The following is a 144,179-nucleotide window of genomic DNA, read 5'->3' on the forward strand; positions in this document are numbered from 1 at the left end:
ATTGCTGTGCGATTGACGTGGAATGACTCTAATGCAAGGATACTCTTAAAATACGATGACAATGGCAATGAAAATGGAATTACAATAAAGGATATTAAAATAGCCTAGCAATCTGAAATATGAGGGGTATAAATAATAAATTAGCATAATTAATCCTTGGATTGAAAACAAAGATAGGCCTACTGATATAGCAATCATATTTTTTAGAAACTAAGAAGAGGTAGGCCTACAGGGTCCTGTAGTTGGAATGACGAATTTCAGCACGCTGTTCTAAAGTGCGTATAACATTTAGAAATACTAAATAACAAGAGGATAGGCCTATGGTTTGAAAGCAATTTATTAGCTTGTCATTATTATTTTTTTAATGACGCATTTGAGGTGATTCCCTGGGTCTCATACTTTGTTGCAGTCTTACCAGGAGAGGAAATATCAATAGAGGAATTAGAATTAGCTTTAACAAATCTGTAAAAATAGGAAATAACTCGGGCATAGATAACTGTTGCGTAGAAACTTATTTTTAAGATTAAATATGCGCTTTCATAATGTATATTTATTCCTTGCCACGATCATACTAAAACTTTTAGACCTAAGTATCATCAAAGTTCGATCATTTGAGAGAATTATTAAAAAATAGAAGTTTATTTTTGCTTTTCTATTATTTTATGACTTTTGTTTAATATCTTGAAGATGAAGTATGTAAGTAAAACATTAAGGCCACTGATGATTTTATTTGAATTAATTTTTTATACAATAGCGGTAGGTAGTCTATAGCCTAATAGTAGGAAAAATTTCTTGAAGCTATATCAGCAGAATGACTTGCTATAACATTAAGTTTGAAAAATCTGTTTTTAGCTATAATTTTTATTACAAAGAAAGTAGGACTACGAAGGTTTATAAAGAACTAACTCAATAATCACTAATAAAGCATTAATTTGTAACAATAAACATTAAAATGCCCATGTAAATTACAATGTCTCTTTATAAGTCTACGGATTGAATAATGTCAAAATTTTCTCTTACTTACTTAGCCTACTGCTTTTAAGGAACCCGGAGGTTCATTGTTGCCCTCACATAAGCCCATCATCGGTCCCTATCTTGTGCAAGGTTGATCCATTCTTTAACATCATATCCCAGCTCCCTCAAATCCATTTTGATATTATCCTACCTCTACGTCTCGGCCTCCCCAAAGGTCTTTTTCCCTCCGACCTTCCAACTAATAATCTATATGCATTTCTGGATTCATCCATACAACATTTTCTCTTAAGATATGTTAACAGTGTGAATAATTCACCGGTTTCTTCTAATTTCAATCAAATTTCGTCCCATATTTTGTCATTTTTCCGTACGTTCTTGTAATCATATAACACTGGATCTTTCTTTACAATTTCAATTCATTTCTAACAGAATACCTTCACAAAATTCGCGGCGTCACCGAAAAAAACCGTACATGATGCGAATCTAAACTTAAACGCTGCAGTTTCTCAGACACCCAGCGATACTTCTGCTCCGTGTGGTGCCGGTGTGGACACACTCATACTATCGCCATATATGCGCTGAGTCGGTGACAACTTAGCGAAGTGAAATATTCGCCATCGCTGCGAATATTTCGCTTTGGTGTGTGGAGACCATATAACGTCTTTGATGGAGACCTGAGGAAGTAAAAATATTTTCCTGTTCCCGTAAATAGCTAGCAGTTCCATTGAGCTCTATACTAAAATGTCGATAACGTTTATAATGTTGAGATCACTGAGCAGTTCTGCCAGAGGTAGACATCTGTGGGGAAAAGAGACGACTAGACCACCCATCGGAGGACATTTCCAACAGTGTTCACAGATAACGGATTCCTGACGAAAGAGTTTGAATTTTTCGGTCTCTCCAGGGAGCAGCTTACTACTAAGTAGTCTATAATAAGGTGTTCTTTGTAATCCTTTACAGTTCATATCTCTGCTCCTTCGTAAAACGACAAGTCAAATAAATCAAGCTACTATTTACAGCAAATATTTAACATCACAGACTAGCGGCAGTGTAGACTCTTTTAAATACAACTTACTCGACTATTATTGTCATCTGGTGATTTCTCAACGTTGCTCTGGCTTGAACGCATTTTTCGTTTTTCTCATTTAATATTCTACGGACGAGAGAAAAGAACAAAACTCTTTATAATCTTATTAAAGTCATTGTGAATTCCTTTTCTTCATTTCGTAATAATTTTGTTACTTACAATTAAAAACAAAGAATTATTAACATTTCTTACCACTGTATTGACGATTGGCACACTATTACTGGAAGGCCGCGTCTGTGACTACAGTGCTAGCGCGCTGACCTTCCATCCATACAGCTCGGCTTCGATCCCCGTCCAGGTCGTGATGGAATTTGTGGTGGACAAACCAGACGTTGCAAAAGGTTTTTCTCGGAGTACTCCCGTTTCTCTCTATCATTCCACCAACATTCTCAACTTTCCCTCCTCATTTCATCACAATAGTAAAAATGGGCTGGGATGAAATCTTGAGGGTAGTACGGGTTTCCAATGCTGATATGGGAAGGGCTTGGGGCTCATTAGGCTACTCATATGCGGGCGGGGCCTGGCTCTATCAGGCACTGAGGCAGGATGAACCTCCTGTCAGCATCAGATTCACGAATGCCACCCAGGTCATCTGTCGGACTTGAATAAACATCGCATATAAGGGCGCACATGGGCCAGATCGTGCCTAAATGTACGGACCCGTCCCGTGTCCAACCCACGTAAAAGCCAAGCCAAACCACTAACTTATACCTGAAGGTCCATAGTTCTTTGTCCTGATAAGTTATTAGAACAAAAAGCATCAGCATGACATCAAACATGTAGCCCTACCTAAGACAACATAGAATGTAGTATTGAGAACAGGTAAACATTCATAGGCTACCCTAGGCAGGATACGAACGTAGTTTATAAATGTAGCCTACTTCTTCAATCATGCCTTCACCATTTCATGTTCTACTCATAGGCTTGTATATAGGCGTATGTATAATGTATGTAGGCTATGTATGTATGTATGTATGTATGTATGTATGTATGTATGTATGTATGTATGTATGTATGTATGTATGTATGTATGCATGCATGCATGTATGTTAGATATATTATTTTCATTTCATATAATTTATTATGTTCCATAGATCTTATGTGAGCAATGACGCTTTAAGATGTGGAACAAGTCAAAATTTTACAATATTAGACTACAATTACAATTTTTACAAATTTTTTAAATTTTTACAATATTTCACAATTTTTACAGTTTTACGAAAATTATCGATGTTAGAGTACTATTTTATTACAGCAACACACTAAGTATTACAATACGAACCAAGGATGAAAGTTACGCATTAGGATTTTTTGTCTTATTTATCATGCGGATCTTCACCCCACACGGCAGGCTAAAGGTGAGTCCTGTGCTGTCATTTAGGAAAAAAATTGTGAAGGTACGAATCTGCGCATTATGTTCGTCATAGACAATGAAATAAAGCACAAACAGAGAAATGTAGTTGCTATTAGCCTAATATTTTAAAGTGTAGTCTATTAGTACTAATAGCCTATACAAGTCCAACAGATATTAATTATATCAGAATAGTGAAAAATGGGAAATAACTCATTTCGTACAGTAACCTACATTAGACGGAGAAACACAAAACTTTTCATAAACACAGCTTCTAACATGTCTGACGTTACTTCAACAATTCAATCATCTGGGGATTCAGGGAAACAAAATATTTAGCTTATAGGATAGGATCTTTACCCTATGCAGATCTTTATCCCCGGATATTCTAATTATAGTCTGAAAATTCCGTAAGGCGAGGACGTTCACCAAGGTAACCCTAAAATGTAAGCTACAAAGCAAATAATAGGCCTATAATGAAACGTGTTATTTGGCTAAATTGTTATATAGATTAATCATATTCACTGAAAATAAACTTATCGACGATTTTAACAATGATTAGGCCTGGTAAGATAGGCCTAACAGTAAATGGCCTAGACTAATAATGGTAACATAATAATAATAATAATAATAATAATAATAATAATAATAATAATAATAACAATAATAATAATAACAATAATAATAATAACAATAATAATAATAACAATAATAATAATAACAACAATAACAACTAGAGCCCGGATGTTTAGGCATTTATAACAGTTAAAATAGGCAGGTAAAAAAACTCAATAAAACGTAAAAATGGCACAATAAATTAAAAAAAAAAAAGCATTATACATTTAAAAAGGCATTTAGCAATAAATTTAAATTACAGTATATCAACATATCTCTCATTTTTACTTCGTAGTTGACACATGTTGACTTATAAAATACTCTTTTTTCGTGATTAACTGTCTTTTCACAAACCTCACATAACAGAACTGTTCCATCGGTTGAAACACATGGGTATCAAATTCACTAACGTAAGGATGAAGTTTACTTTTCAATGGTTTACTGAATTTAGGCATTCTACTGTATCTAACCGATCTTATACCTTCTCTCACCCGACAGTAACTAACTGTTCCTCACTCAAATTTCTTTCTGCTATAATAACAAACACGTGCAGCACAAAAATATAATAGTAAGATTTTAAAATATGAAAGCAAACACTTGAAAATACTACTTTACAACTTCTATGAGAATGGGTTTAATATTTAAAATTATAAAGCTGATTGTTGGTATCGTGAAGATAGGCTACATATTTTTGTAATATTGTGGATTGTCGATCATTAGCTTATTCACATTACACCAATAGTATTAAAGCACGATTATTAGCAGATTAAGCACCGAAATAAATTACTTTTATTTACTATTGTTAGTAAAGTGAGTCATTGTTTCTTATAAAATGCATACACATTACATTACAATTAATTAGAAAATTGTAAATAAACAACACATATTACTTTAAAATGACAAAAAAAAGCACTTATTGTTGAATTAGTAAGAAATACCTTAAAAAGGCAAAACAGGCAAAATAAAAATTGGCCCTATCATTTTGATTTACCCCAAATCACATTTATATATATGAAAATAATGATTTACTTTCACCCAATAAAAAGGCATTTTGTCAAACATCCTGGCTCTAGAATAACTCTTCTCGGGTTCTCAGCCAGGTGAGTTGGAGATTTGCTTCCAAGCTTTCGACGGCTAGCGCTGCCATCTTCTTCAGGGAATGAAGTAATGTGGCAGAGCTAGCCGTCGAAAGCTTGGAAGCAAATCTCCAACTCATCTGGCTGAGAACCCGAGAAGAGTTATTCTACATCAAACGCAGGGAAAGCCTCAAAGTCATAGCCTACATCCGGGCTCTAATAATAATAATAATAACAATAGGCATAATAATAACCAGGGAACGGATTTATATGGACTAAAAATATATGAAATATGTAAATATATATGTAGTTATTTTTACCAAAATATGGAATTAAATATGGATTTTTACCAAAATATGGAATTAAATATGGACTTAAAATTATAAAAAAATGACTATGTACGTTAAATATTGGTACATTTTAATCAAACTAAACAAAAAATATAATGGACGTACCTTATCTTCCAATGTAGTTTCAACAAAACACAATTTTTATTGTCTGTTACCATAACAATAGGTTACAAACATTTCTTTCAAGTGCTGAAAAGTGAATCTTCTTCTATTGTCTCTGAGGATAGATTTATACTGACTAAAAGAGCGTTCGACGTCACAAGAAGTAACTGGTACATAATTCAATTTCACAATGTCTGCTGGGGATAAGTCCAAGTTAATCTTCACTGTTGATTCACCACTCATCACAGCAACAACCTTTTGTAGTTCTTCATATCCAGGGTTTTTTGAAAGTACAGTGTCCACCTTAGCTCTTACTGCATCTGCAACTTTACCTCTACCACGATTCAGTTGTTCCACAGTACTATTTATAATTTCAAAACTTTCAGATAGTGAAAGGTGCCTATTTTGGAGACTTTTGAGCGTTTTTATGATGCATGAAAATGTATGCTGAATGTGAGCTAAGTCATTCTTCACACTTATGTCACAGGTAACTGTTTTCGCAGTATCAATTGAGACTGCATCTTCAGAGTCCAATGCAAGGAGAACATTGTTAATAGAGTCTATATGTTCGGCATAATATTCAACTGCTTCTAGCCATGTACCCCATCTAGTTAAAATTGGCTTTGGTGGCAATGGAATTTCAGGGTACATTTCTTTCAACACGTTAACTCTACTGGGAGCTTTGAGAAATACTTTTTTCACTGATGAAATCAACAAATCTACTTTAGGGAAATTGTCTCTGACCACTTCTGCCACACGATGAAATGCATGCGCCACACAAGTAAAATGAGTCAATTTAGGATATACAACAGATAATGCTTGTCCAGCTTTGACCATATAAGGGGCAGCATCGCTAATAAAGAATAACACATTATCGTACATAATACCCTTTGGCCACAGGATACCCATAGCTTCGTTGAACAGTTTAACTATAGTTTTGTTATTGCACTTTTCTAGAACATCACAATGTAAAAGAATTCGTTCAGAATATTGTTCACTTAACAAACCGATAACTACATTACCAACAAGTCTACCTTCTTTGTCGGGAGTCTCATCAATGGAAACCCAAATTGAACTATCTTTAATTTCATCTCTTATCTTCTGTATTGTCTCATCGTAGATGGATGGAGCATACGTCTTCCTAAGTGTTGACTCATCCGGGATTGTATGTTGAGTATATTTTTCAAGGAATTCCCTGAAGACCTTATTCTTTAGTTTGTAGAGAGGAATATCAGCAGAGATGAGAGAACGGCACAGGTCGATGTTAAACTCAGATCTTACATTCGATGTTGTTGGTTGTGTTAAAAACAATTGTCTCTGCTTGGAATTTAGTTGTTTGTTGGCCTGATGTTTACTAGTTGTAATGTGTTGTTGCACCAGGAACTTTTGTGTAGATGATACTGCACACTGACACAAATTACAAAATAATATTTTATTGTCAGTTGATAAACCATCTTCTTTAAATTCTGAAATGTAACTTGTTAGTTTTGATTTTAAATTGACTGAATGACGTACTTTTGGCATATTTACCGTCTTTATAGTATGATTTACAGAACTGAACCTATGTGTACTCTGACTGGCATTTAACTGTTGAGCTGCACAACTGAAGTCTGTTAAAAATTTTAAATTAAATTAATACAGTTTTGTAACTTACTTTCCCATTGTTGATAGGACTGCTAATTTTCAAATAACTCTGATGTTAAAGGGATTACTGAACATGTGTTTAAATCTCTATTGTTGAAATGTATTTTTAAAAGTTAATGGAATTTTGTTTTGTTTTATTGTTAAACCTAATATAATATGGACTGTTTTATATGAAATATGGAAAATATATGGAAATTAACGAAAATATGTACTAAACTCTAAAATATGGAAAAATATGGAAAATAAAAGTAGGATTTTTCAACCCTACACATTGTGAAACATAAAGATAATGCAAAATATAAATTATATTAGCTTTATAAGTAAATATGTATTTACATATAAATCCTTTCCCTGAAATAACATAGAATAATAATAATAATAAATAATAATAATAATAATAATAATAATAATAATAATAATAATAATAATAATAATAATACATTTATCATGTTCACATTCATATTAATTATTATCATTGTCATCTTCATGATCAGGCCTACCACTATTATCATCATTAGCTATCGTCATTATCGTATCATCTCAAGAATTTAAGCTCTTTTTCTCCTCTTATGTCTGTGAAGATAATAAATTAATAAGCCTAGTTTAGACGCTTAACGAACAGGCTTACCGAAGCTCTAAGGCATGGGTCCGAATTTCTCTTAGGTCTATACTGAATACGCTAGGTTTAGGCTATATTTTATGGAACAAGTTACGATTTAACATAACACAAAAACAATAGGAGATTTAATGAGCTTTCAACTACAGATGCATTATTCAGCATCGAAATTCAACGTGGATGAAAAAGTGTCCGACGAATTTTGCCTAAAACACTCTATCAGGGACAGAGTTCTATTACACATTATGACAGCATAAATCTGCGACATGGACCTATAGCTTTACTTTCCTCCCGAAGAAAGACTTGCTAAATATTTTATCACGTTTTTTTCCTCTTGGCTGGGTTGGAACCCGTGAACTTCGGGTCCCACGAGGAAGACAAGAGGCAGAGAGAAATCGCTCAGTCCCGTAAGAGGCAGATACTGTACATCTCCGCATTAATTTATAAATACACTCCGGATAAACTAAATTCGTAGCCCAGCAATAGACTAACGCCTACTTCACTAATCGAGATAAAAAAATTAAAAAATTGGTGTCATAAGTTAGGCTATAACTTGATTGGTGGAGATTCAGGTTTACTTTAAATGAGTTAAAAATGAAAACTTCGAGGAGATAGGACAGCGTGGAGATTCCGCGTTACAGAAATCCCTTAAGTTGATGTGTAGGCCTATTTGTGAAGCGTTTGTTTTTTAATCCTTAAATTGACGAAGTATCCTATAGGATACACCAGGTTAATAGGCTATATGCTATAATTTTAATAGAATAGAAAAAAATTGGTAGAAAAATTAAAATTTCACAATAGGCCTAGGCTACTATAATATTGTGCAACGTATAAAATATGTACATTGCGGTAATTTTCTTTACTGTCCGACAAGGTTTAATAAACTAGTGTGAGAAATGAAGTTTTGCCAATTTAAGGGTTAACAACTGAAAAGCAGTTTAATGTAGTCTCAGAAAAAAAAACACCGGAACCCCTTTTTTAATTTAATAGTTTTAGGAAATATTTCGTTCACAAGTGTTAACTCTATAAGATTTTATATGGACATTACAAACATCTGAATGATTACTACCGCCTGGATTCGATCTCAAAATAATTACACAAAATAATTAATGGAGGTTATTTAGAATTGTAATGATATATTACATAGGCACAGTATAGAATAGAATGTCGTTGTCTTAAAAAGTAACAGTTACTTGAGTATATACGGTACGTAATACAAGATCTCTCTAATGATTCATTACTGGCAAGATTACAAACCACATTGCAGCATCCCAAGCATTTCTGCGGTCCACCGCTATGGCTTTGAAAAGAGCAAGCGAGTATACAGCCATCATCACTGCTAGAGAGAAACCGCTTTTCATTTGTTCTCATGTAGGTATACGTGAAGAAGATAAAAAAGTAAAAAGAAGTGTCAGGGGTAGGCGTGACCCCTCTCCCCTCCCTTGCACCACCCCTACACAACCACCTCACTCCACCTTATGATTCTCATCTACTCTCGTTTATAGTGCATAAAATCTGCCAGTCCTCCCCACTACGTACTCGCGTAACTCCGCCCACCAGGAGCTCATTTCAAACAGCAACCCCGCCTGTGATGTGTCTGGGCGAACCAATGAAAACTGAGAACCTTCTACATATGTAGCCAATAGCAGGATTCAATTGATTAGGAGCGTTGACTGTTGGCTCGTGTTTGTGAACGTTTCCCAGCTTTTACTCGAAAAAGGGAGGAGGGTTAATAGGTAATGGTGTGGGGGGAAGTTAAAGAATTGTGGAAAAAGAAAAGGGAGGGTTGGAGCTAGGAGAAATTTGTATCTGGCCGGTAGAGTTAGTTAATCAAGATAAGCTCCGCGACGTATAGGGGGTTGTGTTGCAAAATCCCACAAGAGGGAGCCACCTTTTCTCCCACCCCTATTCTGCATCCCTACCAAGGCTTATACAGCTTCTAATTAAGATTGCAGATAGAGAGAGGGGCACGTAAAGTGAAAAAGAGGGGGTTTTATGTGTGTACAATTTTTAAAAGGAGGGTTTGTTAACCGCAATTTCAACTATGAATACACCAATCAGAGCTGTGTGAATAGGTTGTATCGATGGGTGTGTTTGGTAGGGCAGATGGACTACTATATTGCCCAGTGTCCATTCCGGCGGCAACTCGTCCACAAGAAGGCCTCATCCAGGTGACACCGCTATTCACGTGGCAAGGACAGTGTTGTGCAACGACGTACGAGAGTCACTGTGTGCGTAACATTTTCACTCCGTGTTATTCGGGAAGACAGACAGACTGAACAGTGACACCAGTTTGTATCATTGCGAGTGACTATCGATAGGCTATGTGACAAGTTATTTACATTTTCGTGTTATAAATCACAGTTAGAGGAGATATGAAGCCAATATTTGGGTTCGAGGGATGGTTAGCAATGCATGAATGGACAAAGCGTAAGGATACTACTAAAATAAGGCAAAAGAACCGAGTTTAATATAAAAGGAAAGCCTAGTGCTGATGTGGCGTATTAAAATATTATATTATGGACATATTTTTTCGTTTCAAATGTATATGTAACGCAAACAGACTGATCACAGACATTTGCAAGTGAGAAACAAAAATCCTACAACATTAAGAGACACCTATTGCAGTTATAAGTATTAACCTGATCAGCGTTCATTTAGCAAGATCGGGCAAGCACGAATCTCCCGCAACATGATGCAAAGCCCGTTGATGGGGTATTCCACGCTCACCCATTTCCTGGAGATGAGACAGCAGCAGTGTCCGATCGCAGGTCGAACACCGGTCACACCTTCGTCCCCGTCCCTGTATATGTACTCGGCGCTGAGACAGCAAGCCATGACGGCCGGAACGTCGGGCAACATGATCGGGGACAGCAGCAGCAGCGGGAGTCCAAGTCCTCCCAGCAGTGCGACGTCATCCAGCACGATGGGCAAGTCGTTCACGATAGACGCGATTCTGGGGCTGGGGGATGCTAACAAACTGGACTGTGGGACCGCGAAGTGCGTGGCGACGGACCTCAGCACGAATGCCACGTCGGCGGGAGCTCGGGGCACCGTGGCCGGCGCCAGGCACCCCGGGGTCAGCGAGAGGGCGGCGGCCACCGTAGCGGCAGTGCTGCATCCCTTGCAAGCCTCGTACGCAGTCACGACTTGCAGAAGACCGAGCCAGGGTGAGTCGCCATTCACATTCACTTCTTTGACACAGGGATTCTTAACCGGTGAGCCGCGAAACGTCGCAGTTTTGCAATGTAAAGAGTTAAGCCAGGTGAAATAAAAGAACGTAAAGTTCTAATAAAATTGCCTTGTACTTTCATTATGAAAGTAGGTCTATACGATATTCTGTAGAAATTAAGTGACTAAAAGTAAAAAGATGTAAGCCTACATATAATAAAAACAAAACCAACCAAATAACTTTATTGAACAATTCCAGAATGCTACTGTGATCTACCCGAGTCGTTGTTACACGCTCTCGAAAAAGTATGCAATGTAAACACAAACAATAGATTTAAATTTACGTATAAATGTTGACGTGGTAATAGAGGTTACACGCGTTACCAATAGGGTGCACAGAAACAGATCTAACCTAATATACAAATAAAATTGCTTTCTTTGATTCTTGTCAATGACTTATCAATTATAATATCATAAAGTAATTTTTTTACATAGGCTGTTACATAATATACATATTTATTGTATAAATGTTTTCGTCATTCTTTGTGGCATCATAAGATAGTTTTGATTTTCAATCAAATAATCTCATGTAAGATGTGATAGACTATTCTAATTATAATATGATCATATAAAATCATTCAAGATGAAATAAAAAAAACGTGAATTAAAAAAAAAACATTAGAATAAATTTCAGAATACGTATTCTTTCCTTTCCCTCTTACAGTACTTCAAAATTCCAACCTTGTGCACACAAAATAAATTATTGGCACTGAAAAGTCCCTTTTCGTAAGCATGATGATGTGCATTCGACAAACGCAGACAAATCTGCTCTATTTTAGTATTTTAAGATATAATTGTCAGTGAGGAATCCGTCATCAATTTATTTTGTATCTTAATATTCATCGTTGGATGTCGTAGGCCTATGTGGTTTGTTATATAAATCATGTGTATCATGTGTGTTTATATTAAAGATATGTGTAAGTGAAAACTCATTTAAATAATGTGCTTATACATTTATATTTTTATATGGAAATCTTTTTTTATAGTTCATATCAAATATTTGTGTATTAACCACAAACTTATCTGAACATCTCCAACATGAATTGTACAGATTTAACCTAGTTTCATTATTCTGGTTCTAACCTCATTACCACGGAAATTTGAATATCAGCTCTGCTCCTTTCGGTATGTTATCCACGCAACTTCAGAATATTTTTTAACATAGTAACTTACATAAACTACTTAGTCTTCAAGGATTAGGCTTAGAGCCTGTTCCGACTTCACATTGAGTCCTTCCAACGTTTTCTCAGTCTTCCAGGTTCTTATGTTCCTTTTGGTCTGTAGTTCAGGATTCTTCTAGGGATACGGTTAAAATCTATTCTACATAAATGATTAATCCACTGTTTTCTTCTAAAGAAAACACATGCAATTCAATCCTTACATCTTCATGTTTAATTCCGTCTGATTTACTGCAACCTTTTACCGATTTCAGGAACTTCGTTTCAGTAGCTTGCAGTTTCTTTTAATCACTGCTTGTCACGGTCCAGATCTGATAGAACTGGTACTGTTGTCATTGTAATGAAACTTTATTTCAGTTTCCTTCCTTGTTTTTCCTTTTTATGTTCAACTTATTGTGCCGTATATTTGTTGAAACATTGGAAATTTATTTCTGCTTTCACTTATATAATTGATCTCGCAGTATTTGTGACTTGTTCTATAGGAGTATTAATTAAAACTTGTTTTATAGATGTAATAAATTAGGCATCCTAATTACAAACGAGTTTAAACTATAGTGATCTAAGATAATCCTACAAATGAATAAAAGACGAGTACTTTAATAAATTATTTCCCCTGAACAAAAAATACAACACAAATGAAGTAAAAATTAGTATTTTACCGTGGGCCAAATGTAGTCTTATGTTTAAAACGGCTTAAGTACACTTAACCGACTATAGCCTAGCTGTTTCGCAAACAATAACAGATGATAACAAAGATAAGGATTATAAAAGCCTACATATAGGCCTAATAAATACAGTAGTACAGCATAAACTGATTTACACTATTATATGCTTATCAAAACATTCGGTTTTCAGATTGAGCGGGAGATTAAAATTATGTCACAAATAGGTGAAACATAGTCTAGTTAAATCAGACTCCATTGCATGCAATATGATGGAATGGATCACGTGGTTGCAATCCAGAGCCTCGTCTTTTAATCATGGCGAAGGAAATAGGGTTATTTCCTTTCAGTAAAGTAGGCGCGTGTGCGCCGTGTTTCTCTATAGCATGGCCACCCAAACTACGGTCCGTGGGCCACATACGGTCCGCCATGGTCGTTTCAGTGACTCGCCATAATCTGAATATTTATTTATTTATTTAGCTAATAATTGTAACCTAAAATATAATATATACAGAAAAACTTTAGCTCGCTCCTGTAAGAGTAGAACTCGTGCTCAGGGGCGATAATATTAATTCTTTAATTTCAAACATAAAGTTCAATTTCCAGCATCATAATATGTTTTGAGCATGATTCGAAAGTTTGAAGTTACTTCCTGGAAAATGAAGACTATCGCATTCTTTTCATTGAGTAGGCTATATACAGAAACTTACCGAATGCGACCCTGTGACTGGAGTTTAGGGATTAGCAGACTTTACAAGGCCATCCCCATCGCAAGACAGGTCGTTCATCCCTTACATTCCGTTATCGGACAGATAGCCTACATGTTGAGGACAATGGTCAGAAATCACTATCTGCGCTTAATCGAGGTCATTCAAGTTGAGCACAAACAATAGTAGAAACGATTCTACTAGAAGAACACAAATGCATAGACTATCGACATTCTATATCGACAAGCAATCAGAGTGTGGTATTTGGCAGAGTTCAATTTTTGGACTTACCTACTTGATCCAACGGAAGTCGAAGCTTCGTTTGTAAATGATTTCATGTCTTGCCAATCTACCGAAGTCAGTAGATTCAGCGATTATTTAGTAAACACGCACATAAGTGATTCTGCACTATTCTCTCTGTAAATATGGGCATCCGAGTCAACAGAATCTCAAAGGGCTACAAATTCTTGCGAGACATTTAATTCTAAATTCAATAAGAATTTTACCAGCCCACATCCAAACATATAGCCTACTGTAGGCATTTTTTTACATATTCTAAAAGGATTACAGGCAGAGGCTTATATTAACATAAGAAGCTGCAATCGCCAAAAGAAAACTGCTCGATGAAACACAAAAAAGGAGATATTTTGATAGATGCATTATTAAAATATAAGACAGGAGCAATTTACCGATTAGATTATGTAAAACGAGCCGCCTATCATTGCAACAAATATTTTTAATTAAAACAATTACATGATTTTAATTTTGACCAACATTTTTTAACCATACCAGCAAAATAAATGCTTTCAGTCCTAAGTCTGTAGAAAATGGGAAGGAAAATGTGTCAAATTGTTTGTGCTGATGAACGATTTCAAATGTTTTGTGCTCAACGCGAATGAACGATTTCAGATAGTTTGAGCTCTACTCGAATAAGAAATAAGGGTTGTTCAAGTATATTGTGCTCAATTCGTATGCGCCTCCGTTATACAACTTTCATCGACATTCTTTGTCAGTGCTCCACTGTTCGTGCGGTAGTGTGGTGTCAAGGTTTACTTAAGTGCAAAATGTTTTCGAAACGACGAAAAGTCGTCGATAGTGAGTGTAGAAAGAGTAATGAATCTTGGCTCGCTAATTATTTTGTGAAAGTGAACACCACAAGGAGAGACCGAATATCGACAATTTATTATTTTCAAAACAAACACCAATTCCACATTTTTCATTAGGAGAGTAATTATTATGCATGTCCTTTTATTCAAGTATTTTTCAAAATTAAGTAATCCAAATTTTATAAAATGGAATTAGTTAAATTATACTATAATTTACACCGTAATGTGGCCCGAGGTCAATCACTAAAGTAATTATTGGTCCCTCAAGGTAGAAAGTTTGGGCGCCCCTGCTCTAGAGGCTATCTTGCACGAGTGTGCCAATTAGGCTAGTTTGCCGTTTCTTCCGTATTTGTCTTCATTTTCTATTTGTTATTTGTATGCAGGGACTATGAGACATCCCTGTCATAGGTATTGAAGGAAAAATAATTTCGAAATAATAAAATTGTATGCAATTCTCACTAATGTGGAAACGAAATTTGTAAAATACACTCATTCCTCTAAGAACTGTTACACTAAAGACTCCCACACTAACGCCACTAATAGTGTTCACATTAAAGGTAAGTATTCAATAATGTATTTAAATGTTATATCAAATTGTAGAAGCTAAGAGTAGCCTATAGGGTAAAACTGTATTTTAGCTTCACAAACTATCCATGTGGCATTCATACTGTATGTTATCCAACAGACAGCGGAAGATCGCCCACTTCCATTCTACAAAAATTGTACACTTAATGATATAACATTTCATTCTACACAGGATAGGCTAATTATATTTTCGCTTAAAAGTAGTGACGAATTTATAAAAAAATATCTATCCTTGTAAAGAATTTCTATATGCATCTGTGAATATACGATGGAAAGAAACATGCTGATGTATCAAATTATAGTTCATGCATTTAGACGAGAGCACTGTAAACAAAATTCGCAGTGACATTGATGGGAATATATAATATATTTCCAAATTGACTAAAGCTACTGTATACAGTAATATTTCGTACTTCATTGTTTTCATGTAGGCCTAGCACTCCCAAATATGTTATGTTACATACTAGCACTCCCTCATGATATCGTCTCTCTCTCTCTCTCTCTCTCTCTCTCCTCATTCGTTTCTCTTCAGCAAATCTCAGTGTTCAGGACTATTTCACTGGACTCATTTGGCACATATCTAGGTTTATTTGTTCTCGATGGTTTGTATTAGGCCTATCTGAAAGCCATATCGTTTTAGACAATAGCAGTCTATGGAAATTGACCCCTACGGTGGCTGAGTGATCAGACCTTCAGTGTGTCACGCGGGTGACCCGGGTTCCAGTCCCGGTCAGGTCTGGGGTTTTTCATTGAAAAATAAAAATCCATAGTACATTTGTTGCGGACAATGTCGCGCAGTTGAGATTTTTCTCTCGGGGTTCTCCCGTTTCCCCATTTGAGACATTTAGGTCTACATCATTCCGTCAACATTCCTGCATTTCGTCATCATTCCACAGCATTCCACGAACGCCGACTGGCAACACACGAAGAGGGCTGGTCTAGAGACGAGTGGAGCTGGCTGCTCGAAACCTGGTCAAGCAGCGAACCTTTGTGTAGTCAGCCAATGTGGATTTGGGAATGCGCCTTACCAACGCACAATAGATCTATAAAGGTCGTAGTGCCCCTTCCCGAAATTCCATTGCATTCTATGGAAATTAAGAGAATGCACATTCAAAATGTCAAGAAAATGTGGATGCGTGCCAATCCAAAACTACAGAGACAATTTGTTATATTAACAGGTATATTTTCCATTTTACATTCACAGATTTAGTGTATGTAGGTTGTAGAAAATTTTTACAAGGAAATTAGATACCCATCGTTACTCTAAATGAAAGTTATTTTGTGTAGAAGGGAATGTGATATTATTATTTGTAATATTTCTATAGAATAAAAGTTTTCTTAAATCGGCAGCCTATCACTGTCTGTTTGATAATATGTCATGTTACTGACCAGATTAAGAAACTTAGTACCCGAAAAAAACAGTTAACTATGACAAGGATAATATAGACAGGGAATTCAGAGATCGTCAGTGGACGGTGGGGGTTGGTAGGACAGGCACTTCAGCATGACAACAAAAACAATACTTAGATTGTACACTCCAGCAAAATAATATGTTTGTGATTTTGATTATCATATTTTAAAATAAATTACAAAGAATGTTAGAATATTTTATGTAGGCTACAATGTATACACTATATACAACATGAGGTGAAGAACATACCTGATACACGATGTAGGCTATAGAATAAAATATGGATATTATAGCCGATCTCTATTAACACTAGTTTATTTTCATTTCTATTTTCTTAGTTTATGTTTACAGCGTTACAATGAACCACATCAGTCATTCTAAGTGTGCCAAATGTCAGTTTTCTCCTCTTTTCTGTAAAACAATTTTTGTATTGCGAAAAACTCTGCTCAACATCACACGAGTGACTGGAGCAAAACGAAAGTACGGTATATTATTGATATTTTAGATGCACTTTTATAAAAAATCATGTCTCTTAGTCCACATAAATGTAAATAGCCATTGTTTTACGAAAGAATTTTATTTAGTTTCGGTTTTACTGGTTCGGTAAGTGATGTTTTTGGTGTCTTGTTGATATTTTTGGCCAGTTCATCGAGCAGAGTCGTGAGATTCAAATACAGATATCCATATTTTGTTGCCTGCCACGACTTGCCTTATTTTGTGCAATGTACTTTCATAGTATATTTTTAAGTAGCTATTCCTTAAAGTCGCGTCAGACGGGAGTTTTCTAGAAGTGCGGATTGTTTACTTTATTGAAAGGAATATTAGCAGCTACCATCATTTCAAAGAGATCAAGAAAAAATTGTGATTGTTTGAAACTGGTGCAGAAACTAATGGTAACTCCTCTTTTGAATGTTCTGAAAGAAGTTTAAGATTTTACGCATGTTTTTTGTTGTTACAATGATCCCTTATGAATGGACGTTATCCCCTCATATCTCAGCATCATATGTGATGATGTGTCAATTTAACCGAGTGATGCGAAACTCTAATCAGCAGGCCTGTCCAACAAGCACAGGGTAGCTGCGGCGCTGCGACTCTGCCACAAGCCAATGCTCTGGACGTAGTTAACCTGAACCAGCGGTATTCTACACGTTCGGGTATTAAGTTTCTAAGTCTGTTAATGACATATGAATAATTTGTAACGCTGGAATATAAATTTATCGAGAATAATAGATTGTGTGCACTACCAGTAGCCAATAAAATGAAACTGCTTCCACATTATAAACAAATTTTAAGGAAATGTGCACGAATATGCACAGTGTTATAGGCGTACATTAACTTTCACTATCGATTTAATATTGTTTTTACATACGGTGATGTATTATCTGTCGCATGCGTGATCACTTAGCGAGCACGCCGTTTTCAGGCCGAATATTATCACGGTATCATATTGGAGTCGCTACCAATAGCAGGCTGGCTTTAATGCCGAACAATAACAGCTCCATTGGAGAATATTTAAGACATGGCCGAGCTAGCAAATTCTCTATAAAGAGAAATGCATTATAAACGAAGCAAAGCTGCAACACTTACTCATTCGAAGCAACATGGCTCTCGTTTCGAGACGAGAGTGACATATTTCTCTCAATGAAGACAACAGTCCTGTACTGACCCTGCCTTTCCAGAGGAAGAAGCACTCCAAAGCTAGCTCTGCTTTGTGCCAGGATATTTTCAGGAACTCTTCCAAATCTTTGTGCTTAGAGGTGTCTTTTAAGGACGGTCAGAATATACTGTTCCTGACACCAAATGACAGTTCTCTTTGGAATGGCACCACAGTGAAGCAATATAGTTTGTGCAAATTAAATTTAGGCCTATAGTCATAAAGATAAAATACTGGTTAGGCCTGTATTGTGGTTTGTAAATTATTTCTCTCGAAACACATAACATGACACGACATGAGGTTGCAACCAAAATATTATGAGAACAAATCAAATAGTCCTACATGAAGCTGTGAAGCTTTGTCTATAGGCCTATAGGCCTACTTATTGTTAGTAAGACGAAGACTTGAGAATTCTGGTTTGAATAGGCTATATTATAAATAAAATGTAGTTTGGCAGAGTTTAGATTATTTCCTCGTAAGATAACTAACTCAACATTTCTTAAATTTAGGTTTGATTTTTTTCTGTATTGCATTAATCGCTTTTGCCAGTGGATGGAGTTAAACATTTATAGACGTCATTTTAAGTTTTCGTTCTCTTAATAGGCCTACAGGCCAACTAACACTAACTATATTCTTGATGTAAAATAACTACAACTTAAAAACATATATAGGCTATATCAGGTCTATTGTTTGCAATATGAAAACTATTTTTACCGAAATGCACGTTTTAAAGTTAAAAACTGCAGTAATGATTTCATATGCAGATACTATCATGTGTAAAGATTATTTACACTATAATAACATAAAACTGTAAACAACCGTAGGCCTACTGAAATATCTTCAATGTCGTTTAATTCGACAGAAGTAATTTTATACTCACGTCAACTTATTCCAGTTACTTTATAGGAGAAATCTTTCCACATACAAGACTACACGTACGATTTATTGAGTGCAAGTGTAAGGAATTGAGTGTTGAGGAACCATTAATAGGTCTAGCTACAAAAATGAAAAGAGAATTAGTAAAACGAAACAGAAAGTCAACTATGAAGTAGAAATGCGTACGGAGAGGGGGGGGGGGGCTTTATTGAAAATATGTTGCATGAACGAGAAAGAATACATAGGCTAAAGATAAATATTATATAGGCTATCTAAACGACATGAATCAACAAAAGAAAAAAGGGCACAAAAATAGTATTGAAAATAGGGGCATATCTAACATAGGTTATATGAAAATTTGGTTCTGTAAATAAGTAATTTTCAACTGCCGGTAAAAAAATTATGTGTGGAAGGAATATCTAGCATAGGAAATAAGAAATATTGAATATGGAAGAAGAGTGCGTTAACCATGGAAATAGATTTGTAATTTCCAGGAATATAAAATGGCATAAATAATAGCCTACAGCATTACATGAACACTTCTAGAGCTACAAACAGGTCCGGTAGTATTTGGCAGTACTCACCTACCCTGTCGACTTTGATGTGAACTTGCAGATTCAATGCTTTCGTCTTATCTGTGAACAAATGAACCCGAAACATTATAAGATGGAACATAATATTACGGAGAACTATTATGGAATTATGGTGAACAGCAGGAATTTAGTATAACAATAGACTATGTGATTAACAAGTATCAGTAAAAATAGAATTTAATATAAAAAGTAGACCTATTACTGAACTCAAATATTAAGAAAGAAAACTGAAGAAGTTACAGAGAAAGAGAATAACAGAAATAGGATATGCCTACATTTATTACGAATACCAAACTGGGAACAAATTAAAAAGTCGAAAACAAAAGAAAGATGCGTAAAGAACAATTCACTTAAATATCAATTAGGAACGGAATGAATGTTTATGACTATGACGGTGAACACAACGGCGACTAGTATTTTCAAATTTCATTTAGCTAGGCACTTCTTCAATTTACTACTCGTATAAGAAATAATTTTCGGATAGTATTGGTACTTTCACAAAGTAGTAACCTTTTATAGACTTAAGTGACCGATGTGGTAGGACATTAAATAGATTAACAAAATATGACTTTGCATTTACGGCTATTTAAGATGTTGGCTTTCTTCGAGAGCCGGATTCCGGAGGGAGATCCGGTGCTAGTTCATACAAAGAATATTCACCCAAATAAAATTTGGCCCATGGACGATTGACGCATCGGAGAATGCATCCGAATATATTGACCCTAGAGAAAATTAGAACAAAGAAAATTCACATATATTAATTTTTTTATTATTTATTTTTTTTTTAGTTTATAATGCAATATTTTAAGTGGAACGAAGTTTTTAATGATTTGCATTTATCCTCTACAATGTGCTCCATTATCAAAGCTCAAAAATAGTTTCTTGCTTGATATTGATAAATTGATAAGAAGTGCTGTTAAAGAAATAATTGGATTGCCAATCGATAGCCCAGATAGTAGACTATGCTTTATAGTTCCAGAAAAGTTCATGGTCTGTGCATTATGAAATCTTCGTGGGAAGCATTCTTGCAACATATTAATGTATGCAATCTGTTAGATTCCATTGATGATCCTCTTCTTGCGACTACAAGAAATTTCGCACAAGAAATAATAGCCAGTATACAACACCTTGATTTCCCTTCTGAGGAACAGTCTAATGTGCGAAATCTACGGAAGAAACTACGAAATCAACAGTTTGAAGAATGGAAAAAAACTTAACCACCCTGGTAAAGGTGTTTCGCATTTTTCAGAATGGTCAAAATCAAATTCCTGGATATCAACCAAGAAAGGCCTTTCCACTTCTCAATGGACTAACGCTATAAAAATGAATTGCAATGTCATCGCAGTACGTAGTGTCCCTGGTAGGAGCCAAGAATCCCGTTGCCGCCATTGCAACGAGTAAGAAACCCTTCATGTTCTTGGTTTCTGCAGAAAAAGGGAACTATTGCGGAACAATCGACATCAATGGGTTAGAAGCCGAATTGCTTAATGTCTCAAGAAGTCTGGAAAGTTTGACGTTTATGAAGAAGTACATTGTATTTCATCCACTGGCTCCACCAAACGTGCCGACATCATAGCAATTGACAACAATCAAAAGATTGGCTTCATAATCGATCCCACTATCAGATTCGAGGATACTGAATTACAACCATAAGAAGTAGATCTGGAAAAGAAAAGACATTATGAACCCTGCTTTACTTATCTGGACGAGAAATACCACATACCCATGTATTGCTGGGAAGTAATTGGCTTGCTCTTTGGTGCAAGGGGCACTATCTCAAGATTATGTTTCAGTTTCTTTCATCGTTTCCATATTGATCTTTTGGAACTTCAAGATATAGCCATTAATGTTTTAGGACATTCCTTGTTAATTGTAAATAATCATCTGTACAGTTCTATACTGTATATGAAAAATAAATTATTCCTGTAGAGGATAGGTGCCTTCCAAAAAATAAAGAAATAAAAATCAAATAAAATGAAAATAAAATTAAAATTAAAAATAGAATATTGTTGATCTAGCCTACAATTAATTTAGGTGCAGTTACCGCTCGGTACCCCTTTTTCAAAGGCATCTATCCTTTTTGGATTCTTCTCTCTTGAAAAAAACTGTACGCCTATTTTATTGCAGAAACCGAGTCTTGGATGGATTTCTTCAGATTTTAATGTTGTAACCACGGGCACGCAAATATTCAACGACAAGTCCTTTGTCTTTGAATTCATCATACCTTTGTGAAATATTTTGCAGCGTTATATTTAAGCTTTTATATTTTCTTTTTGTGGTTTATTTACTCTTCGTCCTAGATCTAACTCCTGGATTTGAAGCTGTTCACTTGTTCTACTGCCTCGTTTAGAATTCGTACATTTACCTTTATTTTTCTTCTTATGACCATGGTTTTAGTCTTATTTACATTTATCTTCATCCCATACTTATTACAGCTGTCATTTAGCTCCCATTGGCATGTCCTTAGTATCGTCTTCTCGTTTACTAACGACGCCCAATCAACAAATCTTACGCACTTTTAGTCTTGAAAATGAAATAGATATTTACACGTACACATTTCACAATACAAAAGTTACCACGGAAACGAATTGCTACAAATGTATTTACTATGAAATGAACTAAACTTTATCGCAATGGGTGAATTTTCCGTAAGTGAAGGTGAGAATGAAAATCGTTGGGTGTAATCACTTTGGGCAAATATCCCTGGGTTAATATTCTTGGGTGAATTTTCTTTTTGGCCAACTTCCATTGTGCGTACTAACCTGGTCCCCGGAAGGATCTTTGCACTTAGGCCTAAATTGCTACGTCCGACAAGTGACCTGGGTGATATTCGTAAATTCAACGTTGACAGATGGACCATCCTGCTCTAACGGTCCTGTCCTCAAACGAGTAGCCTATCTGATAAGCCCCAGGACCCGGAGCCCCAAGTACTTCCTACATCAGAATCGGATACCCGTACTATCCCCAACACTTCACCCCGGCCTATTTTTAACTAGGTGTTGCAGATGATAGATGAAATGAGGTGGAGAGTTTTGGTATAACGATAGAAACCAGAGTATCCTGAGAAAAAACCTCTACAACGTGTGCTATGTTCACAGATCTCACCACAATCTGGTCGAGGACCGAATACGGGCCTCGTGTACGGAAAACCAGGACTCTAGCACTTGAGCTACAGACAGGGCAGATGTCTCATACAGAACAAAGTCTATGGAAGTGGTAGGCTAGCTATCACCATCATTAAATGTGCGGTGGGAAGGGACGATAGGGGGAACTAGCGTGTTGTAATTGCGTAAATCGATTGGAGGAGAGCATAACAGAGGAGAGATTCATGGTTGCGGTGTTCATAAACGTCGCTATCCACGTCTAGTAACTCAACTCAATTAATCAAAAGCGATTAACGATCCAAAGAACGTAAATGGAATATCAATTAAATATATAGACTACATAAAGGCATAGACCTACAGTGAAAATTGCTTCAATCGTCAATAAATTGCAAGGAATTAAATCACGTGGTAATTATTTGACCTATTTCCTTCTGCTTTTATAACTTCGTAAGAACACAGCCCAACCACAATTAGCTTACGCCTTCCATACCCGGCACATTCTTAAAATTTATAGTGGACAAAGTTGCTGGAAGCAGGATTTTTCCGAGTACTGAAGTTTTCGCGATGTTCTCATTCCATCTTCATTGTTGCATGACCACACCATCTCTGAATTACCTGTAGGCCTATAGCTATAAAGGAACATAAAATAAGAACTGTAATTGCGGCGATTACATTTTCTTAACACGGAAATATGACATACATGTTTACCCATGGTAAGAAACAATTCTAATTATTATTATTATTATTATTATTATTATTATTATTATTATTATTATTATTATTATTATTACTATTACTATTATTATTATTATTGTTATTATTACTATTACTCGACCAAGGCGAGTGGAGCTGCGGGCGTAATGTGAACTACCGCGATGCGGTAATACAAACGCAGGAGCAGTAGCGCCACGGCTCCGGTTGCAGGACTCCACTGGCCTTGGACGAGTAATACTATTGTTACTATTATTATTAGTACTAATTTGAATGTGCAACAAATGATTTCATTTAGCCTATATATGCCTTCTGAATAAAATGCAATGGAAATAAACTGCAAGCGAGGATATCACTGGCAACATGATAAGAACCAAAATGTCGGTAAACGTGCCAAAAGAACTGAATAATAAAATGCATACTTTAAATTATTTTCATTGCGAAATGGCCGATTGTAAAAAAAAATACTTTTGGTATTAAATGTTTAATAAAACAGCTTTATTTGCAGAATCAGAGTTGAAAGTTAGGATAAAACTGTGTTTTCTACTGGGTGTTCATTTCAAAGTGTGTCATGACGTCACTGTTGTGAGTCAGCGATTTGAAGCGAGTTTCAGCTTTTATGTCAGAGAAGTTGCCTATTATTCAAGGCGTTCAATCTGAACTTGAGAACGTGTACGGTATAACTTGAATGTCGTAGCAACAGATGGCGGTCTGTAAAGTCTGTGTGCTACCATAACCTCTTTCGAACTGTGTTTTGCGCGGACAAGTCGTACGCAGGGTATTTGTTATCATCGATTGCGTACGGCAACATTCCACAACACAAATCAAATGCTCCGTGCCATGTTGACCGTCGAAGTTAATGTCAACAAATACGTAAGTAATCGTCTTAACCCTCTCCCCATATCCCGACAGTAAGAAAAAAAAACTCACTTCAGTACGTGTTTTCAAACAGTTCACATTCTTGCCACTATTGGCGTTACCGTACGTATCGGTAAGTAATCTTCAGAATGAACGCCGTACTTGCTAGGCAACTTCTCTCGCATTTAGGTAATACGCCTCTGCGGAAGTGTAGGAAGATTGAATTCTCTAGGCTCATCGGATAGCCACATGACGACATACAGCGAGCCATGACACATTTTGAACTGAACACCCAGTATGTAGGCCTAAGTTATGAAATGGCGATGAGCTCAGACCAAGACGGACAGTAATTGGAAGCGTGGTCCCGTGAGGGTTAAATCCACTTTGTTTTCAGACACGGATGCTGAGTTTCATTGGGTTAGTCCCCTGTTCTCCGTTTTCCTTCCCCTCTCGCAACTATCTACAAACATTCTCTTATACTATGAACTGAATTAATAGTTTGGGTTTGTGTGAGTGGTGTAGGAATCAAACGATTCAACACTACATTCGAGTTCAAGTTCATTAAATGAACCGCATCAATTCATTCGCATCCTTTTTCTCCTTTTTGCACTTCTCAGTTCCTTCTTTGCTCTTCTTTTCCATTTTGTAAATAAAATTGTCCCTTTGTACCCTTGGTCTAGCTATTTTCTTTCAGTGAACAAGGTTCATAGGCTACTGTATATCTGGTTAATGCCAACAAATCTTTAATGGAATGGATTAGACTTATCATTGTGTTAGATACTTGTAACTAGAGCCCGGATGTTTAGGCATTTATAACAGTTAAAATAGGCAGGCAAAAAGAGCAATAAAAGCGTAAAAAAGGCAAAATAATCTTGAAAAAGGCATTATAACTTTAAAAAAGGCATAATATATTTGAGCAATAAATTTAAATTATATCAACATAACTCACATATTTACTTCGTAGATGACACATGTTGACTTATAAAATACTTTTTTCGTGATTAACTGTCTTTTCACAAACTTTACATAACAAAACTGTTCCATCGGTTGAAAAGACATGGGCACCAGATTCACTACTTACGTGAGCATGAAGTTTACTTTACAATGGTTTACTGGATTCAGGCATTCTTCTACCTTCTGTCCCCGACACTTACTGTTCCTCACTCAAATTTCTTTCTTCTACAATAATAAACAAGTGTAATACAAAATTGTAACAATAAGATTTGAAAATATGAAAGCAAAAAATTGAAAATGTTATGTGATAAACTCTATGAGAACGAGCATAATATTTAAAATTATAAAGCTGATTGTTGGTATCATGAAGACATGACAATATTATATTTGTAACTGTGGATTGTCGATCATTATTCATGTTAAACCAAAAGTATTAAAGCACGATTATTAGCAGATTAAGCACCGAAATAAATTACTTTTATTTACTATTGTTAGTAAAGTTAGTCATTATTCCAAATATTTAAATTCCATACACATTACACTACAATTAATTAGAAAATTGCAAATAAACATGAAATATTGCTTTAAAATGACAAAAAGGCATTTATTAGTAAGAAACTCCTTAAATAGGTAAAATAAAAATTTGCCCTATCACTTTGATTTACTCCAAATCACATTTATATCTATGAAAATAACTATTTACTTCCACCCAGTAAAAAAAGCATTTTGACAAACATCCGGGCTCTACAGTTATAACTTACGTATTCAAACTTTCTCATATATTATGCATCTGTGTAGGTCTATATTTACTGTTTCGTTTGCATTTTCTTCTTTCACTTACACTGCTTATAGATATAAAAATGTCAAAGTACCTATTCACATATTCAATCAAACTTTGTCTTTTATGCTCATGGCTTCAACATTCATTTCGTATAGGCCAACGTATTTTCTTGGTTGACGCATATTGTTCAGTAGCTATTGTCACTCTCCTTCCATATTCAATATTTCTTATTTCCTATGCTAGATATTCCTTCCACACGTAACTTTTTTACCTGTAGTTGAAAATGACCTATTTATAGAACCTACCTTTCATATAACCTACTGTATATTAGATAGGCTCCTATCTTCAATAGGCTATTATTTTTGTGCGCTTTTCTTTTCGCATTGTTTAGATATACATAGTGTCCCGCTTAAAACACCAATAAAATAAAAGTCCATAGTTCTAATGAAAAACTTATTTAATTGAAACTTAACATTTTCTAATACCTAAAAAGTCTGCAATTTTGATAAGTTACACTTCAACATGACTAGCCTACCATTTAACTTATAGCATGGAAGATGTACAGCCTGTTTTCCACCTCTCTCCAGGTATTCTTCAATATATCAATAGCGACATTTTGAATCGCAAGGCGGATTCTGTGCACCATTCTCGATTAAAATTTGACCATGGTTAAGTCGGCACTTGACCATCTTCAACGCCAATTTGCGGAGTATCTATCAATCTCGATCAAAGTTAAACAAGAGAGTTGATGATGATCAAATTTGATCACGGGTGTGGGACAGATTATCTTGAATTGAACATGGTCAAGTCGAGAAAACCAAAATGGCGGCATGATTTGACGTACCGTACTTGATGGAATTGAAGATGAAATGATGTATTTTGAACATGCAAATCACTGCGGAAATAACAGAATTGGTGTTATTGTAGAAAGAGTAAGTCTGTAGATGAATAATAAAAATGTTCTTTTTTCTCAAAATAGACTAATGTTTTACATATGTTTCTGCTTTGGAAGATCGGGACTTTACTTGAGGACAAAATATTATTTAGGCCTAATTGTCCAATTTTGTTAACATAATAATAAAGTAGCTATTCTATGCCGGTAATAATATAGCGAAACTAAATGACCATTTTCTAGAATGCGAGATTATCACTTATTAGTTATAGATTTGCCGTTTGAAACTATTACGACCTACATGACGTTTTGGACAATTAGGCTATTTACGCTTGAATTAAGAGAAATTACACGGATACCTTCCTTTCCCTCTTACTCCAAAATTCCAACCTTGTGAACACAAAATAAATGGATAAATTTCAGAACAAGGATACTTTCCTTTCCCTCTTACTCCAAAATTCCAACCTTGTGCACACAAAATAAATTGTCACTAGAAAATTGCTTTTCGTACGCATGATGATGCGTATTCGACATACACAGACGAATTGCCTTTTTTTTTTTTTTTTTTTTTTTTTAATTTTAAAATAATTGTTAGCGAGGTATCCGTATACTGAAATTGTCCCAAATAAATTATTGGCACTGAAATGTGTCTTTTCGTAAGCAAGATGTTGAGCATTCGACAAACACATACAAATCTGCTCTTTTTAGTAGCCTATTTCAAGATAATTGTCAGTGAGGTATCCACATACTGAAATTTTCCCAAATAAATTATTAGCACTGAAATGTGTCTTTTCGTAAGCAAGTTGATGAGCATTCGACAAACACATACAAATCTGCTCTTTTTAGTAACCTATTTCAAGATAATTGTCAGTGAGGTATCCGTAAACTGAAATTTTCCCAACAATAATATGAAATACCCACTGTATAAATTACGGTACAAATTATGTGAAACTATGTAAACACGTATAACTCATGTGAATTATGAGGTTAAATCCAACCAGGTAGCCTGCTTTTCTCTTAGAGAACTTCCGTCAGTAGTTTTATTCTGTAATATGGATGCATAATTGCTGACGAGTTCAAAAGGAATTCCCACTTCGAGCTGTGAGAAGTTCGGTGCTCTTTTCTTTTTTTCTTCCATGATTATTGAAACTTATTTGAAAACTGCGAGGATGTTTGAAAGCAGTCCGACAAACAAAAACGAAGCGATAATTGACAGAGTGCGTTCGTTCGCTGTTTTATACGCGGTAACCTAGCGCTCAGATGATTCTTCTCAAGCGAGCGTACCATCAGCTGACGATACTCAGTTGATCGAGGGAAAATGTCGGTGCACCGTATCTGTAATTTGATCATTGTTAAGAATTAACCATGTTTCCATGATTGCTGATAAACGGGCTAGATGATCGATAATGGTGCACGCGGCCATAGGTCAGCCACTGGTGTTCTGTGCACTCATCCTGGACTTAGCGCATATTATGTTGGTAATTAGGATTAGTATGATCTACAGAGGTGTGAAAATTATTAGAATAATCTTGATTTTCAAGGTTTTTTAATAGTTCCTTCACAAATATTAATTGAATTGATGAATATTGGTATATATTACTATACTGATGTAGGATATATTTACTACTAACAATGTCGGAAAGCATTGCTGTACCTTGGTATTTTTCTTATTTTACAATTGTTAAGATGGGAATTCAGAAATTATTATATTATGTTGGCGGAATTGGAAACATAAAAAATTATATGCACAAAACAGATGTATACATTCATTTGAACCTTCACAACAATGTAAACGCAAAGAACAATTTGTTTAAAGCATTTCTTAATTAATTTTTTATGTTTCCAATTCCGCCAACATAATATAATAATTTCTGAATTCCCATAACAATTGTAAAATAAGAAAAATACCAATGTACAGCAATGCTTTCCGGCATTGTTTGTAGTAAATATATCCTACATCAGTATAGTAATATTAAATACCAATATTCATCAATTCAATGAATATTTGTGAAGGAACTATTAAAAAAACCTTTAAAATTAAGATTATTCTAATAATTTTCACACCTCTGTAATATTAAAATTTATTTTGTCTGGCGACATGAAATTCATTGTTTTGACTAAACAGTTTACGATTCATGAGACCTAATCTAAACATGTATTTCGTTTGATCACGTGAAATTATTAGTACGAATTCCGAAAACAAAATACCATTTTCAGATGTATAGCCTACTTAAATACCTACAAGTACTTTATTTCCTGAAGTAAGTCCCTGCCATGCTATTTGTTCTCTTGGATATTTTAATAAAATCTACACACGAAAGAAATCCATTAAAATGTGAAATATATTTCTGTCCATGTTTCATACCAAGTAGGTCTATAAGTTATTTCTTATTTTACTACACTTAACTGGATATACCTAAATATAGAGTTGAATTGGAATCACAACACAACAGAATGAACTGTGTATTGATATTAATATTAATACCAGTATCACTAATCTAATTATTAATTTACTACTTGCATTTTCATCAGTTTCCTTTACTGCAAACCGAAATGATTGCTGCAAACATAACAGTTAGAAAATAACTGCCAGTTGTAGTATTTGTCAGTACCCGAAATTCGAAACGAAGTTGGTAAAAGAAAATTCAACCTGAGAGCTAGAAAATCATTATAATCCACTAGTATATGTAGTAATAGGGGAAAAATGGTTAGGTATTAAGTAAGCTGATCCGGACTGTACTCACGCGCAAGTAAACAAACCCGTACCTAAAATCAAGAAACAGCAAACCTGTTTCATCGGGCAACAAGTTTCGCTCCCTGATTATCAGTATAACAACATGAACCAAAATGATGTCGGCGTGATGTGTATCAATCTTAGGTGACGTAGTAAGATTTCGGGGTGGGGGGAGGCGAAAAGGTGCTCGTGAGATTTCATCGGGACCTTCAGCCTACATGGCTGAATCGACAGATCGCCACAATAGCCGAGTCACGATATCTAGGCCTACAAAGAAATTGAACAATTGTTCCTAAGTATACTGAGGATCACGTAAGAGTAATTCCTAAATGACTAATTTGGCCGTCTCTTCAGTGTTGCCAACTAGTACTAGATTTCACCAAAAGAGAATAAAATCACACAATGCCATGTACTATAATAATAATAATAATAATAATAATAATAATAATAATAATAATAATAATAATAATAATAATAGTATTAACAATAACGATGTCTTGTTTATTTATCACATCTCATCTTTGGGGAGTTGTTTTCTAAAAGATTCAATAATTTGTGAAAGAGTATATTTTTCTTCTGGACCTGTCGCACATTATGTTAGTAGTTAATAGATTAGTGTATCTAATATTAAAATGTATTTTGTCTGGCAACATGAAATTCATTGCTTTGATTAAACAGTTACGATTTACGAAACCTAACCTAAAAATGTATTTTGTTCGATCACGTGAAATGATTAGTATGAATTCCGAAAATAAATGCCACTTTGAAATGTATGCTTTAGAATATTTAATCCATTATTGTAATAAAAGTCTAAACACGAAAATTAAAATGTGAAATGGTATTTCTATCGATTACCCAAGGGCACGTATCACACGAAATATGTTATATTTATTTGCACTTAGCCTACCTGACTCTAATCTTGAAATTGTAACCACAACACAAAGCAACACATACAATAACTATTATGTATTAATATTACTACTGATATTAATTAATTATTAGTGTGTTCAAATTTCACTAGCTTCCAGTACTGGGCACAGAAATCTAGAATAATTTGAATTTTCAGAATTTAAACTACCGACAATTTGTGTCGTTGCTTCCAACATAAGAGTTATAAAATCATTACCAGTTGTAATATTTCTCAGTACCGAAATTCGAAACGACGTTGCCAAAAGAAAATTCAACCTGCAAACTAGAAAATCACCATAATCCACTAGCTTATATAGTAATGGGGGAAAAATGGTTAGGTTTCACCCTTAGGATATTAAGTAAGCTGAACTGGACTATAGGCATAGGCTATAGGCCTCGAGTGGGAAGGCAAAGTAAGCCCATTGGAGGCCGAGATTAGTCTTCGGGGCCCTTCTTCGAAATAATAATAATAATAATAATAATAATAATAATAATAATAATAATAATAATAATAATAATAATAATAGCTCCCGGTCGGAGCAAATTACCTGGTTGAGGTTTTTTCCGGGGTTTTCCCTCAACCCAGTTTGAGCAAATGCTGGGTAACTTTCGGTGCTGGACTCCGGACTCATTTCACCGGCATTATCACCTTCATCTCATTCAGACGCTAAATAACCTAAGATTTTGATACAGTGTCGTAAAATAACCCACTAAAAATAATATCCTATACAGTATCAAAAGATTCTAAGTACATTCCTTTCAATAGTAAAATAGTCTTTATTAAACAAATACGTACAACTTTCAGCTATTTTTCATTTGTTGCGGAGGCCTGCCTCGGGACCTCTCACAATGCGTGACAGAGGAGTATCGGTGGAATGATGCTGATAATGGTGGGTGGAAGCGGGAGAACTCCACGGAGAATCCACCACAAATTCCTTCATGACCCTAATGGGGATCACGGTGGAAGGCAGAGACAGACTAACCATTCTGCCTTAGGCGAGGTTTATTCGTTCCTATTCGAATCTAGTTATACCGTAATGTGGAGAAATCTTTGTGAAACTAATTTAGTGGACATTAACCCATGCACAACAAGGGGACTTAACAACTAGTGAGCCACCGGCGTAGCTCAGTCGGCTAAGGCGCTTGCCTGCCGATCCGGAGTTGCGCTCGGGCGCGGATTCGATTCCCGCTTGGGGTGATTACCTGGTTGGGTTTTTTCTGAGGTTTTCCCCAGCTATAAGGCAAATGTCAGGTAATCAATCGCGAATCCTCGGCCTCATCTCGCAAAATATCATCTCGCCATCACCAATCCCATCGACGTTAAATAACCTCGTAGTTGATACAGTGTCGTTAAATAACCTAATTAAAAAACTAGTGACCGTTAATTCTTTAAGAAAGTGAGTCCTATATCTGTATAGGTCTAGTCATCTGACCAGAGGCGGTGAAATGTAGGCTAAAATTGTCAGAAAAATGTGGAATAATTCTGTATAGAACACAATTATTAATTCTGTTACGGAATAGTTTTTCCTTCGAACAAACTACAGTATGTCATTTCACTTGTCACTTTATTCTACGTAGCCTAATAAATAGCTAAGAAAACTGTGTTTATACTTCATCTTCACCACGCAGTATAAAACTCAAGAATAAGATGATAAAGAAAAAAGTCTGAGAAAGAAAAAGAAAAAGAGAAGACTTTTTTTAATTTTAGTAGGTTATTTTTACGACGCTTTATCAACAGCTTAGGTTATTTAGCGTTTAAATGACTTGAAGGTAATAATGCTGGTGAAATGAGTCCAGGGTCCAGCACCAAAAGATACCCAGCATTTGCTCATATTGAGTTGAGGGAAAACCCCGGAAAAAAACCTCAACCAGGTAATTTGGCCCGACCGGGAACCGAACCCGGGCCACCTGGTTTCGCGGCCAGACGCGCTAACCGTTACTCCACAGATATGGACGAGAAGACAAAATATGAATAGAAGAGGGGATGAAAAAGATGTTTGAAAAATGAAAAAAAAGACCAGAGAACAAACAGAATCGTGGTGAAAAAAGCTAATGCGATCAAAAGTTTAATTAACAATGCTATAATAATTGCGATAAACACAAGTACGGTGCAATCACGTCCAAGTTAACGAACTGCTGACAGATCGAGGTTATTCCTCACTATGCAAAGCCACCAGCAGCCACTGTGGGCGCGGAAAATCCATACTAATTTGCCGTTATCGGCTTATGCTTACAAGATAATGGAGCTGCCTGCGAGGTACTGCATTTGCACTTCCCTGTTGACTAATACCGACGCCGGTACTCTCACTTTGAGGTAATTAGTAGCACCAGAGAGAGTATGTTTGACAGATTAATTCGTGCGGAAGCCCTCAGGCATTTGGAAAAGAACTGCCGCATGAATGAACGAGTACCATACACAGACTCAGGTGTCGGCGCTAGTTTGATATTCTCTATACAGTATTTACTTCTGCCGTGGGAAATTCCTCCTCATGGACTCTGTGAGCTATCGTTTGAATATAAAGCGAGAATTAGTTTTCTCGGTGCGTTTTACATTCGTGATGGAGATGGGAACAATTATGGAGATATTGTGGAGTGACCTAATAGTTTACGGAAAACTTCTACTAACTTAGGCCTATAAACTCTGTTCGCCAAAAAAGTAGTTTTGTCATGCCGCATTTTAAATATTACATAGGATGCTGTATGAACTACTAGGTTAGCATCGATGGAATTGGTGATGAGTAGAGACGAGAATTCCATGCAAATGCATGTTTTTATAGGAATATAGGACATAGCTCAAACTTAGTACTTATCCATTTCATTGCTTTTCGGCTCCAAATATGTGTACTTTTTCGTGCATTTTTGCATGTTTTGGCCTTTTTGGGGATAAAAACATACGTAATACATATTTAAGCAATTTTTATCATAATCATGCATATAATATATAGCCTATTATATTCAGTTTAAATGCATGTTTTAATGGTTTTGAGTGGACACTTCAGTTTTTCGATTTTTATGACCCTCATTTTTGCTTCAGGAAACAGGACTGAAAAAGGAGAAGAAAGAAAAAAAAATAAGTAACAGAAAAAGGTTCATTCAAGTTTGCATCCATAACTTCTTGCGATGTAGAGAGGTCATTCTCTGCTTACAAAAATATATTGACTGACAAGAGCAGGAATCTTAGTTGCTAACTGCGCAAAAAAAGATGTCAAGTGAAATAAGAAATTTGGAACAAAAATGAAAGTGCATATTTTAATGTATTTTTCGCTTGATCGTGCGTGTTTCATACTTTGATGAGATATTGGTGAGATGAGGCCGAGGATTCGCCTGAATTAACCGATAATTAACTGACATTGGGGAAAACCTCGAATTAAAAAAAAAAACATGTAGACTAATCAGTTCAAGCGGGAATCGAATCCACGCCCTACCGCAGCTGCGGAATCAGCAGGGAAACGTCGTAACTCCTGAGCTACGCCAGTGACTGCACAAAGGCTTATATCGAAGTCGCAAACTTCTATCATATTTCAACAGAGAACTCAGAAATTTGGTGTTAACAATTAGGTAATGTGCTTGGCCCAGTTCACTTTCCACCCGCAGGGTTTTAACAGGTAATCCAGGAACAAGTAGGCCTACAAATATGGATGGGTTGATTTGTTCTGCCTTATTCAAGATTTTATATCCAGGTATTTATACCTGGCCGTGTCAGTTCAGGGTAGGGCTATTTGAGTTTCTGAAAAGAAAGCAATACAATAACGAGGTAGATCTATTTGTTTATTAAGTAGCATGGTCCGTTAATTATTTAACTCCATTGTAACGGTCATAATTCAAGGTTTCGGTTTTGTTGCCTCCATGCAAGTGTCAGTCATTCTGTGACCACGGACAAAGTTCTCACTTCAAGAACAAAAAGCTATTAGGCCTAAGGAAACGGTTAGCTAATTTCTTGGTAACGATTAGTGCTGAAACGTGTTTTCAACTAGCCTAATCAGCACAGGGATATAAACGGTACGAACAGCAGTCAAGTTGGTCATCTATTGTTTAAAATTTGCATAGATGTTACAATAACAGTACAAATAGGGAAGTATGATTAAATATATTCAGAATCAATACTGTTACCCCATTCACAGGTTTATATTCACTCTGAATACTCAGATTCGAAAACAGAAAAAAAAAAAAAAAACGTTAAATTTGTAGCAGTGTTGGCGAGTCCTCTTAGGTGTACCTACTCCCCATTTCTATTGATTTGTGCTAATTTTCCATTATATCGTCACTTTTCCATGAAATATCCTATTCAACCAGAAAACACAGCATCGCCTGTCAGCAATAAGAGTTTCGTAGTGTGAAAAACTGTAGAGCTTATACAGGGTTGTTTCCGATCTCTGATAACGAATCTGACATCTTGTGCGTCAGGAGTCACACGATAGCTGAACTGTGGCGCGAGGTGACATACCAGTAGTGAGTGATCTCATAGTCAAGAGTGGATGGCGACTCACAGCAGAAATTCCCAAGAAAATCGAGCCTTTTTCGGGAGGGGTACATAACAACCTTTTCCGATCCCAAGTACAGTTAAGTGAAAATAAAAGAAGCCTGCAATAAACGAGGTTTCGTTATTTCCAAGAAAGGCATCTTCTGTGTACTTAATAAGATTGGTAAAGCTCGAATGGAATTAATTTGTATCATCTTGTGGGGTGCGGCGACTTGTGACGGGGGGGGGGGGTGGATTTGCTTGCTTTTTCCACTCTGGAATTAATCCCATCCGAGCTTTGCCAGTCATATTAAGTAGCCTACATACAAGATGCCTTTCTTGGAAATAACGATACCACGTTTTTTTGCAGGCTCTTATGATTTTCACGTAACTGTACTTGGCATCGGAAAGGGTTGTTATGTACCGCTCCCAAAAAGGCTCGATTTTCTTGATCATTGCTACTGTAATACACCGTGCACTCTGATTATGAAATCATTCACTGCTGATCTGTCATCTCTCGCCGCAATTCAGCTGTCGGTGTGATTCCTGACGCACATGATGTCATTCAAATTCGTTATCAGAGATCGGAAATAACACTGTACAAATATGAAAAGGGATAATAGATTTCTCAAACCATTTGAAATAGAAAGGGCAGGCCTACATTCTATGAGAAGCTTCAAGTTTGATATTATATTCAAATAAATTTTTTAACCTCAAAAGATTTAGAAAGCTCTTTGTAATAGGCCTACTTTATATCACTGTACGTGTTACTCTTGTTATTTATGATCCCTTTAGATTTTCAGTAGTTATTTAAAGCTAGTAACAATAATTTACAGATTATAATCAATCATCAAATTCTGTCAAGGATTAGGCCTTCTGGCCTATTCCGTCTCACGTGAGCGGTCTTTCCATCGCTTTTTGGCCTTCCAAGGTCTCACTTTTATAGTAAGCAATCTTTGAGGTGGCCTGTCACTGGTCATTCGTGATGTTTCAGTAAACTTTTATGGTTTCGTAAAAGTTTAAGCATAAATAGACTATATACAATCGTCTAATGGACCGTGATGTTTTGTTTTTAGAGATTTAATGCATTGCAGGTCTTATTATTCCACAACTTAATCTTTCATTGTTTTTCATCCATTGTCTATGCATTTTAAGGTGTGAGTGAAGATTTCTCTCCGAATTTATGGTTGTTTTTCTCGTCTCCTTTCCAGATGTTCGGTCACAGGTCTAGTTTCGTTTATAAGTTTCAACGTGAAAGTTTTGATTTTTATATGCTTAGGCCTATTGTCCTTTTAAGAATCTTTCCTTTACTTTCTCAATGGTATTGAAGTCTTATATAGGTCTAATACGTTGTTATCGGAACCATTTTTTGTCCTGCGATAGTCATTGCTGTTTCTATGGATATATATATATATATATATATATATATATATATATATATATATATATTAAGTAGGCTATTTTATGACGCTGTATCAACATCTTAGGTTATTTAGAGTTTGAATGAGATGAAGGTGATAATGCCGGTGAAATGAGTCCGTGGTCCGGCACCGGAAGTTACCCAGCATTTGCTCAAATTGAGTTGATGGAAAACCTAAAAAAAAACCTCAATCAGATAACTTTCCCCGACCGGGATTCGAACCCGGGCCACCTGTTTCGCGTCCAGATGCGCTAACCGTTATTCCACAGGTGTGGGCTCTATGGATATTGAAATAATTTAATTTCAATGAAAAACAGAGAAATTGAATATTGATGAAGGTGAAAGAATGCACAGAAATGGATCGGATAATAAATGAAATCATTAAACAAGGATTGAAATGCATTACCAAGGAAAAAATCTGTAGGCCTATGTATATTGTATGGGAATAATTTTCAAATCATTTGTTTGTATACAATATTACAGATAAACTCATATTAGAAGACTATAGGAAGATTGAGAACGTGACGGAATGCAACGTGAATCGAGAAGAGGGAGAAAGTCGAAGTGAAGTGGTGGAGATAGGCCAACTGATGATACCAGTCCGCATTTCACGAGTAGATCCGAGCAAGGAATGCGAGTTTTTCCCCCACTCGTACAATCTATCCCTGACACGGAACCAACCAGCCATTGACTAAGCCTTGTTTGTACCAGCCGACCAATGACAACTCCCATCCACCTGCTCCTTCAATAACGCTGAGTTACTGGCCTACTCTCTCCTCTTACCCCGCAAGGACCATACTCCCCTCGCAGGGATTCTCTCGTGAAATTTGGACAGTAATTATGATTACATACTGTAAGGCAATAGAGTAAGAGCGATGAAAAAACAGCATGTTGAGAAAAATTTTCTCACAGCTTTTCTACCAAAAATATTGCAGTATCAGCCGCGGATCGAATATCCGACCCATTTCTCCAGATGCCGCGTACTAAATAAGCTATGGCTGACTGGATCTTCATTAATTAAAAAGTGGCCTTTATAAAAAGTTGATAATTTGATTATTCCTTATTAGTAATTTTATTGTAGTGGGCCATCAGTAGCTTTAATATTGCTCAGTCTGGTCACTTGATAGTACAAGGAAATATATTTCTAGATATTTAAAAGAAATATCTATTTAATACTTTAATACGGAAAAGACAGAAAATAATCGCGAGTATTGAGACAATAAAACAAGTGAATTAATTGGCTCACTTAACTGCCAAAAAAAATAATAAAACTGATAAGTATACTTAAGTAAAATAATAATAGTAAAGCTAGGCAATATCATTACAAGCTCCAAAAGGCCTCTACGGCGACAGGATGGTAAAAAAAGCGCCCACCGCACGAGACAATCGACACTAAGTAGCAGGAAGGGTGTCGGTTCTACGTGATGGCAGCCTTTGCCCCCGAGGTTAGAGACTGAGTGACACTCAGGGCCATAATGCGGCCGGAAGAATTAGATCCAGTGGTTCTCAACGTTCGAGAGAGAGAGCGAATTTCATTGTGTGCTAATATTTTGTACGCTTTTGCTTGAATACAATATTTTAACAACTTTTCTCTCTCTTGAAGAGGTTATTTGCAAACATAGTATCACCGTAATTCAAGGAACATGTTTCATCTTAACGCAAAAATGAGGATCCTATAGGCCTACAAGTATCGCATCATTGTAGGCTAAATCACTCGATAACTTTTGCTAATTTGGTTTGGCGCTACCTGACAATGTTTCAGTATAGCGATTAGGGCATATACATTAAAATATACAATATTGTGTTAGGCCTATGAGGAGCGATTCTGCACTATAGATGTGGGTTCAACATTGTGTATTATATTTAAATTTAGATTGATTACATGGAAGATAGTTGTGTTGACGAGACTACTGCTGTAAGGTACAATCTCTTGACAGGAGTATTTCTTAGAATTGTATTTTACCTGCAAGATACCTCTTACAGATTCCATTGTCAACAGTAGTAGTATACATAGAAAAGATCTGAAACTATTATTAAGTACTGTTCCAAATTGCAAAGGCGTCACACTCACATTTTGGTGCTTAGTCTAATAATGCTAAGTTCAGGAACAAAAAGGACATTTTGCAAAATTAAAAATTTGTTCGCGGAGAGAGGACTGAGGTGTAAAAATGAGAGCATATCTGCGATAAAGAGAACGTCTGGTCATCCTGTCGCTGAGACATCACAGAATAATCATAAGGCAATGGACAAACACCGAGTCCTGTTGACTGAATGTAAAATTCTTCCATTGCCACCGCTTGGTTGGGAAATGCTCTCGCTATTTACATAACTACAACGGTAGATTTGGTGCGTGGTAAATTATTTAATTTACCTATATATTGGAACTAACGTTTGCGCTGCAAGTTGTAAGTTCGCGAGTTTGATTTTCAGAAGATCTAAGAAAGGAATGCGAGTTTTTACCCGGCTCTTACAAAGACCTCCGACACGGAACCGGCCGGCCAATGACTGAGCTCTGTTTGCTTCAGCGGCCAATGACACTACCCCACCCATCTCCTCCTTCAAAGACGCTGAGTTACTAGCTTACCCTCTTATCTCGCAAGGATTATACTCCCCTCGCAGGGATCCTCTCGTGAAATCTGTACAGTATTTCCATGGGGGGTCAAAGCGACTAGCACGTAGGAGTGACATTCCCACTACTTCTAATGCAAATTGTCTGTAATTGGGAGCCTCAAACTCCCGCTATCCTGTGGATCCTCATGCCCTGTTGTAGGAATCACTTTACCTAACTTGTTACATAAGTTAATAAATTGTGAAGAGTAGTAGCTCAGTAATTGCCAATATGGTAATGGAACTTGAATATTGCGAAACGTGTAAAACGTATAAAAAATAACCGGTGTGTCTCATCTTCGCAACATTAATTTTTTTTTTAATTATCGTACGTAGTATAGAGGGATTTATTTTAATGGCGCAAAATGTTTATTTATGCCTGTATATTTCCACTAAAATACACGTTTCTAAAGGTATCCTACAAGCAAAACTCAGCTCGAACTCCTCGCGGCGCGCATGCTATACCCCTCTTAATCGCATGCAGTAGGTTTGAGAGCATGCTGGGAACGCCCGCTGGTTTCTGAGCAGTGAGTTTTCCTTGTTGGATGCCTATAGTAGACTATATCTCTGATATGACAATGGGTTCTTATGTCGTCCGGTTGTTCACAGCATTTTCTCCTGAACTACTGCAGGAATTTTGGTCTAAAATGTATTTATGGAAACATTACAATACGGCGATAGTCTACTGTAAATAGGGTTTTCTTTCATGTTTAAAAGAATTCATTATATGGCCCATTATTAAAATAATGTTTCTACTAATTTTATTAATAGGCGTCTACGAATAACATTAAAATTTATTGATTCTATTCTAGGATTAAGTCAAATTTCTATTCGAAAAATCTTAACTCAATTCTAATAATAAGAAATAATACAATCTGAAGCATATAAGCCCAAACCTCTCTGTACCTGAGTGGTCCAAGGAGTCCTGTCTTTTACTACCAATACAGAATGAGCTCCGATTCTAGTCTTCAAGGGCAAATGCATTTTCTCACGAAATCTCGACCAGTGTATGGGACCGCTGCTCACCCAGCTTCGTGCTAAAATTGGGGATCTACAGTGAGTAGCGAAATCCGGCTTTATAAATCAATATAAGAACTGGGGGAATCATTATGCTGAGCACAGCCTTCCCCCCCCCCCATTAGTAGTTCGATAACCTTTGCTGATAAATGTGGACGCGACGCCAATATTCTGCTGATCGGCTTTGGCCCTCCATGTGCTGATGCTCCACGGAATGAATCATTGCATGTAAAATTATGTCTCCAATCGACATTTTTTCAGAACAATTTAGAAGTAAACATTTGCCTGAATTGTTTAAAGGAATTAATGAACTCAACAGCTCTAGATGAATAAAAGTTTGCAAAACGTGAATGCAGAACCTTTTATAGGCATGTAAGAATTAATGCCAAATAAAGCAATGTAATAGGCCTATTGTATTTGTAATAGCCACGACCTGATTTTAACTCTCATTATTTATTTATATATTTATGCATAATTTTGTAATTAAGTTAGGCTACATTTTTTAAGAAAATAACATGCTCGCAACAAGAATAACGCTAAACAGTATGCGATGCAATACGATGTAGTCTATAAATACACGAGTACATGGACATATTATTATTATTATTATTATTATTATTATTATTATTATTATTATTATTAGTGTCTATTCGATTTGTATCAGACATAACTTATACCGGGTGTATACAAATTTACACCCAATTTCTATCCATGGAAGTTTACCCTGTCTAAAAGGATTAATATTATTAGTATAACTTCTGTGAAGCTGTTGAGTGTGAGAATTGCTGTGTCATGGTTATGGTTATAGTTTGATGTTGAAACGAACAATTCTTGCATTCAAAATCGTGAGTAACTTTTTACACATGTAACGATGTGGAATGTGAATGCTTGTACTATAGCCTATACAAAAGTCCAAAAAGAGTTACTGAATTTAACAGATAATTCTTTTTATTACGATAATTGATTTTATGTCATTCACCCAAACGTCCCCATCTAGGAGTGATGCGCAGTAACTAGATGTTTGCCGCAGTAGCGTTGACTTCGGTGCAATATGAGGCGATTTACTAGCATTGCATGATAATGATGAGCCATGGTAAAATGCCGCTAGGGGAAACGGAAGTACAGTCTTTATCTATCACAAATTTTACTTGTATCATCAGGTATTCCAACCCGGATATCAGCGTCGACAGCCAACGCTTTAGGTGTTTGACTAACTGTGCGTCTTGACAGTAAACTGTTTGAACTGAAAGTAAAAAAAAAAAAGAACATAATAAATTAATATACTGTAGGCTCAAAGCGTAATAATATTATATGTAGTTATTCTTAGTACAGTAAGTGCTCTGTGTGCTGATAAACCATTCGTAAACTTGCACATTATTCAGAGAAGCGCAAGTTTATTCGAGAATACCTGGTTGCTCATGAATCTCTGACAAGCATTCACAGTCCATAAGCTAAATAATATCTTACAGTCATTGGTTGTCTTGAATAAACCAAAATCTTTAAATGCCAGAAATCGAAAGGATTAAGGTAAGGGGATCTTGCAGGTCTATTAACCGAATTTCTCAAGAATGACGTGTCGTCCCAAAAACATCCACAATGTATATTTGCGAAGATGAGGAATGGTCATGTGAAAGAGACTTCTGCCCTTAATGAGATATAAGCACATGCAAGACGTGTTGTCTTTCACACTCAATTTATATAATGTACTTTATTATCCTGGCAAATAAGAAAATCGTATATAACTTCTTAAATATTATAAGCTTATTTGAACCTACAGACATTTTACTTTTTTTGTAAATACTATCTAACGTCCAGAGTTGGTACCTTTTTTTTTTTCCGGACTCTCGGTTACATAAAACAAAAGTTATCTCCAAGATAAAAAAAACTCACTAGAAATTTCTGATGCAATTTTTCACTGTACTTAATTACACCGGTACTTGTGCAGGGATATGTCCTCACCTGACCCTTGCAACACTTCACGTCACGCAACCTCGGCTCACTGCATCTTCCGAGAGGAACACAATAACTCGTACTTGTTGGAAGTCTTTTAAATAATTAACAACATATCATTCCACCATTGTATAAGCCACAAGGTTCATGCCTCACACATGCTACCTGCTGTCGGATGATTCATTATGAGAAACAAGCAGAGCTTATTGCTATATGTTTTCGGCTGTCTGTCCAACTGCTTTTCACAGCAGGATAGCGGTACGCCCAAAGGATCGTCCTGTCACGGATCCAGAAAAAAAAAAAAAAAGACTAGCTGACCGGGATGTATGCAACGATTAGATAGTAGCTGTGCTGCGCGCAGTATACAGTAGTGGGTTCCAATCCCATCTACACAGATAATTCGGTGGTGTTCGGGTAAAGGGGGTTGTCATTTTTTGAGCAAGGGAGTTTTGTTCCCCAGGGGAGTACACAAATTAAATTCTACAAGTGAGTGTGCAAAAAGCAAAATAATACTAGCATTTGATGTGTTTTATTTGTGTAGAAAATTATTTGCAATAAGGCTCAGATGTTTAATTTTCATTTATCTCAAAAATCACTTTTATGACCTATCTCCCTTTACCCAAACACATCGAATTGTCCGTTATCAATATGGCGTCTTTGTGCTGTTTTATTTGAAAGCCCGACATCATGCCAAATAATAATAATAATAATAATAATAATAATAATAATAATAATAATAATAATAATAATAATAATAATAATAATAATAATAATAATAGCAAAAACAAAAACAGCAGCAGCAAGAACAGAAAAAACAAAAGCAGCAAAAACAGGAAAAACAGCAGCAACAACAGAATGTCTACACCTGTGTTGTAACGGTTAGTGCGTCTGACCGCGAAACCAGGTGGCCCGGGTTCGAATCCCGGTCGGGGAAAGTTACATGGCTGAGGTTTTTCCTGGGTTTTTCTTCAACCCAATATGAGCAAATGTTGGGTAACTATCGGTGCTGGATCCCGAATTCATTTCACCGGGATTAACATCATTTCATTCAGACGCTAAATAACCTGAGGTGTTAATACAGCGTCGTAAAATAACCTAATTAAAAACAACAGAAGCAAAAGTAACAGCAAAAACAAAAACAACAGTATCAAAAACAAAAATAACAGCAACATAAAAAACAAAAACAGCAACAGCAGAAACAAAAACAGCAAAAACAAAAACAAAACAGCAACAGCAAAACAAAAAACAGCAACAGCAAAAACAAACAGCAACAGCAAAAACAAAAACAGCAACAGCAAAAACAAAAAACAACAACAAGAAAAACAAAAACAGCAACAGCAAAAACAAAAACAGCAACAGCAAAAACGAACACAGTAACAGCAAAAACGAACACAGTAACAGAAAAAACGAACACAGTAACAGCAAAAACGAACACAGTAACAGCAAAAACGAACACAGTAACAGCAAAAACGAACACAGTAACAGCAAAAACAAAAAAGTATATAAACAAGAGCAAAAAACAACAGCAACAGCAAAAACAATAGCTGAAGGTCTGATCACTAGGCCACCATAGGGGTGCAATCCTATGAGGTAGAATCATAAGAATAAAATAAACTGACATTTTAATCGAGTATTTAACGGGTACGAGATTATCTAGAGTCAGTGGAATTGGTAATAGTAGGATGCTAGTTGGCGATGTGAGTCCCTGGATTCGGCATCTATCTATTAGCTCCACTGGAGGGAACGGGCACGGGCTGGGGACTGCCCTCACACATAGGTGTCTTGGGCGGGCCCATTGTACTACCCGGAATGAAATGGTATGCATGCCCTAAGGCCCCCCCCCCCCCGAGTTACAGATTCCCGAATTCACCTACAGCCCGCATAATCCCTTTTATCTTTCCATATAGGCATCACTGCGGTCCTATTAGCTGTCATGAGTCCAGGGGAGAGCCCAAGGTACATAGCACTACCACCAGCAACTAATGACCATATACCATGGGATTCAAATTCGATGGCGGCCCGCAGCAGACTGGGACATGAACTGAGACGGTGATGAAAGGGGGGAAGTGTAATTATGATGGCGAAATGAGCACGAGGTCAAACGTCGAAAGTCACCTAGCAATTCTGTTTCCATTGGCTTAAAAAAACCTCAGAAAGAATCTCAACCAGCTAACTTGTTCCAACCAGGATTTGAACATGGCCCGTTCTTTTCACAGTCAAGACATAGACTACTAAAGGGCTAACCGTTATACTCTACAGATGGACTCTAGATTCGGTATAGAATTGTTTGATAATGCCTTACGGTTGAAGAAATCAAATCAGATAATCAGCCCAAGCGGTATTCCAACCCATGAATCCAACTCGCTACTATCGAGATATACAGTTTACTCAAATGCAATGCATACACAGAATGAACACAACTTCGCAAAAAATCATAGTACAAATTATTATTGACTGTGAATAGCTACAACGCATTCACTTCAAAATAATATCTTTAAAGGTTTTATAGCATTTTACAATATGAAAGGAAGAAACTCGTCAAGGACCTAAAAAGGGCCAAAACTGACAAGCTGGCTGGTGGTCTCAAGTCCATGGCTTAGCAGAGGTGAACGATCATTCATTTAGAACGGAGGTATCGTGGGGCTAGCACGATAATTCTTCCAGCCGCTTAAACTGGCTTATGTTACTGGATTTCACTACTTTCGTAGCAACCAAATTATTTACTCTGGGTGAGCACGGTCCCATACATCTTCATGAAAAAATGTCTTTCCCCATTGGAGTTCGTACGAGAGCGCATTCCATAAACGAGTCTTAGACATGATTCTTAGACCACGACACTACGGCGCGGAACCGTCGAGGATTTACGCAATAGAAAACAGAGGGGATATCTATGCAAATATTTTTATGTAGCCTAATTTCTGCAGCATTACGGGTCATTGTGTAGCAGCAGTTACGACGTAACTTTGACGTTCTGTGAATTCTGAATCTTCGGTTCGAATCTCGTCTTACAAGCAAACATTCTAAAGGAGGCAGATAAAAAAGTTGAATATTTTTCTTCCACCATGTTAGTAATGTCAAAAGAAGTGCTTATACACATTTTGGTCATTCGACCGCAATTACGATGCCGTCCATAAAGTGATTTTCCCTGGGGCCGATTACAGAATAAAAGCACGGAAAGATTTATTGAAACAGATACACCAATTTTTGCGCTATTTGTCAACATCCCCCCCCACTGGAATTGAGACCATGGGATCAAATTTTTGTATCCTTGTGTCTTAGAAGTCAGCCGCCTCAGATCGGAACCAGCGTCTGCAACTCTCTGTCGATCCCATGATATGACAAATGTCTCAGTTCCGGTGGGGAATATGTTGAAAATAGCTCAACAATTGCTGTGTCTGTTGCAATGAATTCTTCCTATGAATTTGTTTTTTTTTTCTGTTAACGGCCCCTGGTGAATTTTTTTTTACGCCCCTGGTAATTGCGGTTGCTTGGCCAAAATTTGTATAAGCACTTCTTTTGACATTATTAACATGGTGAAAGAAAAAAAATAACTTTTTTTTATCTGCCCCCGTCAGAATGTTTGCTTGTTAGAATAGACGTTTGTCCGTTGTTATTTGTCCACGACAGTGGAGTTTCTTTTGTCTAAAGTTTAAAGGTAATTTGTTTGTAAAGGTATAACGGCTGAACCTAAGTTTAAAATAACGAGTGCCGAGGGCAGCGGACTGAGGACGAACAACAAATCTTCGTCTGAAACTGTGAAATTTAAAACGCACTGACAGTCGATATCCATGTTGCGCTCTTTGACAACACCTATTATTCACACCGATATCGATACTAAATTTGGAAACGATAACAAATTGCAGTTGCAGCTCGTGCAGTCAATCAAAAAGAGTTCAATTTTCACAACAAAAACAAGTACTGGCCCATAGCTCATACGTGATGAATGTGTCGTGACAACCCCCCTCTACCCTCCTCTGCATCCGCCCCATATTGTAGGGGGTTCAGTTGTGACTCAATTAGTGTGGGTATTACATTCCGTATGGTGCTGCAGTAGCCCATAAATAAACTCGCATAATTAGCTTTATGTTGCAACAATTCATTAATACATTTCCTTTGCGGTCATGCTAACTAGCTCTTCGACATACCGGGCGCGTTCCACATGCGGCAGTGCCGTTCTTGCGGTGTACAGTGTCACTCCAGAGTTCCCGATTCTTATTTAACACAAGTTTGGATGCACAATATAAATAACCTCGGTGACCCTGAAATTTAGAAACAAAATGCAGAGATTTTGATGTCGGAATATGATCATAAACGCAATTCTTAATACAGTAGAACCCGCAATTATCCGCCATCCTATTAACCGATCGGCGGATTATCCGACTGTCTTTCTGTTGCTCTCTCTCTCTTTCTTTCTTTCTTTACTACGGAAATAAACATGTGAGAAACTTAGTACTATATATTATATTATAATCATATTTCTAGAGTGTTTTATTAAAAGCCTTTACTTTTATATACTACTACTGCAAGCAATAAGAACGTTACTTGAAAGTGTTTTTCCCAACTCTTAAAATAGTCACTACCTGCTTTCAAAGAAATAGTCCCAGGAAGTGCCGCAGAATATATAGCAAACCTGTGCAGTATTCAGTCCATGTCATAATGATTGAATGCCCATACTTTATAACTTCTATGCAAAATATCTTCCACGGGTGTCATAAGTGTTTTGCTAAGTATCGAAATAATAATAATAATAATAATAATAATAATAATAATAATAATAATAATAATAATAATAATTATTATTATTATTATTATTAATTTATTTATTTAACCTGGCAGAGTTAAGGCCATACGGTCTTCTCTAACACTCAACCAGGAGTAAAACTGAGTTACAAAAAACACTACAAATTTACAAAGTACATTACAATTTTACACACAAAACTGAATAAGATAATAATAATAATAATAATAATAATAATAATAATAATAAAATGTAAACAACAAGTAAGTAGAAATCAGACATAATATATAACATACAGAAAGAAATGAAAAAGCATAATAAAATGTGAATAGCAGGTCAAAATAAATGAGACATGCAAAGTATAAAAAAATAAGAATTATTGATAATGATGATAATAATAATAATAATAATGATAAAATAATAATAATGATAATAATAATAATAGTAATAATAATAATAAATAATAATAATAATAATAATAATAATAATAATAATAATAATAATTATTATTATTATTATTAATTTATTTATTTAACCTGGCAGAGTTAAGGCCATACGGCCTTCTCTAACACTCAACCAGGAGTAAAACTGAGTTACAAAAAACACTACAAATTTACAAAGTGCATTACAATTTTACACACAAAACTGAATAAGATAATAATAATAATAATAATAATAATAATAATAATAATAATAATAATAATAAAATGTAAACAACAAGTAAGTAGAAATCAGACATAATATATAACATACAGAAAGAAATGAAAAAGCATAATTAAAATGTGAATAGCAGGTCAAAATAAATGAGACATGCAAAGTATAAAAAAATAAGAATTATTGATAATGATGATAATAATAATAATAATAATAATGATAAAATAATAATAATGATAATGATAATAATAGTAATAATAATAATAATAATAATAATAATAATAATAATAATAATAATGAAAAATAGTAATAAAAGTGCAAATAATTGAAAGGTTCGGGGAAAGAAAAACCGCGGCTCATTTCGCATCAGTATACGTGATTGGCGTTACAACTGTGCGCGATTTAATGAAAAATAAGGATAAAGTGTATAACGTATGTAGATCTACAACAGGAACCCTGTACTATTCCTATCCTTCCGCAAACAACCATCATAAGGAACTTCCTTGGCCCTTATAAACCCGTTGTTGACAACCAGAATTAAATTAGTAAACTTCTGATTCACTATCTAGCATGTTAAACACAGCACTATGGAGGAATATTATGAGACTGTAGAATGGACTTACGCAAATATTTTACGGTAGGGATTATCCGATTTTCTCGATTGACCGTCCAGTCCACCCCCTTCATTACCACGGATAATAGAGGTTCTACTCTATACTGTACTACGTCAATAGGGCTAGTTCTAGGTGACCGTTCTCAATGAAAGAACCAGAGTTCTACCCCTGATAGATCATATGAGATGAAAATGGGCGAAGTTAGGGCTGCAGGTTTTCCTCGATGACTTTTCATTCCATTATCATCTCTTATGTAATTTCTGCAATAAAAATGGACGTGAAATAAAAATATTTCTTCATTATCCAGTGTACTTTATCGCATTCTTTTCTTATCGTCGTATTGGTAACTTTAACACTATTTTTAAATCTTTCACTTACATGCTTGCTAACTTTTCGAATTTTAAAACCACTCTCCAGATCTATGGATTATTTTTTCTATATTTTTTTATTCATTTGTTTCTTGTTAAAAGATTCCCTGCAATTTTCAACAGTAGGGAAGGATATGGAAAAGAACTAGATATGCTGCAGATAGCCTACATTTTTGCTCCTTGCAGATGGAAAATATTGAAGACATCAGTAAGGAAGAAAGAATGGATGTTCAATGGTCTTTGATAGGAAGGATGAAAATTGGAAATGACAGATTAAAGCACGTGGCTATAGCAAACTGTCGAGGTTGTTGTTAGGTGTTCTCTCAAATCCAAACAGAATTGTGGAATGTGAAAGGAACACGCAGGTTCATTGTCGCCCTCACATAAGCCCGCCATCGGTCTCTATCCTGAGCAAGATTAATCCAGTCTCTACCATCATATCCCACCTCCCTCAAATCCATTTTAATATTATCTTCCCATCTACGTCTTGGCCTTCCCAAAGGTCTTTTTCCCTCCGGCCTCCCAACTAACACTCTATATGCATTTCTGGATTCGCTCATACGTGCTACATGCCCTGCCCATCTCAAACGTCTGGATTTAATGTTCCTAATTATGTCAGGTGAAGAATACAATGCGTGCAGTTCTGTGTTATGCAACTTTCTCCATTCTCCTGTAACTTCATCCCTCTTAGCCCCAAATATTTTCCTAAGAACCTTATTCTCAAACACCTCTAATCTCTGTCCCTCTCTCATAGTGAGAGTCCAAGTTTCACAACCATAAAGAACAACCGGTAATGTAACTGTTTTATAAATTCTAACTTTCAGATTTTTTGACAACAGACTAGATGATAAAAGCTTCTCAACCGAATAATAACAGTCATTTCCCATATTTATTCTGCATTTAATTTCCTCCAGAGTATCATTTATATTTGTTACTGCTGCTCCAAGATATTTGAATTTTTCCACCTCTTCAAAGGATAAACTTCCAATTTCCGTATTTCCATTTCTTACAATGTTCTGGTCACGAGACATAATCATATACTTTGTCTTTTCGGGATTTACTTCCAAACCTATGTCTTTACTTGCTTCAAGTAAAATTCCCGTGTTTTCTCTAATAGTTTCTGGATTTTCTCCTAATATAGTCACGTTATCCGGATAAACAAGGAGCTGATGTTACCCGTTGAATTCCAAACCCTCTCTGTTATCCTGGACTTTCCTAATGGCATCATTTAATAGATGTCACATACATAAAAACACACAAAAATTTCATCACAGAATATTATATAGTTTTTGAGTTCCCAGGGAAACGGTTCTTGAAAATGTAATTTAGGGGAAATGAGCGTTAAACATTTTTATGTAGGCTATAATTTCTTGAAACCAAAAATCACGCTCTTGTGTTTACAAACAAGCAGCCATTACTAAGATCGTTACTGGTATGAGAAATTTAATTTTCAAACTTTCTCATCAGCTGGTATGAGAAATGTTGCTTCAAAAAAAAAGGGGGGGGATGAGCGTGGCGCTCTTCACTGTCAGGAGGGACCGAGATTGCAACATCCTGCCTTTTAAATCATAATTTAAAAACTATTGCAGATATTGACTTTTTTCAGCAAAATATAAGGTCCCTGAGACAAATAACGCCATGTATATCTTTAACACCACCCTATTAGTTCTTGTTAACGACACCTGATTTCGATAGTGCAATACCGTAGCCTGCATTCGGTTTTCATATAGTGATGAAATGAGTTACTTGCTGTCCACCGACACTTACGAGTGACATGATATTTCACAATTTTGCTATTGTGTGTTGATAGTGAAAGGCTGTTCTTATATGAAGGTAAGAGGCAATATTTTATTTTGTGTGTTGAGCAAATAATAACTATACTGAACTATATACTTCAGTGATCCTTAAAGATTCTTCTATGCAGAGAAAGTATATGCTATCTATAAAATTTTAAACTGTTAGAGAAACAGGCGTGCAATGTCATCAAGTACTCAGTAGCACTTTCACGCCACGTTGCGTTATAGGTCTACGGATAAAATTTTAAGTTATGTTAGTACGATACTCATTTGTTTAACGATAGTCCTCAGTTTTTAATAGTACTTTCATTGCTGTTATATTCATATTGTGTGAGGTATTTACATGATATGTGTGGAAACATAAGGAAAAACACTAACCTTTCAACTTACAAATGTACAGAATGTGCACAGTGATGATATTGGTTCAATTGCTTGTCAAACTCTTATTTTTTTTTTAATTTAAGAGGCATGATGGGGCCGATAAGCTAATTACTATAAATGACAATTAAAATTTATTACATGTGCCGTCTATGCTTATCCTTATTTAACAAATATATTGGTTATACAATATTTTGTTACATAATATATCTATTTAAACGTTTTCGGCTCTATGGAGCCATCATCAGAAACAAGTAAGCCCATATGTATGGTGTGAGTACACTATATGTTGCCGTACAAGTAAACTCAATAAATATTAAAATTTAAAATGACATGTTTCTATGTAAAATCAATAATTGTATGGCAGAAATTACAATATAAATACAAAGCGGCTCTATGGGCCGTAATAAAGTGTTACAATTGCTGATGATAAAATTAACTAAAATACTTTAAAATTGTTAAGATCAGAATTAATAGTCGTCCAGTTTGATGGTTTTGTAGCTTTCCATATTTGGTAGGAGCTGGGGCAACAGCTGTGGGGAAGAAAGTATCAAATGTAATATCTATACTCAAAAGTTTTCAATGATGCTCGTTACCAGAACAAAGTATATACATATCTCAATGCTATTAATGCCAAGATCTTAATAATTCACATGAATCTATTACAGAACATCTCGTGTAGAGATTTTATATGTACGTAAGCGCACGGAACAGTTGTTTATTAGTTAAAAGTTTGAACTATTAATTATTAAGAGGGCAAATTTATACAAAATTAATAAGAGAAAACGTAAATGACTGTGTCTTAGATTGAGAACTGTATGAACTGCAACTTACTATGATGAGTGAGGATGTGTTCTTGAGTTCACTGAAGACAGAAAGCAACTGGTCGGTGCGCTCCGTGTACAAAAATTACGTAAACTATGTCACAGCTGATGGTGAAAGGGGGGGAGAATAGTGGTAGGTTGAAAACCCATCACGTGTACTGTGTGCGTTCAGATTGAATAACGGATTATATAAATTTGGAATGTGCTCATTTAAGAGAGGAATACCTAATTTTAATGCCCGGGCTATATGAAAATCTTCTGCTGCAGTGATATGCGCGCAATTATTTAAAGGGAGAATTATACGTAATGTTTCATTGATATTGGTTAATTCGTGGCCATTCTCAATAAGGTGGGTCGCGAATTTAGATTTTCTCCTGTTGTATTTGAAATCTGCGACATGTTCATTGAATCTGGTTTTAAAATTCCTACGAGTTTGTCCTATGTATTTGTGAGGGCAATTTTTGCACTGTAGCATATATATCCCCCTGTTCTGATGCTTGTCGATTACGTTAATTTTATTGGGTAAAATATTATTGAGTTTATTACTTGTTCGGAACGCTAGTTCAATGCCATGTTTTTTAAAAAGGTTATTAAGTTGGTTGGAAACTTTACCAAAGTATGTCATAGGGACTCGTTTTTTAGGTGTAGTGGGTTCAATGGCTGAAAGTGTAGTGTGTTGGTTGTGTAGCAACTTGTTTTTCCGTTTTTGAAACAGCTTATTTATTTCTTGTTTATTAAAGCCGTTGGATCTTGCTAATTCTGTAATATAAGTGAGCTCTTTGTCGAATCGTTTTTTACTTAAAGGCACCATTAATAGTCTATCAATGAGGTATCTGAATTTGCTGAGTTTGTGTGTCTCAGGGTGATTAGATTCCTTATTTATGGTATGATTTGTGGATGTAGGTTTTCTAAAAATGTCAAAATTTATCTTGGAATTCATTACAAATATGTGCAAAACTAAAAAGTTTATAGATCGATTTATGGCTTGTTCGGAAGTGAAGCTTATGTTTGAGTGTAGGCGATTGAAAGCGTTGGTAATGCTGTCGCTAATATTTGTATCGTTCTCGTATACGAGTAATGTATCGTCTACATATCTAACATAAGTTATAATATTAAACTTACTTGAAAGGGCAGGGACATTATTGTTCTCCAAATTTTGCAAGAAAATTTCAGCTAATAAGCCAGAAAGTGGGTCGCCCATCGCTAGGCCTTTGTTCTGTGTATATATTGCATTGTTAAACTTAAAATAATTTTGTTTCAAAGAAGTCTTGAGAAGATGTATTACTTGGTCTATTATAACTGATTCCAATTGAACTTCGGCAAGTTTGGATTTAATAATCTCTAGGGTCTCGTTAATGGGGATGTTTGTATACAGGTTAGAAACGTCTAAAGAAAGTAATTTAGTTTTGTTTGTTGGTTTCAATTTAACAAGTTTTTTGATGAGGTGTTTTGTGTTTGTAATATTATATTTGTTATCTAAAATCAAATTACGTTTCAAAAAGCTATGTAAGAATTTGTTGATTTTTCTATTAGGTGCATTTTGACTGTTTACAATTGGTCTCATAGATATACTCGGCACAACATATAGTGACGTACTAAGAAATCCAAGATGGCCGTACTTCAATCTTACCAACTTTGAACGTAAAGCACTAATATTGATTGAAGTCTGAAAAAGTACAAGTCTCCAGGTATCGATCAAATTCCAGCAGAATTAATACAAGAGGGTGGGAGTGCATTATATAGCGAAATTTATAAACTTGTACTTGCTATTTGGGAAAAGGAAATTGTACCAGAACAATGGAAGGAGTCCATAATTGTACCTATTTTTAAGAAGGGGGACAAAACCAACTGTGGAAACTTTCGAGGAATATCACTTTTGTTGACGTCGTACAAAATTTTGTCCAATATTCTTTTGAGAAGATTAACTCCGTACGTAGATCAAATTATTGGGGATCATCAGTGTGGTTTTCGGCGTAATAGATCGACTATTGATCAGATTTTTTGTATTCGACAGATAATGGAGAAAAAATGGGAGTATAAGGGTACAGTACATCAGTTATTCATAGATTTCAAAAAGGCTTATGACTCGGTTAAGAGGGAAGTATTATATGATATTCTTATTGAATTTGGTATTCCCAAGAAACTAGTTCGATTAATTAAAATGTGTCTCAGTGAAACATACAGCAGAGTCCGTATAGGTCAGTTTCTATCTGATGCTTTTCCAATTCACTGCGGGCTAAAGCAGGGAGATGCACTATCACCTTTACTTTTTAACTTCGCTCTAGAATATGCCATTAGGAAAGTTCAGGATAACAGGCAGGGTTTGGAATTGAACGGGTTACATCAGCTTCTTGTCTATGCGGATGACGTGAATATGTTAGGAGAAAATACACAAACGATTAGGGAAAACACGGAAATTTTACTTGAAGCAAGTAGAGCGATCGGTTTGGAAGTAAATCCCGAAAAGACAAAGTATATGATTATGTCTCGTGACCAGAATATTGTACGAAATGGAAATATAAAAATTGGAGATTTATCCTTCAAAGAGGTGGAAAAATTCAAATATCTTGGAGCAACAGTAACAAATATAAATGACACTCGGGAGGAAATTAAACGCAGAATAAATATGGGAAATACGTGTTATTATTCGGTTGAGAAGCTCTTATCATCCAGTCTGCTGTCGAAAAATCTGAAAGTTAGAATTTATAAAACAGTTATATTACCGGTTCTTCTGTATGGTTGTGAAACTTGGACTCTCACTCTGAGAGAGGAACATAGGTTCAGAGTGTTTGAGAATAAGGTGCTAAGGAAAATATTTGGGGCTAAGCGGGATGAAGTTACAGGAGAATGGAGAAAGTTACACAACACAGAACTGCACGCATTGTATTCTTCACCTGACATAATTAGGAACATTAAATCCAGACGTTTGAGATGGGCAGGGCATGTAGCACGTATGGGCGAATCCAGAAATGCATATAGAGTGTTAGTTGGGAGACCGGAGGGAAAAAGACCTTTAGGGAGGCCGAGACGTAGATGGGAGGATAATATTAAAATGGATTTGAGGGAGGTGGGGTATGATGATAGAGACTGGATTAATCTTGCACAGGATAGGGACCGCTGGCGGGCTTATGTGAGGGCGGCAATGAACCTTCGGGTTCCTTAAAAGCCATTTGTAAGTAAGTTGTAATATTGCAATATAATGCTCCAAAATTTCTACTTACCTAGAAACATACAATACCGGTAGTTCTGATAATAGCAATAATTCCACCACATAGTTGTATTATGTGATGTGATGGAAATAGTAACTTCACGTACAACTCGCAATTCCCGGAATATATTATATATATATATATATATATATATATATATATATATATATATATATATATATATATATATATTATAATCGCGATATAAAATACACGCACAATATTACGTTTGAATAAATCTAGTGAATTTTAAATGGAGTAGCGGGTAGGCCTGAATAATAATGCCAAGTGTACCAACATAAGAACTACAAAATGACTAACTATCATGATATCTAGAACATGTGAGTGTTGAAGTAAGTGTTGCCAGTAGTGAAGTGAACCTGGGCGCTGCAAAAACACTAGATTTCAGCTGGTGATCACGTAATGGGGGGAAAATGTTGAAGTTGCATCTTAGTACCTCAAGATATGCTGTGCCGACATAGCTCTGCTTTATGAGTTTTAGGTAATGCTTTCAAGAAGGGGGCCTGGGGATTAATTTGAATTAATTTATTGATGGAGTCCTTTGAAATGAGGTTTGGGGAGTTCTTTAGAGCCGTTTTTAACTGTTTCTGATAAACATCAGTAGGATCAGTATTGATCTCAGATACGTGATTATTGGCAAAGAATTCTTTTGTTTTCTGAATGTATTGATCTTTAGACATAAGGACTACTGCGTCATTCTTATCAGCTTTTGTATGGACTATCCCTTCTTGTTGCAGTTTTTTACGTAAATCAGACATGTTTTTCTTATTCTGTTTGGCTTTTTAAAATTCGATTGCGGTTTTGGGGTCGTTCATGTGCTTGTTAATGATTTCGGCCGTACTGTGGTTAAGAAAGTCTCTATTCACATTCTCACTGTTTGTGATTATGTGCTGAGTTTCGATGGCTAGGGTGCTAAGCACTTGTTCCTGATTTGTATACTTATAGTTATGTTTGTAACATGTTTGTTACATAGAAACATGTCATTTTAAATTTTAATATTTATTGAGTTTACTTGTACGGCAACATATAGTGTACTCACACCATACATATGGGCTTTCTTGTTTCTGATGATGGCTCCATAGAGCCGAAAACGTTTAAATAGATATATTATGTAACAAAATATTGTATAACCAATATATTTGTTAAATAAGGATAAGCATAGACGGCACATGTAATAAATTTTAATTGTCATTTATCTTATTATTTTGTTTTACTTGCGGAAAATATTCGTATTTAACTAAGTTAATGCTCTTGTGTTTATAACTTTCTGCTGTCTCTCGTTGTCTCTTTTTTAAGTAAGGAGTTACTGGAAAACCTATTTTCCTAATCCATCTGTGTTTCAGCTTCAGATCAAGAATATTTCATTAGTGATTTTGTACTTTTTATTAACAGAAACTCAAATGTAGTTGTTTAGTTCAATTTGTGTTGCTTAGGAAAAATAATTAATTAATAATTGTAAGTGTATACGTTACTAGAAAATGACAAGCTGTTCCTAATAACGCCAGTATATAAAGTTTTCCTATTTGAGTTGTATTTCTTCTCCACTATAAAATATCACCAATTTTATTGTGCTATTTTATAAAGATAAGATTAAAGTTTCTTTGTCATAACTTTTGTCTTTGTACATAAGTTATTTCCAGAGCAACAGTGACTTAAGTGTTAAGGTGGCGTTATTTGGTACGTGTACCTTACTGAATAATTTGTGCAGTAAACAAAAAAAAAATATATATATATTTTGAAAATTCGATTTTTTTTAAGTCTTAAGCTGTATCTAACCCCCTAACTCTAACTCTTTACTTACAGTCACTAAGTCTGTAGTAAGATATTATTTCAAATAAAAGGTCCTCGTAGTGTTAATTTCATCATAAAATGACACAAGGGAGTGTACGAGCGAGCTTAGATGATACAAACTGAAGATCAATAGCCAAATGTGGGCCTACAACTTCTCTGTGCAACGCTCACAGTTATGGACCGCTTTCATCAACTCAGAAAGCAACTCGCAAGATCAGTCAAGAAAGTCTGGTTGGAGAGACCCGCTATTAAACGGATATTGTCAAAATCTGGCGACCGTTAGAGACCTGTCTAAGCTACCACTCTGGTGAAGGCTTATCTGGACTAAAAACTCCATTGAATTTTACTCATAATTCGTTCCTCTCCAGATAATATAAATAATTGTATATGCAATATATCGATTAGTCGTAAAGAAAAGTCAGTTCCTCTTCCCACTTCCCTAGGTGGAATAAAGAAATAAAAGGTCTGTCCGTTTAACTGTAATGTCACATATCGTCGAAAGTGGAAGCCAGGTGTAATGGGAAACCTATACAATCTACAGGTCTACTTTCAGGTCCGCAAGAATATGCCTATTTAGATTAAGGTCCTTCAAGGGTTGTAATTGTCTTGGTGCAGTTGTAATATGAGTACATTGTGTTGTATTAAGTTGCATTGTATATCACTTAATAAAATAATACAGAATGATATTTGGCATAAGTTCTCGGTTACTATTAATAAGCGAACATATAGCGGACTCTGATTCATTTCCCATCAGAAATTTATATATTTGGCTTTGTAAATGCACGCGTTTCTTATCTTGTGTCCTGCGTTTTTGAGCGGCTGGGTTATACTATCTGACAAAAATGGCAAGTTTTAATGTATAATTGTTCATAGCTGTCACGAATATTTTGGGAACGGGTCAAAGGGTCTTCGTTTGAAGGCGAATGAGATTATTATCATTTTAAAGTCTCCATTAGTGTGTAGGTGTGCCTTAAAAACTAAATTATTTTGGTTAATATATAGCGAACGAATTCTACATAACATAACCTTTTTCATTCGAATTAAATTCATATGCGAAAGATTTAAAATCGGAAAGAGGTACTTCAATAAAGAATGTTGATTACCACTGTTACCGCATTTTTAAAGCTAACCATTTTTAAAATAACTCAATCAAACCATGCGATATATTCCGCATTTCCACCAACCACTACATGAAATATAATTAGTAGTCGTTGTTTGTGCAGCGCTCTAATAATAAAGTGTCATAACAAACTGGCTGATTTGCAGACCTCGAGTTCCCCAACTCTCCACATAACAAAGAGAGCCAAAACCGACCGTTGATACTTCCCAACTAAAAACTGCGTTTGATTCCCCAATATGTTTTCATTATTTTACAAATTAAAATCGCTCCCCTCCTACCCAACGAATAGTTGGTTTGTTTGTAATGAAAAGCTTGTGGTATTTTACGCATTTATGTACAGAACACACAAAATCATATTTTTGATATTGTGAGTGCAAATTTAAACTAAGTCGCATCGGCCTTAATGCAGCTGTTTCGAAAGCATAAAGCTTTGGTGGAAAATTGATTTATCTCACTCTTATGTGTCGTCTGAAGAACAAAGAAACCAGACAGTTTAATAACTTTTAACTAGTGTGAGATTTAATCGATTAATCTAGTCGATTAACCGATTAATTTGTTGTAATATTAATCGATCAAAATATTTAATCGAATAATCGAGTGGATTAAAACTAATCAGTTGTAGTTGATATTAATTATTATTTCGTTAATACAAACTCATACTAAAAATTCCGACAATATTTCTCTCTCGGAAATTGCTTGCTTAAAAGCATAATAATAGGCCTACTGTTATTTTCTAGTGTAGGGAAAATCTTTGTACAAACAATTCAGAAAGAGATGTAGATATGAGGACAGTGACCTAGTCTACCTCTATTGAAAATTGAAACACAATGCGAAACCCTTATTAAGTTTTATGGTTTTCCAAGAAAACTTCCACCTTGTTGTCAGCTCATCTTCTTAGCATATGAAATATATACTTTTCTGGGATTCGTCCCCCTCATCCCTTATAAAATAGCCATGTCTACACTGTGTACAAGTGAGAGCGTAACTACCTTATTCTCTTTCTAAAATCTGGTAATTCGATTACAATAGAGGCCAGTCTTCTGTTTCGACCGCTGTCCTTTTGCAGTTGTAGTTTCTGTACTGAGTTTGTATATGAAGGTTGTGTGTTTAGTTTAATAAAAAAAAATCAGTTTTCTGTGGTTTGTGAAAAGTGTAAACTCCATTATGTCATATGAGAATTTGGGAGGTAAACTCGGTGAAACGTTTGGATTTAAATGGTACGATCGTGGATTAGTGTTTGACAGAATAAAAGTTTTTTAGTGATGCAGGAAACATTGTTACTAAACATAGAGCGGCACTTAATTCGGAGCATGTGAATGCACTCACATTTTAAAATCGTGGATGAAGCAGTATTAACTAGGCGAGTCTTCGTACTTTTGGTCATTTATGTTTGTCTCAAAAAATCCCGGAGAAATTGACACAATAAATTATAAGCCTCATAATAAATATGTTGGTAAGTAATTAAAATAGTTGTTTTGTAATATAACGATACAATATATACAGATATACATCATTTAATACTTATGCTTATCACCGAACACAAGTTAAATTTAACAATAGTGTATTACAGTATATTAAAAATTTTTTTCAACTCGATCAAAACTCAAATTCAAATAGTTAATCGCTGAAATATTTTGATCCATCAACAGCACTACTTTTAACTATAATTATTTACCCACTTATGTAAAACGCGAAACAGGTCGCATTATTTAGTTCGATTTGACAAATTTAAGAGCTATTGCAGGATCACTACGTTCTCTAAACGCAGTAACTTAATAAAAAAGTTGTGTTGCTTCAGGCTGTATCAACTGTATTCTAATCTCTTGCTTTTTTTGAACCGTAAGCTAATCCACAATTAGTTAGACCTTTGTGTAGGCCTGTAATTATTATCGGATGAGCTACTAACCGAAAGTTTCAACGCACCAGAAATGCGTCGTTCAGCTTGAAAATCATTTGCCTAAATAATACCTACTTTTATTATAAAATGTGCTTGTTATGTATTAATTCACTAGGAGTCTGTCCTTAGCTGTGGTGGAGAGCATACGCCTGTGTCTAGTGAAGGGAAGAATGGAGGCACTGAAGAAGATTGTAGAGAACATGAGGGGAGATATACGAGAAGGATTCTCTAGAGTGGTTTCTGTGACAAGCATATTTTGTGGATATAGAAACCGTGTTGGATCAGTGACATCAGAGGTTGAAATCCTGGAAGCTAAAATTGACTACCTTGAGTATCTGTCCAAGCGTAACAATATAGTAATTTACGGCGTACCGATCGAGGGAAGAGAGACTTGAGAGCAGTCGGAAGACGTGCCACGGGCATCGAACTCCGGGAGTGGGACATTGAAAGGACGCACCGAGTGGGGAGATCATGGAACAGAAGGCGTCCGATAGTTTGCAAACTCGCAAATTATAAATGAAAGAATATGATTCGGAAAATACCTACGTGGGAGTGGAGTCTGCATCACAGAGAATTTCAGTGAGCGGGTTAGGCGAGAGAGGGAATTCCTCAAACATCATATGTTCGAGACCTGGCGTCAGGGATGCCATGCTGTCATCCAATATGATGACAAGCTCATCACTAACGGCACGCTGTGGTCTAGATTCGAACTGGAGACAGTGGACAGGATGGAGGAAGCTGGGTGAATCAGGATAGAGGAGTATAGGGGTCAGCCCAAAGGATACAGTGGTGGCGTCAGAAGAGAGAAGTCCGGGGTCGGAGATCGATGGGAAGAAAAACAGCCCAACTGTTGTTGTAGTGCCGGCAATGCCTCAAAAACGACCACCGCAGAACGGAAGAGGGAAGACAAGCAGTACAGTACGAGCCCGAAGAATGGGACGACCAACTTGGAGCGCGGCAGAAGGCAGAAGTGCCAGGCGAGCTCACAGACGAGGGTGGACAAGCTACCGAGGGTCGCGACTTCGATGACAATTACGTCGGACCCTCGGAGAGAGGAGCGCGGACAGCAGTCAGCCGAGGAGAGGGCGGATGTCACACCCCTACGAAGGAACTTGAAGTCCACGGTGCCGCAAGTAGATCAGGGGAAGAAGTAATGGTACTTCATCCCCTTCATCATTGCAGCCTTCAGTATTGAAGGTTTCAAAAAGAAAGTAAATATTGTGTTTCAAAGAAACCTGGTTTAGTTACAGGGTTAGACAAGAATTGAATTTCATTAGTTTTACTAAAAGCAGGGATAAGCGAGGCAGGAGGGGCAGGTGGGGGGAGGGATTTTCATTTCAATTAAAAAGTACACGGATCTTGAAAGGATTGTCAGGGTCTCATTAAAGGTGAGTGAATTAGATTTAGTAATTCTGGGTGCTTATAGGCCGCCATCCGGTTCGTGTTATGTTAATCCGCACTTCTTTGAGAACCTGGCAGTGATAGTTTCCAATTTAAAACTAAATTTCCAGGGGCTGAGCTCATTATTCTCGGTAATTTAAATGCAAGAACGGGCCGCGAGAACATTTCCTAAGCAGGTGGGAGTACGGAAGAGGACGACAGAAGGGAACCAAATAGAAATAGTAAAGATAAGATTCTGAATGGGGACATCAGCTTCTTGTATATACGGGTGACGTAAATGTGTTAAAAATTCACAAACGATTAGGGAAAACACGGAAATTTTACTGGAAGCAAGTAAAGAGAGATGTTTGGAAGTAAATCCCGAAAAGACAAAGTATATGATTATGTTTCGTGATCAGAATATTGTACGAAATAGAAATATAAAAATTGGAAATTTATCTTTCGAAGAGATGGAAAAATTTAAAATATTTTGGAGCAACAGTAACAAATAAAAATTATATTCTGGAGGAAATTAAACGCAGAATAAATATGGAAATGCCTGTTATTCGGTTGAGAAGCTCTTGTCATCTAGTCTGCTGTCAAAAAATCTGAAAGTTAGAATTTATAAAACAGTTATATTACCGGTTGCTCTGTATGGTTGTGAAACTTGGACTCTCACTTTGAGAGAGGAACAGAGATTAAGGGTGTTTGAGAATAAGGTTTTTAATATTTGGGGCTAAAAGGGAAGAAGTTACAGGAAAATGGAGAAAGTTACACAACGCAGAACTGCATGCATTGTGTTCTTCACCTGACATAATTAGGAACATTAAATCCAGAAGTTTGAGATGGGCAGGGCATGTAGCACGCATGGGCGAATCAAGAAATGCATATAGAGTGTTAGTTGAGAGGCAGGAGGGAAAAAAAACTTTGGGAAGGCCGAGACGTAGATGGGAGGATAATATTAAAATGGATTTGAGGTAGGTGGGATATGATGGTAGGGACTGGATTAATCTTGTTCAGGTTAGGGACCAGTAGCGGGCTTATGTGAGGACAGGTTCCTTAAAAGTCATAAGTAAATAAGTAAATATGGAAGGAATCTAGAGGGACAGCTGACTTTCATAGGAGCGAACGGGGGGAGTGTGATATTATATACTGTGTAGTATGAATTTAATCGACAGGATTGAGGATTTTTGGGTGGGGGACAGAATTGAATCGCAGCACTCACCTTTGGTTTTGCAGATTCATGTTCGGTCAAAGGATAAAAATAAGAAAGAGAAGAATTTGGAAGGATAACCAGGGCAGAACTGTTAACAGATATAAATGAAGGAGCGAGCTACAGGATACATTTCTCACCAATTTAAGTTGACAACGGGGATAATCGGGGAGATGCTGACAAATATTTTAAGGACGGCGGCGGAGGAACGAAGGAAGAACAAGGGGCAAGCGGAATGACTGGTATGACGACCAATTTAGGGGGGTTAGAAAGACTGCTGAAGAAGTCCTAAGGGTATTTAGACGGGTGGAGATTGATGAAAGTAGGACAAGATACGTTCAATTGAGGAGAAATTACAAAGCTATCATCCAGCTCAAAAGGGTAACTGGCAACTCAGGAAAGCAGGTGAGATGAGTAGAGTGGTAGAGAAATGTGGGACACTATTAAAAAATATGAGATGGAGAGTGGGTAAGGAACGAAATTGTACCAAAAGTATGGCAGGAACATTTTAGGGGCGTTTATGGGGAAAGGGAAATGTGGGAGGGGATTAGTGACAGAACCGTAAGAATTAATGGGGATTCCGGAGTTTCCGGAGCTGGACGCACAGATTTCGCGGGGAGATATTAGAAAAGCGGTTTCCTCTTTGAAGAATAATAAAGCACCAGGCTGGGGTGGCTTGCCGTCAGAAATATTTAAGGCTGCTACTGTCAATGGTGTTTAATGATTTATTTAAGTATGGGAAGTACCCAGAAATTTGGGCTACATCAATCATTCATCCCATCTATAAAAATAAGGGTTCGATTGGATCTTCAGACTCATATAGGCCTAGATGCGTGGCCTTACTTCCCACTACGCCAAAAATCTATTGCAAAATCTTGTGTGAAAGAATAAAGAAGTGTCTCGGCATGGCAAAATTTCAAAAATTCAGATGGATTTTATGGAAGATTGCAGCACAGTTGATGACATTAATTATTTTGGATTCACTGAAACGGAAATAAATATCTAAAGGGGAGGGGGAACTGCTGCTCTTTCATGGATTTTCGAATGGCTTTGACACTGGAGACGGAAGTGCTTTGGTATAAATTATGGCTGAAAGGGATGTCGGTAAAACTTTGACAACGTATGTGTTTACAGTAAAACAGAGACTTTAAACTTGGACATACGAAGATCGAGCACTGAATAACGTTTTGTATTTATTGTGTGTGTTTTTATGTGTTTTTATTGCGTGTGTGTGTTTGTTTTTATGCCTTACATTCATATTTATTATTTGGATTGTTTATTGAAAGCTTGATAAGGAATTAAATTGTTCATATTCACTGTGTGGTTGTTTTTCATATCTTACATTTATTTTATTTTTATTATTTGAATTATTTTTGTGAAATTTGGTATGAAATTGGATTAGTTGTAATTGAGATAAGGGTAATTATGGTAATGATAATTGATAACAGTAATAATAATGGCAATTATTTTTTTCCTCGCTGTTATTTATATTCGCTTTAACATCTCTGGTTATATCGCGAGTTAATCTTTTGGGTGAAATTCGAAGGCCTGTGTACTATTGTTGAGACTGGTTCTATTGTTGTGAACTGGCTGGCGACTGTATAATGTATTACTGATTTGTTATGAATATGATTTCGGTGATGAATGAGGCCGGTGATATTCAGGGATGTTGTGGCCCGAATTTCCTGGCATTTGCCTTACGGTCAGCTTGCTGACCTCTATACCACAGAGGTGGTCAAAAATAATTATTGTTGTTTTATTATTTCATTATTAGTAGTTTTTTTTTCTTTGAAGATTCAATCTGTGCATAGTCACAGCACGAATGACCGTACAGGTTCGTGTGAAGGATCTTGTCACATGTGTTTGTATTTATTATGTATAAATAAGTGCATTTCATTAATTCACTATGATGGCTGTTATAATTCTACCCAGAGCAGTAATATTTGTAACTATAATTTATTTAACGTTCCTACTGAACTACAGAGACTAATATATTATTCAGAGACTATGAGATAAGGAGATAACGGATGAGAATTCGAAGTATTCTATGGGTACTGCTCCAAAACACTAATACTAGGGATCTACTATGACTCCTGGCTCTCTGACAGAAATCGTCAATGGGGCCTACCGATCGACGAGTTACTGAGGCATCAACAGTGCCTTGTATTCGTTGGTGGTGAGGGTCGCTTTCGGCATTTTTGTCCGCAGGAGTTGCTACAAATGAAATTGCATCCCCCACTTCCCACAGTTATCATTCTCTATGGACTGCATTTTCGCTGTTAAATTTAGATAGTAATATTTACAACTGTTCTTTACAATGCAGATATAGCAAAACCGCAACAATTCAATATATGCAAATCTATAAATCACATCACACTAGTAACAAAAGCAAAGGTGTTCATTTTTCATCGCATTGTAACAGAGAAAAAAAAAATCAATATTTGTGAGATTTACATCACTTTTGAGAGTAACCCCCAGCACTCAAATAATATGCGGATACAATAGCACTTCTGCAAACATTTTATGGCTCGTCGCATTCATACACACACAATGAAGTGATTGTACCACCCTCCACCCTTCCCGCTCCACTACCCTCTTATTGCCCCTCTGTACCACTAAATATGCGCTACCATATAATTCATCCCATTGTTCTATTTCAAACAAGTACATTTTTTGAATACATAAAAACATTCTTTTCAGTCGTAGTTATAATTTCATTGGAACTCAGGCGAGTTGATGCCGAATAAGCTGCCATGATAGTGATTCATTGTACTGCATACAATATATAAATCCGAACAATTGCTCTTATATCTATATAATTTGTTTTCTTCTTTATGTACAGACACGTGTAGTAGATGTCAATGGCTACTATGAGAGCAAAACATTTTTCATCACAAAAAAAAAAAAAAAACATTTATCAATAAATATCAAAGCTTTGCGCGATGATAGTTTAATAGAAAAACAGTTCGACTGCAACGTTCAAATATTGAGATTATTTGAGATTAAATAAAACTAAATATAAATCACGAACGATGTTCTGTGAGACTATGTTGGTATGAATTGTTTGCCCTTAAACTCTATCGTGTAGGCCTATGTAAGTTATAATCTTATATGAGTTTGCTGCAAAAACATATTCTTACGTGTTGCTCGTTTTAATATAGACCTAATAGGAAAAAAACTATTTAAGGGGACTGAATAGTGATTAGGAATCAAAAATCTCATTTTTTATTTTGTGTTTCAAACAAAAGTAATAAACTTGCTCTTAAAAAATATAGTGAGGATATCTTTGCAGATAAGCCCTTCAAATCACGTCTTTAAATTTGGCGGCGCATATAATTCATAGGCTATTTTTTTTAATGCAGTTTTCCGTAAGATGATACTTTTAAAACTTACGATTAAGTGCAGTTTTCTCTGAAACTACTGAATCTATTTATATGAAATTTTTACAGTGTTTTCTATAGTCTATGTTGCACAAAGTAGACCTAAGACTTTATGAATACTACACACTTAACACGAGAAAAAAATATATATTCATGAAAAAAAGGCAAAAAATTGTTAATGAAAGTTTAACATTTTTTTTTCTGTTTCACTAAGGATGAAATATTTAAATAAATTTTGCTTTAGAATTTACCACACACATTTCTTGATAACTTAAAAAAATACAAGTATATAAGTGAAGATTGTAGCAAGTAATGTACACCTGAAGGATGAGGTACTTTCATCAAAGTGGGAGAACAGGTTATCAGTTAGGGCCTTTCTTTTGCACTTTGATAAGAAGCTAATTAGTTGTCTTTTATATCACAGAATTCACGATGATTCATTGTGTAACCATGAAAAGTTTTATTCCATTGTGAACACTAAAAGCCTAGAAATATTGAACTAAATTTTGTACTAAAATTCTTCAATCGCACAGGCATCATTACCCACTCTCCTTAAAGTTAATTTTTATATATACAAGGGTCATACTGAAAGTCATAAAATTTATAGAAAAGAACAAAAAATATATTTTTTATTTCCATGAGAAAAGTTGAATTTTGGAATAAACTAGAGATAAACTACGTTCATTAAATTTAAGTGTTGAAGAAGACGTCGTTATCTAATATTGTTTTCACTTTTGCTTCCAGTTTATACTGAAGTCTAAGCACCAAAGTAATACGTTACACCTCACATGAAATATTTTTTTTTAATTTATTTTCGTATAATTGAATTTTATCACATTTCATATTTCACAATATTATCATTGGTCTAAAAATCAAATATGATCTTACGAATGTAGGACACGTTTATGTCATGTTATGCGAGAGATTAAAAAATACAAAAAGGGTATAAAATAGAATATCTATATTTTAAGTGATATTCTTCGTGATATCAAACAACAAAACTGTTTTATTAAAACAGCAGCCGTACTAAAATAAAATGTTTCCGAAATGGCTGGCAAGCAAGTACTGAAGGGAGTTCCAGCACGTGGCTGCCCATCAATGGCGTTCTGTGTGCTTTGTCCTTCGTGCTCAATTACGTAAGTAATTGAACAGTAATTTATTAGCCATGAAATGAGTGCAGTGAGGTGTTGGACTGTTCAAATAAGTCTGTCCCCCGCTGAACCCGATCTTACGAGCGACACCTCGCTAACAGCGGTCTACTTGAGCATAACGTTTCATTAGGCACACAATGAGTCAACATGCAGCTGCGCTCTCTACCGTTTGTTATGGAAATTACACATGTTGATGTTCATTTGCTTCCCACATGGGTGTCATTATGTCCAACTCTCATTATTCGACCATATATCAAAAGGCAAAAGCTGGAAATACATATAGCGTGACAAATGACTTCTTTTAAGCAGTACTACTCTCTGGAATGAACACACTTATGAGAAGCATATGCTATGAATCCGGCAGGTATTAACATCGCTATTCCAGTGAAAGAAATCCTGCGCGAAACCATAAAAATACCTTCAAATAGGCCTACTCATGCCATGTGTAGGCCTATAGTAGGGAAGGCAAGACCTGTCCTGTAACCTTATCATGTGCCATGGCTATATAACCAATGGGTATGGAGGGGAGATAGGTTTTAGTCTGAGATGAATGTCCGTGTCGATAGATTCTTATAATATTAACCATCATGAAACAAACTCTTTCTGCTAGTTCATTCTTTCCCCTACAACACAGCTCAGATGCCAGGTCTCACCTCTTCATTTGTAACACAGCATTTTCCAATAATGCTATCACTAACACCATCATCATCCATAGTCATTGTTAATGACCATTCATCATAATTATTGTCACCGTCATCGTTACCAACACCATAATCGCCAATGACATCGTCCATCACCATTATTTTCATCAATCTTTTTCACCACCAACATAACCTGCTGCCACCATCATAACCAGGTCGTCCTCGGTATTCTAAGGAGTTGTCATTCTAACCGTTGTGTCCGAGGATCGTGGGTTCAAAGCCGGCCGAGGACGTTGGATTTTAGGCCAATAAAATAAAACTGGGAAGGTCCGTGCCGTATATTTATGTCGTAAATAATCCCTGTCAGTGATACAGGGGTCTAGGCAAATTATGTCGGCCATTCTCATTTACGTTGAATCTACGCTCAAGAACCCCTGCAGTTAAATAAAACACTTACATTACTATGATGTACCGAAGTGCATATGGAGTTTCAGTGCAATAATTCTGCGTTTCCATAGGCCTATGGTGAAGAATCGGTAGAATGAAGAAAAGTTTCGTCGCACCCCGGCCACTTAATCACTCGTAATGAGTACACCTCTGTACTTGTGGTTGGACATTTGTATAGTCCCGTCGCTCTTATTTCCGGCAGCCAATCACGTTGCAGGTTGGCTACATTTAAACGTGTGCATCTTGTGATTCGCTGCTGATGGCGTTATGCACTTCCTAATGATCGATAAATACTTACTATAATCGCTCGCCAATTTGGGTCTTTCGTTAGCGTTCGCAGAAAGCACACGAGGACGTTATTTGCCGCTCAATTACAGTGCGTTTGATTTATTATCATAGGAGCTACGACATGATGATGTGGCAAATAGATTCCTAGTCTGGTAGCTCGGCAACGAAAGGACAAAAATGGCGAACGATAATACCTACCTGGACTTTATAGAGCCTTCACTTCCTAAGGCGTAAGCAAAGAGGAGGAGTCACGCCGGAAATAACAGCGATGCGACTATAGTAATGAATTGAATTTCCGTGTCAGTAAATTCATCTAGTATTAACCAAATGGTGATGACTGTATAGCAGAGGAGACAAAACCTGCCCTGTGACCTTATCACGCGCCGTGGCTGTATCCCCAGTGGGTATGGAGGGGGGAAATAAGGTTTATAGAATTTACTTCTAAGTTAACGTACCATTGTTCTTTGTCTTATCAGATAAGTCGTGCGACGTGCTGTCGGGCTCGAGTGCGAGCAGTGGTGCTGGAGGGTCCAGCAAGAAACCTGCCAAATCGAAGCGAGTAAGAACAATCTTCACGCCGGAGCAATTGGAACGCCTGGAAGCCGAGTTCGAGAGACAACAGTACATGGTGGGACCCGAGCGACTGTATTTGGCACACGCTCTCCAGCTCACAGAGGCACAGGTATGCGGTGTGCTAACTGTCGCGCAGCGAGCTTTATATCTCTTGCTTGCTAATCTAGTACATACTACAATAGAAATCACCCACAGAGTTGGGGAAATGGTGTAGGGCGCAACATTTTGGTCTGCAGACTTTTCCTAGGCCTTCCTGAAAATTAAGAAAGATACCACGCGACCGACATTGCAAGATGATGTCTATTTTTCTCTGCTTCTTCTCAGTTTTTAATAGCAAGTGTGAGATATTGATTACCTTTTCGAAAACGTTGACCATTAATATTCTTGTATATACAGTAGGTCTATTATCAAATTATTTTGATTTATATATATTTTAATATTATACAAACGTTTAAATAGTGGTTGCTGTTAAATAAGCCACGAATATTTGTTTCGGTTTGGTATAATGGTGACAATATAGACATAGACTACATACTACAGCATTAGCATACTCGTACATAGCCTATACAATAGGATAAATAGCAATAGTTAAGAACTCGTAAATATGGATAAATGACCTGAAAATTTACAATTGTATCAATACAATAATGATAGAAGTTAGCAAAGACAATAAGCTGAAACATTTCCTTAATAGGCTTATGTGGAAAATTTTCAGTTATTAGTACAATTATAAAACTTAGCAAAATCAATAAGACTCCCCCAAAAAAAGGAGCTTGATTAGGGTAAAATTTTCAGAAAAATTTATAACCATTGTAAAATTTAGGAAAATCAACAATCTAAGAAGTGTTTAATAATGGAAACTTTTTCGGGAACATTTACATTAAGTAGACTAATGAATAGACTTTGAAAACGCAGTTTGTCCAAAATAATTGTATATACAGGGTGGGAGGTGTACACGTGAAAATATTATTAGAGGTAATCGGGGATAGTATACTAACCACGGTATGTAACAAATTTTTCAAACTTCGAAGTTCTTTTTGTAGACATGAAAAATTACCACGTTTTTAGGTTAGTTAATACTTTCAGGCGATTTGTTTTCTTTACAAACGCCTCACGCGAAGACCTAAGGTTGTGAGGGTTGTCTACTGTACAGGCTTACCATGAAGGTCTTTGTGGTGTAACAGGCTATCAAATAATTTATCGTGTTCCAAACACAATCAATTTTTTACATTAGCACATGGGATTATATTCATGATTTATTTCGTACTGTAAGAAGTTCGAATTTCGAACACATTTTTATTCTCATAAGTAAAGCAGACTACAATTAAAGGAATTTAAAATAATATCTAAATTATCAAGTTAAAAATGCTTTATAAATGACATGGCATTCACTTCCAAACTATCTGTGTTCTACTCTGTAGGCGAATTCATGATATTCAACAAAGCTTCATGAAATTGATACTAAAAGTTTTTTTGTGCAGTACTAGTAGACTATATTGTAAACCTCTTCTATATATATTTCAACTAGACTGTGACTATAATTAAGACTTTATAGTAACATTAAGTTTTTTTACTTGTTCCATATTCTAGCTGTGAAGCAATGTACGAAAACCATGGAATGTTAATACAGTACATTACAATACGGTACAATACAATCACGAAACAACTGAAATAAATTCACATTTAATAATTATTGAAATAAAAGAAACATACGAAATACAATAATCTCTCAATTGTTAACAAACATTAATATTTTCTTAACTAGTGTAGATTTTTTAGAATCGTAACGTTGCAGTCCACGATCCTCTGTCTGAGATAGTCTTTGGTACACAACATCGAACAATAGTCTGGTTGGAATCCCACTATTTGGAAATCGTAGCCAACAAGAGCTCTCTTGCTACGATTGCAGATTCTCTTGCTGTTCCGTACATTAAATGAATATCGGCTAATTCTACATCAGCGAATCCTTCCATTAAGTCAAGTGAGGTTCCTGCAAGGTTAATCACCCTTAACCGTTTATGCTGGAGTATAATAATGATATCGAAAAATGTTCATATAGTCTAAACTGACAGGCGTTTCATAGCACTACCTTTCATAAAACATCATACCGTAAAATACGCGACACAAAAAGTATTGCAAAAAGTAATGTTATTTCACTTGTATTTTTCTTAAACAAATATAAAAATATTTGCACGAATACCCTCCAACTCTGCGTATATGTGTGTATATTATATATATACTGTATACAGTATATAATTTTATTTGTTATAGAAGACCCCATGTTATACGTAAGACTTTAGCGTCAAAATGCAGTAATTTCCGCAGTTACAGAGGTATGAAGTTGGTCTGGGCATTCATTTATTTTTCGTACAGCGGTATTTTTCATTTTTCTTTTAAAAGTATGAACCAACAAGAACTGTGTAGATAAAGTCAATACGGTAAGCTAAAAAAACTGCATTATAAGGGGAAATTTTAAAGAAAATTTACAGACCGTTCGCTTACATAATGTAGGTTGACCGGGCGACGCGCGACCAGTGTCCATTCAGCATCGTGATGCATTTGGAGAGCTACGACAGGCAGAGAAATTCGGTTGCCATAACCAGCTTTAACGGTTGAGGAAATCATCGTGCTAATCACATTATACCTCCATTCTGGTCGGATGATCGTTCACCTCTGCGGAAGCACGTAAAAGTCGACTGGTCGGCCCCGGCTCTGAATGGGCTGTTGCGTCACGGATTTATTTTTTATATGTACTTTATAATTTTACATATGTCATTTTGAAAAAAAAAGTGTTTTGAAAAAAAAAAGTGTTTGACTCAATAACAAACTACAATCAATTATTATAAACGTCCGTTCCTCTTACAGGCCCTGTATATGTATTACACATTCTAGTAATTTATACCTATGACAAGACGTTCATAGCGTTACTTTTTAAGTTTTTAATAAATACTTAATAATCACAAGTACAATTATTACGTACGCCGTCATCTTGTTGCTAGTATCACGCCTGATTGAAGATCAAAGAAGCCTGCATCCGAAAGAACAAAGCGACTTAAACAAGGTGTCGTTTCCCTATACAGTATCCCTGTTACCTGTGATCAATGTTCACAGTAGTAGACCGTTAAATAATTGGCTCGATCACGTATAACTTATACCAATAAGCAAAGTTCGAAATGATGCTATCAATAAATTCAATAATTCATGGAGAGGCTTCGCACTCTTGCTTTCACTGACAATACGTCCCTGTTTTCAGGTGAAGGTATGGTTTCAAAATAGGAGAATCAAGTGGAGGAAACAACACCTGGAACTGCAACAGCAAAGACTGGCTGCACTGAAGCATCAGCAACAACTCCAACACCAACAGCTCCATGGAGAAGACATGGAGGACAGCGAAATGGAGAGCAACAGTGGCGACGAGACCAGCAGTTTCCCTTCGGCAGCTCCTCAGCCTTCTGAGTAAAGGAGAGAAGTTATAGGTTATCGCTGACGTTTCAATTTCGCGGGCATAGTGAGACGTCTATTCGTTTAAGTAATTTCGAGAACAAATGTGTGAAGGTAAATGTAACAACGAAGAACGATATTGAAGTAATTCAAAGCAAGGACGTACACGATTCGATTGTACGATTAACTTAATCTGTCCACAGGTCTTCGTGTATCACTTTGAATGATCATGACAGCCACATCATAGACCTATCTTTATTCAATGGAAGTTTTTTTCCAGAATCTGACAAAAGGTAGGCACAATCAGTGCTTCTAAGGTAGAACTTGCTAAGACACGTTTATTTTGGTTGGCTTCTCTTTGCTTCTTATTTATTTTTATTTGTACTTAATTAGGCCATTCAAATATTTCTTTTGTTGATCTGTGACTTCCATTAACGTGTTTGATCAATTTATTTCTTGATGTTAAAGTATTCCGATATCACTCGGTAAAATGTTTTGAAATTACATCAAATCATAGCGCTTATGTCTGTGGAGTTTTGAAAACTGATAATTTCAGTACTTGCGGATAAGCGCAAATTATGACTGCTTCGGCCCTTAATGGCAAGTTTGTCCCAAAATATCTCTGCTATTGCCATTCAGTTTCAAACCATAGAAAGTGTTTGAGGATGCCGTTCATGACAATGTTTCGTAGGTTACTACCTCACGTATATCAACAAATAAGTTACCGTTTATTTTTCAAATATTGAGGGAAAATTACCAGTGCGGGCCAAAGTAACTCATCGTATATATGAATTTAATTTGATGATATATCGTGTAAATATACATCGTATAGATATGAAAATTTGCAGATAAACAATTTGTTGAACTTTTTATTAATGTTATTTGATTTTTGTCTTTCAAAATAAGATCGTACTGAAATTACACGAATTATATGAAATCCGTGATTAAACGTGACTGAATGTTAGAGTAGGCCTATATTAGTAGTTTATTGTAATACCACAAACAAATTCCTTCCTTTGCATTCTAAACCTTTATGATGTTCCTTCAGAGATAAACCCATAACTAAGAAATGTTTTTTAGACTGAGAGAAAATTTGTCTTAACAATAAAAACCTGCCACATTTCTCATATCTGGTCATTGTGGATAATTCTCAAAGAGAGGTATAATTCTGTGTATCACGGTTGACAGCTATTTTGCATTTGGTGTGTGATGCATCAATTCGTATCAATCTTTGGTTTTAGAATCGGAATCTGCCTTCGTAGTTGCTGTATCACGTAAGGTGTTTTGCGACATTTCAAATTTTATATAGGTTTTTTATATTTTTGTTTTTTTTTTTGTTCTCATTTTTTGGGAAATTGTATAATAAATTTTTAGTGGCTTTGCCTCCGCTTCACATAAAGTTGGGCTTGATGAAGGGCTTTGTAAAAGCTTTCAATACATGAGGTCAGGCCTTCAATCAATTGCAAAATGTTTCCTGAGTTAAGTGAACTAAGCTAAAAAAAAAGGCACTATATCCATTGGGCCACAAATCAGGAAATTGTTGAAAGATTCAACGTTTGAGACAAAGCTCACAAATCTTGAGTTAGCTGCTGCTTGGTCTTCTTCCAGAGCCATTGTTCATGGATTTCTGGGCAACAGAAGAGACGATACATATGATATGTTTTCATAATAACTGGTCTGCTGGATAACTACAAGGATATGGGGTGTAAAATGTCACTGAAAATTTATTTTTTACACTCTCAACTTGACTTCTCCCCCAACTGTTGTGCTTGTAGCGACGAACGGAGTGAACGCTTTCACAAATACACCCTTACTATGGACCATCGTTACCAAGGTCACTGGAATCCTTCAATGATAGGTGATTACTGTTGGTTTCTTTTTTGGGAGACGGATGAGACAGCGTACGTGAGGAAAGTATTGTCATCCAATTTTGCTAAAGAAAATTGGCATTAAACATTGTAAATGATACTATCTTGTATCAGTGTGAATTATTTTAGTATTTTTGTTGGTTTGTATGATTCTTTTATGCAACTTTTCATTCTGAAAAAAAGTTTTAAAATGTTACATTTGTTCGGATCACATTTCTGCATATTTAAAGGACAAAACAATTTTTTCAATCATAATACAGTGCTCTCTTAAACTGACTGAACGTATTGGAAATTAAATCAATGGCTCTTTCAAAACATGCTATTAAATGTTTCATATAAAGCAATTTTTATCTCGGAAAAGAAGCGAAAACTTGTAGGCTATTACTGAATAATTGAATCGAGAAGTACAGTAGCTTCGAAACGATCAATGACAACGAAAAAAATCCCATACTGAACACTATGAAAGTATTCAATTATATCAAACAACTATAGATCCTACTTCAATCGGCTCTGGTGTATGAATAATAAATATGTTAATAATCTATATAGCTCTCGTGTTTTGGAATCTTACGTCGAGTATGTTTCATCTGCTGTCAGCATATATTTTCTGTAATGAATTTCATTCTAATCGTATTATCGTTTGAAAGACTACAAAATGGGTCTCACTGGTCCTTCATACAAAATCGCACACCGACAGTAATACAATGTTCTACTTAAGTTACATTCACTGAATCAGTCTATTATGTCTTCTTATTTTAACTTTCTTATTAATAAACGCTATGAAATATGATTTAAAACATTTTACGAGTGAAGTCTCATTACAATTTTTTTTAATATTGTGTCTGAAGTTTAATTCTTTCATAATCTAAATGTACAACGAAAATGTGTATTAGAATGATAATTAAGTTAACGAAGTTACACGACGTCTGAACAACATGAAAGGGATATGTATGCAATGTATACAGGTAAAATATGATCAGAGTTTGCAGAATAACAGTGTGCTCAATCAAACTATTTACTACTATATGTTAATGACACATTGGTTTGTGATTTATTGACCTTCAGCAACATTTGTTGTTCAAATTAAAAGCTTTGACACAAATAACGTTAACATTTCACATCTCTTACACTGAAATCGTTACTTTATCGGTTCTAAAAATCGAGTTTTGCAAAGTGAAGCAAATAAAAATATTGAAATTCAAGCAAATTAAATTTGTAAGTCTTCTAGCAAGCTAAACGGAAATTTATGGAATCACAAATAAAGCTCTCAAGGTAAAATAAAATATTAAAAAAAAAGTTAATATTTCACATCTCTTACAATGAAACCTATTTTGTCGGTTTTGTAAATAGAGTTTACGAAGTACAGCCAATAAAAATAATATTCAAATTCAAGCAAATTACATTTGTAGAATGACTTCTAGCAAGCTAAACTGAAATTTATGGAATCACAGATAGAGCTCTCAAAACAAAATAAATGTTTTGAAAGAAATAACATCTCTTAGAATGAAACTACCATTTTCTTGGTTTTGGAAATAGAATTTTGCAAAATACAGCAAATAAAAAAATATTGAAATTCTTGCAAATAAAATTTGTAAGCTTTCTAGCAAGCTATATGCAAAAATATGGAACCAGTAATTGAGCTCTCAAAGTAAAATAAAACCTTTGAAAAAAAGTAATGTTAACATTTCATATGAGCCACTCAGCGCACAAATGGCCCAACCCACAAAATTATATTTCCATTTTACTTCTTTCTAACAGTGCTCGAAATGCAATAAACAAACTAAACTTGTGCTGAAAACTCATGGAAAAACTGGGAACGATGATTAGGCTGATTTACACTTTGAAGATAACAATATGAGGAGCTCTTTAAAGCAATAAACTCGATATACAACTTTTGTGGATTAGGCCATTTGTGCGCTGAGCACACTAAAACCATTAATTTGTCGGTTTTGAAAATCGAGTTTTGCAAAATAAAGCAAATGAAAAAATTGAAATTAAAAACAAATTAAATTTGTAAGCCTTCTGGCAAGGTACATGTAAATTTATGGAATCTGAAAGGGAGCTTTCAAAGTAAAATAAAAACTTTGTAAGAAGTAATGTTAATATTTCACATATTTTACACTGAAAGCACTACTATGTCAGTTTTGAAAGTCGAGTTTTGTAAATAAAGCAAATAAAAAAATTGAAATTGAAGCAAATTAAATTTGTAAACCTTCTGGCTTTATAAAAATTTATGGAATCAGAAAGGGAAGTCTCAAAGTAAACTGAAAGCTTTAAAAGCCAACTTTAAAAAGTGAGTTTAGAAAAGTAATACTGTTTTGTCCATGCAAAAGTGGGGTTTATTCAGGTGTAGGCCAATCTCTTAGATTAAGGCATACTATTGAGTAGCCATCTGCTGTCACCTGACAATTTTATTCACTCTATAGTCTATTCTAAATTTTGTCTAATTTCTTAATCATCGCAGCCGACAGTCACATAATTTCCTATGGACTTCGATCCTATGACATCTTTTTATTTGCCACGAAACCGGTAACACTTAATAAGATCAATTCGCATTTTAAGATGCAAAATAACTATTTTCTGGTACGGAAGAAAAAAAACACATCAATTCACTGAAGAATATCTTGACTTATAGTTTATTTATATAATTTGTCACAGCAACAATAGTGAAAACATTTTAAGAAGAAATTTCTGTCAAAATAAATCCAACTTTTTTTTAGCAAAACTGTATTATTGTTATTTTTGTGTAAACTTACTTTTTAATAAAATTAAGAGACTTTCAATTTTTCCGCGCCTGTTGAATAACCATATAATCGATAAGAGTTTTTAGTATAACCCTATATACAGGGTGTTTCCGGGCTGGTGTTACAAACTTTCAGGGATGATAGCGAAGGGCACATGTATCAATTTGAGATCGGGAACCCTGGGTCCGGAAATGACTGAGTCGAAAGTTATAAGCAAAAATAGTTGTGTGGAAATGGAATTGTAATTTGGCACCACGTGCCCTTCTTCCCATAATTTGGAACAGTCGTGGAAAGATGGTACTGGCCGGATGTCTCCTACGTGGGTACTTGTCCCGATACAATCTGTGAGCTTGTCTACTGTTCCCATTGGCTCATCCGTATTCGAAAATCAGGTCTGCATATTCCGCCCTCGTGTACTCCTCCATTTTACTAGGACTGATCTACTGGACACTGCAACTTGTACACATACACTGCTGTCTACAGACGTGCATATCAGGACCGACCATGTCCGTTACACATTACGCCATCTGAATTGCTTTAGTGTAGTTTCCTGTCCCCACCCCTCAGGCAGCGCACTGAATGGAATACTGTAAGTAGACAACATAAACAACGTCATATGAATACAGTATGTGTAAGATGTACAGATAAATACACATAAATAAGGTGTACAGAGGAATAAAATTATTTCATTTTTACACAGCTATTTTTGCTTGTAACTTTCGACTCTGTCATTTCCGGACCAGGGTTCCTTATCTCAAATTGATACATGTGTCCTTCCCCATCATCCCTGAAAGTTTGTAACACTAGCCCGGAAACACTGTATAATCCGAAAATTTTGCATTTCCTGAATAAAAGCGACAAAGAAATCCTATACTTTATAAAAAATCTGATTCTGGTTCACTATCTCTGTAAGAAGAAAAAGTGAGAAGCACCTAGTTCTCCTTCAACCTACAAATAAATATCAATTAGATATGATGATAAATGGAGAAATACTGAAGAAATTATACCTAGCAGGAAAATCCGAAGCATTCAGTGAAAACCTGTCAAAACGTCCACACATTTTATAGGCTCTATTCGGGATTGAATCCCCAGCCTATTCGTCAGCAGACTTATTGAATTACAACTTGGTGATACGATCCTTCAAAACATGCAGTCATATATAAATACACAACTGAAATATCATTATTTATAGTGTGTGAATGATGGCGTCTTATGATCTTAGTGTTAAGATGACACGATAATGAAAAGGTGACTTAATAAAATCTCATGTATATATAAGAGAATAAGTACTACTTAAGTATGTAAAATTCAGTGGAAATTCTCTCACAGGGAGAGAGTACATGTTTGAGCACATCGATTTTGATGATTCTGTTTCCCATGAAAGTTGAAGAAATAAAACGAGTATAACAAAGCCGAATTATACAATGCTAAAAACTTTTAAGGTAATTTGTTCAGAAAATTGCAATCTAATGACTTTTCATTAATTTAGCCTACCAGGCTTTTTCCAGCTAGTTTCTCAGGGTTTATAAGCGTTATCACGACTTTGAACATTGTATCAGTCAATAATACAATATTACTTGTATCTGTTACACCTAACGACGAAGAGGGGTTTCCAATTCATTTTCTGTTTTTCCATCATGTTATTTCACGTTGTAATTATAGTTATTTCATTTACGAACGTGTTTCTCGTGTATTTGGAAATTGGAGTTCACATTGAACGTTATTTTAGTATTATTCGATTATTGAAAGACACAGTTTTAAACGAAGACTCGTGGCGGCTCGTGATAAAATATTGCGTGTGTTCGAAATTGTTTGTTCCAAAACCGAAGGGAATTTCAAATCATTAGTCTAAATCAGGGGCGCCCAAATTTTCTACCACAGGGGCCAATAATTGCTCTAGTGATTGACCTCGGGCCACATTACAGTGCACTTATTTTAATATTTAAAAAAACTCACATGTAATTTGTTGTTATTATTACGACAAAACAGACTATAATTAAATTAATTAATTTTATAAAATTTAGATTACTTAATTTTGAAAAATATTTAAATAAAAGGGCATGCATAATCACTCATGAGAAGTATCGAACTGGTGTTTAGAAGATAAATTTTTATTTCTGAATTTTCATTTTCGAAAATCTTTGTTCACATACATATGTCGAGATCAAACGCCGAGTTTATTTTTTCACGTTCGTTTCCGTTGAATTTATCAAAATCATGAGAGTGTTTTCTCTGGTAATGTATTTAAATATTATATTCCTTCATTACAGCTATGACATCGTTGCAAATAACACAAATCACTTTGTTTTCATTCTCTTTCACAAAATAATTATTGAACCTGGACATAAAATGTCAACGTATATGCCTAACTTGGAGTCAGGGCACAAAGGGAAACACTGAAGGAGGAAGGTTCGATCCGGTGCTTTGGATTTAATTCGGCGTAGCTCAGTGGTCAGAGCGCTTGGTACGTAGAACCAAGGACCCGAGTTCGATCCCCGGCGCCGGAGCGAATTTTTCTCCTCAAATATTAATTGTCAATATTACAGATATTATTCTGTAGGACAAATTAATAAAATCTTTAATGATTTTCCAATGAAGTAAACCTGACACCACACTACCGCACGAACAGCGGGACACTGGCGAAGAATGACAATGAAGTTGTAGAGTTGATGGTTAACGGAATGTAAGGGACGAATGACCTACCCTGCGGTGACTGACCGGCCTGTCTTGGGATGGGGGTGGCCTTGCAACGTCTGCTAATCCCCAAACTCCAGTCACAGGGTCGCATTCGTTAAGTTTCTGGTATATAGCCTATTCAATGAAGAGAATGCGATAGTCTCCATTTTCCAGGAAGTAATGGTTACAGGCGCAAATAGCCATAGTAGCTGACGCGCCCTTTTTAAACCCCACTAACTAACTCGAGTAACGGTTACGGCCTTCAAACTTTCGAATCATAACGCTACAATTGGTGCCCAGTTCTGCAAGCCTGCCATAATAAAACGGCTACTTTTCTGAATAGAAGTGACGTGTGGCTATTTCATGTTCCTTTCGTCCATGAAACAGAAACATGCCTCGGAATGAAAAGAGATATTATAGCTAACAATAAGGCATTGCATTAAGGAAATACATAGTGCTACTCTTCCTCTATTATAATAGAGCCCATCTTAACCAGAATCACGTCCACAAATAAAATACAACAATCATTTTAGATCTGAAAAAAGAACAAATTAGACGGTGTGGTACTCAACGCTTCCATATTAATCTCGCGTGTAAGCCCTAAACTATTACAACTACCTAAGAAAAGTGGATAAAAGGGAAGTACATTGAATAAAGAGGCGATACACCGTAACTTTTGCTACCAAATCAATAACTTATGATCATTGATTACAGTATAATTTGGCTTTGTTATACGCTATTCCATTTTATATCATTAAGATCTAACTTTCATCAGAGACAGAATCACAAAAATTGCCGATCCCACAAACGTATTCTTCCCAGTGAGTCACGAAACTATGTAAATTATGTTGTGCAAATGTGATCAAGTTCAAGTATGAAACTGACCAACATTTGAATAATGCTGTGTACTATAAATGTAACTGGAGTGAAGATGGACAATGTATGCACGTCGGTTATGTCCGCCACAATTACAGTTCTATTATTGTGTACTTATGTATATAAATAAACAACCAGTACACCTTATTACTGTCATTTTATGTTTTATTTTATAATTTCCGGCGCAATTCCCAGTCCTTATACGGCAAAAATCCTTTCCCAACCGAGGTAACTAGTGACACTTGCTTGTTAGCGCTTGTAAATAATATTGGTCCTTTTTAGTCTGAAATTTTCATTTTGGGAGATGAATGTAAATACTCTGTCTTCTGTCAAGTTGATTGTAAGTTTGAAAAGTAATTTCTATTTCGACAAAGGTGGAATACTCTCGCCTTTTCACGTATTATCCCTTCCCCATTTTCATAATTCATGATCACGTATTTAGTTATATACAATAAAAAAACAATAATTAACCAAAAATATCAACAATAAGAATTCAAGGTTGGACACTACATAAACATGATAGCTACTGGTACATGACTATTCTTTCCCCATCTACCTACTGTATCTTGGAAGCAGTTTTCATAGATCAAAACAATTATAAGTCTCTTATGATTTAATAATAATAATAATAATAATAATAATAATAATAATAATAATAATAATTTATTTAACCTGGCAGAATTAAGGCCATACGGCCTTCTCTAACACTCCCATACGGCCTTCTCTAACACTCTAGCACGATTAAATAAAATCCAATTGTATTATTTATTTATATATTTTGAATGGTAATTAATTTTGACAATTGAAATATAGGGCTTAAACAGAAGAACTCAGAAAAGCACTTTGTCGTTTTAAATTATACATATTGAAATGTTTTAATATTAAGCAGAATCAGAGAAAACGAACATAAAATTGTATCATTATCCACCATAATATTCTTCCACATACTTTTATTTTCGAAGTCCAACCATAATGAAGCTAGTGTTCTTTAAATAATTATATATTTAATACGGTATAACACAATTCTATTGCTTGGTAAAAGAGAAACTTAAGATAGTTCAGCACTTTTGCTCTTTAACTGGAATACAACTAGTGCAGAATTTTTGTATTATTATTCTAAATTAAATACTTCAGAGAACACTATTTCAATATACATTATTTCTTAGGTAATACAGCTAATAAATTATATCAAATCTTGTAGGGTAAGGGAGTACAATTTCGAACAGTAAACACGTATTTGTATTTTATGGGCAAAATAAGCATACGAAATTTCCAAATTTATTGTGAATACAATCTTCAAGACCTAGTTGTCATTCCACAACAATATAAGGAATAAAGGTAGTTTACATTGTCCATAGTTATAAATGTTTCAATAAACAAAAAATGTTTGAAAATGTACCACAGGGGTACAATTCTGAACAGGTCAGGTACAATTTCGATCAAAGGCATTTGCTGCAAAAAAAAAAAAAAAACTGCTTTATGCTCTGGCACCCACGCACACTTCGTGATACCACACGTAACACATCTGGACTCGGATTCACTCCTATAGCGAGCTCAGAATATGTGCGTTAGATACGTGTGCAACATCCGACGATATGATCACATATCACCGTCCTTCGCAAGTCTTTCGTGGCTCCGACTTAAAGAAAGCAGAACTTTACACTCTTTATCTTTACCCTATCGAATTCTGCACACCTCAACACCAAATTACCTTTCGTCTCGTTTCTCTTATTTATACTCTAACCACGACGCAAATACCAGATCACTTATCTGTGGCACGCTAAGTATACCTCTTCATAGAACATCTTGTTATTCATCATCTTTTACAGTATCCACCTCGCGTCAATGGAATTCCTTGTCACAAAGTATTAGGGGCTGCAAGACAATAAACACCTTTAAAAACAGCTTAAAAGATAACCTTATTAGCATTTCACTCCAATCTTACTGATTTAAATTATCACTGACTATATTGTTACTTCATTCTTTAGACATCATCCTGATAGTGCTGTATTTTCAAAATTTTCTCATAATAATCTCTTTCTATTATCTAATATTATTTGAAATATATTAACATTCTATGTATTTTAGCTTAATTCTGCTACACAGTTTATTTCAGTGTCTAATTAATAGTTCATGGTATTTTGTTGTTTAATTCGTATATAACTCTTGTATACATGTAACTCTCACTTAATCAAATTGTTGAATTTTTTGTAAGTTCATGCATATGTATATACATTTTTTGCTGGTTGAGTGGAAGAGAAGGCCTTACGGCCTTAACTCTGCCAGCTAAAATAAATTATTATTATTATTATTATTATTATTATTATTATTATTATTATTATTATTATTATTATTTCAATATGGATTCCTTTGAATAATAATTCAGTAGGTAGAGGCCACATTCGTCTTAATTTGATGGAGTGGACGATGTTGCCCTTTGTTTCACTCTTCTTTTGGGTGCAGATTTATTCTTTCCTTTAGGCGAAGTATTAACTGCAGAGGATTTCTTAGATCGTATCTCGTTGATATGCTCTTGCGAAGTAAGGTGGAGTGACGTGAGCAGTTTTCTTTGACGTAAACAAGCTTTTTCTCTCGGATGAGTTAAGAATGGCACTAACTGCATTTTCTGGAGAATCAGAAGGACTATTTTGCGGATTTTCTGAGGGACTCTGACTGACCATGGCCAAATCAAAAGCAGCACGTTTAACCTGCAAGGGGTAAGACCTAACTCTCTATTTGCTAAGTAAGGAGCCTATCTACCAAAGCCTTTTTCATGTCTCCAGACAGTAGCGTGGGATGTTCAACATTCTCTGTAACACGTGCAGTAAGACCGGCCTCTTTTTCCTTTTCCTTGTTTACTCTATCATATAGAGTGCTCAGTGGAAGGCGATACAACGCGGATGCTCCTTTCAATGAAATATCTTCTGAAATTACACTTTTGATTGTCTTTTCCATAGCATTAGAATCCCATTTCAGACGTTTTTCCTTTTCTGTTTTCCTTCATGGCATCTAAAATGCCAACAATCAGAAATGACGTAGTTAGATTGTTTACAAACAACTGTTCTAAATTGTACTCTTAGCGTTCAGAATTGTACCTGAATAATGTTCGAAATTGTACTTCAGCTATCCTTGAGAAATGACTCAATAGTTTTCTAAACTGTTCATATATATCACTGGTGTGCCGATGACATGTGTAACGAAGACCACAGAACAGGTCAGAATAATATACAAACCAATATTTATCATTGTAATACAACATCACAACGGGGAACTATGAGCCATTTTATAACAGAGCATATTCTGTAGCCTAATTGCTTACCTTTGTTTGAAAAATGATTTATTAGTGGTATATAGTAACACTTTACAACACAGCATTTTAGGAGACAAACTTATAGAAGACTGAGTTACGAACATATTAAACTCGCAAATGTTCAAAAACCTTAGTGCGTTCAGAATTGTACTATGTTCGAAAATGTACCCCCTTACCCTATAGGTTTTTTTATGAAAATGTATTTTAGACTAATTTTAGCATAATGACTTAAAATAATATCATATTGCTTTTGCGGTAAAATCATAGGTTTATAATTCATTTGAGCACGTTCCGAATGAATTGAATTGTAGGTACGTACGAACAAAATCCGATCAATAGTTAGATAGAAAAATATGTTGTACAGACATAAACATGTAACTACTAGGCCTATATTTTATAAAAATTTTATTTAATTTTTTTTTTCAAAATTAGCCTATAATCGCATCTATAAAATAAAGGGAAATAAAAAAAGTTAACGGAATACGACATTTCTTGCCATTGAAGATGAGTTCCGACATATACTATTTTTGGCTACATTTTCTTATAAACTGAAAAAGGTAGGATAAAAATAAATATAGACCTAATATTAGAATATTAATGACAGCTGTTGGAAATATGTTCCGTCAAAATGAATTCTAATGATCTTTTCCTTATATAAAGAAAAAATCCTGAAGGAAAGTACAGAAGTTTAACATTTTAAAAGACTACATTATTTTAATCGGCCCTTTTTTCATACCTTAATATTAAAATGTTATTAAATAATTACGATGATAAAGTAGACTTGAGGATTCAATCCTTGTTAGTTTTAAATAATTGGAAAATGTTTAGTTAATATGCCAAATCGCTTAAAAGGAATTAAGTATATCCATTCACTCATGTTAATTTCCATCTGAAAGAAGGTGAACAATTAACCTTTTGAAGTTCATAAAACCAGATAAACACTGAAAGAGCTCAAATTTTATCTCTGTCAGGCTTCCTAAAAGTTAGTGTTAGAATAACATTAAGATGGAGAAGCTGACTGAGCAGAAAAGAAATCATCCACATTGCTTTCTTACTTTTCACCCTTTCGTAAATATAAGCATTCAGTATCCCAACTTAATTCCGATTTCTAACAGATACCACTACCTCCTAACGATAATCTGGATCATAGAAGTCCATAATGGATTTAATTACACTATGCTATAGGCTATATAGCCTACAATGTTTAGGTTTGATTTTGAGATTGATATCTAGTACAGTTCGTGTTTGAAATATATAGTAACTGGTTTCAATTTATCAATTTCTTCTTGGTGAACGGATTTATTTATAGTTATGTATTATTATTATTATTATTATTATTATTATTATTATTGAGAATCATATACACTAAAATCCCTAAAATGTGCATGCCAATATGCACTTAAAATTCCGAAATATGCACTTATTTGTACTCTAAAGGCTGGAGGCGGCAAACTTAGGACTACCATGATACAGGATCTCCTTGAAAAGCAAACAAAAAAAACTATCCATATAATGGAAAATATTGAATTCATTGGGCATAATGAAAAACAGATACTTTAATTTCTTAGTTATTGCATTATTAACTATTGACAATTTAATTAAAACAAATTTTATACTGATAATTTATTATTTTCTTCCATGGCTGTATGAAACTTTGCGATAATAAAAATGTATGTGTTTACAAGATGCAGCTTGTTTCTCCTGTCTGTGAGACTAAATTTGTGCATAGAAAAAGTTTCTTTTGCAGTTATACTCGTATATCACATGAAGTGAGGCAACAAAATTTACAATCTAATAATACTATAGGATTAACGCCTATATCACTGTCATATCCTTGAAGCATTTTGCTAATTTCCCCTCATCTTCTTCAAATCGTCATTCTTTACTTTATCTGATGACTCTTTTTCTTGACAAAATTTATTCAGAACTTCTTCATTTAACATGCGGAATACGTATAAACTGCTAAAATTGAGCGGAAAACACAGTTTTTTTTTTTATTTTTCGCTAAGCAAAATGGCAGGCAACTCATTAATACACCACAACACTCTTTATATAAGGAACATAGGACAAACATCAACTCCAGTCGTTCTTGTCGACTATACTGAACACGGCGGACATTGAAATCTATCTAAAAAGACACACCTTAGACATATCAATTAACAAGATAAAATGAAAATGATCACTTTCCCCTTTATTTTAGGAGTTTGTACGAATTTCCCTAGCCAAGTCAAGGAGTTCTGAATAAATTTTGTAGAAAAAACTCTTCGTCTTTTAAAGTTTACATGTTTTACCAAACCTGAAAAAAAATGTTTTAAATATTCTCTTACTATCGAAATATGCACGTACAACCGTGCGTCAATAATCTTAGTTAAGCATAAAACACGCAAGTTATTAAGTTTCATTAAGATATATATAAGAATATTTACTTTATAAGTTCAGTCGATATTTAGCTCAGATACAAATATGCATTTGCATATATTTATCGTCACTAATTATTACCAATAACATATTCCAATAGAACAGAATCACCACACAGTTTAATCAGTGTCGCCTATGGAGATCGGTTATTTATAAATCTGAACTATTGTTGGCACAGTCTGCATGAAGAAAATATTGAACTCGGTTAGGACAAACTTGGGTAATTTCGCAACACGTACAATTTCGCAGTAGTTTTTATATTTAACATTGCGTAGTTGGCCGAGTAAATTTGATGCTGTAAAAAATCCCAGTACATGGCAGCATTACCTACATCCGTCTGCATTACAAGTAGCGGCTCTGTCGAGCTTCAACAGGACTGAAAACTGGTTTTCCCATTCTGTTGTCATACTGTGAGCAGAGGATGCTTGTGAAACGTTGCGGAAGTTTTGTCTGCATTATTTCCATAATTGAAGAAATGTAAATATTTCATTACAGTAATTATATTCTTTAAAGTGCGGAGATTTTTTTAAGTGGTAAATGAAAAATATTCAAGTGGTTGCTGGTGAAGCTTTTCTTACTCAGTTCTGGCTGCTAAAATTGCGGTAGATGTGACTGCAGCAGTGAAAGGAAGGAAATAGGTCTATTAAATATGAAAGTATTATTATCGCTGTTTAATGAAAATTTTCTTTACTAAATTGATTAGCAGTGATTAATTGCATTTAGTGCTGAGTGATAATGCAAGAAACAATATTGATACGGCAGAGTCACGAGTTTGACCCGAGTAGAAAATACGATCAATTGTATGTAAGTTTTCGTGCTTCAGCTGGTTAAGAAGGAAGATAAAATTAATAGTTATTTATTTTACTGTTTCTGGGGGTACTAGAGTGTTTTTATATAAAAAAACAATATGTATCTTTGTACTGGCAATACATTATTGTTATTGTTATTATTATTATTATTATTATTATTATTATTATTATTATTATTATTATTATTATTATTATTATTATTATTATTATTTATTGAAGAGATAAAATGTAAATACCTAATATTAATAGTCCATAATAAAGGTCCGGGTTCCAAACTCAAAAATAATTTTTAGGTAAATGAGAACATAACAATCAAATTTAATAAATTTACTGTATCATTTGTTACAGATGTCTGCCGCTAGACGTAAATATGGTCAGAAATATAACGAAACTGAAGTAAAAAAAAGGAGTCCTTAGTAAAATTTTGAATTTTGGCTGTCTGTTTACAAGGGCAGCAAGGAATTTAATAACATAAGGATCTTCTACTGGTCGTGCACCAATTCATGTTAGTAGAATTACAATATTCCTTACAATATTCTGAAGAACCGTCTAAACATCACACCTGACTATTCCAAAATGTCATTCGTGAATAAATGGAGTCCTTTTTCCTTATCTGGGGAGAAAGAAGCTGAATTGTTGTCCTATGTGGTCGAGATGCAAGAACTTGGCTTTACGCTTACTGCAATTCAAGTTCGAGGATTTGCATTTCGATTGGCATCTGAAAATGTCAAGAATCCTTTCAGCAATGAGGATAAGAGGGCTGGTTGGGATTGGTAGGTTTCTTTCAAGAAACGTCATGGTTTGTGCATGCCCGAGCCTGAAAATCTATCCTACAACAGGGTTGCTGCTGCGACACGAGAAAACTTCAATGACTTCAATGACGCTCTAGAGTGTGTTCTAGATAACTCGGGACTGAAGGGCAAGGCCAACCGTAATTTAAATATCGATAGAGAAAGGTTTTAATAATAATAATAATAATAATAATAATAATAATAATAATAATAATAATAATAATAATAATAATGGTTTATTTTATCGTACCAAAACCAAACAAAAAAAGTGCACAATCTTTGTTTGATGAAGATAAGTGCTACGTGTTGTAGGCGGTACGAAAATGATGCAAACGGAGAGGCCTGGATACAGTGTTTTCTGTGCAAAAGTGGTTTCATGAAAATGTAAGGGACTTGTAACATACTGCAAGGACTTCTTTTGTCCCTCTAGCAGAGAACATAGATCTGAGTGGGAGAAAATTCTTGCAAGACAAATAAATCATTGCATATATTTGGTAATAAAATTGAGGTTATTTTTGCACCAAATATGTAGAAATTTATTTTAGAAACATTACTCCGAAATTACCAGAGTAGTACTGCGAAACTAACAGAGTTGTCCAAACGATAATTCGTAACAAGTTTTAAATTTCTATCGTACGTAAACATTTTACTTAAAAAAAATCAAATTTGCCTCTATCGTGCAAAAATAATCATAATTAAGACTTTTTCTTAAAAATGAAAATTTTAATACGTTATCATATTTTAGAGGAGGAAAGCCTTAATACTGAGAAATTTCCCAGGTTCGCCCTATATAATATGTCTCACGATAATTGGTCAGATTTTACTCTGGTTTATTTCGGAGAGTAGCCTATTGTAAATTGTAGGAACGTAGTTAGTCTCAATGGACATACTTACTTACTTGTGGTTTTTAAGGAACCCGGAGGTTCATTGCCGCCCTCACATAAGCCCGCCATCGGTCCCTATTCTGAGTAACATTAATCCAGTCCCTATCATCATATCCCACCTCCCTCAAATCCATTTTAATATTATCCTCCCATCTATGTCTCGGCCTCTCCAAAGGTCTTATTCCCTCCGGTCTCCCAACTACACTCTATATGCATTTCTGGCAGCTAAATAATATTTCCTAATCGTACTGCTACTATATGAGCATGCGCTGGCTACTGTTAGAAAATGGCGCTATCGGAACCTCAGAGAGCTTTCTGTATCCTGAATTTCACAGCTCTTCATTCCCTGTGACTACAGAAAGAGAAAGACGAGTTCATTTTTTTTAGCAGGATGATTCATCACCTCACTTCCACCATAATGTGCGTGAGTACATCAACGAGCACATATCTATCTCAACGTTGGATGGGATGCTGCAGTGACGAAGACCAAAACGTGATTAGGTATCCTCCGTAGTCTCCTGACCTAACTTCCTGTGATTTTTTTTCTGTGGGATTATCTAAATGACAATTTTTACGTTCCTTTTTGGCAGATAACCTGAAGGAGCTACAGTTTCGCCATGATCCTGACACGCTGTGTAGAGTGTGGTAGGAATTGAAACGTCGGCTGTTTGTGTGCCATATGATCAGAGATTCACGTATCGATAACTTGTAAGGTATCAAACAAAACTTTGAGAGATTATTTGGCTATTGGTACTTACTGCGTTCCTGTACAGAATAGTTACAGAGAGTATTTATTGTGAATTTGGAAGAATCATTTTGGGCCTAATTATCTTGTATTTTGTATTTTAAAGGCAATACATAATCTGGGATCTATTACTCTATTATACTTACTGGACTCTCATGTAATTTTATACTTAATTTCAATAATTTCTTCTGGATACGGACCTGTATACGATCCCTTGAAACAATGCCTGTTGCTCTTGAGAGATATTCTTCCTTTTACAGAATAACTGTCAAAATTTAATGTTTTTTACGTGCTCTACGAGGAATATATGTTTATCATCTTTTATATTTTAAATGTTCCTGATTTTGTACGAGTTACCTGAACAAACTTATTTTCGGTATCACGTGATTACAGTTCTATAAAGTCTGTCATGTTATGATGTTCGCATCTTTCACAGCAATACTCCTCACCTCTGTGAGGCAAGAAGTGATACCTATCTACAGGTACTGCAATAATTTATTACTCAAGCATGCATTTACAACAGCGAGTTCTCAGTTTCAATATTCTCCGCTTGGCACACACATTCATTCTCTGTATCAGCGTACAGAAATTACTTTGAATCAGTCCTTGTAGTCATAATTAGGGCTCGGAAGTTGATGACCTAAAAATCGCAGAAAAATGACCTATAAAATGATCTTAAATTTCTGAAAATATAACATTTAAATGTTAAAAAAATTGACCAAGGTTTTAATAATAATAATAATAATAATAATAATAATAATAATAATAATAATAATAATAACAATAACAATAATAATAATAACAATAATAATAACGATAATAATAATAATAATAATAATAATAATAATAATAATAATAATAATAAAAATAATATTGAATATCTACGAAATTACGCCAAAGCACATTTAAATATTAGGAAGAACTGAAATTCCCAGCCATACCACAGTCTACTATATACAGTCACGAAGCTTAATACGTAGTAAATATGTATCCATAGATAGTTGCTAACCACTAGGATCGCTAATATCGCCTCATTACAGATAATGCGAAATAGTACCGGCACAGTCTATTGTTCCTAGCACCCTCACAACTCAAGCTTCGTGACTGTATATACTAGACTGTGGCCATACCTACTTCTCATTCAGCACTGCAGTAAAGAGTCATCGTCATTTGTAAGGTCTTGGGTTTGAGGGATCGTCGGTTGCTTAAATTTCGGCATTTTTACGTCTTCACTACTTGTGAAAAGCAATCTGCCGACTGCGAGCACTGCAACTGTTGTATTGTTCTGTTGCGTTGAATTGGTGGAAGAGCGTAAAACACGTGATTAGGAGTCATGGCTGATGCAACCATAAGAAAAATTCTTGTATGATGCAATCGAATTGCGTAAGCAATCTGCAGTAGGTTCTCAAATATAAACTACGACTACACCGTAAAAAAGTACGTTCTAAGGCAGAAGAGGGCAAAAAAAATGGATCAGAAAGTAAAACATTTTCTTTAAAATGACCAATAGAAAATTAAAAGACCGGAAATAAAAAAATGCAAAATAAAAGTAAGCTATATTGATTCGTGTTGAAGTGCAACGAGTATAGGCCTATATATTGCATCCTGCATTCTTTGTGATGTCTTAGAAGAAAATATATTTCATCAACTTCCGGGCCCTAGTAATAATCTAGAAACTGCCAGTGTAGGAAACAACTTTGAGGTTGCGAGAAAGCCACAGTCCTGGGTTCTCATAAATTCTATATAGATATGGACTTTAGTCCTTTGTGTATGACATTCTGTGTAGTCTCAAACAGAAGCCAGGTGTTCTGCAGAGCCGCATTTCGTGAATCTCACCACATATTATACCTCTAGTCTACCGCTTTGGAGTAACGGTTAGTACGCCTGACCGTGAAACGATCGGGCTCGGGTTCAAATCCTGGTTGAGACAAGTTCCCTGGTTGAGGTTTTTCCGGGGTTTTCCCTCAACTCATACTTACTTACTTACTAGCTTTTAAGGAACCCGGAGGTTCATTGCCGCCCTCACATAAGCCCGCCATTGGTCCCTATCCTGAGCAAGATCAATCCAGTCTCTACCATCATATCCCACTTCCCTCAAGTCCATTTTAATATTATCCTCCCATCTACAATATATAAATGACCCTGATCACTTTTCTATCACGTCACTCACCTCTGTTTACCTTCCTTCTTTTTCTATTTACCCTTCCCTTTCCTAGTTATCTATCTTATTCTTACTAATCTCATGTAACTAAACAATCCCTCAACCCATTAAGAGCAAAATATGCTGACTAACTTTCAGCGCTGGACCCTGAACTCATTTCGCTGGCGTTATCACCATCTCGTTCAGACGCTAGATAACCATAGAAGTTGATAAAGCGTCGTAAAATAACCAATTGAAATATTATATACATATATAGGCCTACATTATATATGAGTTCAGTGAATCCAGCTGGAAGAACAAATATGCGTCAGCAATTACAAAAGGGATCGAGAAATGAAGAAGATAATAAGATAAGGCGTTCAATGGGAAGAAGTAAGAGACAGAAAAGTTATAACTTAAGAGGTTGGTGCATGAGTGACAAAACATAGGAAAGTGATAAAGTGAAAATAGTATGCACAAGTTACAGAACTTGGGAAAGTGATAAAGTGAAAAGAGTGATAGTGACAGAAAAGACGGTAAGGCAAGCAAGTAGGCCTAATAACCAGGAAGTGATAATAAGTAAGAGTGATACAAATATAATAAAGAAAGTGGGAATGGAAATGTAATGAAACTGTAGAAACTAGGCCTACTTCGTCTGAAAATATACAGATTAGATTAATGGGAATACGTGGTCTGTGAACGTTAGTGATTTAAGTGAATATATAAGTTAACAACTATGGAAGAGTTCAACTAATGTAAACAATGTTGGGAACAATTAATAAGAGTTTCAGAGAGGTGATTGTTTAGTTAAATCAGATTAGTAAGAATAAGATAGATAACTAGGAAAGGGAAGGGTAAATAGAAAAAGAAGGAAGAGAAACCGAGGTGAGTGACGTGATAGAAAAGTGATCAGGGTTATTTATATGTAATTGCCGGATGTTTAAAAAAGCGTAAGCAGAATATTATGTAACCAAAGGTGTGATGGCACTGTATGCAGAAATATGAAGGGCCATCACGACCGATGTAAGCTGGTGAAATATATCATTATATATATATATATATATATATATATATATATATATATATATATGAAGGGCGCTAAACCAAAACGTTGCAAGTGCCAAACTTCCCGAAATGCGTTTTATTCGTTCTTGACGTTGTAAGTACCGTCCTCCGCTTGCACTAACAAAGGTGACATTCTGCTTTGAAGACTTTCTAAATGTCTTAAAACAAGTTAAATTATTTTGTTCCTTTATTTTTCAAGTTGAGTATGGAAATCCGGACATAGGCTATTATTCGATGACCCTGTATTCCAATTATTACCCAGACGCGATTCAGGTTTTAGGCGTGGGACATGAGGTCTTAGCTTTTGTCTAGTTTTGTCTTCTGCATATGTTCGATTCGTAAATAAAAGGAAAATAAGAACTAAATGCAGTACAATAACACAATGGATACATATATTGGTGACGGTATCTTTGACAAACATACGGCGCAATAGTTTCTATTTTCTTTATGTGGTAACAATATGAATAATAACGTATCACGGCAACATAGTAGAATAAAATAATGGATAATGAGAGTATTTCACAGGAGTTCGAACTCGGGTCTGCGTTGTGTTAAACGAGCGCTCTTACTCTCCCACTTAATAATTGAAAGTAAGAATAATACTGAATTATTAATTGATATAATGCTCAAACAAAGTAGTGATCAACGAGATCAGAAATATATCAGTAGAAGAATGTGAAACTAATTTCAGACGAAGAACTGGAGAAGGATGAACTGCACTTAACTTGCAAGTTTCCTTAGCTCAATAGAGGCTCAACTTTACCACATAATTAATGCAGACAAAGGGAGAACGGGTTATTCAAGGTAAGATACGACCAACAAGACCTGTTTCACAGGAATTCACTTGTACCTATCGATTACCTCTCTCATCAAGTTTCGGGAAGAAGCACAATCATCTGCAGCGAGATCGTTATTTGAAGTAAGTTCTCTCCAGCATTCAGGAAGAACTATGCTATGGACTGACTGTCACTCCAAACACTTACAAACTTCTTTCTATTTCAAAACACGTAAGCGAATCTGAATCTTTCTCCCTCTTTGTCTCTCTCTCTCTCTCTCTCTCTCAATTCATTTTAGTGTATAGGTCATACATTACACACTTATTTTGTGATATAGGTCATCTCGCCGAAGTGCTAAAAGGTGAAACCAGTTAGCTGGTCATAAATAAGAAACCTTAACTTCAGCTTTCGATTGAGTTTCCATTGCAACCATTCGTAGCTGCCAAATTTAATCTTTCCTTTTTTTCACATAACCAAGTGCTTCTTACTTGCTTTCCAATGTAAACTTGTTTCTCAAAAAAATCGAACAAGTTACCTACATTATTATTATTATTATTATTATTATTATTATTATTATTATTATTATTACTAAGGTAAATTATTTACGTTGTTATATAGAGTTTTAAACAAAATAATTACAGTATTCCGCATTATTCGCTCATAATCTCTAACAGTCTATCTTTGTGGTCATGAAATTCAATTACAGTGCAACCTCGATTATCCCTTTTAATGGATGGGACATAGTGAATGGTTAATCGAAAAAAAACAGGTATTCCATATTATCAATTTTAGTGAACTAAAATCTATCTGGCACTATAAAAATTTAAGTCTGTTTCTTTTTTTCTGCACTTTCTGCAACTTATTTCTTTCTTATGTCTAAGTTAAATTTGCTAATGACTAACAAATATTCAGGAAAGGTGGTGCAAAGTGAAAATTTTATGATAATCCAAAAAGAGTAAAAGTATTTCTATAAACTTGACACAGAAGTGAACGAAAGTTTCGCATTCATCGAAGTTATATTGATCGTGGTAGGCAAGATTCAAATAAATGTGAGCCATTGCTGTATACCACGTAGAAAAACGCGCCCATTTTTTTGTGACAGATAATCCAGGCTGTAATAAGAGCTTTTGTAGCATATTACTTTTATATTTTAAAGTTTAATTATGTTACAAAAGCTCTAAATTTCTAGCCTACGTCGCGTATTGTGCAAACACTATTGTAGCTAAACATGGCATCCTGACATTTCCAAATAAAATACACAATGTGAATCTTTAAACAGTTAACCTTGTTTATATTGGTGAGAGAAATTATAGGAATCTTTAAGAAATACATAAGTAAAAATTACTATCACTCTTTAATTTTTACTACCACCACTACCAGCACCCCCACTCTGCCGCTATCACCCTACGCCTCTGCTGCTGCCGCCGCCGCCATCGCCACCGCCACCACCATATTATTTAGCAATAGCAATAATGACAACAGTAATGGCACTATGGTACTAAGGTAACAGTAGTACTCAATGTGATGTTAGTAATACTCGATCCTGACAACATACGAGTGAAAATAGCAACACAATTTCAGTAACTGCTTGAAACAATCCCAATAGTTATACCAGTAATAGAAGTACTCTCTCGTTTTGATTAACATCTGCAAAAAATTGGACTCTCAGGCTTCTTACATCTATTCAAAAGCAGTTAGCAGAAATTACAATGATACAAATTTTATCAGCAATAGGAATAGACCCTAATAAAAAAAGTCGTTTAAAATACGCAAAAAATTTCCTTGACAACGTTAGGCCCTACATCTGGGATACAAAAACAACAACAGCAAATATTACAAGAAAATTATACAATCTTGGCTGAATTTCATATGTATTCACCAAAGAAAGTGACAAGTCGAGAAATAAATAGAATCAAAGACAAAGAATAACAATAATTAATAATACATTTCAATCTAATATAGGTCCTCTCGTAAACAATTCAACATGTCACAAATAACAATGTAATTCAACACACAGAAAAATAGTGTCATATTCCGTATCAACAGTGAATGCAAAGAAGTGGGACAAAACGATTGTAGATTCCATGAAAACAAAGAAGCTGTAGAGTTATATTGAAATTATAAGTGGAATGTTTGAATCATCATTGAGCTGCAGATTTAGAATTTGAATTTTATAGTTCACATAAATCTACAAGAATATAAATTATTCTACTTCCTGAAAGGTGAAACAAACAGAACCAGAGACAACTACACTACGAATTTGGAGCTCAATTAGTTATCCAGCAGAACCAATATGTCTTGCGAGAAAGTGAAAATTCTGCATTTATTTTACAATTATATCAATTTTCTTTAATTTTTGTCTAAGAAATAAATAAATAAATAAATAAATAAATAAATAAATAAATAAATAAATAAATAAATACTTATTCCAGTGATAACACGGATTGTCGATTAATGCCCAAAAGAAGTTAGAGCATTTTCATATTTTCAAAACAACATTTGCCCATTTCCATAACTTTGTAGGAAATCACAAAATACGTCTTTAGGTTTAAGCTTTATTACCAGCTAGGCAAGAGACATTATGAAGCCACAGAGGTTGGGCGCATTTAGAATCAAATGGGAGCATGAGTCTCTTTGATTCAAAAGCTGAAACTAATATTTTGTCGCAATTCTACTGTGACAAGAATCACTTTTAATTCAATAGTCACTTTTAACGCAAGATTTGTAGTGGTTTAGAGGGTGTTCTGAAGCCAAATCTTGACAGTTCTGTGTAGAGATATGTTTGAAAAATGCATAGACATAGAAAGCTCATTTTCGTTATCAAGAGACATTTTGAAAATGAGCTTCTCATTTATAAAAGTAAGAGAATAAAATTAAATTATGTTTTATTTAACGACGCTCGTAACTGCCGAGGTTATATCAGCGTCTCCGATGTGCCGGAATTTTGTTCCGCAGGAGTTCTTTTACATGCCACTAAATCTAGTGACATGAGCCTGTCTCATTTAAGCACACTTAAATGCCATCGACTTGGGCCGGGATCAAACCAGCAACCTTGGTCACAAAAGACAAGCGCTATACCGCCTGTGCCACCCAGGGCGACATGAGAATAAATTTAGCATTTCGAAATATCTATAGCTATTTGGGATAGGTACACCACATTTAAATATTCAGGCTTCGAGAGACAAAATTCTAGCCGGTGAACTATCATAAAATGCACAAAATAATTGAATATAAAATAAAACAATTAAGATTACTTTTATGGACGTACTTTACTGTTTGTTTAGTAGATAAATTGCCTTGTGACCGTCTTTTGTTAACAGTCGGAATTCTCATTTTAAAGTTTTATAATAGGCTGCCATCCCTGTCAGACAATGTGAAGAGATCTTCAGCAAGTGAAGTGTTACCTCTTAATTAAAAGTGAGAATATCATGCAAAATTTATTAAAATCACAAGTGCCACCATACCATAATGTAATATCATCAGCATGCTATATTTTTATTATTCCAGCCTTATAGAAGCGGAGGCTCTCAGGGAGATAAAAAACAGCAATTTGCTTCGCAAGTTCCGTGGTTACCTTGTTATGAAATATTCCATATATAAGACACCACAATATCTTCAAGAATTCGACGTTGTGTTAGCTTTTTATTTCTTCCGTTTGGTGGGAGAGCGGCTCAACACAATCTCCATGACAATTCAGATAAACATGTTGTTTCATTCTTCACACAGAAAGAACCTGCTCATTCGACGAGCGCACATGATCATAGAAACTTAGAATAATCAATCGAATACGATATACGTAATGATTAAAACTCAGCCTCGACACTGAATGAAAGCCACGGTCAGGAATTTGAATTCCTTTCAGAGCATAGGTGTTCGTCCGTTGTTACGTTCTAACCTCATGGCCCAGGAGTCCTATTTTATGTCTGTCTAGTATTAGATCGAAAATCACTTAAGAAAATCCTCATTACAGGTGTGAAAAACTTTCTGGAAAGAATTTAGAATAATTATACATGTGTTAGCAGTTCAGTAATAAAAAAACGCTCTCTCTCTCATCACGACGACAAGCTAAAAACAAGCCAGTCGTAAGGTAGTGCTTTAGTTACTATGTGGTGTAAGCAGTTCGAGGTTAGAGGTCAACTATAGTAACTGGCGTCTTTCAATTTTCCCAGTTCTTATGGATTAATTCTGTGATATCTTAAAAAGGAATTCCAATTCCCTGGATGATATTGAATAACTTTCGGAAATGGTAATCAGCAGGGAACGGATTTATATGGACTAAAAATATATGAAATATGTAAATATATATGTAGTTATTTTTACCAAAATATGGAATTAAATATGGATTTTTACCAAAATATGGAATTAAATATGGACTTAAAATTATAAAAAAATGACTATGTACGTTAAATATTGGTACATTTTAATCAAACTAAACAAAAAATATAATGGACGTACCTTATCTTCCAATGTAGTTTCAACAAAACACAATTTTTATTGTCTGTTACCATAACAATAGGTTACAAACATTTCTTTCAAGTGCTGAAAAGTGAATCTTCTTCTATTGTCTCTGAGGATAGATTTATACTGACTAAAAGAGCGTTCGACGTCACAAGAAGTAACTGGTACATAATTCAATTTCACAATGTCTGCTGGGGATAAGTCCAAGTTAATCTTCACTGTTGATTCACCACTCATCACAGCAACAACCTTTTGTAGTTCTTCATATCCAGGGTTTTTTGAAAGTACAGTGTCCACCTTAGCTCTTACTGCATCTGCAACTTTACCTCTACCACGATTCAGTTGTTCCACAGTACTATTTATAATTTCAAAACTTTCAGATAGTGAAAGGTGCCTATTTTGGAGACTTTTGAGCGTTTTTATGATGCATGAAAATGTATGCTGAATGTGAGCTAAGTCATTCTTCACACTTATGTCACAGGTAACTGTTTTCGCAGTATCAATTGAGACTGCATCTTCAGAGTCCAATGCAAGGAGAACATTGTTAATAGAGTCTATATGTTCGGCATAATATTCAACTGCTTCTAGCCATGTACCCCATCTAGTTAAAATTGGCTTTGGTGGCAATGGAATTTCAGGGTACATTTCTTTCAACACGTTAACTCTACTGGGAGCTTTGAGAAATACTTTTTTCACTGATGAAATCAACAAATCTACTTTAGGGAAATTGTCTCTGACCACTTCTGCCACACGATGAAATGCATGCGCCACACAAGTAAAATGAGTCAATTTAGGATATACAACAGATAATGCTTGTCCAGCTTTGACCATATAAGGGGCAGCATCGCTAATAAAGAATAACACATTATCGTACATAATACCCTTTGGCCACAGGATACCCATAGCTTCGTTGAACAGTTTAACTATAGTTTTGTTATTGCACTTTTCTAGAACATCACAATGTAAAAGAATTCGTTCAGAATATTGTTCACTTAACAAACCGATAACTACATTACCAACAAGTCTACCTTCTTTGTCGGGAGTCTCATCAATGGAAACCCAAATTGAACTATCTTTAATTTCATCTCTTATCTTCTGTATTGTCTCATCGTAGATGGATGGAGCATACGTCTTCCTAAGTGTTGACTCATCCGGGATTGTATGTTGAGTATATTTTTCAAGGAATTCCCTGAAGACCTTATTCTTTAGTTTGTAGAGAGGAATATCAGCAGAGATGAGAGAACGGCACAGGTCGATGTTAAACTCAGATCTTACATTCGATGTTGTTGGTTGTGTTAAAAACAATTGTCTCTGCTTGGAATTTAGTTGTTTGTTGGCCTGATGTTTACTAGTTGTAATGTGTTGTTGCACCAGGAACTTTTGTGTAGATGATACTGCACACTGACACAAATTACAAAATAATATTTTATTGTCAGTTGATAAACCATCTTCTTTAAATTCTGAAATGTAACTTGTTAGTTTTGATTTTAAATTGACTGAATGACGTACTTTTGGCATATTTACCGTCTTTATAGTATGATTTACAAAACTGAACCTATGTGTACTCTGACTGGCATTTAACTGTTGAGCTGCACAACTGAAGTCTGTTAAAAAGTTTAAATTAAATTAATACAGTTTTGTAACTTACTTTCCCATTGTTGATAGGACTGCTAATTTTCAAATAACTCTGATGTTAAAGGGATTACTGAACATGTGTTTAAATCTCTATTGTTGAAATGTATTTTTAAAAGTTAATGGAATTTTGTTTTGTTTTATTGTTAAACCTAATATAATATGGACTGTTTTATATGAAATATGGAAAATATATGGAAATTAACGAAAATATGTACTAAACTCTAAAATATGGAAAAATATGGAAAATAAAAGTAGGATTTTTCAACCCTACACATTGTGAAACATAAAGATAATGCAAAATATAAATTATATTAGCTTTATAAGTAAATATGTATTTACATATAAATCCTTTCCCTGGTAATCAGCTTTTACTAACTTATCACAGAAGCTTCATAGAGGCTGTGAAATAGGCTACTATTACAATGAAGTAATGACGAAGTGAGAATGGGAGAGCAAATTGAAATTCTCTGAGAAAATATTCTCTGAAGTAGAATAAAACTCTAATCTTACAGAAACTTCACGGAACTGAATTCGATCCTCTTTGGTAAAATATTATCGGCTAAGTAACTGAACTACGGCTTGATCGCAATTCTAAAAAAAAGCTAAATATTTTATTTCAAAAAACTAATGTGGTTGAGGAATTAGAACTCTATCCGAATATGTAACATATTACATAAATAGATTTTTATTGAAATCATCAGACCAATAATTTTAGTGTAGCACAAGATGCTGAATTTTGAAAACAGAATATTCTGAATAAGAAATATAATACAATATTATAACAGAAAGAATAAAGTAGAAAATTTGTATTTAGAATCAACATAAAATATTTAGTAAATATGTAAAATCATAGAAAGTAACTTATTTAATAATGTACACGTAATATAAAACAAGAGGCAATTTAAATCTAAAATAATGTAATAAATCAAGAATTGAAATAAAGGTGGTGATTCAGAATGCTTAAGGAGTCTTTGATGATACGTAAGATAATATCGTTTATTGAAAATTTGACTGATTTCCCCATTAACCTGAATGAATATGTCAGTAAATAGAAAATTAATAATTATGTCATATAAAAGCTTATTTTTCTTTTCTTCCTCCCCCTGAAAAAACACGCAAACTCATTCTTATCTTTCATAAGAATTTCTGTATGCGACCAGTTTGTACCTGACTGATTTAATTTCGTCCTAAATTTACAATATACTGTATATTACATACAGAGTGGAAGTGAAATATTCCTACAGTTTTTCAGAGCAAATAGCTCAATGTTGTATGTAACAAAAAAGTGTAATACTATATTGGTGGAAAGTTCATAGTTTTCTCAGAAAAAAAATGTTTCCCCCCACCCCAAATATTTAACACACACTTATTCGGTAACTATTGCGAATAGGATCGTAATTTTGGTCCATATCGATAGAAAATCTAATAAAGAATAATTTATTGCTCGACGGTTTTCGTGTAAATTTAATTTGAAACCTACTAATTTCAAATCGCTGAACGATGCGAAACCGATTGCAACACTGCAGTCATAGAGACAGAGATTCACGTCTTGTCAAGTTCTATAGTACGAGAGGGTTAAGGCTCGTGTAGCAGCTGACTCCTATAAAAAATAATCTACTACGAACTACAACCTTGGGATACTTACATATTTTACAACGGTCTTACGTTCTATGTTAAATTTAAGCTACTATACCTACGTAAAATCCAAAACTCTGTGTACAATTTATATTTATAAAATTTATATTCATAAACTTACTTAGAAACTGTAACATTAAACATGCTTATTGAAAAATATCTAATTAGCTAATTATATAATATATTATTCCCCCCCTCACGTAATGAATAATACAAATACTTATATAGATATATAATATATATATATAATATTAGACATATCAATAGTTTACTATTGATATGTCTAATATTTTGAAGTATGGAATATAGGTTTATAAACATTCGATTTTTAAAATCCCTGAAATTACATTATCTCACACTTCAAATATTGCACAAGAAAATATCTACTTTGGTCATAAGTATTGCACAGCACGTAATTGTACTTGAGAAAGAAAATTTTCGATATTGAATTATCAATGTTGTACTTCTTGGTTCCACCAGAAAACTGTATTATAATACCGTACTGCAATAATGATACACTTCACAATAAGTAAACTCAATCAACAGTAAAACAAAAACAAAAAAGCTTTATACCATTTGAAACAGACTACAGCCAATGCTTTTAGTATGTTTACCATGACAAGAGACTAGCTACTAACTTTAGAGCAATCGAACTCTCAGCTGAGCTGGCAATCAACTGACCTCTGTAGAAAAGTCGAATTACGGCTATGGCAAATGCCATCTATGGTTTACTTTGATATGCCTGACCTAGGGAGACAAACCTTAGTTCGTCGACATCTTAAGAGAAGAAAGATCATTGTGTTAGCGGCAATGTTGCCAGATTGCAGAAACTTCCAACTTAATTTTCCAGTTAACGTGCATTTAATTACAAAACGTAATATAGGTTTCCTATTCATTTAAGTATACCCTATCGTCCCTTTCAATCTGCAGGGTTATTTCACTTCCACCCTGTATATTAAATTTTCTCTACATATTATAAAAAAAGAAATCTGATTCACATCACATTTTGAAGACAATACTTATATGAAAACTATCCAATCTAAAACTCACAGGAAACACAATTAAGTTACATGTAACACGTAGTGTTATAAGGAATTATTTCTTATTATTTTTCAGCATCAAGTTCACAATTCGAAGCTACATAATGTTCAGATAATATGTTTCAATCAGCTAACGGTTTTCATCTAGGGCGGTCCACTGAATTTTACTGTCAATAAAACGACAGAGCGTCAGATATTCTCCCAGTATTCTTGCTTTCTCTGCACTCTCGGTATAATCACTATTAAGTTGTTATTAATCATTTACCAAACACCCTAAAATCAGCATTTCAACATATAACACATGAAGACATACTATATGCTACGAGATGAAATGATTGTCTTTGACATAACAGTAGAGTGTATAGAAAAAATTAAATTAAATTGGTTTGATAACCTGATGAGAATGTCAAATGAAAAATGGTATAAGCAAAATGTTTGAATGGAAACCAGGAACGAAATGAATACACGGCATGCCTTGGAAATCTTGGAAGGTGAGGGTGTTTCAACCTACGACATACCGGTATAGATGCCTGCAGGTGAAGGATAACAAGGACCGGGCATATTGACGATTGGAAGAAGGATTTCGGCCGTATAATACTCACAGATACATTAATTATTACTAAGCTCGACAGGTGAATCGTTAGCTGAAAGGCTAGAGCATAGAGTCCAAATTGTAACTCGTACGAGGTAACCCCTGGCGTAAGCAATCCGCAGCGCATATTTTTTAAGGTCGTATATTCTATATGGAAAGTTATTGACCATGCTTGACGTGCAATATCTCCTGGTTCTATAGGCTTTTGGACATCCATGGGCTAGAGCGTCGGCTCTTCATGCCGAAAAATTCTGTTCGAACTCAGAGGAGTCCAAATGGAGTTGTAGAAAAATATGGTTTTTGAACTGGTTTTATCTCTCACAATTATTCTTCATTTCTCTATTCAACATTATCTATGAAATGAAATACACTATTACCAAAAAGTAATTGGGTACGGTACTGTTTTTGCCCCTTTAGAACCTCGTGGTACCATCTCTTGTTGCTATAACGGCAGCCACCCTGTCAGGCATGCTCTCCACTAGTTTGTGTAGGATATCCACTGGAATGCGTCGCCATCCCTCTTGCAACATGGCACTCAGTTGGACAATGGAAGTTGGTCCCATGCAGATAATAATGTTAACCGGTTGGACTGGCCTGCACAGAGTCCTGATCTCAATCCCATTGAGCACCTTTGCAACGAATGGGACCGGCGATTGAGGTCTCGGGAGATGCGGCCAACTTCCATTGTCCAACTGAGTGCCATGTTGCAAGAGGGATGGCGACGCATTCCAGTGGATATCCTACACAAACTAGTGGAGAGCATGCCTGACAGGGTGGCTGCTGTTATAGCAACAAGAGATGGTACCAGGAGGTTCTAAAGAGGCAAAAACAATGCCCATTTACTTTTTGGTAGATAGTGTAGGTAAACCCTATAATATAGGCTATTCAACAGGCAACAAAAAATTACGGATCATATTCACACAATATCAATTTGGAAAAAAAAAAAAAAAAAAAAAAAAAAAAAAAAAACATCACACCGTGAAGGCCTGAAGGGACTCTTCGCCGTTGAAGTCAACACCGAGTCATTAAATGTTGAATTTGAAAAAATAAAAAGCTCTATCATGAAAACGTTTAATCTTTCAGGAATGTTTTTATGTAGATATTTTTATTGTATATTCTCTGTAAAATAATACAGACTATAACGGAAGATTCAGCGATTAATTACGTTCAATCAAAAGAGAATTAATTATTTCTGAAACGGATATTCGTATAGAGCCATATCATTGAAAGTGAAAATATATTTCATTTCTCAATAAGCATTAATAAGTCAATTGAAATAAAACTGTGACTTAAAGTAAAATAAAATATTTTCAAAGAGTATTACACCATTATGTATCAATTTTACAAAAACATAATAAAAGCCTCGAGTTCACTGCAGGAGTTTGAGAAAGATGCATTTCTCTCTTAAAATACTTCAATATGAAAATTTCCCGGTCTCTTTCCCTCAAAGTTTTCTAGTAATTTCGTATTTGTGGGTTGTACCACTTTTGGTAGCAGAGTCTTTTATACATCTTCGCTAGCTGGAGGAAGAGGGGAGAGAAAAGATTTAAAAAAGATCAAAATCATAATAGAATAAAAAAACCATCATATATAGACTCCTTATTCAATATTCATCCTCTTCAATTTTTATTATAATAACCGCAGTCTTTTTTTTTTTTTTTTAGTTTCCCTCCCTTTACTACCATCTTACTCACCGAAATGTTCGTATAGAAATGAGGAAACAAATTTTTACTGGAGAGGAAAAAGAAGTGGTGGGGGTGGAATTTATTAAGCTACGGCATCCGAGAAACCTCAATCTGTCTGCATCTTATAATACGCGCTCACAAACATGCGGCAGTAATATGAAAACGTTACGGATATTGCAAAGAAGCTAGGAAAATTACTCAAGTGGCTCTCTGCAATCTCACCTTATCTTCTCCATTCTCTTTCCCTACCCTCATCTTCATCCCCTATCGTTATTTGCTCTCCATAAAGAAAAATAATCATAATATAATACTCAATATTTACAACTTCATGTTAATAATAAATTTTCAATTTTATTAAATTCGCTAAATTAGGGTCTTCAAATATATACCGTAAATAAATCATAAAATCTAGCGTAACTACATTTACGCTTTATATACATATAGCCTATCTGCATATTTATAAAAGTTGCAAAACGATAAGTTATTTTATTACACAAAAATAAAAAGTTCCTAGACTTAACAGTCATAGGCCTAACCTATCTCTTTTGTGTTTATTATAACTGACGTTTGGAATATTTCGTACTTTAGTACTCTCCAATTCTGTTAGGCATAATTCATTGTTCTGATATATCTACGTGAATTAGGCCTACTTATTTTAAATAGAGTCGCTATAAATACGGAGTATTACCCAGTTTACACTTTTTGTGACCAGAAAAAAAAAAGATCTTTGACAAGCATGTCTCAGTTATCTTCCTCTTATAAGAAAGAAATTTACCGAAAATATTTACTGAAGTTACATAGGCTCATACATATCATAGGTCTTCTATGTAATACTGTAAGCATACATAATGCTAAATCAAGAAAAGTTATTAAAACTCTTACCTCTCATCAGGACGCTCCTGACATCGTTGCTGAATACGAACTGCTTTCTTTCATCAAACTCCAACCTTGTAACAGAAGAAAACAATTTTCAAATGTTAAATATTTAAATAGTCACATTTACCTTCTGATAATTTTCTGAACATGAAACATGAACATTATGTACTATAGACCTACATTTCGTACTATAGCTGTAGGCCTAATGTTAAAACCTGCATTTATAACCAAAAACAAACTAATAATAATAATAATAATAATAATAATAATAATAATAATAATAATAATAGAGTATGCCGAATAAAAGTAAAAAAACAGAATTATGATAGTGATGATTATGATAATAATAATAATAATAATAATAATAATAATAATAATAATAATGTTATTACATACATTTTATATTGCAAATATTTTTTTTCTGGTCAAAGTATATTATTGTATTTGTTTATTTTCAAGACGACCACGATGTACGCAACGGTTAAGCCATGTTACTTTCAACTTTACGGAGGCCCATTGTCAAGGACTGCTATTATGGCTAGGGTCTGGATGTTGTTCCTTGCATCGTCTTAGATCAGCGGTCGTCAGCACAGAGCATCCTGGGGCTAGCGTCTCTTACCCATGGAAAACACAGTGCACCATGGTGCAGGTATGCTCTCTACCTCTTCCTGCTGCACGACGGGGCACACGGAACGGCTCCGCTTACCCTTTGCACATTTCAGCGAGTACTGACGATCGCTGTCTTAGGTGAATCACGTTGTCGTGTTGCCATATTTTATGAGAGTCATGCAATGTGCCTGCCTAATACTAAAAGTTTACATTTCAAAAGATGATGGAAATATAACGTTAACAATGGTAAAATGTCTGACAAGGAAAATAATTTACTTATACTTTCATTCATTTTAATTTGCTTTTATTCTTTACTTGCTTTTATTTTAAGTTTATAATTTTTGTATTTAGGCAGGCCTACATATTTTATACAAGAAATTTTCATAAAAAATACAATGCATATTAGGGAGATAGCAAGGGATGTTCATTATTGCTCCCTTTATTTAATCTACACACCTTCATTGACGGTTTCATAAGATGGCAGATAGGACTTAAACACAAATTATATATAAAGGGAACTACTATACACAGTAACATGAGCTGCTGCCAAGAATTCAAAAGGAGAATAGCAATGGCAAAGGAAACTTTTAATAGAAAAAGAGCATCTTCTGCGGACCTCTGGAGAAAAAACTAAGGAAGAGACTAGTGAAGTGCTTTGTGTGCAGTCGAGTCTTCCGTTGTTATCGAAATTAAGACAAACTGAACTCAAGGAAAGAAGATAAATTTATTTCATCATCAATATTCAATTAAGCAACTTTTGGGCATTTTCAGTAGAAGTAGTTCTTATTTCACAACATAATTTTCAGTAACTCTCATGAATTTTATAAAAATGCTCTTTAATATCCCAGTGCCTAGGTTATTCATTCACAAGATAATATATCTATGAAATGTACTTATACGTCTATTGCTGAGACCTCCTCTAGAGAGACTAATTTGAAGAGAGAGTCCATTATTTTTCATCCAATGTAGATGGACTTGACATGGATTAAGATAATTTATTTGATAAAATTTCTTGCTTGAAGAAATATGTAACTTCAGAGGAAATGGCAAAGTAGAATGAAAAAAAATTCTACTCTTTGCTCAAAATAGAGTGGATTCTTTTTAATTTTTTCTGAGAAAATGATTCCTTGTGCACAACTGAGAAATTTATTCAACTATCCTGTGTCGTACTGGAAGTAAATGCTTCAGTGAAGAGAGTTTCTCCAAGGAACATGATTTGAACATCCTATAAATTCATAAGGACTTCAGAAACCGTTCGCGCAATGCTTGCTATCTTAACCAACTTGGACATGACCCGTCAGAAATTTGTTGAAAATTTGGGATCTAGAGAAGAGTTGCTAAAAAAAACTTTACTCATCTATAAAGAAAAAGTAGTTTAGTATGTAACTAGGAGTACCAGTATTTCAATTCTTTAAAAATTGTGTAAGAGCAATATAGGCCTAAGTGAACGGATCTAACAGAAATGTTAAAATTATTTTCTTACATGTCGATATCTTTCCCCGAAAAAAAAAAAACTGGTATCCTTATTATATAGGCACACTGTTGAGCAGTGTAGGTGATAAAGGGCATCCTTGACTTACTCCTCTCCCTATTTCACTTCCTTCTGACATTTTTTTCTCCTATCCTGACTTCGACTAGTTGTTTCATATACAGTAGTGGCAAAAAAAAAAAAACCGGACCGACCCTTGCAGCTGATTTCAGAGCCTTGTTCACTCCAGAGCACGATAGGCTGGTAACTAAGACTTTCGTGGTTCGAATCCTGTCTGGGAAGGAAACTTTTTTTGTTCCTTATTCAAATTTATTCCCAATACTTTTCGATTGCAGCGGTATTTTACTATTTAATTAACTTATTATTCCCAGAACATGAATTTTACCAGCAATCGAAAAGTATTGGGAATAAATTTGAATAAGGAACAAAAAAAAAAAGTTTCCTTTCAAGGCAGGATTCGAACCACGAAAGTCTTAGTTACCTGTCTATCGTGCTCTGGAGTGAACAAGGCTCTGAAATCAGCTACAAGGGTCGGTCCGGTTTTTTTGCCACTACTGTACATATTACTGAACATCCTTCTCTCTTTCCAATCCACATCTATCGTGTCTCCTTAATAAGTTTAATTATAAAAGTACTTTAATTCATAGTATGTTTTTATTGCTTATGATAGGTGATACTCGAGTCTTCGGTACATTGATGCAGTGGTGAGAAAAATGTTTGAGGATCCCCTGATATATACCATTTTAATTTTTAAATAACATATGTGAGAATTAAATCGAGCTCCTGAACAATTTATAATCCTGCAGAATATGAACACAGGACGACATAAAGAGTTGGAGCACCGCCTCGAAGGGACTCGAACTCACGAACCCAGCGATCACCGAGGAAACTCCTTTCCTTTGAAGGAAGAGTAGGTGTCTAAACCGGTCAATTTCCTATTATCTCAAGATCGATGCGTGCTGATCCTTTCTTTCCTTTCGCGTTAACAACTTAAATCGGGCGTACGTGTAGGTTGCATTTGCTACCTTTTAATTACAACTGTGTTTACGCCACAAAAAGAAACAGCTTCACATTCAACTATCCGTGTTTGTGACCACATGCCGGCTAATTCCCTAATCCCCGCTTCTACGGTTCATCATCCCCTAGACTCGCGCAATAAGCGCTTCACCCCCGCATGTCTCCCAGACTAGGACACACACACATCCACCCTCAACCACCCTTATCCAACGCAGAGAATAAAAGCCAACAAGCTACAAAGCCAATATTGTCATGAAGCCCCTCCAACCCCCCTGCCTCACAAACTACCCTTATAATATACGTTTCAGCAGATCTAACAAGGTGGATATTTATTAGACTAAAGTATCAGTAACGGGTGAAAAGAGACGGAAGACGATAATACTGTCTACAGAGTGGGGTTGGCGTCTGATTCTGTATAAATGTTACACAGCGTCAACTGCAGAAAACCAAAGTGTCTCATTTTTTACCTAACTAATTTCTTAAAATGCTTCCTTTACATACTACTAGCGTACTTACTGTATTATTAGCATATTATTAGCATATTATTATTATTATTATTATTATTATTATTATTATTATTATTATCATATTTATTGTTGCTGTACTTAGGAAAATAAATGCCCAGTTCGTTTCAAATTTTGCAATAAAGATTACCTACATACCGGTATCATAAAAATTAATTTTAAAGGCACGAAATATATAGGAAGCCTACCCATAATTCACTATACAGTATTTTTTTATTTTCACCGTAAAGCCAATATCGCTACAAGTTCTAAGCAGGGATTTCTCCCTTTTTCTGAGGAAAAAATAAATTTTCAAAAGATAAATGCACAACTAAAGCGATAATTCATTACAATGTTCTATGAAAGAGAGTCCTATCATTGATTCTGCCGTCACGAAAAAGATAAAACAAGAATTAACTAGAAAGAAATGAAATTTTGCACTTAATATAATGTATATCGTATTTTTTATTTACTTCAACCTATTTTCAACTTGACTTTTCATATATGAGGTCTTAGCTATCTGCCAGTGAATAAGCCTATACTACAACTAGTGCTGGCTGCCAAAGTAGGGAAAAGTTGATTGCAAAATTTAAAAAAAGGCAAAGTCAATAGCAAAATTAAACCAGTTTTATTGAGATAGGCCTACTTGTTTGAGTATTGCGAGAAATAACCGTTTGAATTAACTGCATCAAAAATTTTACTTTTTTCTTTTTTCAAGACAATACTCGTCTTCTTTAATATTATGCATAACATTTTATAGATAGTAACCAATTAAAAACCATACCGTACACGAGCCTGGTTCTTACAGAGTGGCTAGAAACATTGTTTGTTGTATACTTCTGAATTGTATTCACTCTGGTTACCAACTAAATAAATAAATAAAATAAAAACATATCCGAAAATGAAGAAAATAATGTGCAATTTATCCAAAAGCCCTCCAACATGTTAAAAAAAATAGAAAAATTCCAAAACATCTTTAACTTGAAAAAATTCAATTTTTCTTTCCTTTAAATTATCATCATCATCATCATCATCATCATCATCATCATCATCATCATCATCATCACAACTTATAGGATGGCACTAGCAATAAGTACTGATAAAAAATGAAATTAACCTAAGCTAGGTGTATGCACCATTATAAAATATTCCATCGGTAGGCCTACACAATAGAGCAGGGGTCCCAAATATTTGTTGCATACTGGATTTTAAATAAATTAACTCTATACATTCACGTTAAAATTACGATTTGAATTCGAACAAAATTCTCCCTATTTCCAACGCTAAATACACTCTTCATACTGTATTATCCATCACGTATAGGGAAAACGAACATTGAAGTAGCCAAGAATAACCACATAAAATGATGAAAGATTCAGCAAAGTTTTGTTTGGCCGGGAAGTTGTTAACACATTTCTGCATTACAAATCCCAGGAGCTACTGCATCGGGGTGGCAGAAAAGCGACGTCGGTAGAGGCGCGTGGAGGGGGGCGTCGGTCCATACAGTAGAACGGGAGGGGAGCACACAAAGCACAGCCTCGTCCGCTCCGTCTCTTTTGATTCCTGCTATTAATTGAAATGCCTCGCATTCCACGTATAGAGCGAGAGAGAGAAAGAGAGCGGAACCCGGTTACAGCGAGTGGTGACGACGACGTGCGGTGGTGGGGGACAGCGCATGCGCTATTATTATGAAGTGTGTACAATGTGTGAAAACGCTTGCCATCCTAGCGTTTTCTTAACTTAAACGGCATTTCTACATATTGTACTCAAAATGGAGTGCAACGCTTGTCTGGTGGCGAATAACACATCTATAAAGAAATTCCGCTATTTTGAAAGGCGTTTTCACTTGACAACATGATGCATAGTCACATGTTTCTCTCTCAAAGAAACTTTTTACTTCAATTATATTCTCTTTATTTAATACCAATCTAAAGTGCAGAGGTTGTCTGGCGAAGTAAGAACAATATGATGATAATGCTGCCTAATTATAAAGGTAATGATTTTACTATGGCAGGTTCTATTTGGCTATTTAACGACATTTATCAGCTACTATATTGTTAAATTTAGTATCGATGGAATCGGTGTTAGCGAGATCTTTTTTTCCGAGATATAGTCGAGGATTCGCCATGTAAATACCCAACTTTCGCCGTACAGTTGGAAAAACTGTCAGCTAAAACCTAACCGAGTAACTAATCAGTCCAAGCGGGTATCGAACCCACGCTCGAGCACAATTCCGGATCAGTAGGTAAACGTGCCTACCGCCTAAGCTACGCCGTACCGCTAGCTATGATAATGGCGACGGAGATTATTTTGACGATGAAAATAATAGCAATGATGGCAATAGTGATGATTTTGATCACATGATAAGGGCAATATTGTAAAATGCCGGTGAAAGTGGTAATGGTGACAAATGTTGAATAACAGAATAATTTGAAGAATGAAACTTTTTTTTAAAGAGAATGATTTATTTTTTTTTTATTTTAGTGGGTTATTTTACGACGCTTTGTCAACATCTTAGGTTATTTAGCATCTGAATGAGATGAAGGTGATAATGCCGAAGAAATGAGTCCGGGGTCTAGAACCAAAAGTTACCCAGCATTTGCTCATATTGGGTTGAGGGAAAATCCCGGAAAAAACCTCAACCAGATAACTTTCCCCAACCGGGAATCGAACCCGGGCCATCTGGTTTCTCGGCCAGACGCGCTAACCGTACTCCACAGGTGTGGACTAAAGAAAATGATCAAAAATAATAAATTTAATATCTTCCGCGTCAGATATGAAGTTGGGATAGTTAGTGCAACTAATACAAGTAGCTCGAACGTTTTGAATGTGAAATCATTGTGTTATCGCATGATGAAGTGTTCTGAACGCCTGTTGAGATTAAACACTTACGTAAGGAGTACCTCTGCATAATTTAAATTAGTACACGTAATGGAAGTTAGAATAACAAATTAATATTCTACGAAAATGTAGGAACACTAAATGTTAACTAATTAGCGATATTCCACCCCCTGTTTAAGGTAAGGAGTCGATGGAACAGAATAATAAATTATCATATAGCGTACGAATAAGAGAAAATGAATAAAACAGTTGTGAATCACTTCAAGTATAAAAGCTGTAACTAAATCCGGAGCGAGTTTCCAATTATGAAAATGTTGCTCCTATCCAGTATATATATATATATATATATATATATATATATATATATATATATATATATATATTGACATTGACATTTGATTTATTGATATAGTTCACAAGTACAAAACTTAATAATATAACAAAAGATCTATAAACAAATGTAGTTCTACATACTAAATATACAATTTCCTAGACTCATTATTTTATTGCAAATCTCAATAATTTATTGGTTCAAACTTGCACTTACGTCTGGTATATATATATATATATATATATATATATATATATATATATATATATATATATTCTCTTGAATTCCACCAGATTAAATTAAATTTAAGCATATTTTACTATTTTCCTACCTTCTGTAATTTTAATAAAAATACAACACTTTGACATTCATTTTTTAAACATTGTAACATATTTCAATATAATATGCAATATATAATATATTTTAGCTACTGTATTTATTTACACATTCAATTATTGTTTATATATTCATTTACTTGTTTACCCATTCATTCATTTAATAAACTGAGGAAAGATTTAAGACCGAAGACAAGAAAGTCACAAGAATGGAACTACAGAATTTAATTACATTTATTTGTATTTGGAATGTATTTTAAAGTTTTGTGCCAAATAATGCAATAAGATAGTACGATGGGATGAATTGTTTATGACACGAGCTACCACGTGAGTTCAAATTCCACGAGAGGTATGTTACTACATGTCTCTGGCCTAGTATGAACCCGCTTTAAGCTATGTAAGCTTGAACCTTCCCATTCTGAGAAGAAATGCGACTTATTTCAGTATAGCTATATTGTTCTTCAAACTGTTGTTTTGATGATAGAATGTGATATGGAGTAAGAGTATAAAAACATAGGCTATTCAAAACAAGTTATGATACCGTCTGGGTGACGATCACAGCATAATAATTCAAAATATTTCTTCTGGGAGGACAGAATTTAAGTAATTTTAATTTCCATTTTAATGAAAGGAGTGCATCACGTGAGATATGTTAACTTTATTTTGTTTTCTTTTAACCTGCAAAGTAATTATACAGGGACATCATTTTATTTTTACTAACATTTTTAATATTAACTTGCCTATACCTCTGGATCAACGCCGTTTGGTACCCCCTTCCACGACTGGAGTTCGATGATACTGGCGTAATATATAAACAAATCACTTTACTAGGTATAGGAGGGAAGAAAAGTAGTTCATCCATTTAAGTAAACTAGGAAATATCGCGATTTTGAGTTTGATCATTTTCATTAGGTTTTCGTTTAATCAAAATACAGTAGGTCTACAGTATTAAGAATGAGTGTTTTTACTCACGAACTGAGCTGTCCATGTGGACGTATTAGTTATGTAGTGTATATTATACTGTCTACAGAACATTAGCGTACAATATAGAGAATGAAGTTAAATTGAAAAATAACCATAATATGGATATTTAAACACTTTTTTTTTAAATAGTGGCCGATCATTTCGATAGACGCTTCAATTCTAATGTCCATATTATAGCACTATAGATTATTGTAACTAATTCCAATTACCAGTTTCGTCCTTCGTACTAATAACTCATATTGAAATAATTCTGTACCTACTCTATAAAAGAGTACCTTACGTACTGTAAATTCAATCTTCACTTCTGTCCGATCCGAAAAGATAAAATTATTCAGACATACTATCTACTGTCCGTCCAAGTGGTTATGTCGTAGGGTCGTAGAAAGGGAGGAAATCACGTGACAGTTAATTACTTAACGAGGCCCTTTTATTTAAGTTATTTTAAACAGTTGTATAATATTACGTAGACGTCTAATTACTAACAGACATTAATGTTCTCAGAAAAGAGCTAAGACAGCCCAGCCACTAGCTGGCGAATCAAAGCTGGTGGGGGAAACCGGGATACGACGTAGGCAAATGGACGACAGTATCTGTGTGAAAATGATTCAATATTGAAAGCTCTTTAGTCACTAGAAAACACTAACATATTTTTGGAACGTACTGTTTACTTGACCGTAAGGCTACTATGACTGTATACGCGGTCTTGGATCTGTGTGGAGGACGGTTGAACTTCATTAGTAGAAGGGGTGGGAGTGAAGTACATTCAAAAACTCAGGTACAATAAAAATTAAAGTAAAAATAAAATAATGTCCCTGTACAAACACTATCCAAGGTAACTGAAGATGTAGTATAGCACATTTTCTGGTTCCTTATCCAAGTCATACGATTATAATAAAAATTAATATAATTAAGAATTTTAAAAATCACATCATCATATTTAGGAATCAATCCATCTGAAATATGTTCTCAGAACACCTGTCATGCCATTCAGAAAACTTAAGGAAACGAACACAAACGACTTGTAATAAAAAATGTAAACAAAGTAAATTATGGATAAATATTATACCTGCTCACAGAAACATAAACAAAATAACATACATGTGACATAATGTGCATGTGAGAAGTTGATGGCAGTTGCTATTTGCGGAAAAGTATACCATAGGCTATAATACATAGTATGTATTACATACAATATTGCATATTGATGAGGAATATAAGTTACACAGTTGATCCAACAACAGAGATTCGTTTAAAATCTCCACACAGCCTACTTATGTTCTAGATATTTCATCTTTGTTATCAATAGTTCCTCATTTGCATAATATAATATATGAGTATTACTCTTCGTGGCCAGTCCTAAGTGTGGCTAAGTGGGAAGGGAAATGAGTGACTTAAGCGAGGGACTCATCTCGGCAGTCTTCGTTTTTGGACGAATGTGGAAATCGAATGTCTGATATGTAATGTGGGGACGAAAGTAGGATATATATTCCGATTTGGTACCCAACTAACATAGCTATACGGTCTATAGGCCCTAGTAAATTGTTCGAAACTTTCCTCAAATAGATTCGCTTTCACTGTACTGTTTTGTTACTTGGAAAACAAATAGGCTACTGTGCCAACTTTACATCAAACCCATCTAAATATGGAATGATTTATTCTACCTTCGTCTATATAACGCGGTATCTTGTTTGATTTTTTTTCTCACGTCCATTGTAATTCTCAAACGATTGTTTACAAATATAAATAGGTTTCATTACACATTCTGCAATAACCCCAAATTTGTTGATACGCCCTTCTGATATGATGCCCTCGATATGTTTTAATTTTCAATACTAATTTTCATAAATAAGAAATAGCAAATGAATCTGATACATTATGCTAATACTTACTTCGCGTAGTCTAACACTGTGCAAAAATAATCATTCGTACAGTACACAGATCAACTAAAATCGTACAATATATAAACTAAGTAAGATATGTCACTCTTGGAAAGAATTTGTGTGCGATACAGAAAACAAAAGTTAATCTATTTCGAGGCACGGTAAATTACTTAATTTATTTGTGTTTATAAATGACAATGCAAAAAAAAAAAAAACTACAATGGGGCATCATTGGTAACATGACAGAGAAGTGAATAGTAACAAAACGCGTAAGACGTACGGTAGAGAAGCTATATGCTGTCTGCTAGTACCAATTTTAACATTATCGGTATATAGATTACTCTGTTCTTGCACAAATTTTCGAAGCACTAAAAGTGATATAAAATTCAGTAAATTATACGTTTGTGGAATATTTTGTGAAAATGCAACGAAATGTTTAATAATGACATACACTATAGGCTTAATTAACATGAGAGATGATCTAGCAAAAGTGGAGAAATTGTAGAATTAGAACAGGGCGAATCTAAATAATCTAAGAAAACCTCCACAACAGCTGCTTTACAAACCTCAAACCTCAAATAATAAGCCTATGCTGAGGAGTGAAAAATCAGTCCTTTAGACACATTGTTAGGATTATTACTAAGATGCCATTGCACTTATCTCGCGTTGAATATTGTGGCACCCGTCTGGAACGTTTTGGTTGCGTCGGGGAGTTGCACGTGCATCCAGCGAGAAGGAAGGCGCGGGGAAACTGAACTCGAGCTTCGGTAGGCGCTGTAGTGCGGTATGGAGCGAGGGTAAGAAAAACTACGGGCCGGCGCGGAGCGGACGGAGCAAGGGCGGAAGTAAGGAAGCATCTGGAGACGGATTGTTGTGGAGGTCCAGAAGCTTCGCGACGCAGAACATTCTAGATGTTCGTGGCAAATAAATAACACCGCGAGTTGCCGACGGAAGCCAGTCAGTCAATCGCGAGAGAGTTAGTTAGTCTTCAGTCAGTCTTCGGAAGTTAGTCTACATATGAGTCTTCGAGCGAGCAAGGAAGCCAGCCTTCGAGACCGGGGTTCGACGTGAGGAGAACCGCAACTGGGGCAGCGTCAGGCGTGTGCAACGTATCCGGAAGACCTGTGCAGTGAACTTGAGTGGGTCCGTAACTGTGGCAGCGTCCAGGCGAGGATCTGAGTTCGATGTGCAGTGAACTTTTACAGTGAGCTAGAAGAACTAGCCAAGGCGAACGAACTCTGAACTGAGAACTGACAGTTTTGTTCTGCACATAGTGCTTTGTGAACATTAGTTGAAATTAGGAGTACATTGTTGTTCTTCTCAATAATACACGTGTATTGTCATTGTCGTCGTGTGGAGAGCAATAACGACTTTGTGTTGCTGTGTTGAGTGGAGTATCCTTTGCTGTAGGGTGTATTATTAAGAATAAAAGTCACGTTGTTGACAGGTGTGATGGCTTAAAGTAGAAATAAAAGTTACAATATATTTAGGTATTTCTGAACTCTGTCGTTTGTAAACAAATTATGTGAGGAATAGTAGTGGAAGTAGTAGTAGTAGTAGTAGTAGTAGTAGTAGTAGTAGTAGTAGTAGTAGTAGTAGTAGTAGTAGTAGTAGTAGTATATAAAGTGTCAGTGGGCACACAAAGGAGAAGGATATTAAATAACAAAAATAAGTTAGGCTTTCCCACAGAAGGAAGCCGTGTAATGCTTGGCGTGTAGGGGGAGGGAGCTAGTTCATCGAACAACCTGGACAATAAAAAAAAACTATTGTTCCGCATGTAGTGGGTATTACTACAATGACAGTGTTAGAAAATTTTGTATTCAGTGTGTTGGAGAATACCAAAAATGGTTCCATAAGGAATGTGTGAAAAATAACACCGATGAAAAATTCACATGTGACCAACGCGAGTAAGAGTATTATAAAATATTTAGAAATATTTCAGGAGCAAAATTTGTGTTGCAAATGTTGGGTTTTAAAGTAATACTATGTCGAAATCTCTCCCATTATGGGAGAAGTCGACACTTCGACACCGATTTGTATTTTTTTTTTTTGTACAAAATTATCACATTGGCACCAGATATATGACATTTACGGAAAACATGTGCATACAAATTAGGGGACAATTTTGAATAAAAGCAACATAAATTAGTCTCAAAATTAATATTTTCCTTAGCGTGTCGAGATGTCCCTAAATGCCCTTATGTACTGTTGCAAGCACTCATTTATTCATAGTTTTATATCCAAGAGCAATCTTTCACTGCGAACCCAGCATTCTTCAATCTTCCCTCTTTTCCGCCTTCCTCTTAGTCTGCGCATATGATTCATCTATCTTAACGTTGTCTATCGTTTGATATCTTCTTTTGCCCCGAACTTTTCTCTCATTCACCATTCCCTCCACCGGATCCTTCAGTAGGCAGTTTTTTCTTAGCCAGTCACCCAGCCAGTTTCTTTTTTTCTTCCTTAACAGTTTGAGCCATATCGTGTCTGAAGTTTTTTTGGGAAAGATAAATGCGGTAGCTTCCAGCTGCTTTCCGCACACAACTCTCTTTTGCATCTTAAAAGATTTCAGGGAATACCAGATTGGAGGTGAGAGTGGATTTGACTAATGCCCTCCGGACTTCACCTAAATTCACCGTAAGGCTTAAATATCAGTTCTACTAGAATTTTTGATCCAATCAGACAGCGGATAATCTCTACTAGCCTTGGCACACTTTCATACATTGAGTGTTTTTGTCGGGATTACTTTGAGTTTTCTTATTTCATTTTTTCTATTCGCTTTTATTTTTTGCTATCCATCAATGCTGCTTCGACGCGTCATAATTGACAACAGTTAGGGTCGACAGAGTGATACAGTCCTCATCTTTTTCCATCTTTGAATGTTGTTCCTTAGATACCTCAATTTAATTACACATACAAATTTGATGCTACATAAGTTGAACAATTATTTTCATTCACTGGAACTGTGAAGCCCTCTTCAAATCTTAAGCACAACGTCCATTTAATTATACTTTTAATTATCTTTATACAAACACATGCAGCCTCTTGACGGTACATTTAACTCCCTTCATCTCGTAAGAACATTCCCGCTCCAAACATGCAAACAAACAGTAAACTGGACGGTGTATTGGAATTACTGTGTGGTGGCTATGTGGCGCATGGCTGTGGCTAATGTCTCTGGCTTTGAAACGAATCTGCTAATAATATGCAGTAATTGTGGCTGTACATTGCGTGGTCGACCACAGAGAGTTTAGAACAGAAGGGGTTCACGATAGCATAATAAGCGCTCAAAGTTACATCAAACATACAACCCCGCCATGAGAATGTTAACAACATTTCTATGCAGTCAAAAAACGCAACACAAGGCTGTGAAAATCATTCAAATGCATGTACGCCTCAGCACATGGACTTTCGAGTTACACATCTACCCATTAATGTTCCCTAGTAGCTCGGGTAATAATTGTGATTGCGGTGTGGCAGTTCAGTTCCTCGAACAGGCTAATTTATCTGATGCTAACTAGGGTCCGTGACTTCTTGAAATGAGTCTTGAGTCCACACAGAAAGAGCAACCGCGGGGATACTCGTATATGGAATGCATTTTTTAAATGAAGAGCATTTCTTACATTTTTTAAGTTCACGTGAATCAAATTTCTCTTCGTGAGATTTTAATTATAATTAGTATGTCGTTAAATTTGTTCTCCTGAATTGTACAAACACTTTACCATTCATACATATCCAAATGGCGTTCCGTTAGTCAAATGTAATAGAGAAACATTTTTCCATGCTGGAAACGAAGCGTAATTTTATACATACATACATACACACACATACACACATACACACATACACACATACACACATACACACATACACACATACACATACATACATACATACATACATACATATAAAGACATTGCCAGGATAATTTCTAAGACTTCCCCTATATCCTTTTCAATTAATTCTATGTAATTCACAACAATCCTTAAACCGGATAAGAATGTAACGGGAAACTTCTGCATCGTACACTCTTCCAACAGACCAATTTCATAGGATACTTGTTTCGAATGATCCATAAATCAAATAGACCTAGCAATATGAATCTCGGGAACTGTCTTTGATGCCTGAATCCAAACTTGACTATAAGTAAAACAAACAATTTTTTTTAGTTGGTTATTTAACGACGCTGTATCAACTACTCGGTTATTTAACGTCGAGATTGGTGATAGCGAAATGGTATTTGGTGAGATGAGGCCGAGGATTTGCCATAGATTACCTGATATTCGCCTTACGATTGGGGAAAACCTCGCAAAAAACTAAGGGGGACCAATAAATTGTACCGAAGTAGACAGGATTCCGAATTATTCAGTTTCCGATTTGAACAGGTTTCACTGTACTATCAATATAAACCTGCAGATATGAAGGAAGACTATACAGGGTGTTTCCGGGCTAGTGTTACAAACTTTCAGGGATGGTAGGGAAGGGCACATGTATCAATTTGAGATAAGGAACCCTGCTCCGGAAATGACTGAGTCGAAAGTTATTAAGCAAAAATAGATGTGTGGAAATGGAATTGTAATTTGGTACCACGTGCCCTCCTTCCCTTAACCTTTGGAACAGTCGTGGAAAGATGGTATGGGCCGGATGTCTCCTACGTGGGTACTTGTCCCGATACAATCTGTGAGCTTGTCTACTGTTCCCATTGGCTCATCAGTATTCGAAAATCAGGTCTGCTTATTCCGCTCTCGTGTACTCCTCCATTTCACTAGGACTGATCGACTGGACACTGCAACTTGTACATATACACTGCTGTCTACAGACGTGCATATCAGGACCGACCATGTTCGTTACACATTATGCCATCTGCATTGCTTTAGTGTAGTTTCCTGTCCCCACCCCTCAGACAGCGCACTGAATGAAATACTGTAAGTAGACAACGTAAACAACGTCAGGTGAATACAGTGTGTGTAAGATGTATAAATAAATACACATAAATAAGGTGTACAGAGGAATACAATTATTTCACTTCCACACAACTATTTTTGCTTGTAACTTTCGACTCAGTCATTTCCGGACCAGGGTTCCTTATCTCAAATTGATGCATGTGCCCTTCCCCATCATCCCTGAAAGTTTGTAACACTAACCCGGAAACACACTGTATAATTGTAAGCGCTGTAAAGACCAGCCTTAAACATTTTTCTTGGAGATGAAAGTTATGTTGAGATCGATCACTGATAATGTTAATAATAATAATAATAATAATAATAATAATAACAATAATAACAGTAGTAGTGGTAGTGGCAGTAGTAACAGCATGAATGTGCTTGGAGATATGGAAGTAAAGATCTATGCTTTCTTGACCTCGGTACTAAAATGAGGTAGCACGATACATCTCGCTGTGACAGTGACAGTATTAGCACATATATAGTCACGAAGCTCAATACGTAGTAAATATGCATCCACAGATAGTTGCTAACCACTAGGATCGCTACTATCGCCTCATTACAGACAATGCGAAATAGTACCTGCATAGTCTATTGTTCCTAGTATCCTCAAACTCGAGCTTCATGACTGTATATACTAGACTGTGGCATTAGTAATAATATTAGTATTAAAGTGAAGCGGGTATCCAAACAAAGTATTTTTAAAATTTAGATTATTAATTTATTACTATGCTACTGTGTCGCCTCGCAGACTTCAGAGCCTGGGAATTAAATTCTGTTTAGTTAAGTTATCATCCTTCCATCCTTATTTTTTCCAGACCAAAATCAACTAAACAGTGTCCTGTATTTATTACAGAAAAAAGCGGAATAGTGGAACAGGATATGTTCACTTTTCATTCTAGATTCCCACTGAATTTATACTATCATTTGTAATTTATCTGTTAAAAAATGAAAAAGTCTTAGGGTGCTATTCGTAGACATTTCGCTAGCCCGCGCTACGAGCGTGCTAAACTAGCCCTGGGTATCGACTGGTTACTTGTACAGGATTCATATCATATATTGCTAACACTGGTTTATGAATACGAAAGACGTTAGTTCGCTGATCATCCACCGGAAGCCCGCGGCTCTAAGGGTTTTGTGGCTTATTGTTAACAATATTAACACCCTAAATCTCCGTTTCTTATTGTCAGGAGTACATTAGGCTTACTAAGCATTGGATATTTTATTAGGTTCTCGGACTGGTAGTAGTCTTTGAAGACTTCCTAGATGACCAGATTCTCCCGTCTCCAAGTTTCTGATAACTACTTTTACGACAAAGGGAACTCCAACAGCCTGGCCTTCAGGGGCTTTATTAATCCCATCCCTAGCTAGGCTGTCATTGCCTTTTATCTAGTGAAACCTTAGAAGATATGGCAGGTCTATATTATTATTATTATTATTATTATTATTATTATTATTATTATTATTATTATTATTATTTAAGGTTAATCGAAGAGAAATTCCTCCCGTTAAATTAATTGTAGGCCTACTTGTTTTCCGGCTATATGACGATAGTTACTTCTCACTTTGATTTTGTGCTGCAAAAACTGAATATTTTCTTACTTAAATTATCAATAATGATAATTTTTTTAATTGAAGTAAATTACCAGTAATGATACAAACAGTCGAGTGGGAAAATGAACACACTAGAGTTAGCAACATTTTAGCATAAAAGATTATAATATTGCAGACGGAAAAGCAAAAAATAAATAAACAAATCAATAAATATATAAATATATATGTAAATATATATATAAGTAAATAAATAATTATATAAAAATAAAAATAAATAATGAATAAATAAATAAATAAATAAATAAATAAATAAATAAATAAATAAATAAATAAATAAAGGACAATTTTTGCCTATCGATAGGGACTTACTCGAAGTCCAGCGAATGATCATTATGTTTGAGGTTTTCGTAATAGTTGCGTTGCGATGGCTGCATTTATTTTTTATTTCAGTCGTACAGTTTGTTGAAAATACGACAAACTTAACAGAAGACAAACACAATATTATATTTTACAACTATGACAAAGTTATTTCAGTTAGAAGATTTCAGAGTTTCATGAAGAATTTTGGATTTCCAAACAGTGTACTGGGATTACATCTCAACATACGGTTGTAAGTCCCATATGCTCCATATTTCAGTCAATTTCAAGTTACAGAAAATGAAACCACAATGTTGTTATCGCCCAAGGCTATTCTGAGAGAGTAACAGTATTTACATCTTCCTGACGTGATATACCGGTAAGTATTTAGACTATGTTTTTTTTAATGATGTCCGATTTTAAGTATTATATTAATTCGCGTTATTGCCCTCGACTTTAATTAAGAAATTTAACCAGTTTTAATTGCTTTCACTTGTATACGAAAGGAAATCCTGCAATCTGAAAAAATAAAATAAAGAAATTATTTAATCGTAAAACACGATAATGAAAATTTTATATTAGGTGACTTTAATGTTTCCTTTTCATTTCTTAATTAAAAGCCTTCACCAAAGTTTCCTGACAGGAAAACTGTCACTGACTGTAAAAACGAGTCCACTTTTTCAGAGTACATCTCCGCAGAAAGAAATGTCCGGTGTTCGCGACAACCAATCTGTCCTCTTAATGTGCGCTACCCAAGAAAGCTCAGGATTGATGTCGGCTATTCTTTCTCAAGCACATTGTTGGTTTTAGATCACTGATTGCTACGATTTGTTAGGAGATATACCTCCCCGATCCCAGCGTTTCTTCTGCATTCGCCAAAAAATTGAAAATTTATTGACGAAAGCTTTGAGATGTGTGTATTCGATAGACTTGATAGATTGATAAATTATTAATCTCCTACACATAATGAGAAGATAAATATATCCATCTTCATGTTTAACGTTATATAGATGCGAATAAATAACTTCTTGACATAAAGTTAGCTAATGCAGGAATAAGTACGACAATAAAATCATTAGTTTGACTAGGAAGTTTCTAGTTCAAAACATCGTTTACACAAACTTGTAAATCGTCCAATGTTGCATAGGTAAAGCAGTGCTTACTTTTAAACTTAAGGGCTCATTAAATTTATATTACGCTGCGGCTCGTTATGTGGTTAAGAGAGAAATGTATCAGTGCAACAGTTGTTATTAAGTGCATTTAGTGGCACTAATGAAGTGTCAAGTCCACTAACTAAAATAGGTGTTCAGTTGCACCACAATTACAGTTCAATCATTTCTGTAATTACGTTCAACAGATAGGCATATCTACGATTAATATAGTTATACGGTGACAAACAATTGCAATCTTACAATTTTATAGAGATTAAATAATGGAAAGGAATTTTTGTGTCTTTCCGTGCTTATTTTTATACTTGCCAAATTTAGACGAACTGTCACTTAAATTTAGAGTCGACAGGTATTTTATATATTTTTTTTTTCGGCAATCAAGATGGTATGAAAAATAATAGGCCCACTCCATGCGATATAGATTTTTGTTTTTAAATTTAATGCAAAAAATAAAGTAATTCAACTAAACATACTGCAATTGTAATTACATACTGTACTTATATGAAGAGAATGCTGTCAACTTTTGCTTCGCATCTTATTTCGTTTCTGAAAATGCATCTTAATGGAAACTTATATTGGATATTTTACAGCGACACTAAACATTCGTGTGAACTATCTATGCTACATAGTCTATGTTTAAACTACAAGTCCAAAGAGCCATACTTCGTTTTTAATTTGAACTTATAGCACCTGAGATGTGATAGGCCTATATTATCTAGGGGCAGATTTTAGCGTATCTGCGTGTTTTATTCCTTCGTTGCAAATCATATGCCACCATTTTATAAATGTATGAGTGTTACAAGTTATTTATAACAAAAGTGAAGATTTTATAGTGCATATATATACATATGTAAGGGGATAATGCATTATTTCAGCTTTTGGTGCATATAAAAGCATATTTCGTTAATTTTTTTAGCAATCTGATGATTTTTTTACTTTGTTATTTAACGACGCTGTATCAGCTACGAGATTATTTAGTATCGAGGAATTGGTGATAGCGATATATTTGGCGAGATGAGGTCGAGGATTCGCCAGGGATTACCCGACATTTACTTTACGGTTAGTGAAATCTCGGAAAAAACCCAACCAGGTAATTAGCCCAAGCGGGAATCGAACCCGCGCTCGGGCGCAACTCCGGATCGGCAGGCAAACGCCTTAACCGACTGAGCTACGCCGGTGACTATCTGATGTTGGTTTAAATGAAGATTAATAATTAGGAAAGTCGTAAAATGGAATAAGTTAATTACGTAAGAAACGTAGACAACGAGTAGTTTATGTATGGCAATCTGACAACATGCAGACAGTGCACTGTTGTCAGCGAATCATTGTGACAATTCCGCGGCTATCAACAAAGCTCTCCATAATTAAATGCATTGCTGATTCTGTGCAAAAGTATAAAATTGGGGCATTATGACGGATTGAAGTTGAGATTAAAAGAACAGATAATCAAAACAAGAAGCTGCCTTATCTTCTACATCGCACGTGCGTAACATTTTGGCAATTGCAATATGATCGGCGCGGAAGTTACAGGGAGTGTTGATAGACTTCTTTGTGCTCTCTGTACTCGAATTTTGCCGCCTGTCAACAAGAGGCCTAATATAGGCACGCTAATGCAATTTTCTGTGGTTTACTTGTCTAGGTGGCAAATCAAAATATTTAATTTTATTATAGTAACATGTCAAAGAAACATCGACAGTGTGTCGAGAGTGCATTGTACGGTGTTTTAGAATAGTTTATCAGCACGAAAATTATTAATTTTGAATTAGTTCTATTAACGATGCCTGAAGAAAAATGTGCCAGAAGTGTACTGCTTAAGTAGTGAGTTGGAGGACGCGCAACCTTAGCAACTGATGTACACTGGCTTCCAAAACTTTTGACCGATATATTGTACAGTTCTTCTCGTTCTTAAGTTGGTATTTGTACTCACTCTAGGAAACTAGCGTAGGCGGCAGGTAGTCTCCCCGCAGATAACAAACCACCCCTCTTCACAACAGAAAGGTTGAACCAAGCTACTTAATTCTAAACTTAAAGAAAATATGTTTACTTAAGGCCCTATAGATAAATTTAATAAACACGGCATTTTATAGCTCCTCCTCACGCCACGGTTCTTTCCGTTATTATGTGTCTTTAGCAGTGGCGGCCGGTGAGACATTCTGCTGGCGGTGCCAAAAATGAAAAAAGATTGTACGCAAATTACCCTAGTGAAATTGATAATCGCAGCTCACGTTTACATTATGTTAAATAAAACATTAATTAAACCAGCTATTTTACCAGGTGTACAGTTAATAATGCATCTAGTAGTAGTAGTATTTATTCCATATTTATAAACCCTATTTTACATATAGTATATTAGGGTTATATTTTAAACTAATCATAACAAATTGAAACTTACAGACTACCATACAATAAATATACACTTGTAAGAGTGTAACATATATAAATTAATTAGATTAATGCCTTGAAATTACAGTCGAAAAACAGAGAATTTAACATGAATAGCATGTTGCACTTATAGATAATATTATGACACTTCGCTAATATACACACATACACACATACATACATACATACATACATACATACATACATACATACATACATACATACGTATGTAGAGACATAACATATAGATACATACGGTGAATAAACATTAATTTGTTTGAAGGCTTGAAATTATAATCGAAATACCTAGAGAATTTAACATGAATAGACATGTTGAACTTGTAGATCATATTAAGACATTTCGCTAAAACATGTACATTTGTAGACATAATATAACAACATGTAGACATATTTATAAATATACACATGCATACATACATACATAATGCATCTAGTAACATTTACAATAACATTTCCGAAACTAATAACGAAACTTACAGATACAGATAATCAAAACTTTCACAGTATTGTTAGTCAAATACAAATAACATTTATGACTAGTAAAATTACTGGCAAAAACACACGAGAGAAACATTGATATAGATAATAAACGAATACGTTGCACTTTATTTAACAGGCCGATGAATCCAAGACAGCGGCCTGAATAACACATATTCATGTCCTGCACAGATTTCATGTATCGTTAACAGAAGCATCAATACTATAGCAACAGTGTAGCGATATTTAGTTGCCGCAAAATAAAACAAATATTACACATCATTAACAAACAGTTTTACATAATATGAAAAAAATATTTATCTTTCTAAAAAGAACCATGACTATCTCTGCATTTAATATAGTTAAATGGATAATACTTTACACATTCAAATCCAAGTTATGTGCTTTAGTTTTGAAATGGCAACATTACATTAACATTTGGCGCGAAACTTTAACTTGTGTTTTCGTGAAATTCTGCGGTTGATGGTTCCTGCCCAAAGTCTCCAACAACCCCGACATCTAGCGAAAATTCTGCATTACTGTGCTCTAGCGGGCGGAATATTAACTACTGAGTCAAAGAGAATTCGGCTCAGTGTCTGCCATAAGAAACGTATATAAACTAGAATCAGTAGCCTTTTGTACAGTGTTATATGGACGTAAGCAGTGCCACACTGAAGTGGCTCCAACGTTCGGAGAAACGCTGCAAGAGTGCGTCCCGATCTGTGCGCGCGCTCGTTCAGATGAAATACGAATAAAATTTGTAGGAATAAACTATTACAACTGCTTTTTAGGATATTATTTTTTGTTTCTTTCATTGGCGGTGCCGTGGCACACTGGCACTACCCCAAAAGCCGCCCCTGGTCTTTAGGTTATTTTTCTTTGGCTGTTGTCATGATAATAACACTACATTAATAAAATTACATTGATTAAAGGTCGCACTAACAATCAATAGATTAATATTTAAAAAAATCGGGTAAGTTAAATAATTTTATCAAGACAAATTTTTATGGATATATGTATAATTTAAAACTTGATTGTCAATTATATCCCGTAGGACACAGCAGTTTAATTTAAATTTTGCACACACATTTGCATATTACTCTCATATAGTAATGGAACGAAAATGTGGATGTAACGAACTAAAAAATAAGCAAAACATACAGAAAGAGCAAATGTCTGTGCTTTCAACACCAAACATGATATTGGAAGCATATCTGATACAACAAAGATGTGTGGATGGAGGAATTGTCCTGTTGAAAAAATTCTATCAGGTTGCAACATGCGCATGCTAGGTAGCATATTTTCCAGTATGCTGGGAAGTCAAATTCTCTTCAATTTTACATAGATTTCCGCCTCATAGCCTGGAAATCCATCCCCAAACAGCGATAGAGATACGTCCATTGCATTGTCTTGAAGTTATATATTCTGGCTGCAATCTTGTGGATCCAAAAGGACGAAATACCTGAGTAGGCCCATGACTGGTATTTGAGAAAATCTTTTAATCTGAAAATATCACATTTTCCCATAGATATTCATAAACTTTCATGGAATATTATATAATACTCAAGAAAAATAAACAACATGTTTTAAACATTTCGGTGCAAAATAGACTCAATGTTTTATTTCTGTCGGTTACATATACCGTTATTACTCTCAAAGGTTGTCTTTGGTTCGATTAGCTACGTACGTATATACCTGAAACTCAAATACCTCCCTTCCCAGGACGACATGTGGAGTGGGGTATGTAGACATATTGCCAACATAATATCTCACAAAGTTCACTTCCACATTATTTCATAGAACAAAAGTTTTGCGAGCGAGTGTACCACAATATTCTTGTGTATAACAGATAAACCATCAATAATAGTAAATTGCTTAAAATAAAATACTTTTTTTATATTAACAGCGCAGGTTTTTTATTATTAGTGCATATATCCTGGCATATTTTGCCATTTTTGGTGCATATGAATCCGCCCCTAATTATCACTGCACAATGCATGGAAATTTAGGCGTAAGTACCAACAGCATATGCCTACAGTTACTTCTTTCATGGAGTGTTTGCCGGAGGAATCCCATGAAGATGTTTTTTGGGATTATGATACGGTACAATATGCACTTTCCCGTTTCTTTCTGTAACGGCGATCAATAGGGACCGTACTTTGTCCCATGAGGCTACAAGATTAAGTATTAGCCTACTGGGGTTTTTAAGTGAATGTTGTACGTGCATCTATTAAGCGAAGTACTTGATTGACGATTTACGCTACTCTTAGTAGATCAAATTGGGCAGAGCAAAATGTAGACCACTTTAACAATTACACTAATATTTACAATTTGAATTATTTAAACTATGTACACTAGAATTCGCTATTTTTACTATTTATTTATCTATTATACTCCAATTTTACAGAGAACCCTATTTTACCCGAGATAGGTATGTTAGGGTTATAAATACACAATAATAATAATAATAATAATAATAATAATAATAATAATAATAATAATAATAATAATAATAATAATAATAATAATAATAATATATTGATTAATGAATTCTCGTATTGAATTAATTTTACGTTTCAATTATGGAATTAATACAATTTTACAAATGTATAATTTCAGCAAATCTCTACAAAGTTTTATAATTTATACACATGAATGAATGAAATGCAATGAGATGAAGTTAAATACAAAAATACAATCTTATATTTCAATTAACAAGTTTCTTTAAATGTATACTATATTATAACCTAAGCAAATAACTAATCCTAATATTCACTAGAATGTAGTTTAAATTACTGTGGGTTGATATCTCTGAAGACATTACACAGTTTTCCGTTAAACATTGTTGTTACAAGCAGTTTCTAAATTTTATACAACACATTTATCGGAATCTATTTTAGATTATTATCCTAATTTATTTCTATCAACTGTTAATTTAAATATTTATAGCAAAATATATAAGAAAAAAACTATTGAAAAAAAATAATTCAGTGGATATATACAAATTTTATCATGTGTTCAGATTACAACTTTTGTGGACGTAATTTACATATCTCATAAAATCTTGATAACAGCATTTATTTCGGAACACTTGTATGTTGGGGAGTACTTGGTGTCGCACCTGTCTAATCGACAAACTAGTTCAAGACGTTGCAGTTCAAATTTGTGACATTCAAATAACAAATGTTGGACTGTTTGCAGGAAGTCATCACATGCACAAATATTTCCACCTTCTGTTTCTATCTTGAACCTTTCGAAATAGCTACCAAACTTGCCATGTCCAGATAAGAACTGAGCAAGAACAAAGTTTGGTTGCATTAACTTAGAATTTAGTCTATCGTATATGGTAGGGAAGTATAATTCCCTAGTTAAAGCTCCCTTTGTGCTGCGAACCTAGTCATCATTCCATTCATTAATTACCCGTTCTTTTAAATGCATCTTCACATAAGACATAGGGCATTTTGTGTACATATATTCCAGATCCGAAGCTGCAGACTGTTTCGCCAACATATCAGCACGCTCGTTTCCAGTTGTTCCAGCGTGTCCACGAACCCAACATACACAGACATGCGTTGTATTCCTGATGTTATTTCTTATTTCAATTGTGAGGGGATCCAGGATATATTTATTGTCTACTGCATGGATTGCTGCCTGAGAGTCACTGTAGATGCGAGCACTGTGAGCATGTTCCGCGCACCATTTCACCGCTTCCTTCATGGCGTAGAGTTCGGCCTGAAAAACTGTGTTGGTGGGAGATAGACGGATGAGTATTGTATGCACTTCTATGCCCTATTTACACTATAATGAAAAATGTAGGCCTATAATGATCAAACATTATTTACAATATTAAGCTTATGTACAATGTTGTTTATTGCAATGAGAGGTGTTCTATTTCATTTCGGAGACTAAGAGGACGGCAGAAAATAGGAAAGATTGGAGAATGCTGGGTTTGCATTTCGCAGAGTACTGTGTAATACTATAGCCTACTTAGGCCCTATTTTGTAAATTGTGTACAATAGTGTAAAATGATGTTTGCTCATTGTAAGCCTTCATTCTTTATGATAGTGTAATAAGGTTTAGTAAAAATAGCGTATTTTAGTGTACATAGTGTAAATGGCTGTCAGACATTGACTACTTTCAAAAGCCAATTATCAGAAAGACAAATTTTCCTCTCTAGAATAAGACCCTTCTTCAAATATTACTTTTGTAGAATATTTGTTTCTAATATATCAATTTGTCTTTATTACGTCAAACATTCCTTTGATCCAAATGTCATATTAAACTCTAAGTTGTACTTGTTTAACTCTTTAGAATTACATGTAACTAAAAACATCTAAATTTTGCTGCTGCTATTATTATTACATATTATTATTATTATTATTATTATTATTATTATTATTATTATTATTATTATTATTATTATTATTATTATTATTACATTGTTTTATGCATTGATATTATTTATATTTGATATGCACTTTTATACTGGTTGAATGGAAGATAAGATCTTACGGCCTGAATGCTGCCAGTTTAAAAATTATAGTTTATTTAACGACGCTCGCTACTGCATAGGTTATATCAGCGTCGCCGGTGTGCCGGAATTTTGTCCCGCAGAAGTTCTTTTACATACCAGTAAATCTACTGACATGAGCTTGTCGGATTTAAACACACTTAAATGCCATCGGCCTCGGCCGGGATCGAACCCGCAACCTCGAGCATAGAAGCCAGCGCTATACCAACTACGCTACCGAGGCCGACAATGCTGCCAGTACCAGTAAAAATAAATCAAATAAATAAATAAAATGAGCACATAATTTAAATTGTAGAAAATATCTTCGAAGTATCAATCTTTATCATTACAATGAATTTTCAACAGTCTTCAAGGTGAAGTTTTGTATCATTAATAGAACGTCAACTGTAAAACAAACGAGATTTATTCCCTCATCGTACTTGTGTCAAGAGACATCATAACGTCACGCCAATATAGTCTACGAACAACTAACCTTATCTCCATAAACATTGGTCCCTTGTAATCAATGTGATTATATGAATTATGAAGAAATGATAAAAATATAACGCGGAAAAAGGGAGCACCTGAAATAAACTTGGCTAATATCACCATTACTCACAAATAACAATTTTAATTCTGAGATTTTTCATCGCAATGTCTATCATGGAAATTTAACGTTATTACAATTTGGCTTACAGTGCGTCGATGAGATGTAGCGGTATATAGATCTATATTTAAAGCTTGAATTATAGAAAAGGTAAAGGTTTACTTCCACAATTTAATTGTTATTTCATGTTTAGTACTTAACAACATGTAAACAAATGTTCGCTAGAATTATTTAAGTGGCCTTTCTACTTTGAATTCCTATATTACAACATACACAGAATGAACATATTCGTTCTTGTCTCTAACAAAAATTGACAGAGCTGTTATTTCATATTGTAATCTAAGCTACAGTGAACATATTGCAGCCGTTCGAATAAAGCATCAAGTGCACCAAAGGGAGTATCACATTTAAAAATGCAATATCGTTTACTGTTTAATAAACGCGGATTTCAATTATAAGCTTAATTTTTGGAACGACATTTTGACAACAATATTTTATGTATACCTACTATGTATGTGCAAAATTTTATAAGCAATAGTAAGAATTTACTATGCAAGTAATTTTTAAACTGTAACTTAATATTTAAAAGTAATTCATCTAAAATATTGAACTATGTGTGAAACATCCTACAGGTGCAAGGGGTATAAGTGCCGTCCTTTTCACAGTCGTCGGGAACGATCTACAAGGTCAAAAAAATGTTCATACAACGTAAGGTAAAACTTGATAGTTTTCCCAGAAAAAATATTTCGTCTCTTATTTTATTCGCGTTGTACTGCTTATATCGTTAGTAAAATTACGAAAAAAATTACCTACATCAGTAGGTATATCTAGCAAAGAGTTAATATTAGTTTAAATACATAGGCCTATTTGTGTGTTCTATTACGTTTCCGTGAAATTAAATAAAATTGCATACTTACATTTGTTAATATTCTGGCGTGAGAGACGTTGCAAAGTGTTCAGCAGGCAGTACTCTGCACAGACGTAAGTACGAGTCAGCTGAGTTCAAGCTCCCTGTCCATAGGTCTACTGCCGAACGGATGACAGTTCGGTACCAGGTATTCGATAAACAACTTACAATGTCATTCACAGTTTAGGAATAGGCCTATCATATGTTATTAATTTATAGAGAAAGTCGTCGTAATTCAAGTGAGGCAAGATGTACCGTCAATGTTTTCCGCAATGAAGGTTATCTAATCGGCGAACTTTGTAGCTGTTTCTCAACGATTATTATAAACTTGGAGTCTCTTACCTCGTTTCGAAAATCACACAAACAGAAATTTCTTTAAAAATGGTACTGCTTTATGGAAGCGGGAGAGATTAAAATGTTGCATTTGAAAAAAGGTCGTGCGATTTTGTACAGTAAATCATTATTGTTTATTTTTTAGACGTGCAATTAAAAAATGGACCAATATTCCCAATATTGTTAAATAAAATGGAAATTTACGATAAAGTTATATTAATGAGATTGAAAGTTTGTATTTGTTGTTCGTTTTATGTAAACAACGGTCCGCCCTGCATTAGAACAGAGAATCTGTTTTGTACAGGTATGTCTGTATCCGCTTGAGCTGTACTGTGTACTTGTAAACTCCCTCCTCCCCATCCAGCAACGTTGCCAAATAGCTAATATTGTAAACTTTAATAATTAGTTAAATATTGCAATTAGAAAAAAATTGTGACGACATTTTTTCTTCCTTATGACATGAACAATCGTCAGTTAAAATAATGGCCCTTACACTCTGTATAACTGAAGTATAATGTTATATGTTTCGTGTTACAATATTCAGGAAAATTAAGTTTTATGAAGAAATCAATTAGTTTTAAAATGAACCGTTCAAAGTAAATTCAGAAGAGTAAGAATGTAGAAATCAGTCCTACAATACGAGTTTTCTTATTGGTTTACGTATTGCATTTTTGTCGCTAATTTATGTACTCGTACTTTAATAGCCGACCTACTCATTTCTCTTATTTGCTACACTTATCCTTCAACCCGTAAAAATTGACTATGTCTGAACATCAAATAATAGCATGCATAGGCCTACTCTAAGTACTGTAGGTTACAATAAGAAAGTAGATAGTTTCAATTATCAACAGCGCCATTATAAATCTCAGAAAAAAAAAAGAAAAATTCCGCATCGCCCAGGACAGAAATAAAATTAATTTAAAATTTATAGCTTTCCAGTGCGGCGACTTACAGAATTCGAGTAACGGAACTCAGAAACGAGAAAATAATGACTAGTAGTCAAGTATTCTACATCGCTTATTCTTACTTTACTTTATACTTCAATGTCGGAAAAAAGTTTCGCGGTGCTCCAACGGAAACGATCGATTAAAAGAGATTTCAATAACTCTAATCCTTCAACGCCATTTTTGACCATTTTATAAAGTTAACCAGCGTTCGTAACTAGGAAAGATGGAGGGCAGACTGTCACAAATTTTTTCCCCCATGAGGACTCGAACCAGCGCGCATTCCGTAACACGAGTCTTAGGTAGGTGCCTTAGACCATGACGCCACGGCGCGGAACGACGAAGAAGATTAAAATGTGTTACTTTCTAGTTAAATTAGGTATGTAATGAAATTAGACCTACGGTACTTGTTACTTTATATTTTAATACCGTAAACTCTTAACATTACGTGATGACTATTTTCCCCTAAGAATGTGTAAAAAGAATGTGGTGCGTTCTTATACACCTGTGCGTCATATACGCAAGCAAATAAGGTACAGACCTTTACTTAAATTCAACAAACGAGATAATCATGAAGCATGTGTGTTAACCAAAGAGGTATCGAAACATTTTGAACCACTTGCAGTAATTTTTTGGAGTGATTTTCCTATTCACAATCCAGAACATCAAAATTTGCCTCTTCTTTATACCATACAAACTAATCTCTACACAAGTTTTATTACATTGCCTCCGAGAATATATTGCCAGTTCACCGCAAGCATATGACTTTTGCACGAGAAAATGTAGTAAATTACATCTTTTTCTTCGAAGTGTTAACGCCGTGCTCGCATCTTCCACTCGTCCAAATAGCTAGGCTACTTCCTATTTTGTCGACTCAAGACCCGACCCACTTTTGAACGAGATTTCCGTTCACGACTATCACCCTTCCGTACCGGTTCTTGATCCTATTCGAAAAATGCAAATCTCTGAAGTCATCGGCTTAGCTCAAGGAGAATGTCAAGTAATCTATGACGAATTCTCGGCTTCATATCGACGAATACCATCTCGATATCGCCAATCCCATTGACGCCAAATAATCTAATAGTTGATACACGTCGTTAGGTAACCGACTAAATAAAAATACAAATCCCTGTAAAATTGCAACAACTATAATTTTACTCAAAACCAGTGGAATTTTACTCAGAACCAAAGGATACCACGCGAAGTACCGTACGATTTTTAAGCAACAGCTTTTAGAGTATTTTGCGGAAGAAACTCAAAATAATTACGATAGTCACAGATTGATATTCAATCCGCCGCGTTGAACTGGCTAAAATAGCAATATATATATATATATATATATATATATATATATATATATATGAAGGAATAAGTCATTGAAATATGTATCTACTTATGGAAAATTGAAACTAGATCTGTCGCAGAGAATAGACCAGTTTTGTATCAAGAGAATACCTCGAGCATGAAAATGAGCTTTTAAATTAAGTTATGTATAGCGTTTGCAACCTCGTATTTATGCTAAATTTCTCTTTTATGATTGTCATAAAAACAAAAGTGAGAAATAGCCTTGAACTTGAAAATGATATCACTGTGTGAATCAAATGCATAGTCCAGATTTGAGAAGCTACTTTCTGAAAGGAAAAAAAAAAAAAAAAGCACATTTATCAACAGTATTCTCACTAGAGATTTTGATTTATCTAGAGACAATCAAAACTCGACTGGGATTTAATTGACTATTACACAATTAGAAGAAAATATATAAAGATTAGAAGAAGTAAAGTACTGCAATACAATAAAAATGTATTAATTTACTTACTAAAATTCTATTTCACTAATGTTAGCTTCACCAAAACGTTTGAACGGGATCGCAATTTTCAATTGACTATCTATGCGGGAAACAAATGACGGTCGCAAAGCATGTTTTATAGTACCGAAAAGAATTTACAGTTTGAAATGTTGGCAAACAAAGAAACGAATGCTAGGGAAGTGATAGAAATAAACAAGTGCTAGGGAAGTGATAAAAACAAAAAATGCTAGGGAAGTGATAAAATTGTAGCGATAAACTGTCATGATTGGTTGAAACACGTCCTTTCGTACCGTTTTATTGGTCAAAAGTAGTATGACGTAGTAAATGTGTAATAATCACATTAATTACTTTTTTACTTTATAACTATTTAACGATTTTGTTATTTTTATGTTAAGCATTGCTTATGTTTATGTTTCTAAATGAAAAATAAATGTATGTTAATAAGGCGTCTTCCTTTATTTTGTAAATCACCTCGCGACCCCCCTCAGCTATTTACACGACCCCCACTTTGGAAACCACTGCCTTTGTCTGTACAGGGTATAAGGAGTATAAATTCCGTCCTTTTCACAGCCGTCGGAGACGGTCTAGAGCAGGGATGAGACGATATTAGCTCCCAATCACGATAGAAGAGCTCGACCTTGATCACGAGCGCATAGCGCATCCACTACATAACATCGTAACGTAGACATCAGGGATGTACATGCACATGCAGCGAATAAAGGCAGCAATTATACAATAACTTGCGTTACTAAATTTCTGGCTATGTAATAGGGCTAATTATTCAGCTATTTAATATACATGTACATATATAAACAAATCGCAAAAGGAAGGGTTTTTAGGAACAAAAAGAGAAATAGGAAAAGTTAATTATGTGTAAACCATTTTCTTGTTAAAAGCAATTATTTATTATGTAAATACTTCACTTCATTGGTTAGGAGAAACTAATACGGTCTCCCTGCTCGACGTGTGTGATGTCTAAGTACTTTTGAATATTTGTTGAAAAAATAATAATGACAATATTGATTGAAATAGAGTATATTGATTGTGTGATTGTGAAAATGTAGTCCGTACTCTCCAGTCGTGATTATGTAATGAGGTTTCTTAGAGTGATTTGTGAGATGCACGTAACACGAAAAAACAAATTGATTGAATTAAGATATTGAGAGCCATCGTAATTTTTGGGGTCAATCATTTAAGGGGATATGTATGATTTTTAAAACTTCCACAATTTTCGGCCAAAATTTGTGAAATTTAAACTATATAAACAAATCTATAATATCATCTGTACAAAATTTGGTGCAATTAGGTCTAATAGTTTTGAAATTATATTTTTAAGTATATTTTATATTGACGTTACTAAAAAAGCTCCTTGCATCAAAGTTTTCAAAATGTTTAGTTCATATTTGCTCAAAATCCTGAAAATAGTTATTGGAATAAAAGTGAATTAGCTTTTTGAGCTTAGTAATAGTATAAGTTAAAGTGCAATCAAAGATAAAATATTATTTCTAAATTAAAGAAACACGTAGTCTAATAAAAGTAAATATCCAGAAACAAGCAACAAATAAAACATCAACAATACATTTAAAATAAAGAAATAAAAGGAATCTAAATAGGCCTACAATCTACTGACCCAAATGTAAATTAATTTACTTTCCATGTCAATTCCGAAATCAATTTATTTCTCTCTTCTCCTGAATAATGCCAATTTTTTTTTTCGTGCTGCATCTCATAATGCCGTTTTATGTTGCTTTTTTTTTTTTTTTTTTTTTTGCAAATGATTTTTCTTGTTTCTTTTTTTTTTTTTTTTTTTTTTACATAAACACTGGACTTCATCACCATGTTCGAAGCATAAATATTATATCTTCCACTCTTCCTTGAAAGCTTTAAGCGCTTCCGTTCCTTCATGATGCGCTGTGTTCTAAGAGCTGTACATCCTTTAGAATGTTTACAGGTAAAAGAGCTCCGCGCGCACAGCGGGCATAAAAGAGCTCTAGCTCGAAATTATTAGTCACCATCGCAAGACTGGTCTAGAGGATCAAAAATGTCTATACAACATAGTGCCAAAACTTGATAATTTTCCCGGAAAAAAAAATTTTCTTTTCTTATTTTATTTTTTGTTATACTGCTTATATCGTTGGTAAAATCACGAAAACAATTACATCCGTAGATATATCTGGCAAAAAGTTAATATTAGTTTAAGTAAATATTTGTGTGTTCTATTACGTTTTCGTGAAATTAAATAAAAATGCATGCTTACATTTGTTAATATTCTGGCGTGAGAAACATGGCAACATTCAGCAGGCAGTACTCTGCACAGACGTAAGTACGAGTCAGCTGAGTTCAAGCTCGCTGTACATAGCTCTACTGCCGAGTGGATGGCAGTTCAGTACAGGGTATTCGATAAATAGCTTACAATGTCATTCACAGTTTAGGAATATCATATGTTATTAATTTATGGAGAAAATCGTCGTAATTCAAGTGAGGCAAGAAAGATGTACCGTCAATGTTTTCCTCAAATAAGGTTACCTAATCGGCGAACTTTTGTAGCAGTTTCTCAACGATTTTTAGAAACTAGAACTCTCTTACCCCGTTTCGAAAATCACACAACCAGAAATTTGTTTAATAATGATACTGCTTTACGGAAGCGGGAGAGATTAAAATATTGCATTAGAAAAAAGTTCGTGTGATTTTGTGCAGTAAACCATTATTGTTTATTTTTTAGACGTACAATTAAAAAATGGAGCAATATTGTTACATAAAATGTAAATTTACCATAATGTTCTATTAATAAGATTGAAAGTTTGTGTTTGCTGTTCGTTTTATGTAAACAACAGTATTGTCATGGTCCGCTCTTGCATTTTTTTTATTTTTTTTTATTTTTTTTTTATTTTTTTTTGTGGCCTCCTCATCACCCCTTATAGCCATCCGATCCACCCACTTAACTTCTCACCAAGGTTAAACTTCTCACCAATGCTATTATTAAATTATTATCATTATCATTTTTTTTGTTTTTTATTATTATTATTATTATTATTATTATTATTATTACTATCATTCTTATAATCATCATTATTATTATTATTTTAAGATCAGTGTCAACAATAAACAATACATTTTTTTTCAAACGGGGGGGGGGGAACACTGTATTTATATATTATATATTGTTATAAAAAGTATGATGTTCTCCTGTCCATGGACTAAGCATTTTGTTCTTTCTTCTTCATAATTATTTTTGCAGAATTTAACATCAGTTGTAACCCTGATAATGTGGGTTGTTGTGTAGTTGTAACATAGTGCAGATATCCCATACTGAGCCAAATCATGTAACTTCGATTACGGTGTGGAGGAATATCTAAGAAGAGTAGCATTCGTTTTACATCATTCAGGTTGTCTATTTTCGTTGCATCTTGAATGGTACTGTATATCCATGTCCACAAATTTGGTACACAGATAGTCAGTCTATGATGTAAGGTGTCTATGTTTCCACACCTTGTACATAGAGGAGAATGATTAATATTATGAGTAATTTTTTTGGCTTCAGTTGGTATAATGTCATTTATGCATTTGTATGCACTGCTTTTCCATTCTGTTGGTATCGCTGATATTTTAAAAGTTTTCCAAATTCTATGACAATTGAAATTAGGAAATTTCATCATTATTGAAACAGGATTATTTTGTAGTGTCGATAAATGTAAGTAAATATCCTTGGTTGTGATGTGTTTTGCATTCTGTATCACGGAAGTTGGAAGGTTTTCAATTATTGTCCTAATTCGTCTGAATATAAAATGTTGTGATAAACTATCGGGTATTGTGACTGATGTCCGGAATATGCTTTTTATGAGCAGGGCCTGGCATTTTTTTTTGAACACAGTATAGACCCAGTCCCCCTTCTTCTATTGGTTTCCATAATTATGTTTTAGCTATTTTATACAAATGCCCGGACCACAAATAGTAGTTAATACTCAGTTCAATACGTTGAGATATCTCTACAGGCAAGGGCAACACTTGACTGAGATACCATAACTTAGAAAGAACAAGTAAGTTGATGTGCCAGACTTTCTGGAATAAGTTTAAATTTCGATATTTATGTTGAGCTAGAGTATATCGTATGTACGTCAGCAAGGGTGTCCAATTTAGTTCCAGCATTTTTTGCATATCTGCGTGGATAATCATCCCAAGTATCTTGACCCGATCTTTTATAGGTATCTCCGCGAAAGATCTGTCGACAGGCCAATTCCCCAGTGGTAATAATGTGGATTTTTGAAGGTTGATTTTAGCTGTCGATGCTAATTCATAACTCCTAAGTATACGTTGAAGGTCTGCCATTTGATTGGCGTGTCTTAATCGTATCACTATGTCATCGGCATATGTTATCGTTGAGAATAAATTGTCTTGCGGTATGTAACGAGTGAGATGAGCCTGTAGCATCCTAATTAACGGTTCTGAGCAAAGGGAGTACAGTAACATGGACAACGGACATCCTTGTCTTACAGCACTCTGAAGTTTAATTGGGTGCGTAAAGTACCCATTTATTTGTACTCTGGAATGTGCCTCCGTGTAAAGAAAATTGATGGCATTTATGATTAAGTTGGGTATTTTCATTCTACGCATAATCTGAAACATATATTGGTGATGCATATTATCAAAAGCTCCTTGGAAATCCAAGGATAATAGAGCTGCTTTCTCCTTGTTTCCACTTGTAAGCTGAATAATGATGTCTCTTATTCCTACAAGATTTTCTATAATCGACCTGCCAGGAACGCCACATTTCTGTTCATTTCCAAGGAGTGATGATAGATACGGCCGGATTCTATTGGCTATTATTTTTTAAAATAATTTACAGTCAGCATTCAAAAGTGTAATAGGACGAAAATCCTTCATGATTGTTGGAGTCATCTTCTTGGGTATTAGGATGATAATTCCTTCGTTAAATCCCATGGGAGAATCCGTCGTACACAGCAATTCGTTCATCAGTCGATGCATTTCCTGTTTAATGATGTCCCAATATTGTTTGTAGAAGCTATAACCGATTCTATCCGGCCCAGGTGCAGAGTGTTTTCTGGAAGTTTTTATAGCTTGTGAGATTTCATCAAGACTTATGGGGTTTGTTAGTAGATTTATTTCCTCCTCCGGGATGCAAGTTGTTATGTGTTCTAGTACTGTAACTTGTTCTTTTTCGTCAGACGGTTTATATCCGAATAACCGAGTGTAGTATAATTCTGCTTCATGTAGTATATCTTTACATGAAGTAATACGACGATTGTCTATTGTTGTTAGACTGGAGATATATTTCTTTTGACCTCTGTTCTTTTCTGTCGCAATCTGGTATAAGGATGCTCTCTCCTCCTCCGTGGTTGTTTTAGTACGTGATCGAGTTTTGACTCCTTCCATAATGTGTTCTTGAAATTGTAAAATGCGATGTTTCATTTTCTTTATTTCATCTTCGACGTTCTGTCCAGCTCTTTGCTTCATAATTAGTTCCTGAAGTAATGTGTTGTAGAAGTCGCTCATATTTCTTCTTTCCTGGGCTTTCTCCTTTCCAAGTGATTTAAAAAAAGAACTAATGGAGGGTTTATAAATTCTAAGCCATTTTTGTAATTCAGTCATATTTGAGTGCAGTGCTCGTCTTTTTGCTATTTCCCATCTTTCACGAAACTCATCTCGTATGTTGTCGTCATATAACCACGCAGCATTCATTTTCCAGTATCCGCGACCACATTTAGGAATAGTATTATCCACTTCCATTTTAACTATGAGACAATGATGATCACTGAAGGCCACTGGGCTTACACGCGCATGAATCACTCTTTCTTTGTGTTGTTTAGAAACGTAAATTTTATCTATTCGGGAGGCCGAGTTACCGCGGTAGAATGTAAACTCTACGTAGTTTCCATGGCAAACTTCCCAAGAATCAAGCAACTGTAAGTCTTCACAAATTCTTTTCAAACCTGGGGACGGGTTATAGGCGCCTAATTGGTCTTTAGCATTAAGTACGTTGTTGAAGTCTCCTCCTAGGATGAGCATATTGTATTTATGTCGAAGATAGAAAGGAAGATCTTCAGAAATCACGCGTTCCCGTTCCGTTCTATTATTTGTTCCTGATGGTAAATAAACATTAACTATCAGTTCATTGGCTTCTGTTAAAATCGATAAAATTCTACCACTGGGATGAAATTCAGATTGTTTGATGGGTAACCCGCTTCTATATATTATTGCTGTTCCTCTATTTGCTTCTCCCACATTACTTATAACATTGTAATTTGGCTGCAGGAAATTGAAATTATCAATGTTCACTTCTTGCAATAGTAGGACATCAATATCATTATTGTATATGAATGAACGCAACAACTGTTGTTTAGGGAGGCTTCGTAAACAGTTTATGTTAAGAGTGGCATAGTTGCGAATTATATGCATAATAATAGTAAGAAGAAAGATAGAATTCTTAAACGAATATGAAAACATAAGGTAATCAGTATCGTATTTGTTGTTTCTTAAGAGAACACTAACCTGGTATGTACATTGTGGTCCAGAATCTTAACCTGTGTGACGTTTTCAGCATTTCACGTTCCCTCAGCTTCGTTAGGTTTGGGCGGTTTCCAGAGCTTTAAGAAAGTAGCCATTAGTATGACTTCTCTTCGAACATATCACTGCAGGTTAAAAAACACATCGTCCTATAAGTATGTATGCTGCCCTTGCTAGTAATCTGACTGCATAAGTTATTGAATATTTTGTTATATTTCGGAAGACACGTTTGCCTCGATGATTGTATATAAGTAGGTATCTCTGTTATAATATATTCTAATTTCTATGGAACAAGAATGAGTAGGATCGACATATGAATCTGGATAATGTTACACACATTATGGTTGCGTATGAGATATTGACACTGAATCAGTATGCCCCCCCGGTTTTGTTGGAAATTTACCAGAAACAAGATATGGTACTGCTCGTGTAGTATGTTTTTTCATTATTTTCTGTTTTGGTTCTAAGGTATCGTGTTGAGTCACTTGTTCTTGACGGTCAGTCTCTCGTTGTTTACTATTCATTCTAGGATCCCTGTTCGGGGGCAGTTCCTTTTTGCCATCAGAATCATCTCTTGGTTGCTCCATTATCTTTTGTTGTAGTTGTCGTTGTGGAATTGAGATGTTGTTTTCAGACATGTTTTTCTCCATTTCTATATCACTATCTGAAGCTTCAGCATCATCTTCCATCATTTGTTCCTCGCCATCTTTCTGTTGTCTTTTATTCTTATCATTTATTTCTGTATGGGTTTGCAATGCAAGCTCTGTATAGTAATCTGTGGTTGTATTCATGCTTGATGTTCCTTGCATAGGAACACTGGGTGTAATGTGTTCGTCTTCTGGTCGAACTGGGCTAGTGTCGTGAGAGTCATCGTTATTCAGACCTGTTGTTGAATTTTCAGTTTGCATTTCCACCTGTCTGTTTGTCATTTGTTCCTTAACATTTACCTGTTGTACAGGGTCTTCTATCAAATTCGTTGACTGATCAGTGATATTATGTACGTTTGTTGACATTCCCCCCACCACTTCACTAAGCAGGGGTTTCCGACCTGCTACAGTTACTGGAAAGCTAAATTTTCTTCTTGGGCATTCGGAACGAAGATGTGAACTTTCCCCACATATGTAGCACAGTTGCGGTTGACCTGGGTAATGTATCACTGCTGTATAACCACCAATTATTAGTTTGCTTGGAATATGTTTCTGCATCTCTATTCGCACAGCACGAACTCCGTTGTTAACTGGAAATTTGTACTGCGTACTCCAGAGTTCGGCACGTATCGTTTTCACTGTCCCATACTGACTTAATGATTGATTAACTAAGTTATTTTCTACTTCCGGAGGTACATTAAATATTCGCACTGTAATTGCATTAATGTCAGCACGCTGAAAACTGACCTTTATTATACTCTGATTATCGTATTTGAAGTTAACTTCACCTTCGTATGTATTCATAAGTCGTTCATACTGTGTTACAGAGGTTAATTTGAGATAAATTGATCGTTCTAAGGTATTAAGCTGTATCATTTCTACCTGATCTGGAGTGATGTTTAACTCTGCGTCAATCCAGTTGTGTAGTTCCAATGCCGTAGGTTTCGCTGCCTCTGCTGGGAATGTGATCTTGATTGTGTTTTTTCGTTGTATGTGAGCCATGGTTGCACTGATTCTGTTACACAAAAGAAAAAGGAAAAAACAAAAGTGTGGAAATTAAACCAATTATATGTATACTAAAGTATATACTATAAACAAAAACGAAAGTAATCTCGCTGAACTATAAGAGCATAGTATCGAATCTCCGCACACAAAACACACTAGCGATCCGTACTAGACGACAGCTAGCGCAAGACTGCATTAGAACAGAGCATCTGTTTTGTACCGGTATGTCTGGAAACGCTTGAGCTGTATTGTGTACTTCTAAACCCCCTCCTCCCCCGCTTGAGCTGTACTGTGTACTACGCGACCAAGGCGGGACCCGTCGTGGCAGAAACGAGGAACTCCGTGCTCGCTGTGTATGTTTACTGCTGGAGTGTCGTCATATCCAATGCCTAACGTTTCAATCTGGACGCAATGCCGCGTGTAGGAAGACGTGTGTTTCGTAGCCAAGCGCGAAGCATTATTTAGAATGTCATGAAGTTTATTCCTACCTCTATCGAAGGCAATAGAGCGTGCTGCAGCTATTGTGAAGTTAAATAAGGAAACAATTAGTACAGTAGACTTAGAAAGGAAGGTAAAGAATGCGAGGACAAGGGTGTAGAAATATCGACATGAAACAAAGTTAGGTGACCTCCTGCAAATAAGGTTGAATTAGACAACATGGACAAATGTATTATAAGAAGAGAAGTTTAAAAATATTATAGTCTCTACAAAGAGCTTTCAACATTAGGAAAACTGCATAAATTTTGTAAGAGAGAGAGAGAGAGAGAGATAGGTTTTAAAGGATGCAAGGAAACTTTACTAAAACTCATACTATCCATGGGGTTTGCATTCAAACAATGTAAAGCT

The 144,179-nt window shown here is 35.1% G+C and overlaps 1 protein-coding gene across 1 annotated transcript; it reads left to right on the forward strand.

The window, feature by feature from the left end:
* Positions 1-10,376: 10,376 nt before the first annotated feature.
* On the forward strand, positions 10,377-72,450 carry LOC138698006 (homeobox protein Nkx-6.1). Its single transcript, XM_069823680.1, has 3 exons — positions 10,377-10,986; positions 68,602-68,807; positions 71,952-72,450. The coding sequence occupies exons 1-3, from the start codon at positions 10,509-10,511 to the stop codon at positions 72,156-72,158; spliced, it is 891 nt and encodes a 296-aa protein (XP_069679781.1). The 5' UTR covers positions 10,377-10,508; the 3' UTR covers positions 72,159-72,450.
* Positions 72,451-144,179: the final 71,729 nt, after the last annotated feature.

Source organism: Periplaneta americana, chromosome 4 (genome assembly GCF_040183065.1).
Source record: "Periplaneta americana isolate PAMFEO1 chromosome 4, P.americana_PAMFEO1_priV1, whole genome shotgun sequence".
NCBI classification, from domain to species: Eukaryota; Metazoa; Arthropoda; class Insecta; order Blattodea; family Blattidae; genus Periplaneta; species Periplaneta americana.

Excerpts from the sequence above, each read along its gene's own strand:
- LOC138698006 (XM_069823680.1), top strand. The coding sequence starts at position 10,509 with ATGATGCAAAGCCCGTTGATGGGGTATTCCACGCTCACCCATTTCCTG. Across the intron at positions 10,987-68,601 it reads TTGCAGAAGACCGAGCCAGG|ATAAGTCGTGCGACGTGCTG; the intron begins GTGAGTCGCCAT and ends TTGTCTTATCAG. Across the intron at positions 68,808-71,951 it reads TCCAGCTCACAGAGGCACAG|GTGAAGGTATGGTTTCAAAA; the intron begins GTATGCGGTGTG and ends CCCTGTTTTCAG.